General features: G+C 44.9%; 11 protein-coding genes across 33 annotated transcripts; 4 read left to right on the forward strand and 7 right to left on the reverse strand.

Moving 5' to 3' along the window:
• Positions 1-2,132: 2,132 nt before the first annotated feature.
• Positions 2,133-12,352, reverse strand: LOC125748198 (taste receptor type 1 member 1-like). Its single transcript, XM_049024123.1, has 6 exons — positions 10,464-12,352; positions 8,091-8,376; positions 7,255-7,992; positions 4,212-4,418; positions 3,366-3,486; positions 2,133-3,279 (listed from the first exon to the last, which is right to left on the reverse strand). The coding sequence occupies exons 1-6, from the start codon at positions 10,655-10,657 to the stop codon at positions 2,351-2,353; spliced, it is 2,475 nt and encodes an 824-aa protein (XP_048880080.1). The 5' UTR covers positions 10,658-12,352; the 3' UTR covers positions 2,133-2,350.
• Positions 12,353-12,498: 146 nt separating this feature from the next.
• On the reverse strand, positions 12,499-23,616 carry LOC125748195 (protein RER1). 4 transcript variants are annotated; one of them, XM_049024121.1, is made up of 8 exons: positions 23,055-23,616; positions 21,173-21,258; positions 20,890-20,994; positions 20,274-20,373; positions 19,903-19,981; positions 14,288-14,423; positions 14,106-14,160; positions 12,499-13,105 (listed from the first exon to the last, which is right to left on the reverse strand). In XM_049024121.1, exons 2-8 carry the CDS (start codon positions 21,251-21,253, stop codon positions 13,095-13,097), a joined length of 567 nt encoding a protein of 188 aa, XP_048880078.1. In that variant the 5' UTR covers positions 21,254-21,258; positions 23,055-23,616; the 3' UTR covers positions 12,499-13,094. The 4 variants fall into 4 exon arrangements, with proteins under 4 accessions (XP_048880078.1, XP_048880075.1, XP_048880077.1 ...); XM_049024118.1 differs by having other exon boundaries at positions 14,049-14,160; positions 23,055-23,615; XM_049024120.1 differs by having other exon boundaries at positions 14,049-14,160; positions 21,173-21,254; positions 23,055-23,136.
• Positions 23,617-24,493: 877 nt separating this feature from the next.
• Positions 24,494-29,510, forward strand: LOC125748194 (TAR DNA-binding protein 43-like). Of its 3 annotated transcripts, XR_007399486.1 has the most exons (7): positions 24,497-25,386; positions 25,633-25,796; positions 26,144-26,284; positions 26,435-26,605; positions 26,690-26,774; positions 27,703-27,852; positions 28,707-29,510. XR_007399486.1 is itself a non-coding variant. In XM_049024117.1 (6 exons), the coding sequence occupies exons 1-6, from the start codon at positions 25,146-25,148 to the stop codon at positions 27,795-27,797; spliced, it is 897 nt and encodes a 298-aa protein (XP_048880074.1). In that variant the 5' UTR covers positions 24,496-25,145; the 3' UTR covers positions 27,798-28,605. The 3 variants fall into 3 exon arrangements, 2 of the variants coding, with proteins under 2 accessions (XP_048880072.1, XP_048880074.1); XM_049024117.1 differs by lacking the exon at positions 28,707-29,510 and having other exon boundaries at positions 24,496-25,386; positions 27,703-28,605; XM_049024115.1 differs by lacking the exon at positions 28,707-29,510 and having other exon boundaries at positions 24,494-25,386; positions 26,690-28,605.
• A 276-nt stretch (positions 29,511-29,786) lies between these two features.
• On the reverse strand, positions 29,787-31,711 carry cenps (centromere protein S). Its single transcript, XM_049024122.1, has 5 exons — positions 31,467-31,711; positions 30,927-31,050; positions 30,767-30,800; positions 30,562-30,628; positions 29,787-30,206 (listed from the first exon to the last, which is right to left on the reverse strand). The coding sequence occupies exons 1-5, from the start codon at positions 31,491-31,493 to the stop codon at positions 30,054-30,056; spliced, it is 405 nt and encodes a 134-aa protein (XP_048880079.1). The 5' UTR covers positions 31,494-31,711; the 3' UTR covers positions 29,787-30,053.
• A 457-nt stretch (positions 31,712-32,168) lies between these two features.
• Positions 32,169-37,089, reverse strand: LOC125748193 (OTU domain-containing protein 5-A-like). Of its 4 annotated transcripts, none has more exons than XM_049024112.1 (9): positions 36,282-37,089; positions 35,704-35,794; positions 35,146-35,210; positions 34,206-34,362; positions 33,942-34,090; positions 33,347-33,532; positions 33,026-33,233; positions 32,761-32,877; positions 32,169-32,420 (listed from the first exon to the last, which is right to left on the reverse strand). In XM_049024112.1, exons 1-9 carry the CDS (start codon positions 36,780-36,782, stop codon positions 32,299-32,301), a joined length of 1,596 nt encoding a protein of 531 aa, XP_048880069.1. In that variant the 5' UTR covers positions 36,783-37,089; the 3' UTR covers positions 32,169-32,298. The 4 variants fall into 4 exon arrangements, with proteins under 4 accessions (XP_048880069.1, XP_048880068.1, XP_048880071.1 ...); XM_049024111.1 differs by having other exon boundaries at positions 35,704-35,797; XM_049024114.1 differs by lacking the exon at positions 36,282-37,089 and adding an exon at positions 36,032-36,274.
• A 335-nt stretch (positions 37,090-37,424) lies between these two features.
• Positions 37,425-48,887, forward strand: mbd1b (methyl-CpG binding domain protein 1b). 7 transcript variants are annotated; one of them, XM_049024109.1, is made up of 16 exons: positions 37,991-38,113; positions 39,845-39,910; positions 40,120-40,866; positions 40,938-41,078; positions 41,283-41,415; positions 41,663-42,042; positions 42,113-42,192; positions 42,402-42,445; positions 42,726-42,869; positions 42,973-43,038; positions 44,123-44,173; positions 44,354-44,518; positions 44,760-45,005; positions 45,077-45,136; positions 45,506-45,754; positions 45,833-48,887. In XM_049024109.1, exons 3-16 carry the CDS (start codon positions 40,424-40,426, stop codon positions 46,313-46,315), a joined length of 2,685 nt encoding a protein of 894 aa, XP_048880066.1. In that variant the 5' UTR covers positions 37,991-38,113; positions 39,845-39,910; positions 40,120-40,423; the 3' UTR covers positions 46,316-48,887. The 7 variants fall into 7 exon arrangements, with proteins under 7 accessions (XP_048880062.1, XP_048880061.1, XP_048880066.1 ...); XM_049024105.1 differs by lacking the exon at positions 37,991-38,113 and adding an exon at positions 37,425-37,536 and having other exon boundaries at positions 45,506-48,887; XM_049024104.1 differs by having other exon boundaries at positions 37,960-38,025; positions 45,506-48,887.
• Positions 48,888-49,145: 258 nt separating this feature from the next.
• On the forward strand, positions 49,146-65,185 carry LOC125747248 (coiled-coil domain-containing protein 120-like). 5 transcript variants are annotated; one of them, XM_049022211.1, is made up of 10 exons: positions 49,146-50,718; positions 59,358-59,694; positions 59,871-60,004; positions 61,287-61,397; positions 61,492-61,603; positions 62,017-62,070; positions 62,590-62,746; positions 63,232-63,333; positions 63,546-64,439; positions 64,756-65,185. In XM_049022211.1, exons 2-10 carry the CDS (start codon positions 59,472-59,474, stop codon positions 64,826-64,828), a joined length of 1,860 nt encoding a protein of 619 aa, XP_048878168.1. In that variant the 5' UTR covers positions 49,146-50,718; positions 59,358-59,471; the 3' UTR covers positions 64,829-65,185. The 5 variants fall into 5 exon arrangements, with proteins under 5 accessions (XP_048878168.1, XP_048878170.1, XP_048878171.1 ...); XM_049022213.1 differs by having other exon boundaries at positions 59,874-60,004; XM_049022214.1 differs by lacking the exon at positions 49,146-50,718 and having other exon boundaries at positions 59,381-59,519; positions 59,605-59,694.
• Positions 65,186-66,252: 1,067 nt separating this feature from the next.
• Positions 66,253-80,721, forward strand: LOC125747249 (transcription factor E3-like). 2 transcript variants are annotated; one of them, XM_049022217.1, is made up of 10 exons: positions 66,253-66,695; positions 68,269-68,354; positions 73,320-73,567; positions 74,127-74,351; positions 75,395-75,490; positions 76,933-77,050; positions 77,388-77,444; positions 77,542-77,617; positions 77,995-78,142; positions 78,351-80,721. In XM_049022217.1, the coding sequence occupies exons 3-10, from the start codon at positions 73,376-73,378 to the stop codon at positions 78,780-78,782; spliced, it is 1,344 nt and encodes a 447-aa protein (XP_048878174.1). In that variant the 5' UTR covers positions 66,253-66,695; positions 68,269-68,354; positions 73,320-73,375; the 3' UTR covers positions 78,783-80,721. The 2 variants fall into 2 exon arrangements, with proteins under 2 accessions (XP_048878174.1, XP_048878175.1); XM_049022218.1 differs by lacking the exon at positions 68,269-68,354.
• LOC125747250 (myoD family inhibitor-like) lies at positions 73,592-88,607 on the reverse strand. Of its 4 annotated transcripts, XR_007399277.1 has the most exons (6): positions 88,477-88,607; positions 87,112-87,307; positions 86,733-86,867; positions 86,241-86,450; positions 74,681-75,768; positions 73,592-74,390 (listed from the first exon to the last, which is right to left on the reverse strand). XR_007399277.1 is itself a non-coding variant. In XM_049022220.1 (5 exons), exons 2-5 carry the CDS (start codon positions 87,230-87,232, stop codon positions 83,445-83,447), a joined length of 711 nt encoding a protein of 236 aa, XP_048878177.1. In that variant the 5' UTR covers positions 87,233-87,272; positions 88,477-88,607; the 3' UTR covers positions 80,822-83,444. The 4 variants fall into 4 exon arrangements, 3 of the variants coding, with proteins under 3 accessions (XP_048878177.1, XP_048878178.1, XP_048878176.1); XM_049022220.1 differs by lacking the exons at positions 73,592-74,390; positions 74,681-75,768 and adding an exon at positions 80,822-83,689 and having other exon boundaries at positions 87,112-87,272; XM_049022221.1 differs by lacking the exons at positions 73,592-74,390; positions 74,681-75,768 and adding an exon at positions 80,822-83,689 and having other exon boundaries at positions 86,733-86,864.
• Positions 88,608-90,289: 1,682 nt separating this feature from the next.
• Positions 90,290-94,666, reverse strand: gnl3l (guanine nucleotide binding protein-like 3 (nucleolar)-like). The gene is made up of 15 exons (XM_049023894.1): positions 94,571-94,666; positions 94,423-94,466; positions 94,044-94,157; positions 93,731-93,847; positions 93,377-93,460; positions 93,121-93,256; positions 92,846-92,949; positions 92,615-92,759; positions 92,405-92,492; positions 92,133-92,310; positions 91,916-92,058; positions 91,694-91,830; positions 91,400-91,566; positions 91,126-91,300; positions 90,290-90,430 (listed from the first exon to the last, which is right to left on the reverse strand). Exons 1-15 carry the CDS (start codon positions 94,581-94,583, stop codon positions 90,363-90,365), a joined length of 1,713 nt encoding a protein of 570 aa, XP_048879851.1. The 5' UTR covers positions 94,584-94,666; the 3' UTR covers positions 90,290-90,362.
• A 2,561-nt stretch (positions 94,667-97,227) lies between these two features.
• LOC125747954 (red-sensitive opsin) lies at positions 97,228-101,008 on the reverse strand. Its single transcript, XM_049023650.1, has 7 exons — positions 100,788-101,008; positions 100,420-100,546; positions 99,193-99,489; positions 98,812-98,980; positions 98,544-98,709; positions 97,943-98,182; positions 97,228-97,823 (listed from the first exon to the last, which is right to left on the reverse strand). Exons 2-7 carry the CDS (start codon positions 100,523-100,525, stop codon positions 97,722-97,724), a joined length of 1,080 nt encoding a protein of 359 aa, XP_048879607.1. The 5' UTR covers positions 100,526-100,546; positions 100,788-101,008; the 3' UTR covers positions 97,228-97,721.
• Between the last annotated feature and the right edge of the window lie 2,653 nt (positions 101,009-103,661).

A 103,661-nucleotide genomic window follows, 5' to 3' on the forward strand; every position in this document is an offset into this window, starting at 1 on the left:
CACCGAGGAAAATTGAGGAACCGCCTCAATTCACATTTCGGCGAGCGAAGTTGAAGACCGAGAAAAAGCAGATGTCTACCCTATAGGACTAGGGAGAGGGTTCGCTGCAAGGCAGCAACGTCCCTCAGCTGGTGGAACGCAGCACAAGGCGACACACTCCGTCGTCACTCGGCGAAACTCTCCGCAAAGCGGCAACACCATGAATTTCTATAGACTTCTTTCCAGCTTACTTAGGAGTATTTGCTTTGCGTGGGTGCCACAATAGAGCGTGCTTGGTTGTGTGCGCTGGGGTTACAGTCTGAAAAGGACAGAGGTGCACATTAACATCGCATTGCGCTTTCCCAAGCGCTGAAATGAACTAGAGCAAAGTAACTTTATAACTCAACAGAGGATGACTCCTTTGTCAAGCACTCTGTTATCCAGTCTGAAAGAGACAAGTGCCAGACAATACCAGCCTCCTTTCATGCTAACACCATGGCTTTTGGGTTTTTTTATGCGCCCTGAATTGCTAAACATCTGCCATTTACTTCAAACCACTTGACTCAAATTTAAATGAGAATAAAAATGCGTTTTGGTACAGTGCGTTCAAGCGTAAATTAAATAACAAAAATCACAAAAAGAATCACAAAGCTGTTGTGCTTCGAGTTAATAAAAAGCAACAACATTCCGTCCTTTGCTAGAAGAGTTTAATTTACTTTTTTTTCATTGTAAAATTCGTCAGTGTTAAAATGTCTGTAAGGGTTCTTTTGTAAACAGATGAAATTCCTTGCTTTTGGCAAATAATTCAGTGGCCGTTTAAATAAAAAGAAATGTTCGGGTAATTTTTGGAGGCTCATTTTTGAAGTGTAGACCATTAAGTCGGACAGGTACTATAGCTACGATCTTCAATGTTACGGTCTTCAATGCGCCCCACTCCGACCACAGCTTTTGAGAAAGGGAGTTTCCCAGGCCATCCTTTTTTTTTTGTTGTGGAGGTGTAAAATCGGACCTTTCTGCTGAAAGGCGCGGAGGCGTTTCTCCGATTTCCTCGGTTCATATTTTGAAGCGCCGGAAAATACGTGGTCCGTCTCAGAATGAATGTGGTTCGGTGCTGAGAAGAGAGAAACAGACAATAGTGCGTTTCCACCCCAAAAAGAGATGCAAACTCCATGAGACATTAAAATATCAGCACATATCCTTGTGCAACTTAAGGAGCCTATATTTGTACACAAAGCATAAGCTGCGGTCCTCGAATTGTTTTTCAGTGCCCGACAAGTATCCGTGTGTCGTAAGCTGACTTCACACTTTTTGGTCAATTATAATTTAAATCATTAATTTAAAATAAGAGTGAGCTAGCACGTCAATTAATCGAGGAAACTAAATTTCTCACGCATCTGCCTTAATAATTGCAAGTGAACTTCTGTCGTTGATCGTTTCCCAGTTAAACATTAGTTCGGCCGTAGTGCCAAGAAAAAGTCGACGTGTGTGGTTTGTATTATGCAAGACATTTCGAACAGAATTGGTATGAAATCTCAATTTGTTGCACTCGGCGTCGTGCTGTCGAGTCACCCGGTTAAACCTTACTTAGTGGCACCATTGAAACAATTAGTTGCCACTGTCATGGTACTTCAGTCAAGAAACGCACCGTGGCTGCAGATTCAATGGCCCCACAGAAGGCCAATTTAGCATTTCAGATTTCAACGCCTCACAAGGTTGGACCTTTCCGCTTCCAGCAGTGAGACAGAGGGGTGCAGCTTCTTCTCCTTACTGCCCCCACCCCAGCGTGTGGTGTTGGCACATTTCCACCGCAGATAGCTTCTTTTATCCTCTTTGCCACTGAAGTCATAAATGTTATTTAAAAAAATAATTACGAAGTACTGGTGAAAAGCCTGTATTACAAAGAAACATAAGTTTGACTGGTGTTTCTATGTGACTAACTTTTATTCAGTAAATTCGTTTAACTAAACACTAAAAATATGCCACAGCTGGATTTTCAAATATTAGTGTGCATATAGGTTAGATAATATGGGAATGATACAGAAGACAGAACTATTTATTTGCGCGCTTGCTCGTAGCGCCACTGTGTGGTAAAAATAATACACACGTAACTTGTCAGGATAGATTGCGTTTAAAACAGATAGTCGAGGCTTTATAGGTAAACGGAAATGAAGGCGGCGAAATTAATATTTAAATTAAAATATTAAATCATATTAATTAAATATATAGCGTTTGTATTAAATGAACACGTATGGATATCACAGTGGTAAATTAAAATGCAACATCACAGCTCTAAATTCAAATCTAACATTCATGAATGACAGACCTATCTGACGAACAGAAGTCAGCGATTTGGGTTTTCCCGGTTGAGGTTTTAGGTGCTGCTGGACTGAAGGGTATAACTCTGGATGGAAGTTTGAAAGTAAGCTGCTGTGTTGTGGTCCGGCTTGAAGAGGATGATGTAGCACTTGGGGAAAAAGTATCCGTAGAGCACGCCATAGAGACTACAGAGGATGGAAAGGGCATTGACGGCAGCCGTGTTGCTCTCCCTGGCAGCTAGGTGCACGGTCAGGAAGATGGCCCACGATATGTAAAAGACAATCAGGCTGAAGGTGATGCACTTGCCCTCATTGTAGTTCTTCGGCAGGTCGGTGCCCAAGTACGCGAAAGTGAAGCAGATGACGCTAAGAAAGCCCATGAACATGATGATCAGGTAGAAAATGGCAACGTTTCCCAGCGTGCAGTCGAAGACGATCACCTTCTGCACCCTGATGTCGATGGGTCTGGGGCCGCCGATGCTCACCCACATGGCACAAAGGAACAGCTGCACCACAACGCACGTGATGATGATGACCCACTGGCCATTGTCCTTCACCCAGTACTCGTAGGACTTGGGCAGGTTGGTCGCCAACTTAAAGACGCAGAAAATCTGGAATGAGCGAACGGCGAGGCACGAGAGGCAGGCCGTGTAGCAGACGGCAAAGACGGAATTGCGCAAGATGCAGTGATGGGGTCCCGGTCGACCGATGAAGAAGAAAACGCTGATGGAGGACAGACCCAGGCAGGTAAGCAGGAAGAAGCACGTCTTTCCCCCGGCTGAGCGCACGATGGGCGTGTTCTGATGGTACGCAAATAGACCTATGATCGCCGCTGAGCTGAGTACCATGAAGGAGGCCGACAGCGTGATCCCTGTAGATACGAAGTCATCGCCTTGCAGGTATTCCGGAGACCGCTTCTGGCACTGGACACTGCCGACATTAGACCACTCATCCTTCTTGCACGGCACACAGGTGTAGGGATCCACTGTTGGGAAAGGGTCGGAGTTTAGGGGGAGCCAGTAGGCAGTGGCCTAATGTGGGATATGGGCAGGGCTGAAGCCAAACTGTCACCTGTGTAGTTGATGTATGTTTCATTTCCACAGATCTCGCAGTTGAAACAACAGCTGGGGAAACTCGACGGCACTCTCCTGTAGCCCGGTTGACACTCCTGTGAACACCTTAGCACAGGGGCCTGCAGTAGCCCTCTGCTGGTCACTATGATGTACTGCAGCTTCACTGAATGTGCACAAATGATTAATCTGTGGGGACTAAACTTGGTGAAAATGCTATTGTTGTGCAGTCAAACAAGATACTGCTTCAGCACCCAAGCGTATAAATATGCGATGCATAAGTTAGGAAAAACAGTTTTTGTGTAAATATCTTAAAGAAATCCAAATTTTATGGCAACATATTTGTGTCATTTCTATGTCTAAAACTTTTTTATTTGATCATCGGTTACTTCAAATTAAATATTTTCGGAAACATTTTCTACAAAGAATAACACTACTTCCTACGAACTCTGTGACCATTTGTACAGTATCACTGTATTCTGGCACGCAGCTGAGGAAGTGTAGCCTGCACTGGCTGATCTGACGAGACTGTAGCCCATCGGAACCCCTCTATAATCCAGAAGCACCACATCAATGCGAGAACCACCAAACACAGACAAAGCAAGTAATTACAGAGGGAGCATATGGTGAGATAAGTCAGGGTTCTAGTCCACGATGCACCCAGTAACCACAACCCAAAGGTTTGGTCAGGTCCAGTTATTCCAAGTAATGTTTTCAGAATTAAGGTGTTCTTCTATCACCTGATAAACAATGCATTCTACAAAGATAATGGATATTACAATTACAAACACAAAAAGACTCTCTGTAGGTCCCGGGTACTGGAAAGGCATTTATTACCGACACTTACAGTTCCGTTATTCATCCAATGAATGAGCCGTGCATCAATACTGAAGTACTCTTCCTGGTCCCTTTCATAAGAGCCAACGATGGTGTGCTGGCGGGAGCGCCAATCCCAGGATACGAGGTCGTAGCGGGCCGGTGGGTTGCCATCCTCATGAAACTTCACGGTTTTGTTGAAGAGAGTGAAGCTGACCCGCCTCAGCATTTTGGTGACCTGAAGTAAAGGCAGAAACGTCTAGGTCAATGTCATTCCAGATGAAGTTATTAGGCTACAATCAATGTGAGATGCATCACTAGCCTGAAAGTCCCGACCAAATGTGAACGAGCCCAGATCCATTCGTTTAACTCGGATGTTTTAACAACTATGGAATAATTCCATACCTGACAAGTCCTAGTCCAGGGCTGCGTTTTCCTAAACCTTTGTGGAGGTGCTATGACCACATGCGGTTGCAATGGGGTGGGAGACCCCCAGGGGTGTTGGTAGACAAAAAGATCCCCCACCCCTATTACTCATATGGGTTTTGAAAGCTGAACATGAGATTTAACTAGAAAATGTGCCTCAGTAAAACAGGTGTAGCCCCACCCATGGTGAGCCCTCAGACAGATTAGGTCTCTGTGCTAAGCCCCTCAAAGTCTTAAAACCCCTGCAATGGTCCTGATGAATTCTATTAATTTGCAAGATAAATTAAACCACCATACATACAGGAATGTGGGGGTAAATTTACAGCAGTACTTGACCTGTGATACTGAAAATTTTTGGTGGTGCAATGGTTAGCACTGTTGCCTCACACCTCTGGGACCCGGGTTCGAGTCTCCACCTGGGTTACATGTGTGTAGAGTTTGCATGTTCTCCCCATGTCATCGTGGGGTTTTCTCCGGGTACTCCAGTTTCCCCCCACAGTCCAAAAACATGCTGAGGCTAAATGGAGTTGTTAAATTGCCCGTAGGTGTGCATGTGTGAGTGAATGGTGTGTGAGTGTGCCCTGAAATGGGCTCGCCCCCCATCCTGGGTTGTTCCCTGCCTTGTGCCCATTGCTTCCAGGATAGGCTCCAGACCCCCCGCGACCCAGTAAGATAAGGGGTTTGGACAATGGATGGATGGATAGTTATTACAGTTCAGAAATGTAACTAAATGTGATTATCATTGTGCAATTACAAAATGGTTCTACAGATTAATGCAGCATTTTTTGTGGTTCTTTTTTAATGTACCAATTGTACATTAAAGGTCAGAATGAGAAAAGGTATATGTTTAAAATCCTGAAAGTTCTCAACTCTTCGGTAAGGGAGAGTGGGTAAATTATCACTTTGTGCGTTTTTCCAAACCCAGTGCGTGCAACCTAAAAGTTAAATACAAGTTTTCTACTTGGTCAAATGTAATTACCTGTCTGGGAGAGACCAACAGTGGTATGAGCTGAGGTGAACACAGATTTACCATTTTTCACACTCTAAAGTAAAAAAATAGGGATGGCGGATCCACATATATTTTCAGTTCCAATCTGATTCCAATACAAGAGCTCTTTTTACTTTAATATTCTAATATAATATATTATATATAATAATGTATATATTATAACCTACATATATTTAAACCCTATATATATATATATATATATATATATATATATATATATATATATATATATAGATGAAAAATGTATGCCAAAAAATCTTTACGCTGCTAGACACATACATAACACACTGTTCCACCTCGTTTGTACATCTTGTTTTAAGCATTTGAGGTATTTTGCAGTTCAATTGGAATATCTTCCAAGAGAGGATACGTGGCGAATGCTTAAAATGCCCCAAATGGGTGTTTCATGTGTTAAGTTAAAGGGGCATTTTGCCCTAAAACTGAAAAATATATGTTTTACTGGGGCATTAGTGCTATCTGTCCATCTAGGTCGTCCTGCTGGGAGATGTTTAGTTTTGAAGATGTCGGTCTTCTCTCGAATGTAATGGGACTGAATGGCATTCTTTCTGTGGTGGTTAAAGCAGCAGAAAATACATTTAAAAAATTCAGTAGCGATGACTTTTACAGGAAATCATCACCGATGTTATTGAATATTATCCACGGATGAGCAACCTGGCGATACGATTGCGGTGTGGAATTCGATAGAAGAAAATAGTTCCTACATTAAACTGCTCGCTACAAAGTCTGTGGATTATATTCATCTCCCAGTAGACCCCCTCTAAAACATATATTTTCCAGTTTTAGGATGAGCTGCCCCATTAACCTAAGATTTAACAAGCCTTAGCAAACATGCCAGTTTGGGGCAAGTTGTCTCATTCATTTTATGACAAGTAGTCACACTACCTCGCCCTCACCCAGGAATACCAACTCTAACTGTACACCAACTCCGCCAGCTATTTAGACATACCCAAAAGCAGGCCCCAGAAAAATAGCCAAAAAGAAGAAAACTGCTATTTTCACTGACACACAATTGAGAGCTTAACAAAAATCTGTTCCAAAAGACAGGGAGTGAATCCAGATCTAAATAAATGAAGAAAAAGCTGGCAACTACAAAATGAAAGATGAGGACGAGTGCTTGTGTCTGTATTGTTATTCTCTAACAGCCATCCCAATGAAATCTGGGCGTAGTCAGGGCTGGATCTACCTCTTCAGGGGCCCCTAGGCAGGTCAGTATCCAGAAATAAATTTTAGCGGTGTGGGCAACTCGATTGATTTCATTGGGAGTCCAAAAGATTTCAGTGATAGGGGGCGGGGGCCTTTTCCTAGTCTTGATATGTTCTGTTTGAAAGGTTGTTTGGAAGGACTTTGCGGGTGTTGTATCTGGGCTTTTTAAGTGAAAACATGAAACTTGAATTGGTTGTGTTTCTGTGTTTTTTCAGTATCCAGTGTGACATCTCACCTACATCATTTATAACAATATGATGTATTGATCTCATGATATATATGAAAAAGTGCGAAAAGTTTGACAGGATGCCACGTCTCCCCTACTTGAGCAGCATAAAATTGGCTTTAACACTTGTCTGCTGATAACAGCATCTATCAATCCTGCATTCACTTCAGATCAAGATTAAAAGCTTACTGTATAAGGATAAACGGGTGTTGAGCCATTGCAAGAAGTAGTTCCACATTGAAGAACCATGTGGAGTGCATGGGCTATGGCGTAAACAGCTGAGTAAATGGGGAAATTGTATGCTGGGTCTTGATCGAGGATAACATTTGGATCTGTGGTGAGACATTCTTTGCAGGCCTGATTGCATGACTTCACATTGGAACTGGAGCAAGTTTCATTTGGCGATCGATCCATTGTCCTGTAGACGAAATCGTCAAATCCAGACAGCGGTCCGTATACTGGGATGGAAACACCCAAAACAACACCCAGGGCTTCGGCCCCATTTACTCGAATAAGGTCCTGGTTCAGAGACCATGTTTCACTGGCGATCCATATCTTCTGCACATTGTTATTTAAGGCGACCTGGATGAATGGGCGTACAAAGTCAAAGGTAGCAAACACCACGACCACGTTGATCTTCAGGCTGTTTATCTTTTCAAACATTTTGCTGTACGTGGAGGTGTCAGTGGAGAGAATCCCTTTGTAAGCCAAACAAACATTAGCCAATGGGATCTGATCCAGAAATTGACTTAAAGCGTCACGGGAATAATCATCTTCGCTTCCAAAAAACGCGACCCAGTTCCACTGAAATCGCTGCAGGATGCGCACAATTGCCCTCACTTGGTAAAAATCACTTGGAATGGTCCGGAAAAATGAAGGGTAGAGATTTTTATTACTCAGTTGTACACTTGAAGCTGAGAAACCAATCTGCAAAATGGAAGAAATAGTATTACTTAGTGACGTTACTTAGCTTTATAATTGATGTAAGATATGAGAATGGTGTACGGTGATAAACTTTAGTTTACCATGGGAATGAGGCTAGACATAAACAGAGGTGCGAGAATTAGTGTTTTTGTGCTTCCAGAAGGGCCAGTTACAGATATCACTTTGTGCAAATTAGTGTTGAGGGAAATCGAGCCGTTTGAGGACAAGAAGTCGAGGGCGGCCCTGAAATTGAGGGCATCTGAGCAGTAGTCGAAGATCTCATAGCCCAGTTTGATGCCGGGCAGCAGGACACTGGAATTGTTGATCTCCTCCACGGCGAAACGAAACACCTGCATCTGATGGTACCCCAATGGGACAAACTTGAATCTGCAGAAGAGATAATGAGATGATGGTTTGCCTAAATGATACTTGATTATTGTGAGATTGAATAGCTGACAAAAAGTTGCAGGACACAACTAATGCAGTTTGTCCAGTTTTACTAAGGTCGAATTTTATTGGGCCTATGTTGGTTATTTATAAATAATAATTTATATAGTCTGCAGTGGGTAGGGGGCCCATCCTTGTTTCCTGCCTTGTGCCTATAGGCTCTGGGACCCCTGTGACCCTGAATAGGATAAGTGGTTACAGAAGATGGATGGATGGATGAATGAATTTATATGGTCTAGCAAGACATTTAGCTGAAAGAGCTGCTGTAACACCATTAACCTCACAGCCAAACGTAAACAGCACCATTATCCGAAGAAGTAGCCAGAAGGTTTTTTCATTTAATACGTATTGAATACATATCATTTAAGTGGAGTTAAGACCCAATTCAAGTCTCTGAGGGCCGGGCCTGAATATAAAGCCAATATAAAGTTACGTCTTTTTTGTGTGGAGCTATTCCCTAACAGCCATCCCAATGAAAGGGTAACCGGGCTGAAGTTTCAAGTCTTTGAAACAGTCTGGGTTAAAAATCTCTGCTTCCAACATGCAGACGCACGTCTGACTCCTTTGTCAGCTACGGTCGCTTTCTTTTTTTTAACTTTCATGAGTAAACACATGCTAATTTTTAAAACCTAATCTTAATATGCTCAAATCTAAATTTCCTTTAGCAATGAAAACACGATTAGATGCATTACAATAGATTATAAGCAATTTTTTTACAATGAATTTAGGCAACCTGCGTTCCAGTTAAAATATTCTCTTACTTCGACATTAGCAGTAAACAAAATTAGCGTCAGTAATCTATTATGTCGTTCACGATGCACAGCGGCACCTCAGGTCTGCTGTCGCCTCTCGTCCTGTCACTGTATTTTTCTCCGAGTCTCTGCTCTGTGTCATATTAATAAATTCTGGTTCATATCCCCGTAAATACGGCCATGTTATTCCGAACTCAGGAGCAGTCAATACACGAACATCATCTGTTCTCTAAAAAGGGCCTATTTCGGAGTTTGCATGATTTTGCGTTAATTTCTGAGATCACAGAATCACAAATTTTATTGCCTGGAGGGACTAGCTACAAGATCAGTGAGGATTTATAAAAATCAAGACCTTGCTCCTGCAAAAACCTTCAACTCCTCTATAGACTATGAAAGACTCTTAATGTTCACGAGTCTCTATCCAGGAGTTTCACGTCAAGTGTGAAGTCAATACGGAAGTTTTGAGGTCGCCAACTCGAGTGCCCATCTCTGTTTATTAGCGTTACAGCCGTTCTAGCTACTAGTTTTAGATGTAAATCTGAAATTGTTTAAATCGAAATAGCCTATAATTTAAATTGCCATTGTAAAATATGGAATAAAAATATTTCTGTTAAAATAACACATTTCCCATATTTCTTCGTCAATCCCAAAACTTAAAGAACAAAAACCAAAAGGTATAACGACTCATAACGGGTACAATGATGCATTCAGAATGGCATGGCAAACTTCAAAACATATTAATAAAAAGTGTTATTTATTAAATACATTGACAAGTTATAAAGTTAAAGACAATGACAACTCACCAAAAAATCATATATTAAAAATGTGTTTAGACATTATCTTTTACTGTTATGGTTTTATTGATGCAAAGTTAATATTAAAATTCTGACTTAAAATGATAATTTGGTAGTAGCAAACTACCACAAGTCTGGTTATCTTCACAACTGAAACAAAACTAGATTTTTTTTATAAAAAAAAAAACAAAAAAACAAAAAGCAAACAAAAACAACTTATAAGCCTTTTATGTGATGTATTCAGTTTGGGTTTATTTGTAGGAAAGTGCCTATTCACTTTACATTGTCTCAAAGTGCTTTACATCATCCCTGCCCAAAGCACCGAGCGCACAAGTCAGAGACGACAGTGGCAAGGAAAAACTCCCTAGTGTGAAGAAACCTTTGGAGGAACCAAACATTAACAAAATCATAATTTATACAGTCTAAATTTTAAGGTTATTTACTCATTTAAAGAAGTACAACTGTCCTTTTAACTGCTCACCTGTTGCACTGCAAAGGCGCTGGTAACCTGTTTCGCATGTCAATTGCAGTGTTGACTTTGTGAACTGCAAAAAGACCCCCCAAAAGGTAGTTACCCGCCAAATTGAAATCAGGCAAAGGACATCCACCGCCTGCCGCTGAGCAGCACCAACAAAGCAACGAAATTCCTAACTTGAACCACGCAGTAATGGACATGGTCGTACAGGCGCCAGTCAAGAAAGACAAGCTGACTTTCTGCGTCCGCATCTTACCTAAAGAGGGAATCGTTCACTGAAGCTCTTCACATCCGTCCTGCTCGTTTGCATTTATGCTGATGTATAGTTCCGTTCCAATGAAGTGTTCCTTACCACGTCCAACCTAAACCACACGTCAAACTCTTCGATAAGCCAGAGAGTGCAGCTCAGAAAATACCGATCTGAATTTTTGCCCATAGTGCGTGAGGGTATGCCCTGTATTTCACTTGCATTCTGGTGGGTGTCTCCAGGACCACAACGACTCTGTATTAACTAAACGATTATAAAAGACGGAGACCTCAAATGTGCTAGAAGGACATTAGGGAGGGACATTATGTTGACAGACGTCCTACATCTCTGTATACTTTGTTCATTTTACATTATATGCATGCACGCTGCTCTCAGTGTATATGTGATGGGCGTCGTTAGGCCCGATCACTTAGGACTCTCTATAGCCCAGAGTATTTTAACCTCGATGCCAGTCTTCCTTAAAAAAAAACACCAGGTAAATTTGACTTAAGTCCTGATCTTTTCAATAGCTAGAAACTCCTCTGGTATATGCACAAGAACGTCACCCCCAGGATCAGTAAGATTTATCTTGTATATGAATTACGTGCTTGTCATATTGTTAACAGACATCACATAGGCAATCCCATAATTAGGCCTCCCTAATCAACAATGAGGTAGCGGTAAATGAGAGCAAGGAGAGGGGGGAGCAGACACACAACTTCACCACCTAACCGTTTTTCTCCATTGCTTTGGCACATTTCATGAAAAATACTTAACATTCTCAAGATAAGAACATTTCTCAAAACGGTTTATGCATATAGCACACTATGCTTTAGCTGCTGAAAGCTGTACCCCCCAAAAACAATTAACTCAAAAGTACGTCTCAAAAGCAATTCATTCCACCAATGAATTAGTCAGTGCCACCAAAACAAAAAAGTACAATCAGTATTATTTTAACAATGAGTCAAAACTCTTATATTGTCAAAATGGCAGTGTATGTTCCTGAGCTCCACAATTCTGAATGAAAGTCGGTCCCCACTTTCTCGTTGTCAATGGCCGACGATTCTTTGACATGAGTATCTGTTTGCTAAACACCACTTAACGTTGCTAAGGCCCATATTACAGCATGTAAAGTCCACTGTCAAAGAAAGCATTCGCACACCCTTTTCCTTCAGATTGCAAGACAGTACAATAAAGTCACACAGGACTGTATAACACAAAAACATCAAAATGGCAATACAAGCAGAAACAAAATGACAACAAAATCACATGCTATGGGAACCAAAAATGCAACAATGCTACATCATTGCAAATTTACGGAATATCCTTTTGAAAGTTCGGTGACCTGTTTTGCATGCGGTAGCTTACATAATGATCACGTACAGCTTTGAGTGCGAAATTATTACAATGTAAAACTACATACTGCATTTTGACCAACAAGACTAAAGCAACTGAAAATCATGCCAAATGATGACAATTGTCCAAGACCATCTGCATACACGTAGGCCGACTGAAACTTTTGGAAATTTCTGTGAAACAATGACGCCCCACTATGCAGAAGTGACATTATGGTGTGGGGATGCTTGCTGTTTGAGAAATGTGACTAAGCACTCAACTGTATTAGACACATTGTAAATCTGTGGTTTAGGCAAAGTGCTGGATTAGGATTTTAGATTTGCCAGAGAGGTGCTTTTCATGCCACATTTAATACCATTTCCTCTTGCAAATTCTTTATTTGCAAATCTTAGTTTTCCATATTAGAAAAGTATGGAGACGTAACACTGCACACAGAGATTGTGAAATCGGTTTTATTTGCACCGCTCAGCCTCACGTTCTGAAATTTTCATTAGCGTTGATATCCAATACTTATCTGACATAATGAACAACATATATAAGATTAAGATTTGGAATGAATATTACACAATTATTAAAATAATCTTTTTGCGTTCTGCAGTATTAGAAGTAGAACTGCATCATGTTGTTTCCTCCATGTGATGAGTGTCTTAATGTAGCAAATCCGTCTTTTCCTTTTTAAATGGACGGGGGAAAAAATATAAAAAAAAAAAAAAAAAATCAGCATTTGGGCATGGGGTAGTTTTATGGTCATTTTTTAGCCTGTCAAATTATGTAACGCTTAAAATTAAGAAGTCATCAATGCACATCTGGACACATTTCACAGAAAACCCGCTTCTTCCTTTTATACAGTGACCAGGATTCCAGGCATCTCAAATTCAGGAACAAAAAAAAAAAAAAAAAAAAAAAAAAAAAAATCACCAAAGATCTTTAGTTTTATCACAAAACCTCCGGCGAAATGGAAAAAGGCCAAAAATTTAAAAAGCAGTAGTAGTAGTTTACAACTCTTTTCAGTCATTAAAAGCTCCCAAGTTCCCTTATGTGTCTTCTGCAAAGGAAAAGAGAAATAGGCGTTTGGAATGATCACATGCTACTGCTTCTTGAGATTAAGTGTGATCAGCGACGCAGCACACAAAACTTCATGAAAAGCCCCACATTTCACCCGTCATGGTCAGAATTAAAACACCAACAAGGTACAAAACTATGAATTATGGGATGTATTTATGCTGATCAGGGAGATTTTAAAATAACAGTGATACAAATAAAATGTGTTAATTTGCAAGACAACAGTGTGATTTAACTTTTGCCCAAAGCATTTAAATTCAAATCTGGAGTGCAAACTGATTTTGTACAGCTTTCTTACAGCTGAAAGCGTCAACATAGCTTGACACTATTGAGAGAGAAAACTCAGCATCGAGCTGAAGCAAGGGAAATGTCCTATGGTTTAGTTGAGGATCCAGAACAACTGCGATGCTTTTTTGCGTCTGTGTGCAGGGAGGCTGGAGATGACGGAGATCGTTGCATTAAAACCGTGGAGAGAGAAATAATACTTATTGATTCAAAACTTTGCCGAAACACTCACAGAAGATCCTCAAAATGAGGGGGAAAATGTTTACAGGCAGTTAGGCAAATATGTGAGCGACAACTGGACCAAGATCGCTGGCGGGCTGGATTTCCAAGTCAGCTTCTGAAAGGGCTGCGGATCTGAAGTGCTTGTCTGCAGCCAGACCTAAGTTGCTGCTACACCCGCGGCACTGAACCCCCAAAACCAATCCAGCTAACCTGCACAGTGAGGAAGGCTTTGCATTTCCCTGCTGGAATATAAAGCTTCCCAGCTGCTCCCCATCCAGCTCCAGGAAGGAAACTCTTTGTATCAAAGGCATAATTTGTTTACAAAATCTACGCCCCACCCAATCTATCTCGTTAACACTATCATGACACCCGCTCCTCCCCCACAAATTCCCTCCCCATAACATATTTTAAATGATTACTTTCGTTTTAGATGGAAAAGTTTTAACTAGCAACAGTTTTCCCTGTGTCCTCCTTGCCTCTGTAGGTCCTCTTCCCATGCGTGAAGGGTATATATCTGTACTTGATCATATGCTGCAGAAAAACAAGGAAAAAAAGATATACACTGAAACAAAACAAGAATAAAAAAATACTTCTAAAGACTCAAAATTCTACCCAGCACATTTTAAGGGTTGGTGCAGACGAGCTCAAATCTAGTCACCTTGATCTGTCTCTTCATGGTGATGCAGAAGAGCATGATGAAGTATATGACGAGGATTGGCCAAAACACTGGAACGTTGAAAGCGTCAAAGAAGGTGCAGACCATCGCAATGACGACTCCTTTGGTGGCAGAATACCTGTGAACAGGAAAACCAGAATGATGTGTGATTTGCACCAAAGGACAGCGGTTGAAAACGAGCCACGTTAACAACAAAATAAAAACATGTCGCAATGCAAAATATAGGACCAACACAACAGCAGCCATTTGCAGAAAAACAAGGGAAATTCGCAACCTATGTATTAAGCCTACTAAACTATCATTCCCGTGTAATATTTACATGAAGACCATCCCATTACGCCTTATATTTTCTCACTTACCGCCAGCACTAATACCAGTCAGAGCAACCTAGCAAACATGACTCACTTAGTATTTACAAACCTACCAGACACCCACTGTGATCGAGCAGGAACAGGCTATGCAACTGATTTGATGTAGGTTACTGGCAAATGTGTAAATCTGAACAAATGGATGTTAAGCTGTTAAGCCTAAGATTTCTTAGCTGAGGACAGCAGTGAACTTGTTAGGAAAATACAATCTGAGAATTACTTATGAAATATGGAATAGGGAACGCTTAGTTAAGCAGCCCTGTAGCCTCACATCTGCAGGGCTAGGGCTTGGATTCTCACCTCTGCTCTGTGCGTCTGGAGTTTGCATGTTCTGTGTAATCTTGACCAGGATTGGGCATTATAGGTCCATGTCTATGTTTTCCTTCGTCTTTCTAGGATATGTGAAGCTATTTAGTGATCAATTTTCGATATACAATGATGCCTATAATAAAACTAAAATGTGTTTGGAAGACGGATGTGGTGTGACCTTAAGGTGATACACTACAGTGAAAAGATATTTGCCTCCCATTCAGTTCCATTCTATCTGCTTGAGGCAATAAGCAAAACATTTGCTTCTGGTTGGGAAGTGAATTCACAAGGCGTTTTCACACCGGGCTCATTTAAATGAACTTTGACTTGTTGCTAAAGCAATCTGGTGTGGAATGGGCAGTGCAAAATGGAGTAAGATACTTATTTCATGCACATTTACACTGTTATAACAAGAAATTACCATCACGCGAATCCCTTTATGCTGCTCATGCCTACTTGCATACCAGTTATGTCAATTCCTATTTAGAACGCATTGCTAACATGCTACATCTAACATACCTTGCCATATGGTATTCTTAAAAGCAACACTTAATTCGCTGAATGAAAATAACACGATAGCAAAAAATACCGTGATATATTGTATTACACAGTCATGCCCATTTTCGTTTGAGTATGTGAAGACGATGGATACGTTTCATGATAATGTGACTGTACTTTTAAGTACCTAGACAGCAGCTGCATAAATAACTCGCCAGTTCAAACTCACTGTTTTACCGAAGGGCAACAAACCTTAATTTTAACACCAAACTACAAGGATCCACTGCGAAGACTCCAAGTTCCTTCTTATTTATTGTTGACATTATACAAGTAAAAACAATTTCTTCTGTGACAACTTGACTAGATCATGAATAGCAAATCAACCAAATTTCTACTTAAAGTTGAAAAGCTTCACCATGCCTCTGCATGTACTCCCCCTCCCACCCCACTACACATCTTGCCAACCTGGGGTGCGTTTCCCAAACGACGACGGAAGTTAGCATTAACGATTCATCGTACTATGGTAGTTCAAACTAACAAACATCCAAAGTATGACTGTTTCCCAAAACTGTCGTACCACAGTAGTTCGAACCACGCTGGGATCATCGTAGTTCGAGCTACAGTGGTTCCAGCACTGATTGGTCTGACTCACGGTGAGTCGTGCGCAAAAACTAACCAACTTCATATCATCAATGGTCTAACTTTCACACCTGGTCGCGTACAAAAACCCGCGAACTGTGTAGTATTATACAAGTATATAATCACTCTCTCACACACACACACACACACACACACACACACACACACACCATCCTGGGTTGTTCCTGTGCCCATTGCTTCCGGGATAGGCTCCGGACCCCCCGCGACCCAGTAGGATAAGCGGTTTGGAAAATGGATGGATGGATGGATGTTTCAATCACACTACGAACACTTACAAATTCCTGGTCCGACGGTGTCGCTTACAGAATGTTAGCGGCTGACTGGAATAGACAGATGTGTGTAATATCCAAACATCACAGGCATCATTTCCCCAGTACAAAGGCATGGATTCCTATCTGACCGCTGTAGTGTCATACTGCTCCTCCATTATGGCGAGAGGAAGAGTACAGCACAAGTTGTCCCTCTGAAATTGTGTGTGTAATGAAGAAACTGCACAACACCCAATGGTCTGCATAGGGCTAAAAATACACACATGTACACATACAAGGGATAATGATTTATTATTATTATTTTTGGGTTTTATTCTTTTCTTTTAATGTTTTTTTTTTATTATTTCTCAATTTTTTTTCTGCTATATGTGGCAAAGTGTACCATATGGCACAATGACCACTGGGTACAACATCCTTTACCGAGCAACACACACTAACCGCATATGCTACTACAAGGGTGGGCAATCTTAGCCGATGTGTTGGCAGATTTTTTTGGGATAACCATTCAATTAGTTATGCAAACCCAGGTGTGCAAACTCTCCAGTCAATCAGTCCTCTACATACTACTCTAAGTAGAGAGTTGCAGCGAAAAGCTGCATGCCTAACGGCACTTTCTGGATAAAATTAGCAACCCCTGTGCTAATACAATACTTTGCAGTCTGAGAATTGTCCCTATTGCTCACTACAGACAGTTACCGTACCTATGACCAGAGACCCACACAACAATTATGTTTAAAACTACATTATCAGACAACTTCACATAATGTGTGACCGTAGAGCTAAATTGTTTCTTATTAGGTATTAAAGATTACTTACTTGCACGGTGACTATACCCTTCTTAGACTGCATTTTCTATCATCGCTAATGTATTTACCTGTAACTAAACTTACCTACAGCTTGCAAGCTGTAGTTCGAACTACACAACTTAATGACAGTGTTTGCAAACGTTCGTTCAAACTATGGTTTCGGGAAACACCTGCATCGTACTTACATAGTTCGAACCACACAAGTTACTAACTTGGTTAGCTACTAAGGTTTTGGGAAACACACCCCTGGTCAGCGGCTTCACACATTACACTATTGCCTCGTTGCCACCAACACGGAGCAAACACTGGGCTCGTTCTCATTTGGTGCCTTTTGAGAACCTACCCGCGTTCGCACCATTTTCGATAAAGAATGGAACAGAAATGTTACGTAGATGGGAGTAAAAGTAAAGTAAAAGTTAATCTGTATTTCGTTTTTTGGATTAATTTTGATCCTTTTTGGATTTTACGTTTTTATAAGCTGCAGAGCTGTCACTACTGCCTGTATCCACTTTTGTCGCCTTAAAAGCCCCCCCCGTCTGTGTGCGAGTGAGTTTATTCTCGCTTGCTGTTTTACTGTTGTCCTTTTAAGGACCTCGCAATAAAAGACTCTGCTAAAAACTAAACTTTGCTGTCCTCCTCATGATCTCTTTGCCATTCGAGCATCATAATATTTTATTTTTTCGACCTGCGACATATTTATAATTTATTATTAAATATGGTCAGCAGATCTATATTTCGTTTTTCACAGAATAATAAAACAATGTAATGTTATTCCGCTAATAGGCTGCCAAGTTGTTTCACTGCCAGCACTTGCAATATTAGACAAAACAGTATTAGTTATGGACTGAGTTTTCTGGGTATGCTGAATGTTTGGAGGTGACAGCCTGTCCCACTTTTGCTGATGTTATGGTGCCAAATTCTGAGACTAGTTTTTCTGTGGTGCTGTGCTGGAGCCGTTTTTTCTGCCCCAGGGCCAGTTTTTTGTGGTGGAAACACATGGAACTAGTTCCAGAAAAAGTCCGGCACCAGCACAATGTTGGGGGAAATGAGGCTTATGTTGAAAGGCGAAATGCCTGCACAGAAGTGGAAACTGATGATAGACACTGAAAATGTTTCATTATATATACACTCACTGAGCCATTTACTTGGATCCCTGGATGACTCAGCAATTGTGCTGCCTCTCAGTTGGACTCGGATCCCATTCAACAGCTGAAACACCTCAAACCATACCTGACTTTTTACTGGATAAACCACAGAAGAGCCTCTCACCAGTAATCAAAGTGATATCCTTCCTATAGTCTAAGGCTACATCCACAATGATAAGTTTTCGGCTTGGTAGATAACGAATTTGTGCCAACACAAAAAAACCAGTGTCCACCAATCAGCTTTTGCTGAATAATATCTCTAACGAATACAAAAAATTTCCACGCAGTGGACAACTAATGTTTTTTGATGGCCAGTTCTTTTCTCCTCCTCATCCCTTTGTACTAAAGTTCTCACATATGTGCAGAATTGCATTTGTATTTGCACAATTTTCAGTTGAAGAGAAAAACGCTATGCGAACTACAACATAATATGGTCTTAGAGAGGAACACTACTTGCGTGCAAACAGCTATCCAAGTGAATGATAGTGATGTCCCATTCGTGAATGAATCATGAACCTGTTTTTTTAGGTGACTCTGTCAAATCGGTTTTCAAATCTAAAATACATTCACACATTTCACGGGTCAGTCATAGATATTTGACAAATCGTCATATTAAAAACATAATATTTTTTAATTCACTTATTCATTTGCTTTTCGTAGACTAACTGTGGCCATGTTACCTTCAGTGCCCGTCCACATACGACAATTCATTGTATTTGTGTTGTGTGCGAACCTGGCCAACTGTTGGCCGTGGATCACTACTCCCAGCTGCTGTATTTTCAAGCCCCACTGGCTGGTGCTCTCTGTTCAAAAGGGCTCAAAGGATGCCCCAAAGTAAACGGAGAGCACCATCTAGTGGGGTCAAAGAATATAGCAAATGGTTCAGAAAACATTCTTTTGGTCATCACTACTCCCGACTCTCAGCAATCAACAAGTTAACGAGTTAGGTACATTCGGTTGCTGAAGCCCTGAATAGGCAATTCTCATGAGACTTGTGTTCGATTGTTGTGTGTGCCCTTGCTTGTGTCTTGTGTGAACCCTGTCCAATCCTCTCGTGCCTCTAGTTATCGAGTAAACTATCCACCATGCGCTTCATCATCTGGCATCAGATTTCCCTGTGTTTTCCTGTTATGTGCTGTTCAGTGTTTGTTTGGTGCCTGTGCTAGTCCTTTGAAGGGCTTAATAAAAGGACATTCTTTCTCCCTAAAGCAAGCTGCCTTATTTCTTGCCGCCTCAATGCGTTTAGTCTGCCAGACGATATGCTATTATTTTTTCTTATTTAAAATACATGTAAACGCATTATTGGTCAGTGATACTGCTATTTTTATTATTTAATTTCAGTTGCCGTAAGTTGTTCTTTCTTGGAGTCGCTTTCCCCTAACCCTATTTTTCCCATTGGATGTGTGTATTTTAATACTTGATTATTAATATAATTGATTCTGCCAGCCCTATTCAACAGTTTAGTTTCAAACCAGATCAAGACTAGTTAATATCATAGCCAATGAGAGGACGTAGGGTGTGTGTGATGGGGAGGTTGCTCACCAGAATTTGAATTCAGGCAGTCTTCTGATGAATGGCCGAAACTCTTCATTTTGCTTTGTGGGCAACTCTGGTCCTTCATCTACAGGAAACGCAACACAAAGCCGCAACATAAAAATGAAACCAAGACATCTCAAGAGACAAAGACTCAACTGGAATTAATTTCATGAACGTTCTGAATAGAGGTGTTGACAATGTACCTCGAGGAGACCGAATGGAACAAATTTCAATAATTTGACTATATTTCAATAGCTCTGAAACGCTTCAGGTACGCTGATCAGCATGTATTTTCATTTATCCGCCACACATAAACAAAAAAGTATGGAATAAGCACTGCAAAATGATCCCTTTGAATTGGCTACAGTGTAACTTGCCTGTGTCCTCCAGGAGCGATGGGTCCACTTTTGGCGACAGGAAAGCGATAAACAAGTTGAGATGGTAGATCCCAAGAGCATAGGTGACTATGTACCATCCCTACACATGAAAGAAAACCCATAATTTACCAAATGCAGCAAATTTAAACCCCTCTGCCAAATCAGAGATGGGCAATTACCCCCTTGTAGACCTTCATTTAAACACATACAGACAGCTGAGGGGTGAGACCTAGCAGACACCTGCTTCATATTGCTCCATGAGCAGCAGGCTTCATCGAGACACAACATGCTTGGAAGGCAGTGCTCTGTGCTCAGGTCTATCCACAGTCCTCCACGTACCCAGCCAACAGCAGGTATTGCTGTTAAGTCAAGAGAACCTATCAGACTCACCAGCCCAACCCCCAAGGCCTCCACACCATATATGGTTAAGTCAGAAAAGCGGGGACTGAACCTAGACTCTGCCTGCCAGATTTAAATTCTTACACATAGATGTCACGAAAATCAGGCTGATATCTGTTTTACAGCCAACAGAGGTGCTCGGAAGGGAAATGAAATCAGGAATCCAATATAAACACAAGCTGCACATTTAAAAAAAAAAAGTACAGATGTTCATTACCTGCAGTAAATACACTCTGATCATGTAAATAACAATTAAAAGAAGAGTGAAAATCCACCGCATAGCTGAGAAGGGTGTCGACTTGTCAAGCCATGACTGATAGATCTAGTGGGGGGGGTGGGAGAAAAAAAGGGTTAGATCTTTAGTGCGCTTACATTTGGTAATCCAGACAAAGCATATTAGAAAACTCCTAACAGACAAATGGTAAAATATATGTTGAAGGCAAGAATGTTAAAATGAGTGGGACCATCCATGAGATTAGATGGAGGCGAGTAGGACACACCTGACCAAGCCGTGTGAAGAAGCTGCCGATGACTGATGGTTTGCCATGAATGGCCTCCCCAACACTGTCACCCTCTGACATCCTACCTAAGGGAGACGCAAACTTGACTTTGCCCGTGGGCCCACATTTACACCACATAAAAAAAGACACTTTTATCCAAAGTGATACAGCTGGAAAAAAAGCAGGATCGGCCAGTCGCTGGACAAATTGGGGTTAAGGGCTTTGTTCAAGAGACCAACAATGAAATCGCTCTGCCGACTACGGGATTTGAGAACCTTCCAATAACACGCAGAGAGTCCTAACCTGCACAGCAACACACTGTCCCACACACCGACCTAAAGTGTAACACTTACACAAGATGAACAGGTGAAGCATGTAATTTTTCTGACTGGTAGTTCTGCTTCAGGGATGGGGCACAGTTTGGGTCTCAATATAACCCCTGATAACCTCCATAGCCACTGGTGCAGTTAGCAAAACCATATATTTGCATAATGTTACACACACACTTCAGATGTTGAATATTTAATTGATACATACACATGCATATAGCGACTAAAGTATTAGTATTAATTGCTGCAAAAAATCTTTACATAACAGATTATGAACTGTATTAAGAGATATTCAAAAGTGTGTGAACTAGAATATGTGCTGCCATCACCTTAACTACTTAGACCAGAAACAAATGGCTTATAAACCACATTTATGCTTCTCTGTACACAATAAATGTTTTACTGGTCCTACAAATCAGTTCAATTCACTATTACCTTCCAGACATAAATGTATTTTTGACCCTTTGCTACTAAAGTTTTTTATCTTTAAATAACTGCGGTATTGGCAAGAGGGGTGTTGAATCGATACCATCAGGCCGTTTCACTGCTCTTTGTCCTCTATGACTTGGTTACCGATTTAATATTAATTTAATCGTCTTCTCAGGGTGGACAGCTGTTCGGCACATTTAAGAGAAGGGAATTTTCGTGAAACCCAGGAGGGAAGGGGAAAAGAAACAACCAGAACAGACCATGTGCTACACAGTGCCGTTAAAGAGGCTTTAAAAACCATTTTGCTTGCTTGCAATCCAGATATGCGTATTTTAGAAAACGTCCATACATACAACCATACGCTGAACGACAGTGGAATTGCAAAAGTGCAACCCAGTTCTGCGGTTTTAAGGAATAATATGGACACATCAGTCTATCAAGCTGCCTCACAACATTAGCATATCTAGCTAACTATCATCGGGCATTTACTATCAGAAGGCCATGTTTTACAGTATCAGAATAGTATGGCAACATTTTTCAGCATTTTGGACAGCCTGCTGGTTTAGTGATTAATTGGGTTGCTCGTCTGTTGAGCACAATTACTGTGTAGCCAAAAAGGTGAATGTCTTGACGCCTCATCATGTAGGTTTTATCACCTATTCGGTTAACTTCTTCACATTAACCTTCGTTAATCCCATGTACTTCAAAAGACAGATGTTCTTTATATGTCTTCATTACCTAAAAACGGTCCATAAAAATTATTTTGACTATTACTCCCACAATGAATTTGGGAAGCCGCTGTTAATTGGCATTCTTGTTAAGGTGGGTAATGTAGTTCATATGGCTCTACCTTCCCAGTCAAAAAAACACCGAGGTTCATTCACTTGAACTACACATACCGTCGAATCTTGCAAAACGTCAGTTCGTTTACGGCACGACATTTTACGACAGCGAAAGCGATCGATTCAGAGACGCGATGTTTCTAGGACCGAAGTTGTTCAGTCACAATACTATCAGCCAAAGTTTACCTCCGACTTGATATGGAAGCACAGCAAGGATCTCATGCGTACATTTCTTAGGATTTGGAAAAATGCCTACGACAGCGACCGGACTGACGCTCTTACCCGGCGATGTCGTTGTGTCCCTACGCTTTGCGGGATTGCCGTCGCGTACGAGCTCCCTGAAAGTGATCCTCTGCGAACACGTCAGTACTTCCGCGAGGACCACCTTCTCTGACAGACAGACTTAATAGAGCACCGATCCCGGGTCGTCGTCACTGTCATAATTATCGTCGTAACTTTTTAATATAACTAGAAAGACATTTTGACATTCAAAATCACACGGTCAAACAGAAAATTACTCGTGTAATAGGCACATTGTTTTAAGAATTTATCTACGACGAATTTGGTCCAGTGGAATATGATAATGCGTCTGAATTTAAAGGCCCAGTCGATTTGTTTTGTTTTGGTTGTTTTTGTAATCATATTTGTAAACTAGACATAGAAAATTACCCTAGGAAACATGAGGAGCTACAAAAATATGGTTGATGTTGCGGAAGTGGATCAGCTGGTTCTGCTCGGTGGACTTTTTAGGGGAAGTGGATGTTGTCAATGAAATCTACATTCAGAATTTCTGTTTGCTGTATTTGTTGATGTTTTACAGGAAGTTGGACATTACTACATAATAAAGAGATCATTAGATCTAATACAATAAGTGATTGTATGTCACAATAATATAGTAGATTCCATGTGTTACATTTCTAATAATGTGCTAACGTACTAGGCTTTACGACCTTGTAGTCAAAATGCATCATTGATGTATCATTGTTTCTCTGCTAGTTAAATATCATGTTCATTAAACTGAACGTTCAAATATGTTCCATTATCTTCCATACGTAGCCAAACCCACATTAAGATATGCCAAAGCAGTACTGCAAAAAATAATTACTCTACTTTTATATTTGCCCTTACACCCAAAAATCAGTTTACTATTCCATAATACAGCTACTATTGAAAAATCATCAATAAAACCCGCCAGTTGCAATAACGAAGGGTGTCTGACAAAGGAAAACATCGAGTATGAGTATAACCAGTTTAAAAGACAGAATTTCATAGATTGTGTTCTTTACAAATTTAACATTAAAAAAAATAATTTTTACTGAGCTTAAACATGAACAAGGTGAATAATTCATGAGGGGCAGAATCTAAATCGAATAAAGTGTCTAGTTGTATAAACGAAAAAAAATAGTTATCGTTGTTTTAATAAACATCGCGTACAGTAATTGTTAAGGGTAATTTCTACTTGTATACTTCGAAGCAAGCAGTTATGCAACAGCGCCCTCAAGAAAAATGGTACAGATTACCCCAACTGCGGGATATGAGTACGCAGTACTTCTGTATGTTTTCATACACCCGTAACATCCCCCTTTTAAGAAAAAAATGCCACTATTTGACATAATGTGGCATAGTGCCCTATAGAAAATTAATCGGAGGTACGATTAACTCGTTCAATCGATTATTATTACTGGGCGATACCACCGCGGGAGCAGGCAAAATGTTAAATTTTTTTGTTTGATCGAATGAACTTGAATCCACTCGAAATTCGAATGAAACATTTTGGGATGAAAATTGGGGCGTTGTAGGGAAATTGTGATATCTGTGGAATAGGAGTGTGTCTGGTCGGAGTTTTGTAACCACGTCTTCTAATTTATTGTTTTGCTCAGGAGAGGAATGAGCCCTACCCACATCGAAGACGTAATTCCCCTCGATGACACGGGAGGCCATTTTGAGTTGAAGTTTGCGGAGAAGGGAATCGGGTTCTTGTGCCGGATTATCTCTGTGTTTTTTTTTTAATTCTGGAGGAGCGGCTCGATTGATCTGACGGGAGGACCATAGTTAAAAGTCGAGTGTGATAGCTTGGGGGTTTGATTTTCAAAGCTGGGTTCGGAGAGGCTATCCACTGATATTTATATGCGCACGCGACACAAAGGAAAAGTGCTTTCCATTCATTTCGAAAACGTGCTTCGCGTTGTCGGCCTTACATGGCCGCGCGTTTTAATTAACCGGATTTTATTTTAATTAAGAAAAACCTGGGACTAATGCAGTGGTAAACACTTTGAGGTATTCGTTTTGCTTTTTCTTTTGTTGCGCCTTTTCCCCTTCCACTAAAAAGAAATAAAGGTAATTAGAAGCGATCCGAACCGGTTGCGTTTGAAAATGGCCGAGCTGTACATTCGTGTTGCTGAGGACGAGAACGAGGAGCCCATGGAGATCCCTTCCGAGGACGACGGCACTGTGCTGCTGTCCACCGTGGCGGCGCAGTTCCCCGGGGCGTGCGGCCTGCGCTACCGCAGTCCGGTTTCCCAGTGCATGCGCGGCGTGCGCCTGGTGGAGGGCATCCTTCACGCCCCCGAGAATGGCTGGGGCAATCTGGTCTACGTGGTCAACTACCCCAAAGGTATGCAGTGGATAGTGCCATCAGACGCGGTGTGGTTGTTAAATCCACGCACTTCCCATGTTGGGTCTGTTTATAAACATTCTAATCGTAATTTTGCTACGGTAACATTTCTGCGGCACTATTTTCTTGAGGATCTTGTCGCAGAAGCGTTGCGCCGATCGAGCGATTAGCGTTGTGTTTGTGTGGTCAGAAACGCATCTTTTCCGCCGTTACGGGCTAGTAACGGAGAAAGTATTGGCTATGCAGATAACAAGAGGAAGATGGACGAGATCGACGCATCCTCAGCGGTGAAGATCAAGAGGGGCGATCAGAAGACGTCGGACCTTATCGTCCTTGGCTTACCGTGGAAGACGTCCGAGCAGGACCTGAAAGAGTATTTCAGCACCTTTGGGGAAGTCATTATGGTGCAAGTGAGTAGATAAATGCAAAAGAACATACCATTTAGTTAGAAAAACTATAACAAAGTTTCAATAAAGTTAGTTCCGTAACTTGCAGTGTTTTGTGATTTTAAAACACCAGCATCAAAATAGAATCATCTTCTGGGATTATTACATTGAATTCACTGCATGTAAACACAACTGCTTAGGAGTAGCATTATCAAAAGTTTCTTACAAGTGTTATGGTTTTGTTTTCTATATAATGGAAACCCTGCTTATTTGTGGCTGTTGACAAATTGGTTTTAAGGTCTGGCTTCATGATATTAACGGCTCGATTAGCTTGGGTCTGGAAGTGTTGATCAATGGGCGTCTGTTTGTAGGTGAAAAGGGACGTGAAAACCGGGAATTCCAAAGGGTTTGGGTTTGTGCGCTTCGCGGACTACGAGACGCAGGTGAAGGTGATGTCGCAGCGGCACATGATCGACGGGAGGTGGTGTGACTGCAAGCTTCCGAATTCCAAGGTGACTTTCCTTCCAGAGCACTTTTCCTTGTGGTTTGACCTCGTTAATGAATGAACCGTGTTTGCTAAATGGATTGTCAGAAGTGTTGAGGAGAAATAATGTGTAACTTGAAAGAAGACACTGCTTCCATATTTCTCTTTCCCATGGCAGCAAGGCCCTGATGAGCCCATGAGGAGCAGAAAGGTGTTCGTTGGCCGCTGCACAGAGGACATGACTGCTGAAGAGCTGCGCCAGTTCTTCATGCAGTACGGCGAGGTCACTGACGTCTTCATACCCAAGCCGTTCCGGGCCTTTGCTTTCGTCACCTTTGCTGATGACCAGGTAACCCAGCCTGTTATCGACGGACTTACCACGGTAGGAGTGTTCCAGAAGGGTGCCTAATCGTCACCTTGTCTTGGCTCACAGGTTGCCCAATCCCTGTGCGGGGAGGACCTGATCATCAAAGGGGTCAGCGTGCACATCTCCAACGCGGAACCTAAGCATAACAATAGTAGGCAAATGATGGACCGGGGTCGATTTGGGAATGGAGGTTTTGGAGGTCAGGGATTCGGGAACAGCCGCAGTGGGCTTGGGAACAGCACTAACAACATGGGGAGTGGGGTCAATTTCGGGGCCTTTAGCCTAAACCCTGCCATGATGGCCGCGGCACAGGCCGCACTGCAGAGCAGCTGGGGGATGATGGGCATGCTGGCCAGCCAGCAGGGCCAGTCCGCCGCGTCGGGCTCCACCCCCGCCGGCCAGACTAGTACCACCCGCGAACAGAACCAGTCCTTCAGTTCTGGCAGCAACAGCTATACCACCGGTTCTGGGAGCTTAGGCTGGGGCACAGGCTCCAATTCTGGCAATAACAGCAGCGGGTTCAGCTCTGGCTTCGGCTCCAGTATGGAGTCGAAGTCCTCGGGCTGGGGAATGTAGCTGGCCGTCCAGGTTTAGCTCTAGGCTGTATGGTAAGTATATGTTTTTCTTTTTGTTATTTGAGGAGTCCCAGATCCCCTGAGGTTAATTTCTGAATATCAATATTTCAATGATTCCTGCCTGTCCCCCCCCCCCCACCCTCCCCTTAATGGAAAGTGAATGTTTGTCCTCATTGGCGTTAATCTGAACACGATGTTATGTCAGAGTGGTTGAAATCATCTGTTTACTAATAGTTTGAACTGCAACGCTACTTCCCACAGTGGTTTTCCTTTTATTTTAAAATTTTCTTATTAACTTTTGTTAAGAGGCTTCTTTGGCAGAGTAGACCATGACTGGCTTAAATATATATAAAATATATAAAAATGCATGAGTTAATTTCCAGTTCAACGAGTGATGGTTTGTCTGGAGTTTAGTTTTGTTTGCATTTTTTTTTCTTTTTTTTTCCTTTTTTTTTTTTTTTTTAAGTTTTATGGAAAACGCCTTCATTGAAATCTCTCCTGCAGTTCACCACCTCTTTTCCAATTTCCCGGGAAGAAGTCCCTCGTTGGCAGCAATGCTGGAGAGATCTCACTTTCAGTTCCCCAGTTCGCACGTGTAAATGCTTTGTCATCACAGGCTGCTGCTGCCTCACTCTACATGTTCTGTTTTAGACGGTGGGTGTTGCCTTTTTTTATCCACTTTTTTTCATGGAAAAAAAAACAAACAAACCCAAGTCTTTTTTTTTCCCCTGAACTGTTGGCGAAGAATGAGTGGGATTGGAGGATGGGTTGGTGGTGGCCAGGGAGTGAGAGTGAGCGAACGAACGGAGAGCGGGGGCGAGAGGAGAGAAAGAAAGAAAATGCAAAGCACGTGTGGAAAGGACTGTTTGTGCGATGAGACAGAGAGAAGCGGCGCCTAATGACTGCGAGAGCTTGGACGAACTTGTAGCTTTTGGTGCGCGAGTGTGATCGGGGGTCACCGGATGGCGTGTGAGACCATCGTGAAGACATTTGATACGCTGTTACCCTGGAGATGCCTGCCATGTAGTCTTTCTCTGATCTCTACTCCTTAGTTTAAAGATTGAGCATAAAAAACATAGAAATCAATGTAGTGGAATGTTTAGCAATACGAATATGTGTACCTTTCCTTGCTATATTACGATGTGAATGCTGTGGTGTGTGTGATTTTTCTTTCCTGTCATTGGCCCATCTGTGTGACCATGTGACTCGATGCCGGTGATTGTTTGTCCTGGCTTGGAGGTGCGTGTGTGTGCGTGTGGAGGGTGGGGGTGCTCCATGTGAGCTCGGTGTGTTTCACTGGGCATTTGTTGGTGTGTTTAGAAAGACTGGTTTTGTTAAGTGTGTTTGCATTTTTCTATGAGCTGTCAATCGAAAGGCCGTTCTCAAATAAAGTTAATTTGAATAGGCGTTTGTCTTTAATGTTGTTTTTTGTTTTATTTTTGTTTTATTTTTTGACAGTTGGATTTTTAATTGAAATGCACAAATCCTTATTTAATTCACATATCTAGGCACTTCGGATACTGCTACCCCGGGCTGGCACCTGAATCCAGAGACGCCTGAAGACCCAAGTTGGAGTCTCGATGGTCACATCAGTAACTGTGAGGGGATAAAGCTTGATGCCGTTCCCTGAATAACGGGTCTTCTCTGCTTTTTATAACGCAATCCCTGGACATACCTCAAATTCAAACGGACAGTTTAGAATCGGAGGGAGGGGGCTGGCCACTCTAATCCAAATTCCTTTTTGAAGCAAACTTTAACTTGGATGACATTTTTTAGTCGATCTGGCAATTATATGAATCTTTCAGTGGGAATATGTTTGAATATATGATTTCTACGTCTGTTCAAAATTTACTGGGTAATATGGTTTTTCTTATGTTTTGTTTAAATACACTGTTATTGGCATATTTTGCTGTCACTTAAAATGGGACTAAAATTTATTGAAGTATTTTGTGAACCCACAATGACTATTTTTGTGGTACTGATTTAAAGCCAATCTGCATCTTGTTTTTTTATTCAAATTATTGTAGGTTGTTTTGATTTCTCTCTGACTGGAATGTGAAATTGCACAAAGGGTTCACCTGTTGATTGTATTTTGCACAGGATATAAGGCACAGAAGTTGATGCCATCTGCGGTCTGAATTTTTGTCATGCGTCTTCTGGTCTTATTTTAAACCCTTGAAATGTATTTTTTTTTAATTCCATAAACATGTAGTCCTGACTTGTTTTAGATGCACCACTTGCAGTGCGTAAAGGATCACTAGTGTAATGTATTGCGTTTTGCAATTTAATAAACTTTTTTTACAAGCATCTAAGTATGGCTCTCAGCCCATCTAGTGGTGTGGATTTTAGAGGGGTCTCTGCTTCACTAGTGGATCGGTCACATTGTATTGCTTTTTAAGGAGTCGTCCTGCCATTTTAAAGGTCTTGATGGTGTTTGTGACTCTTGTGTACATTGCATATCATTTACTAGCACTTCAGGGACGTTAAGCTAACTATCTGTGACTTTAAAAACTCATGTGTTTGATCGACATTCCTCTTGTTTGAGGTGATTGTGGCACTGGGTAATGGATTGTTTGAACAGACAAAGCTGCCTTTTATACATTTATTATGGAAAAAAAGTAAAAACACCTGCTGATCTAAAGCTATGTCATAAGCCAACACAAACTACACGGCTTCCCTGTGCCCTTTTTAATGAACTTCCTTCCCGTCATATTTTCCTTTCCCTCTTCCAGACTGGGTTACTTTTTCCTAAGGAGAATTGGTGTACATCTCAAACTAGCATTGTAGCCGTTTCTGATTCACGTACATCCTTTTTGTGGTGGTGGGGGGGGGGGGTCCTTCTCAGACAGTCCACTTTATTCTTCCTCACCATCATCCTCATCTCCTGGCCTGGCCTCTGCCTGCTCCCCTTCGCTGCTCCTCTTCTTGTCTGATTTCTGTTTCTTCCTTTCCTTCTGCTCCTGGTTAGCAGATACAAGATCCTCACACTTCTTTGTGATGTACTTGGACTGAAGGGACACAAATGGCATGTCTGCATTCAGATCACTGTTGTAGTTTACACGTGTGATATAATGAACTTTAGTGTGGGGAGACCAATCAGTGCCAATATAACAGGATTTCAAACCAATTTATACTTTAAACTGGGACAAAGATTCTCATCTGGACTGCTATCAGGAACAAGGTGAGTAAATTGATGTCACCAGTAAATGATAATCATTATGAACAAGTCGTTGGCATAAAGCATTCACTTTATTCCTAAAGGTTCTCCTGTACAATGTGGCAAACGCATTCAGGCTGGAGACCAAAATTTCAGACTTTAAGCAGGACATTGTGTCAGCCTGCTGCAGAACAGGTATCTCTCACCAGTGCTGGGCTCCTTCGGGCTATAAGTTTGACGTCATCCGAGTTGATAGTGGTCCTTTTTCCGTGTCTGTAGCCCAACAAAACCATAAACAATTTACCCGGAGAGGCCTTACAAAGTCAGAAAGCAAAATTACATTTATTAACGTTACATGGTCTATCTTTATATGAACTGTTAACCAAAACAGAAACTGCTTCAATAAAATACCTTGCAAAAGCTTCCAGATCCTTGGCAAAGTTATCTGTAATGATACAGCAAATAAAACAATGTGATTTACGGCATTATGCCAAACCTTTATACGTTGACACTCTTATGGACTAGTCAGAATGCCGAAACGGGATCCGGTCCGGCCCGGAGGAGCACTCACCGCACTGTCTGAAGGTGGTTTCGGCGATGGCGGCGGTAACCTGTTTGCTGAACTCCTTGTCGCAGTCCTGCCCGACCTCCTGACAGAGACGGCCGACTGTGAAATGAACCGCGGCTTTCAGCCTCTAAGGAAGAGAATCAGACACGCCAGTTACCTTTTCTTTCTTTTTTTGTTTTAAGAAAATGGGGACATCACACATCAATCCCAATGTGTGAGACAGCAGGACAGGAAAGGTTATGGTCACTCCGAAGCAAGTTACAGAAAAAATAGAACACTTTATACATTTGCATTATCTTGATTATACATATGTAACGAGAAACAAAGCAGAATGAAAGCCAGACATGAAAAAGACAAACGTCACGTATCATCGACATGCAACAGGTGATTTATGAAATAATACATTTAGAACGGAAAACCACCATCCGAAGCATATTACACCAAAAGTCTGAGGACGTCTGTCTATATAAAATATTAAGCAGAATGCAGTTGATATATTTATGCTTATAAATTTAGTAAATCATATGTTGGCGTGTGAACAACCTGGGTCTTCGAGAACTCGTCTTCCATTCTTTAATGAAAGCAGGCACGGTAATAGTGCTGGGCAGTGTTACTGAAAACAAACTTTTACTATCAAGAGTTAGATACTCTTAACATTTAGACATTTTAAATACATTTGTAGAAGTACCGCAGGCTATTATGGTCGCCGGCCACCCGCCCGCTTGAGTTTAGCGCGGTCTACGGAAACTCAATAAGGTCAAACTGGACCTCTCAAAAAAGCGAACATTAAAATCATACTGAAACTACAATACGCTCAGAAAGTCCGAGTACAGAATTGTAAAAATCCGCAATATTATTAATTTGATAAATGTACGTTAATGCATATTTTATGACGAAAAGTATTTGTTTTTGAAAAGTGAGAAAATAAAGAAACTTTTCAGTTAGGGTCTCAGACAAACAGCAACAACTAAACACATTATTCTAAGAGGATAACCCACTTATCTGAAAGTGAATTAGCAGTAAATTTTCATTATATTAAATCCAAAATGTGTCATAGATTTAGCATACAGGTGCTTGACTATAGAATCTATTGGTACTGATCGTAATAAATACCCCATTTTTTTCATAGCCATAGTTCTCTTTTAAACACAAACTAATGAAAACAACACACAAAAAATCAAAATATAGGTTTTAATACATTTTTTAGAATAGTTTAAAATTTAAAATACGACCAACAGAAGTACCTCCTTTGGTATGATGATGTTTTTATTAGAACATGCATCCAAACAATGTTTTCTACTTTACAGAGCATAATAAAGTCATACAGGCATGTTGTGGTGGGACAGAGGGGAGGAGAGGAAAGAACAACAGAACATCAGGTATGGTCTGGGGAGGCTTTGCTGTGCGCCCCACCCTTCTTCATGCTGTCCAGGTACTCCTGCTGGGAGACAGCCAGCACGGAGGCCAGGATCGCATCATCCTCCCAGTCTGTTAGGCCTAAAGGCACGGAGGAGGGAAAAGCACACCGACACCCAGTTACTTGTACAATACAAACTCATCAACTGCCACAAGGGGGAAGGGTGGGAAATGGCACTTTGTTTTCATTTCAAACAACTGGAGAAAATCCATTGTTAGGCAGGTGTAATCCGAAATGCTGAAAAAACAGAACATTCTGTTTCCGATGCAGCTGCATACATTCAGTCACACTAAATACTCTCAGTTTCAGTTTAGTTTTGTTAGACAAGTTTTTATTTGATGTGTAACAAGTATGTGTCATTGTAAGTGACAGGTTTAGGCATAGGGATTCCGTTCCTCTTTAGCTGCCAGGTAAACTTACCAAAGACTGTCGGTGACATTTCCTGCATGATTGCTTGATACCCCAACGTGGGGTACAGAGTCACTAGGGAAGGGGACTTGGATCTGTCTGGTCCCTCAGAGGACTGGCTGCTAGGACCTGGAGATGAACCAGGAGCATTATCACGTGCCGTTTGTTATGGGACCAAGAGCTATACACAGCACAAAGTCAAAGTCAGACTGGGAGTCATAGGCCCAGCATGCAGCCTCCCACCGCCATCCTCCTCCATCAGCATCCACCCACTAACCTGGCGCACAGGGAGAGGAAGGATTAGGAAGAACAAAGCCCGGCCCGGCCTGGGGGGACAGCTCTGCAGATGTATGAGGATGGACGGAGCCCGGGCTCTCAGGCGAGAGGTCTGAGCTGTGCCAGTGGGGGCACCGCCCAATCCGCTCTTCGGGTCCGCCGCATGCGGCTGCTGTTGCCGAGCTGCAGGTGGCGCTGGCTTTCTGGGGCTGAAACACGCACAAGATAGAGCAGGATAAATAAGTATTTCTCTGAATTGTTTGAATAATCCCGGTAATCTGTAGTCACCGGTGCTGCCCGCAGGGTGTCTTCCATGACACACCTGCCGCGAGCGTCTCTCCTGGTCCCGAAGCCACTGCAGATAGGACTCCCGTGCCACCTGCTCCTCTATGGCCTCATTGGTGGCCTCCCAGTCTGTAGCCCTCTTTTTGTCCTCCAGCATCTGTTGCTCTATCCAGGAGTCCTCCGAGCACCGGATGGCGCTCTTCATCAAGGACTGATCTGCGTACTGACCAGGGACAATGAGGGGCCGCCACTCAAAGTTAGGATACGGGTAGAAACTAAACCATGGGCGATACAAATAATCAAACTGAGGAAAGGGTGGCACCATCCCGGGCAGTTTGTGGCTTTGGGGGCTAATTATTACTCGTGAATAAAATCTAAATCTGAATCAAATCCAGACCAAGATTTTGTTTCATCCAACCAGTTGAGTATAAAGAGTCAGAGTCACAGTGGACTCCATTGGTTGGTTGAAACATAATGTTGGTCTGGATTTGTACTTTCTGAACTTGAACAGTTGGCAGAGTGATATCACTCGAGGGGGCCTTGAGCAAAGCCCTTTGACTGCTCCAGGGTCTGGCTGACCCTGCTTCCTCCACTGTACATTCCTCTGAATAAAAGTGTATAAATGTTCTCACCCCAGGCTTGTAGGCTGGCAGCCCAAGGCCCACACCTATGGTGGCCTTGGCTGGGTTCACCACTGAGTTGTAGTGACTAGCACGGTGGTAGCTAACTCTGATTGGCTCATCATTGTTCTGATGAAAGCTGTGGAATGTGTTGATTGGCTCTAGAAATTTAAAGAGGAGGGGGAACAAGAAGAAAATGAATGACATTTGACACTAATCTTACTTTAGCACACATGACTAGCGATTTCCTTGTCATGAAAAGTGTCACCTAATCACCTGTCCCATACTGGTAAACTTCTACTGGTCGGTTGTACATTTCTGCCATTGCCTGCATCTCAACATGGTTGCCATGACAGTTGCTTTTCCGTTTCCGGTTGATGTAGGTAGTGAAGTCTTCTGTCACGAAGCGTGAGAAATAGTCTGCATTTTTCACCTGAAATCAAAGCATGTTAAATTTAATTATAAATTTATTGGATGCTTTTTACAACCTACTCTGGGAACGCCATTCTTCAAACAACATTCTGTACGCTTCATTTACCGATTTAATACATGTATCTAGTGTTTTCATGATAATGGACCTGGGATACACTCCAGAGTCTCCATGTCCCTATACTTGTAACATGGATTTTTTTTTACACATTTCTGTACTTTAATACTTAATAAGGTGGTAATATTACACTGGCTAGTCAAATTTCACTATGCAAACCCATAATTTAAAAGGAAGGCATCTCTTAAAGGGCAGCGTGTGGCTCAGGGGGCTCAGTCCCTGTGGGTGTGATCAGATGGTCACTGCTGCGAGCCCAGCATGTCTATGTCTGTGGTTCCCTGAGCGAGGCCCTTAACCCCCAGGTCCCTGGGCACTGCTATGGGTGGCTGCCCTTCTGCGGCCAGCTTACTCTCACCTACAGAAAGCAAGCTGAGGGAGGTGTAGAGAATTTCCCCACGGGGGTCAATTATTAATATACCTCTGATGTGCTGAAACCAGAGTGATGGCATAGTTTTTTTAACAAGTGACCGATGTTTTCAGGACAGTATGGAAAAAAATCTGCTGTAAAGGACCGAGGAACAAGTAGCCCAGCGTTACCAGCAAATGACAGTATTGCTGCGGGGAAAAAATGACCATTTAGCTCCCTCCACAGTGCCCGTATGATGATATAGCATATAATATAGAGTATAAAGCATTCTCTGTAAATGCTACCATTACTGCATTACTCACCAAGTAATCCATACAATGTTTCCTGACCAGGTCGTGCATATCTTGGTCCCCGTACACTTGATCAGCTTAAAAGAAAAACATTGTCAGTTGAATTAATGACAAAAACAGGCACCTTATGGGGGTCTGCTGTTGACTAAAATCTGTTACTGTGGTTGGGAAATACCAATGTTCAAGAAATAAAATTATGAAGACCACCATGCCAAATTTATCTTGATTTTAACAATAATCCCAAAAATAGAAGACTTGGCTTCCATGCTGTGTCAAGAAAAGAAAGACAGCTAGAATGACAGGCAGGGAATTTACAGAGTAAATGACAGGCAGGGAATTTACAGAGTTTAGTTAAATTAAGTGTAACATTCAAGTTTGAAAAACTGTTGAAAAAATGTTAACTCTGAGCACTGAAAATGTATCCTCAAATCACTGGGCATTTTCAAGTCAGACTGAAAATCAGTCCCAGTTTTCACAAACTAGGAGGTAAACAGAAGATTAATCTATTACTGTACACCACGCTAATGTTAAACCAGGTTGAAGCTGCGGAAACGGTACAGGCACACTCACCGACGGCTCGGAACAGACAGGCACCGTCCTCTTTCATTTTCTTGATGATAAACCCTTTCTTTTCACGTAGTGTTTTCTCAAACCATTGCTCCTGCTGCAAGCAGAAAAACGGGGCTCTAAAACAGCGTTTTTCAACATTATGGACGATCTGAAAGACAGCCAGAAGTTTGAATGAAGTTCTAACAACACGCCCAGTGGCGCAGAGGGGCACCGAAACAACGGCAATTCTCCATCACAATCACAATGGTGCGGCCGCCAGTGCAAGGAGGGAAATACAAAAGATATGAGGCGTCATTCCCCCCCCAGAAGATATTAAATGAATACCCACCATACAATTAACAGGGGTAGTCTCTTGCCCAAAAACCTTCCACTTGATGACACTGGGATCTATTATTAGTGACAAATTACTACTCTCTGGCCGGTTTATTTAAACTAGCGACTATGCATGAGATCAGGAAGCCTTCAAAATGTATCAAGAAGGGTCATTTGCATGCTTCAGCTACCTGTTCGGCTGCTATGCATGAGATCAGGAAGCCTTCGAAATGTATCAAGAAGGGTCATTTGCATGCTTCAGCTACCTGTTCGGCTGCTGTGGGGTCAATACTTTGTAGCCTGGAGGCGTTTTCGTACTCGTCCTCACTGTTGTTGCCTGTCCCCTCCTCCGTGTCATTACCTCCACTACCCACGGTAGGTCCAGCCACTCCAACAGTGGAAATCCCGGTCGGACAGACAGCCTGTCTACGTCTTTTGCTGAGCCCGGGTCCGGAGCAGCAACCTCCAGGCCCTCCGCTGCCAGACAGTTCCCCACGTCCCCCAACGACACCTGCCACCCCGCTGCTTCCACTAGAGTCACCAGCCCTCGTTGGCGACCCCGTTCCAACCCGCTGGGGAGAGGCCTGCTGGGGTCGGGGGTTAGAGGGAGGCACGGTTTGATAGGACCAGGACGGCGGAGATGTTCTGGTCCTAACCCCTGTTCGGCCTCCCCGCTGATGGGAGTCAGAACACGTTCGACGGTCCGCCTCATCGGGGTGATCCGACGTGCCGACCGAAGAGCTCGGTTTCTTCGGCAGAATTGTCATAGTTAATAATTTAGGCCTCTAATTACAGGCAAACGCTACACAGTTCCACTTTCACACCTAATCAGATTGAGGTGTACGTATTGTTCCAATAAGTTTTAATAAGTAACTTATTCAATATGGTCCTTCTCTGTCGGTATGCCGTTGCACGGAAACAAACGAAACAGTCCCTTCCGAAACATCAACACGATTTACGGTTTAGATACGTCATTTCCTTTGGCCAACACCACGCATCCGGTCCTCAGGAAAGTGTCGCGTTGCAGCCATCAGCAAATGATGCCGTACCAGGGTAGTCATGTGACTTAGGCATTAGGAAGAAGTGAGGGAAAAAACAACGCGCAGCTGGATAGGCGACAGACTTTATATACGCCCAGAAATAACGTTTCGTTGTTAGAGTCGAAACATTATTCGCAGAAAATATATGAATGTTAGTCACTTGAGGTTTCCAAAAAGGATCTTAACTGGCCCTTAATATATGTCGCATGTTTAAATTTTATTTTTCTTTATAGTGACACTTCCAAATGTATATAGATCCTTAACGTAAAGAGAGCATGTGATTCTTTTGTTTTCTTTTTTAATCAAACCGCAGATTCTCGTGAGCCGTTTTAACTTGTTACTGTACCTTTTAGAATTAGAATTGAATGAATCAGACACAACACAGTTGCAGTACCGCTCAATCCAGTGCCAATAAAAACAACAGGGGCATAGGCGGTCACCTAGGGCGCCATCTTCTGAGAAGCACCCGATTTCTCTTGGGGTAGGTGAAGCTTGCCTAGGGTACCACATGTGCTTCGACCGGTATTGCACAGACCTACATACCGACTTATCCCCGTCAAATTTTAAGTTGATATTAGGCAGGACATTAGGTTCAAAATACAGAAATACACCAGACAACATGTAAAACCCGGCAATTTCTTACAGGCATCACAGTAACGACGTTAAGTTGGTTCCTTTAAATCAGAGCTAGATAAGAGTTTAACAACTCAGAGCTATTAGTTGAGTTCTTCCCAAACGAGCTGGATGGACCGAATGGCCTCCTCTCGTTTGTAAACTTATGTTCTTATGTTACACTGAAACACATCACCAATCGCAGTTGAACAAATAGATGAGCGGGAATTGTGTCGTACAAATACACGCATCTTCCTAGCACATGTAGCCTTCGATCGATCCCCGTCACATGACATGGGTCTTCCGCTTGGCCGTGTGTTCCGCGCATGTTCATTGCTGGGAGCTCGTTTCCTGCTCCGTGAGTAATATCGTGTCCTACCGAGAGTTAAATGCGGATTTGATTCAGCGCGATGTGCGTTTATGACCCCTTCCGCCTTTGCATGCTTGTAAGTCGAACCACGGCGATTCGGACGCGACGGCCGGCGCGCTGCCCAGCTGTAGGGGCGATCGGTTTAAAAGGCACATGCTTTGACTGGCTAGTTGGCATTCTCACTGTGAGCCAGGCAGCTTTGCTACTGTTAAGGGGTAGGCGCTGTAGAAAGTGTTGGATAGCGTCAGAGCTAATCGGTTTCGTCGTCCTGTTGCTGTGAGTTTTCTGGGTGGCTTCGTGTTTAAGAGTTTCCGCGCTCGCCGAGAGACGCGTTTTGGGTCTCTTGAACAGTCTGTTCTCAGTTCCATGTACAGGGCTTCTCAAGTCTGTGGTCGTTGCATCTTATTATGCCCGTTTCTCTTGTCCCCGTTTGGAATCCGTTTCACCATCTTCGTGGTTTATTCCTGATCACATATTTACGATACATTCCCTTCAGAATGTTTGTGTTTTTGAACCTGGATCACTCTGGATTGTGTCCACCCGCACATGCTGCCAAAGCGGGTCTGGATAAGAGAGAACCTTGCTCTTCAGAAGCAGGACCCTAAGCAGGATTACTATTTTCAGGGTGTAAAATTAACTGCAGGCTCTGAAATAAGTCGTGTTCCCGGCTATTTACACAAGAACACTTGTTCTGTGGTGTGTCATTTATATGCCAGTCCTTGAATTCCGAGGAGCGACGTGTTACACCTACGTTTTGTGCGGAATCCGCAATATACCTACGCCATTAACGGCTTTTGCTGTCGTTTGCGAAGAGTGACAAAACCGGTTTGTTTTTCCGCTGAAAATGAGCTGGAACTGGTTTTTGTCGAAACATGTTCGTAAAACATGTTATTTAAGTCTTATGCCTACAAGAATCATGTTTCTCCTTCTCCCTGTTATATATCAGAGTTTAAGTATAACAAATCACCCATACCCCTTTACGGGGCAGTTAGGTATACAAAAAAATCTAATGGGTATTGGTGAGGTCCTACCACTGCACTTGACTGATAAGAGCGGAAAAACTGAAACACGTTGGTACTGTTTCCTGAAGATGATGTTAATAATATATCATACTCAGGCACATTCTTGCAGCAATAATCTCATTGGGATGACAGTGTTATAGGATGCTCTGCAAACACCCCTGTGCTGAAAGGAGCTCCCAAAGAGTCACCCATGATAGGAACACTGTAGACATGGGTGGTTCACTTGAAGCTCTGTCAGTCATTTGCTTGTGTCTCTGTGGGCATGATATCTTAACCATAGAGGCCAGCCTGCTTATCTGATCTTGTCACATCATAGTCCAATTTCAAACTTTTTTTCTGCATGAAGCTGGGGACTATCACCTCCAATTTATTTCTACCCCTTTATCTCTCATAAACTCTGTTGAGCTGGATAACTTCACTCATATGTAATCGGTTCTAACTAGGCTGACCCCATGTCTGAGGGGGGTTGACTTAAATACTCCCAAAGACCACAAAATTACTTGGAACAGAAGGACTTGAACTTGCACCCATCCTGTCTTTTTCACTTTCACTTATTTAAAAAAAATAAAAGTAAATAAAGTGAGGTGCCCATCTACTGGAAAAACTTACCAAAGCTATGTCAATGTCGGAGTTCTCAGTTCCAAGTGTGCTGTTATCAGTAAAACTGCAATAGTACTTGTGGTGTAACATCACCCCAGACTTGGAGTAAACCTGTGCTTTTTATTAAATAAATTTGTTCTTTAGTCTCGAGGATCCCTGTAATGGTTCTTTTTCTTTTCCCTCAGAAGGGTGACCCTCCCACTAACACAGTAGACTGAAGATCTGTGGCATGGATGTTCACTCTTATTTGCGTATGTTGTTCTTTTTTTTTATACATTCTTACTGAATGCACTATTCCAAATGCAGAATTATTTTCTCTTTTCTAAAGCACAAAAGTAAATTCAGCTTAATAAAACTTGAAAATTTACATTCTGAGTTGCATCTTCTGAAGCTGTTTTGAGTGTGCGTTACGCAGCCGTGTGCTTGAGAGACTGATCGTTGTTCACTGTTATCTCGCCAGGGGAATTTTCATTTTCTCAGAAGAATCAAGGAACAGAAAGAAGAATTCTGTGTGAAACTTGATATGGAGTGACTGATGTAGGAACTTCTTCCTAAATGGAAAATCAAATCTCCACACTGCCTTGAGTGGGTGCAGAGTGAAGGGTCAGTCGAAGTCTAATCCCCCACAAGGGCTGGTATTTGTCAGTTGCTTGTTTTCTGGGAAACCACAAGGGGGCAGCAGTAAGAAAGCGAGCTTCTGGCCCCCACGCGCTTGAGTACGCGTGTGGCTGTAGGGGCGGTGGCTTTCATGTGGGTCCTGGGAGATGAGCAAGGAAGCACAGAGTAACTCAGACCCTGATAGCCAAAGGGGGGACAGAAATAAAGATGGAGCAGGGGAGGTGGAGACCTGGAGCAAAGGGACAAAAGGTCTAGTATTATCAGATGGAGCGGAGAGGCCTTTGGCCAGTGCTGTGGATGGAGATGCTGTGGGGAAAGGTGAGGAGAGGGTGGGTTCAGAGATGGAGGCCCAGGACAAGATGGATGAGCCTCCCGGTGACTGGCTGGAGCCTTTGGAGGAGGATGACGACGATGACGACGGCATTGGGGACAACCGGCAGAGCTGGCAGCTGGGTCTGCTTCCGGGGGCTGCGTGTCACAACGGCAAAGGGGATGTGGAAGTGGGCAGCTTGGCCGGGGAGAGCGAGCGTAGTGGGAGTCTGGCTGACAGCGAGCGCAACTTCATGAGGAAGCGCAGGAGCAACGGCAAGTAGGTTACCTCTCGGCCGAAGTCCCCGCCCTTCCTGTCCTCGCCTCGTTAAAACCCTCGTGCACGTCCAGCAGGTCCAGGCACAGGAGGAAGAAGAGCATTGTCGACGACGAATGGGAGGACTGGCCCATACTGGGACGGGGCTGGAAGCGCAAGGAGGTCTTTCGCCGGTCGGGCTTCACCGTCGGCAGGACCGACACTTATTACATGAGGTAGTGATGTGGGCATGTGTTTAGCTCAAGTAGAGCAGTACACTAATAATGCATAGGTCATGGGTTCAAATCCCAGGGAGCACACATTAATTGTGACCCATCCCTCTACCCTCAGTTTCTTTGTGATAGTGACAGATAAGTTAAATATTAATGTCCGTGGGGGCTGTTTTTGCCTCATTGTCACCCCTCATGTGACATCTACAGCCCCAGCGGCGACCGCCTGCGCAGCAAGATCGAGATGATCCGACACCTGGCCGGGGCCATGGACCTGTCCTCCTTCGACTTCAAATCGGGGCTGTTCCTGGACAGGGTTGTTAAATGTGTCAGGAAACGGGGGGTGAGCACCACCGAGCAGGGGGCCGTTTGTTGATGTATCTCTGTGGTGCTGATTTGCACGTCGTCCTCGTTTCTGTTGTGTCTGGGGGGAGGATCTGTTGCACTTAAGGTGTCTCAGGTTAACTTGATGTGATCAGTATGGTTCCATCTGTATGCTGCTTGCAAGTGGTTTCACTTGAGGAGCTGATGACCCATGACGTGCTCACGTGACAAACACTCCTTAGTTGTTCTTTGATTTTCTCCTGCAGCGTCCGAAAAAGGACCGATCGCCGTCGACTGGTGGTGGTAATTCTTCCGAGCGCAGTGTCTCCTCTGAGCGGGGGGGCCATCCGGACCATTCCTACACCTCCGACATGCCCCTTGCCCTCCCGAGAGCCGCTCCTGGGTCCCCCCTGCCCCTGAGCAGGTCCCAGCAGGAGAGCGCTGCTTCCTTGCCAACCCGCCGCCCTGCTGGAATCCTACCCGTTGGCTTCCGCATCTGCCCTGTCGTTTGGTCGGAACCGGATCCCTCACTGGCCCCCCTTAGTCTGCCCTCCACCCCCGAGGGTGATGGCGAGCTGAGTTCCGGGTCGCCATCGTCCTCTGTGGGGCCCGGTCTGTTCGCAGATGTGCCTGGGAACACAGCTAGGTGAGTAGCTGCCCCCCCCCCCCCAGCTAGTGAGCGGTATGACGGTTAGCTGTGATCTGCTCTCTTTCAGTAGCTGCTCCCGATGCGGTGACCTGCTCACCGGGGGGGACGGGCCCCCACTGCAGCCAGGGACGTGCCATAAGTGCAGGTGTACGTCAAGAACTGTCACACTCGCCATTTCAGCGTCTCACTAAAAACCGACGTTAACATCAAACACTCTGTTTTAAAGATAAACTGATAAATCTGAACATGTGTGCAAAAAAGCGGTAAATGTCTTCAGATCCGTCCCGCTGAATTAGTTTGTCTGGTGTTGATGAATTAGATTAGTTTTGTTGGACCTTGTGTGCGTCTCCTTCCAGCTGAGAAGAAGCCAGTTGACAGTAGAAGCATCATCTTCAGGAAGGTAAGCGTGCCCCCTGTTTACGCACGTGCTCTGTGTGACGATCAGCAGCGGGAGGCTGCCGGCCTGTCGTTAAAGGCAAATCTTTTTGCTCTCTTAAAGGTGACATTAGTTTTTCCCGCCACCCAGTCTGCTGAGCTAAGGCCGGCCGTACTCCACTGTTAATGGCTCGCGTCCTTCCTGGTGTGAAATGGGGGTTCACTGAAAACCAACCCTGGAACGGCAGACCCACAGTTTTTAGGAGAAATCACTTCAATCCCACCATCTGTTTTCTCCCTCCCAGTGGCTGCCCTGTGGTCAGTGCCGTGCTTGCCTGGTCACAGAGGATTGTGGGAACTGTGCCAACTGCAGAAACGGGCTTCTTTACCCCGATTTTCGGAAACCGATCCGGTGCCGGCACCGGAAGTGCTTGTGCCCCATTCGCAAGGTACTACCTGGGACTGTGGAGGGTCTCTGGTTAAATGACCATCACACCATGATTTAATGTGGTACCTGTCAATCATAATCTGAGCCCCATTTGATGCTTGCAGAGTCTGGAGGCCCCCATGGTGGATGACTACACCGGGGCTTCAGCAAGCAGGCAAACAGTCAGTGAGGTGAACTTTCTCCGTGTCTCATTTGATAACACTCTGCTGATTGCAGGATAAAACGGAAATATCACCTAACCATTCAAAAAAATCTCAGCAAGTTTTTGTGGTAGAAACATAAAAAGCACCCTCCGAAACCTTCAACACTGTACTTTTCAGATACATCGGTAGAAACTAAATATATTTTTAGAGCTTCGTAAGGAGAATAAAAAGAACAAGTAACTGACTCGAGTCTCTGAGTCACGAAGCAGCGCTAATTTCCCATCCGTTTGCAAATACCACTATTTGTATGATAACGACCCGATAAGCCCAAGGTTGTTAATCGGTCAAGAAAACGCGTGAAAACTCCCATGTCATCTTGTTTATGTCTAGCTTCAACTTCAGTAACAGTAACATTGCAGCAAGGAAGCAGACTGATGGAACTTTGACAGTAGGCAAACTATTACTGATGTTTTGCTTCATTGTGTTGGCCGCTGACTGGGGGGGGTCACTTCGAAGTACTGACACTTTAGTAATCAAACCATATGAAATTTCTGAATGCTTTGCTCACCTAGGTGTGGCCAACACATATGTTTACAAGCTGCAGAGCTGAGGAGTCTCCTAAACTCTAAATGTTTATAACCTGTTTAATAATACCTCTGAAAATAGGTTTTTGAGAAATGTGTATGTTTACAGTTTGAACAAAAAACAAAGACATCTAAATGGTCTGATTATTGGTGCCGAGTTAGAGCTGGATATAGGTATATGTAGCACTTTGGGATAAATGTTTTTTTAGATAGGTGAAATAAATAAAAACGTCAAGCTTACCTCAAAACTTCAAAAGTGACTGACGGGCCACAGCCTCCAGGGGGTTCAGCTTTTATAAGCTAATTGCGGGGGGGGGGGTGTAATCACACAATCAGTTAACATATGGTTTAGTTTTGCATTTACTTCTTTTAAATGTAAGTGTGTATATGATCCTCCAAGACACAGGAAGATGAGTCGCCTAACAGGGGACCTATAGGGGAATGAATGAAGAATGGTGTGTGTGTCAGTGAGAGAGAGAAGGTCTGAAGTTGTGAGAGAGTCATTATGTCCTGTTTCCATTCTCCAGTACACTGGATCGGAAGAGTTCTTCCTTTTGGATGATGATGATGACTTGGAGGTATGAGAGTCGCTGTCATATTGCACATTTTACTGTCCGCTGTCCCCATGTATCGATCGGGACAAAGTCTCTTGCGCACTATGGAGTTTTCTCAGGAGAACTGCACAGGGACGGACGGACGGACGGCGTAGGTCAGAGTTCATCGCCGATTTCAGTGCTTGGCCGTGTTGCCCCCTGCAGGGCGGACCAAAGAGGCGCAGCCGGAGGGCCTGCGGCATGTGCAGTGCCTGCCTGCACACCAGCGACTGCGGCACCTGCGACTTCTGCATAGACAAGCCCAAATTCGGAGGCAGCAATAAGAAGAGGCAGAAGTGCCGGCTGAGGCAGTGCCAGAGGCAGGCCATGGTGAGTCGGCCGTTCCTGTCTCCTCTCAGAAGCGCACTGTCAGTTCAACCACTGGTGCTGTTGCTCTGTTTTAAAGCGACTGAATTTGTGTGTCACCTGAAAAATGGCTGCACCCAGATCTGCTACGGCATGCGTCAGTTTTGTGTTGCTAGTGGAACACCCTTCTAATCATATTCGCCTTGTAAAAGTCGTAATGTGTTCTGAATGTGGTACTCATGATGTCGGCGTGTCCCTTGGACAGAGACACCTGCTGCCCTTTCAGATGGACGGGTTGGAGTTCCCTCCCGCAGAGGGCTGGTCAGAAGCAGGCAGGCCGAGACCGTCCTACAAATACCCAGCCTGCAGCAGCAGCATGCGGAAGAGCTCGGTGTTTATGGATGAGCCATGGGGCACCGACGAGGAGGAGGACAGTAACGAGGCGTTCAGGCTGGAGCGTTACGGGCTGGAGACAATGGATGGTGACAGTGTCACTTCCCTGTTGTATCAGGTGAATAATGCTTCATGTGGAGAGAGGGGTGTCTCTGAATACCAGTGTTTAATCCCTCTGTCTCCTTGTAGGTCAACCCCACCAACGGCCAGAAGGAGGGAAGTGTCAGTTTCTGCCAGCTGCCCATCCAGGTGAGGGCGGTGTTCATTTACCCACCTATGTTAGAGGATGCTTACCTATGCCCGAACCTAAGGTGGCTCCCCCTAGGGGTGGCCTTAGGTCAATTTCCAGAGTCCTGTGAATGGGACCATATGAAATGGGGAAAGTTTGACCCCAACTGGAAGTGTATTGACACGGCAACACCGGTTGGGGCTTTATATGAGGGTGCTGTTTTGGAAAGGGTACCTCACAGATCAGATAATTTGCAAACGCCTCACTGTTAATCGCTGCTCTGTCCACTGTCATCTAGCCTTTGAAGCCAGGCTGCCACAGATGGTTTGTGTAGTAGCCCTCTTTGATGGGTATATCCAGTGCTTATCTGTGCTGATGTCTCTCGGCAGACTGATGGTGGAGCGAAAAGCAGCAGGTCTGAAGGAAGGACTGAGAATGGCCTTACTGACAAGCTGCCTGATGGCGGCTACTCGCCCGCCGCCCTCCCTTTGAGAACCGCTGCTGGGCCGCCGGCGCTGTGCACGGTACCTGTGCGGATGCCTGAGGGGCAGGTTGCCAGGGGGAGCGCGGGGCCCGATGAAGGTGCCGGCCTCCAGGAGGTCGTCAGTCCCGTGAACGCCCTGGAGCTCACGCCCAAGGTGAGATCATGCAGACAGGCCACTGATGGGCTTCCTGAATCCCTGGCTCCATGCCCATTGGCTCTAACACCCCTGCAGATCACGCAGATATTCAGCCTGGCGGGCCCCATCCAGCCAGGGCCTGAATGCCTGTCTCCGGACCGTGAGCTGCGGCAGCTGCTGGCGAAGCTGCACGAATCCGTGCTGCCCATCCACTGGGTGGCGCTGATGACCGAGGGCCCGCAGCTGCAGCTGGTGCAGTGCTCCAAGCTGTCGGCCATGGCGGACACGGTACTGCACATCGAACTCGGCCTCGGTTACCAGCTCAGCGTGCAGGGCCAGCCGCTGCTGCCCACCCACCCCGTGTACGACGGCCGGCCGGCCCGCATGGCATCTGTGGCCGACGTAGTGTCCCTTCTCCTGGACCTGGAGGAACTGGCAGTGTGTCTGGGCTTTCCACTGTCCGGCATGCTGCCCTGCCCTGGGCCATCGCCCTGTGAGCGGGCAGCCACTTGCGACTTCCTGGTGCCGCAGAACACTGAGCGCTGCAGGAAGTGTGCTGCAGTAGCGCCAGTGCAGTAAGGAGACTGCAGGAAACGCAGCCTGTCCTTCTCACTGTCACCACCACCCTATCCCATGCGTTCCCTGTAGCCTCAGGGTCTTAAATGCCCAAGCGTCTGCATGCATACTCATGCCGACTCAGGTTTGAGCCAAACTAGACACTGATGTCAGTTTAAATCCATTTGACCCCTAATTCCTTTATTCTGTGTTAAGGGTCTTTGTACTTACGTTTGTACTTATAAGATGGTAGAAAGAGGGGATATTTTATATTTTAATAAAATTTGCCCTTTAAAAATCAAAATTAATACTTCTGATTTTATCACTGATTTTACAATATTGAATTCAGCGGATAATTGTATTATAACTGTCCTGCTCTAAAAAGTGACCCATCTATTTTAGCTTTGCTTTATTTGCTTTCTGTGTATGTTGGTTTCTACTACGGCTTCGTTATTTGCACAGAGGTACCCATAATTCCCTGCTCCCAGGACCTCCCTTCTCTGCTGGTAAACACAGGATCTGAGTGGGGGTTTCCAAGCAGCCCGTAAATCCCCATCAAGCAGGGCAACTGCGTCACTCATCTCTACAGGCACATGGGCTTGCCTAACTAAGACCATAACAGATTAACTAAAGCAGTTAATATCAATGCCTCAACAGAGAGCAGCATAAAGAACTCATATTCTGGTCCTTTTGCCAAAAAGGCAAGACGGTGAGGTTTATAGACTTTAGGCAGAGAACTGGATTCAACCTGGTTATTGGGAGACTTCGTAATGAAGTGTTCTTACAAATGCCTTAAACCAGTATAAACACCAAGAGGTTTTTGTCCTTGAGTTTTAGGATGCACAAACTGCTTTTAGGACATTAGCCTTGGCGGACGTAGTTGTGAGATTAAACAATTTCTCTCCTATCAATTTAATTTTTTCAGTATGTAAATCTTGTAATTAGTGTGAATACACTATGTGTAATGAATTAGATGTTAAGGCTGCCTATAGCCAGATAGTTCGTGAAACAGTTTAAACAAACAAAGGTAATATTCCAGTGACACTGTTACTGGTTTTATTTTAGTTAAGTCTCAGGTAACTTGAACCTAGCTTGTGTGACTCTCAGATTCAGGGTGAAATTAGCACTTCCATAATTAGATCTCATAAAAGATGTCTTTGTCCTTGCCCTTTAGGGAAGTCTCAGGTCCAGATGCTAGTAAGGATCCTACTGAAAGTTCGCAATTCAGTACCTTTCCAGTGGTCCCCCTTGTTTGTAATCTAAATAGTTTAACCATAGCCAGTTAACACCCAAGTGCTTTTAATTACAACATTTTTGAAGATGGCACCGTTGAGAGGGGGTGGCAGGGGTATGTTTATCCAGGCCCTGGACTGGAGGGAGCCTGGTCAGGGGGCTAAAGGTGATATTTTGTGCGGGAGCTCAAAATTACTTGCTGCGTCCTTGAATGCACGTGACCCCCCCTGTAATTCACCATGCCACCAACAGAGCAAATTAGGTGGATTCTCCACACATGGGTTCAGTCGAAACATGTTTTGTGTAACTAAAAATTAATATCAGTCTATTTAGATGGTAAACACGGCGTGTCTAGCACTGCGGTGTCGAGGCGTGAGACACGATTTGTTCCTATTTTCTAGGAAAATTTTCGTTTTTCTGAGATGACTCGTGTGCGCCCTAAGGGAGACGCTGTAGAGAGTGGAACATGGCTTTAAACAGATAAGTAGATGCACTTTATTGGTCCCAAGCGGGAAATTCTGGATGATGCAACTGGATGTGAACACGCATTTGTCCTTTTTACTAGATGCGTGGTTGTAAAAAACAAGCGTACAAGAAATAAGGAAAAATATACATGTACCTTAAATATACGGTAAAGACTTACCTGAACGGTCAGTGCCGGATGAAGAAAGTTATTTTTGTACAAGTGTTTTAAGTGAGCGAGATTTGTCGGCCCGCCCCCCAAAAAAGGAGAAAATCGATGTGTGCGAGCCGATCAGCTTGTTTTATTGTATGATTGTGTGTGTATGTGTGGTTGTATGGGCCGATTTTTAACCCCAGTCCAGTTCTTTTGCTTTGTCATTGCAATGATTCATTATGGTTGCGTATAGGTTTGCGTTAATGTGACGCCATATGCATTATGTGTAAGAAATATATGCTATAATTTGACTTGCACGTTTTTTGGATTTATTAATCTTAACACAATTTCATTTCACATAAAAAGACAAACTTTCCCCGGATCTCCGCGACAGAAATATAGGCCTATCCAATACATAGTCGAATGTATTTTTCAGGATGTTTTCTCCCGTACATCTTAAAGAACTGTTTGTGACTGCTGATGTCGATCATTTAAGCATAGTATAGCTTTTCGCAACATTTCAGTTATTTGTGGTTTGGAAAGGTTTTCGAGATTCATGCGTCTGTGTGAATGCTAACCTAAATGTTTGCCTCTTTCCGCAATGCATGCTTTCCTTCCCTTTTAAAAATCTCTTGCCCGAGTGTGTGCTTTAAAGTTCTAGTTTAATGAGTGTATCGTAAAAGAAATCAATAGCGTGTTATTTTGGGCCTGTAAAATGTTTATTCAAATAAAGCTATTTTTGCTACACTATACGTGTAATTCAAATGAATGAGTTATATTTGACTTAACCTTCAGTTCTCCAATATAGCCTGGACCTTTTGTCCGTGGTTGTTGGTTACCCAAGCACAGACCTTATTAGTAGCGATACGGTTGTTCCTAACGAATATATTAAGCCGATCCTAGAAAATATCCTAGATGTTTTAGCAACGAGACATTATAAACCATATATATGAATATATTATATGGCTATATTGTTTTTGTTTTAGCTTACATGTGACGACTAATATCAATATCCGTGCCATTCTACCACGGATAGTGTAATAACTGAAAGCGCCTCTAGACCTTCATGTTACTTTAACCAACGAAAATGTCAGATTTTTATTAATCGTCACGAGTTTCTGTATTTTCTTTTACTGCGCTCCTGTAGAGGACCATTCATTCCCATTAGACCATTTAAATCTCACGGTCCACTTCACGGTAACGTCTGGTCAGCTCACTGGTGCGACTAAGAGTGGTGGAACTGTCCTCTAGGGGGCAGCAGGTGGGGACGGCCGTGCGGAGGGAATTCACTCATTCATTGGCAGGTCAAGTTGCCGTAGTGTTTTTTTAATACAGCGCTGTATTCATACAAGGCAAAAGGTCTTATTTAAATCTATTATTTGCCATCTACTGTTTTCTTCCTCTTCGTAGCGCACGTGAAATCTATCTCCAGGTCTAAACCATATGCAAGACATTGACAAACCAGTGGAAGTGTGAAATGATGACGCTGTGCCGGTTGTTGTGCGGGAAAGGCGGTTCTGCGGCGGTGTAAGTGCGGGCTGAGAGCGGAAACCGCCTAGTAAGGGTTAACGGCGGAGCGCGTCCCCGGCACCGCGAACCGGGGAGCTGCTGTGTGCGCGCATCATAACAAGCAGACAGCCGGCACTGCGCCCAACCCGACGGCTCAGGGAGGACCTCCAACACTCCTCACTGTCCACCGTCCGCCGGGCTGCTGGAGATTCCCAGGACCGCGTCTGATGCGCAAACCCGGCGGGGATCCGGGGCAATTTAACAGGCATATCGGACGCTGTTGAAAGAGTTTCCCGTCAGACCACAGCCGCGTATCCTCCACTGTGCAGATGTTTTAATTTTATTTAGAAAACGTGTTGGCATACATGGTATATAATATACGCGCGGTTTCTAGCGGATGGGTTAAGGGGGAAAATAATATTTCTATGAAAAGCTTTAAAGGGATTTAAATTTTTCTTTTTCCTTTGGCAACCTGTTTGGTTAATTGAACAAGTGAGCGGTGTTTTTCCTCTGCTGAAATACTGGCAGTAAACACAGATGGAGCTGCGTGTTTCTGACTGAGGCTCTGTGTGTATCTCACGCACACAAACCCAGAATCCTTCTCCGGACACCCCCGCAGTGTTTTCAATAACACGTTAAGCGAAAAGCTGCACCGGCTTGACCTGACGGCGGTGTTTGGCTGCACGGATCGGGTGCAGTGTGTGTGTGTGTATCTATGTGTCCCACCTCTGTGTATTGCTGTTTCGGGTGCTGAAATCAGCGGATCCCCCTCATCTACCGGCTTCTGGTCATTCGTCCGGACTTGAATCAATTGGACTGCATAATGCTCCGTGCAATCACAGATTTCTTAATTGCATTTAATATCATTTCGTCATGAATGAAGAACACTTCGGCTGTTGTGGGAGTTATTTTTCTTGGACAAGGTGACGGATTCGGCAGACTGAAAATCGCCTGTTTTTTTACACCACGTTGATGATTTTTTATTTTTTTAAGGAAATCTCTGAATGACGGACACGAAGATGAACTCGGTGGTGACACGTCTCGGGACCTCCTTTTAATCGACTGGCAGGTAAGAAGAGGCCGATCCGCAACCCTTAGAGGCCAGTGACAGTACTTTGACTTTGGGTCGTTGCGGGTAAGACGTCCCCGGTACTCCCCTCAGACGCGGTTACGGCGTCCACCGGCCAAACTGGTATCACTGAACCGCAAATCCATCCGAGCCTCACCGTTTGTGCAGCGTCACATGCGCTGACAGCAAGGGAGGAAGATACTGGTGATCGGATGCGGCAGCGTGCGCTGAATGTTTATGCTTAAATGTCATTATATAGCAGCGTGTGCGTGACTGCATACGCAACAGTTATAATAAGTAGCCTTAAATTATCAGACCCCTTGTGTAGTGATAGTGTCGCGCAAAAAAATGACCGCAAACGCAGAGCATTTGCGCTTTAGTACGCTTTTTAAAGACGCAGAAGAACCCAAGTTCGGAGGCAATGCAACAAGGTGATGCTAAGTTATAACCAGCTGTATGTTCAATTCGGCTTGGCAGGCCTCCTCATGCCGGTCTTTATCGCCTGTGTCTACTTGTTGTTTTTTTTTTTATTATTTATTTCATTTTTTTTGAGGGGGACCGGCTAAAGCTGGAAATACGCCCCGAAGTACGAAAAAAGTGAGACAACAGTAATGAATAAAAAATGTGGATTGCTTGGGGATGGATGCGTTATTCGGTAGGAATGGAGGAAAACTGGATGTGGGGCACAGTGCATGTAAAGTTAAGCAAAGGCAAAAGTTTCCGCAGGGACTCCCAAGGACGGTTTTGTTATTGCATGACCAGGCTGAATGTGTTCCGTATTTCACAAAGAAGCCTGAAAAAAATCACAGTACCTCCTACTAAACCGCATCTCCAAAGCTATGCAATATTAAACAATTACAGGGGGTCCTACTGTTCATTAAAGTTGTTTGTCTTTTCTAGATTCCAGCAGGTGAAAACGAGGCTGTTTATTCTGTGTTGTTGATTTTGACTTGCCATGTTGGACCGCAGTTGGATGATGTTGCTGCTGTTTGGTTGGTGTCGCCCCTGACTCCAGTATCAAACAGTGTCCCAACTTCAAGGAAAATGCCTGTAATTTTGAGCAACATGGTCGGGATTCAGTCTATAAATTCTGAGACTGGGGTCATCTGACCATGGCTGGAATGATCAGAAGTGATTCCTAAGAAGCCTGAGCCGTAAGACAGGTCGCTAGGTAACAGGCTAAATGAGCTGCGGGATTAATTCATCAGATAGTCCGTTGGCAAGATTGCTGTCGCAGGGAAAATCTGAATGAGAATTGGGCAGATTGAGCGACGTGTTGCTGTGAGAATACCCCCCGCCCCCCCTGTCAGCATGTCGGGTTGCCACCCTGTCTCTGCGCTGTCAGCTGTGAGTCTCGCATTCCACACCGCAGGTTCTCCTCTGTACGAGTTTGGCAGAATCAAAGGTTCTGTTGCCCCCCCCCCCCACATGTGCTGATGCTGCTGGTTTATTGCCACACAGTCACAGACCTGTCCACGATGCTCGGGTGTTATTGATGTGGGAACAGCGTGTTTGGCAGTCAGCAGCTGCTCGTTTCCCGATTGCCCATATGTTCAACACTCAACCCAACAGCAGAGATGACTGTCCATTTCCATAGTAACCACCTTTATTGTTCCGTATTCTTACAGTGATCACAGCACGACTATATGCAGGGTTGGTGGCCAGAGATCCGGCATCTTAAATTACATGGTAACCCCCCCCCCCCCCCCACCCTAAGATACAAACTCGCATGGTTTTCTTTTCATAAGTGCTAGAAGCTTAATAGGCTAAAACATTTAATAACCCATATTTCAGTATGCAATTTGAAATGTATAACAGCTTAAATAGATAATCATCTTCTTGTTTGTCATTTGTAAGGACATACAGATGGTTGATGAGATATAGTATCCATGGGAATGTTGGAGGTAAACATGCTAGGAGAGCACTGAGCAGAGGTTTGCACTGAGGGTGGCTTGCAGAACAGATTTCAGCCTAAGTGGCATTCAGCAGCTCCTTACTATCTACCGTGTTCATGCTGCCTAACTCTTCATGCCCCTCCTGGCCTGAAAATTGGCATTTTCTTTTGTTAAAAATGCAGCAGTTATGTGGAATAGTGGATTTATTTTTATTTTTTGCTAAAATAGGGAATTGAATTTAACTCGCATTGCATAATGCATGCTGCAAGAAATATATCATGTCACATATTCTTTGAATATTCATTGAAATCCCTCATCCATCCATCTTCTAACCGCTTATCCTGGTCAGGGTGGCGGTGGGGGCCTGTAGCCTATCGGAGGCAGCACACAGCACCAGGCTGGGGTGCACCGTGTCCAGTCCTTGTTATGTTAAATAATGAAAATATATTTAGGAAGCTTATATTTCCATAAGTGTCTTTAGTATCTAAATGCTGTAATTACATTGTGATGGTAAATAAACTCGAGAGAGAGAAACGCAGAGTTGCACTGCAGAGGTGTCCTTTGACAAGCTGAAGTTGGTATTTTGGGATACTGGGATGTGGGCAGGAGCAAAGCAGGTGGGGAAAGACGCCATTCAGCTGTCCAGCCATTAGCTGTCCGCCCCAAAAGAGGTCAGACTTGGAACAGCTTTCGAGTTCTTTTGACCTAGGGGGCCAATGAAGCGTGTGCTTTTATTCGAGATTCTACTCTGATGAATTATGCATTGGACAGGTGCTTTTTACAGTGCTTGTATTGTACATAAAAGTTAGATCAGCGATTCAGTGACATCACTTCCTGAATTGGAGATCTCTGAGGGGTCTGATTGGCCCAGGAAAGGGGGGAGGGGTAGCTCAAATGGCTTTGAAGTCCAAGACGTCAGTGTTTGAAGTGAGGTTTCTGCTCTTCTCATCTTGGAGAGAGGTGCACCACTCCTGCGATGGGAGGAGAGTGGCAGCCCCGTGTCTGGTGGGAGGGGGCAGGGAGTTGGCCTGGAGTGTGAAGCTCATGCAGATGTGAGGTATGAAAAGCAGACAGTGTGCAGAGGAAGTGACATCACTCTCTGGCTTAGTGGGTCCCCACAAGACTATTCAGATGAATTGTGTTTTGCTGGAGGTCTGTGTGTATCTGTGTGTGCCCCACAATGTAATATTTTCACATTGTGGGGACCATTTTTCAGGTTCCCACAAAGATCGGTGAAATCAATCAAAAAAAAAAAAAAAAAAACTAAAAATGCCGAAAGTCTTGTATTTTATTTGGTTACTTAAGGTTAGGGCTGGGTAGGGATTAAGGGAGTTCTTTTGGGATTAGGGTTTTTCCTCATAGAAATGAATGGAGAGGCCCCACAAAGATATAATTACAAACCTGTGTGTGTGTGTGTGTGTGTGTGTGTGTACAGAGTGTGGCCCGCATTCCTTGTCATGCTGGTAATAAATTCCTTGTGACTCTTGGGTGTGAGTAAAGGAAACACTGTTTTTTACAGTAAACACACTGCATCAGACTTCCATGGCCTTGCTGACGGAGCCTCTCCGTTGTGAGCTGTGTTTGGGCTCCGGCCCGCCCTCCTGCTCCGCCCAACTGCCACCGCATCAGAAGTGTGCCCTCGACACCAGCCTGGGGTCGTGTCGCGGCCTGCACTGTCACAGACACTGACAAGCTCCTTGTGGGTGTATCAGACGACGCGTCAGACATTCAGGGTGCAGGAGCCGCCACGCCGGACCAGACACTCCCGTCGCTGACCCTCCCCGGCCCTGTCATCTCCCTGCTCATCTTTCCATTACGCCAGTGTGCAGATATACAGCTCTGGAAAAAATTAAGCGACCGCTCCATATTTTTTAAGAATCTACATTGTTAAATCCTGGTTTAATCTTGGTTCTGCTGGCAGAAGGCTATGCTGAGCGGCAGGCTTCTTCCAGACCGCAGTTCACAAGAACAAGGTGAAGCTGGAGACACTGGGAATGACTAGAAACCAACCAGGTAGAGGGTGGAAGCAACTATCTAATGCCAGAGATGACCGTCAACTTATCCAGCAGTGTCTCATAAATCGGAGGATGACCTCAAGTGACCTTCAAAAAGTACAGGTGACATTAAGTGGTGTGAAGTGCACTGCTAGGACAGTTCGTATCAGGCTCCCAGAAGTGGAACTGAAGTCCCATAAATCAAGGAAGAAGCCCTTCATTAATGAGAAGCAGGGGAGAGCCAGGCTGGAAATGTATATTTTCCAAGAAGCATGCCCATAAATTTAGAGAGTGAAACTGAAAATTTTGGTGTGGTGCTCTTCATTTTTCCAGAGCTGCATTTATAAGGAGTCTACATTGCCCCCGAAAGCTGCCTGGTGTGGGATTGGGGGAGCCATTGGAGAATGGGGACCTGCTGATGACAATGGGTGACAGCAGGGAAACAGCAGAAAGTGGCCTTTGTTCTCTGTGACGCACATGTTGGAATTGAAGCTGGGCTGAGACCTCAAGCTAGGTGGTTCGCATGACGTAAAATAGACCTCTCCCGGTTTATCTTTTCCCCGGGGGGGGGGGGGAGGGGGGGAGCGTTCATGTGCTTTTTGAACGCAGTCCGTCGACGCTCTGTTGCAGCCAGTGAGTTGGTCATGCACGGTGGTCTGAACCATCATCGCTCACGCAGAGGAGCCTGTGAACATCTCAGATGCCAGGAGTGTGACTCTTAAGAAGCTGTGGTCTGCAGCTTGGGGACTGAAACACACGGAGAGTGTAGTTTACACTGAAATGGATACCCTTGTATAACGCACAGACTATTATGCTACTTGTTTTCAAAAATAATGATTAGTTGTAGTTCAAAGAAAAGTATATTAATTGAATGTGTTTTAAAGAAAGCCTTATCTTAGACTCCATCTTGATATTTGTTTTATATTTTATTTATTTATTTTTTTCTTTCTGCCCTTCGCCATGGAAACAACACAGATGTTCTCACTCAGGGCTGCTAACAGGAAGCAGCTTCTCATTAAGGTGAAGATGGTGCATATTAAACATAGAACAGCAGAACAGCCAGAAGATGCGTAATGACAGAGGAGGAGTTTGCACACCCGCAGTGTGCAATTTCTAACGAATTTGGGGAATTGTATTCCTCCGGGAAGGATGCCCTTCAGTTCGTGGTTCATGTTGAGCCCGTCTTACCATGATGGGTGTTTCCAGAAAATTCTCAAGTTACAGGTCAATTGCCACGTTGGAACACGTCGTACCCATTTCAGCCGTAATTCACGGATGTGAGACAAAAGCAAAACAAAAAAATTAAATATTTAAAAATACAGCCAAGGGTGTGCAGCTGCAGTAAATGCCTTGTTAATTAGTGTCTGAGGTGAACGTGATGGATGGCGGGGTCCCATAACGAGGTATGGACATACAGAATTAGTCCCGTGAATGAATTTGGAACAGTCTTTCAGGTGCAACACAGCAGCTACGATTTCAGGCTCGCTATCCCTCCGGTCTGGTGTCACCGCACCGGCTGGTCCGTTTGCCGTGCCTGAGTCTTGTTTCTGGGAGACGGGAACCGGCTGACTGGATGGGAGGGGTGACTGGGGGGGGGACAGTAAGCGAGCAGCATTGGCCCACCCCCGCCATGAGGCGCTCATTTTTCAGAAAGGCCTGCTGGGAAACGGATTGAATTACTGCGGCTCTGAAACTCTTTGATGGTGCTGGTGCTTCTTCTGCTTTTACTTGCCGGAATCACGATTACGCTATAAAGCAAATGTTTTACTGTTACACATTACACAAATGTTTTCTGCGCGTTATATTAAGATCATTCTTTCACCTTTCAGACTAGAAGCCTGCCCAGTTACTCAGTGAGATTAAAATACGCGTTAATCAGTATTTTTACTGCCACTGTGTGCCACCAATCTGGCTTCATGTACATGAGGGTTCAGGTCCCATTTTCTGGGCCTTGGGGTTTGGCTTTTGCTGTGTTTTAGCCAAATTTCACCCTTTCCTTACAGCTACAATAACCTGTCATAAAAATAATTATGGAAAGTGAGCAGCTAAACTCCAAACATAGCCCTGTTCTGAGCTTGAACCTGATATTATGATAAGGATTTAAATAATGCCCCCCCCCCCCAAAAAAAACAAATGCAGGTGGAGAGCGGCTGGTTCTCTGTGACGCTCTGTGTCTAGATTTGCTTCCCGTTTGTGTCTCGGTGAGTTCGGTGGGGGGGCTGCAGCGCTGACAGCTGTGTACACAGGCTACAGTCACGTCCTGCTTCCTCACCTGTCCCAGCTGCTCCCTCTCGTCTGGGGTGTCAGAGAGGCCCCTCTCCCATCTGTGATCCAGGCTAAGGGTCCGGAAGCTCACAGGGTGCGGAGCTTCTTGCTAAGACCTCCTCTTGGTGCAGCGATTAATCAGCTACTTAATGTGTCCCTTAGGTGATAATTTAGATGTCTGCTCCAGAGCTGCTCAAGACCCAAGGTTGGGTGCTGCAGAAGACAGGGAACTTCTGGCTTCTGGAAACAAATATTCATAGAGATGGATGACTGTTAGATATTAAATATGATGTTGTTCTGTATTTTGTTATATATATATCTTTTATGTACTCCAGGCTTGCGCCCTCGCACTGTGTGTGTGGAGTTTGCATCGTCTCCCTGTGTCGCCTGGGTTTTCGCCTGCGTGCCAACGGCGTGCTTCTCGTGGATGTGGGTGACTGTGCGTGTCCCTCAGCGTGAGACGCTGTGACTGTGCGTGTCCCTCAGCGTGAGACGCTGTGACTGTGCGTGTCCCTCAGGGTGAGACGCTGTGACTGTGCGTGTCCCTCAGGGTGAGACGCTGTGACTGTGCGTGTCCCTCAGAGTGAGACGCTATGACTGTGCGTGTCCCTCAGCGTGAGACGCTGTGACTGTGCGTGTCCCTCAGGGTGAGACGCTGTGACTGTGCGTGTCCCTCAGCGTGAGACGCTGTGACTGTGTGTGTTAATGCCGGGGTATTCCCTCGGTCCCATCACTTCCTCAGATCAGCTGTCCGCCTGTGTGATTTATTCACTTCTTGTGAATACAAAAACAGTTTTGTGAGTAAGGCGTGTTCAACATCAGCATGATAGAGTACAATATGCTATGTAAAACACACCCCCACACTGCTGGGCTTTTGAGGAAGGTGGGTGGGGATGTGCTGCAGGCCCCCCATACCCGTCTTGCATCAGTAGGTGCTGGACAAACCCCCACACGCACACGACTCACTCTCTGTTTACACCAATGCTTCCCAATCCAGTCCTCAAAGACCCACAGCCAGTCACTCCGAACTCTCTACCAGACAGTCCACATTTTTGCTCCCTCCCAGGAGGAGGCACTTAACTGGAAATAGCCCAGTAAAATCTCCAAATTCACGCAACCCTGTCATTTTTAATGTTTCCCTGTATCCGTCAGAAGCAGGATGGAACAGGAAAAGAGTCGATCAATGGATTTTTTTTTCTTGTGTAATTAATATGATGTACCTACTTCCGGTCCATGACAGTAAGAATCGGGGGGGTGGGGGGCTGGCACACAAGGCAGGGTGGTCAGTGGGGATATATATCCCTGTGTGGGGGGGGCAGCAGGCCGGACCTTACAGACTTTGAATATTCAAACAAGATATTATTTGCGTTTGGTGATTTCTTGCCCCTCCCTCCGGTCAGCCACTGGCTGTGCTGCACCCTTAATGCCCCCCTCCCCTCTGTCCCATGTCTATCTCACACTACTTCTGCTCTCTGCCCCTCACCCCCCTACCTTTTCTCTCATACCTCAATGTTTCCCTTTGCTACTGCATTGTCTTAACCACTCTGCCACCTTGTGGTCAATTAAAGGACAGTTTTTTGGTCATCTTTTTCAAAAGAATAGTGAATAGTATCGTTTTTTTCCCCATGGGAGAACTAAACAAAACAGACAAGCTCTATTTGCAAAAGTACACTGGGATGCTTCTTTTAGCTGACCCTGTCTAACTCTCCATAGCTTGGGGGTCGCAGTGCATGAGCAGCTAACATTCAGCAGCCCTTGAGTTGGGGGTTAGGGGCCTTGCTCAAGGGCTCACAGACATGTGACTGTTCTCTGTCACCTGTCCCATCTTTCTCTCCATGAGGCAGACGCATAACAGCTGAGAGCAAGTTTGGAGGTCATAACGTAAAGTCAGCCAGCATCCCCGGAGCATTTGGGGAATAAGGGCCCACTGGAGGCATCAGTCTGCCAGTTCTGGGATTTGAACCAACAACTGTCTGATTACGAGACAGAGTTCTGTCCCACTGAATTGCACACCGCTCTATTTCAATGTATCCTGGCCTTTGTTCTTTTTTGGATTAAGCTTACCTTGGTGGTGGCCTAATGGTTATGGAAGCATGCTTGTGATTGAAAGGTTGCTAGTTTGAATCCCTGATTAGCAAGGTACCACTCCACAGGTGCTAAGTAATAGCTGCCCACTGCTATGTCACATATGAGTTAAATGCAGAGGATACGTTGTATTGTTATGTGCTGTGGTGTGTCAGCAGTGACGATTAATCAAAGCTCTGTTAGCCTTAAACACACAGAAGGGTTTATGTGTGTGTTAAAGGGTATTGATTCTGTCTGGATGTAGTTTTGCCTTTCAGTTTGTATGTACTGCACCCGGTGTTCTTAAGACTTCACTTTTATTGTTTCATATGTTTAGCTGCTGTAATAATCCTGATTGTGTTGACTTTAGTCATACCCCTTCTTGGGATAATTCTCTAATCAGTGTTTTGTGTGTTTACAGAAGGCTTCACAGCGAATCTTTCGTGCACCTTTACACTGCATCTGAGGAGCCCCCTGGAGGTGACTGGCTGTCACTGCAGCAGAGTGGAAAAGGCTGTCCAGGCAGCATCGTTGGATGGCCTCCAGTCTGAACCAGTGCAACACTCATGAGCTGAACTGTAAGGTGAGATGGACACCCAGCGAGGGCATTCACTTGATCCTTCGCCGTGACCCCACTGTGATCCCACCCGCTTTGCTACACCCACCAGCTGGCAGGGTGAACAGTGGGGTGGATGTCCAGTCACACCATATGGAGGTCAAAGGTCACGTCATTGCGGATGTGGGTCTAGCATCTGCAGGTGAGATACATGCCTGATCTCCATGGAGATAACCTGCATTTATGATTGAATGTCAAAAGCACATAAAAGTACCTGTCAGGACAGGCTTGTGTTCTAAACAGTTAATGCAGCCGACAGCCAGTGAGGCGACAGCCATGGTCGTCTCATCAGGTGATCCAGCTCTTTCATGCTCCCAGCAGATGCCCAGAGCTGCCTAGATAGCAAGCAGCTTGCGGCACAGATCGTGGAGCTGCAGGAAAGGCAGCGGACCCTGCAGGCCCTGCTTGAGAGCCGCCTCGGAGAGCTGAGATGGGTCTGTCTGCTGGAGGCGGTCAGTGTCTGAGCTGTGCACGTGTGTGTTGCAGTGGCAGAACAACTGTACACTGGGCCAAAAATGGACCATACCCCCCCCCCCCCCTCTAACCTTTCCAAATTCACACCTAGGGCCTGCCTATGTCAGTTGCTGATGTCAGTTGCTGATGAAAATTAAGTAGCCTCCAAATATCATACCCATCATGCACTGCAATACTTAGCAAATTCCACTGCTTTTTTTCGCTAAATACACATCTACACAACATAGTTTGACTACAAAAACTATTACATTTAAAAATTATTTTAAGTATTGTACAGTACTTTTTTGTGTGACTCCCACCATAATGAGATTGTATAAGTAGCATGCCACCGGTTTATATGATATGCATAACATAACTGTTTTAAATCTCACAAATGTTTTGCATACATGTGAGATTTGCCGTTGGGGGGGGGGGGTCCTCAGGCAGCTTCCCCGCCTACCAGTCCTCCCCTGGTGTGTAGAATCTTTCAGGAAACGACATCACCAGTCCACTGACTCGTCTATGTTTTAGGCATCAGAAAACGGCAGGACAGTTTGTCCTCATACATCCCCGTCTGTTGGCTGAATACATATGACCTCCCGCTGTGGCAGAGGAGAACAGAATCAGAATTCCCGCTCTGTATATCACAAGGGCACTTTGCTGTTACTTCTCTAACTAGAAAGTATTCAGTGACATAAAGTTTAAATGTCACATTTACAGTGAAATTCATACCTGTGTGTTAACCTATACAGCTGTCATATAGCTACATCTTCCTGACAGCTGAATGTTACTCTTCAAATGTCAGATGAAGCTGGATATTTGACACATCACTAGAGATGCCGAGATAAACAATTGTGCAACCAATGGAAAGACTGCTAAAGCCATAGGCATGGGTAGGGCCTGACATGTGTATTGCACAATGCTTTCCTTTGTTATTCTTTATTTTTAGCATGTGGGTTACTTGAATGCCTGGCATAAGAGTGTTTACTGTAGCAACCACTATACAATATGCCGTAAATACAGGTAATTCTGTGTAACATTACAACATGAGGTAAGATAAAGTGGTGGGTGACTGAAGCAATAGTATATTACGTAACTCTGGCAGTGTAGTATTAGTGTTAAAATGCCTGAATAAGTACCTACTGAGTTGTCACATGACCTTTGGATAAAGACTGGCTGGGTGTTTATGGTCTTGACCCACTTGCCAGCAGGGAGGAAAAATGCTACAAAGTTATGGAAAATAGCGTTTTTTTCCGTTCTGTTACTATGGGATGTTTCCAGAAGCTGACTGGGGAGCTTCCCAGTGAGTTTCCCTTGGGAGAAGGGGAAAAGGCTCCCCTTGTACAGAACAGAATGTCAGAGTCTCACTGCGTTCCTGCTCAGAAGGAAGAGGTGAGTGGACTGTTCCAATCTTCATCCTGGGGTGGTGTGGAGGTGCCAGTCAGTGGATATAGTTCAGTTTGTTTTGGTGCCTGATATCGGACAGGAAGAGGTTTGTCAGCGGATGCAGAAAAAGGGCCTGCTCAGTGTCGCCCTCCGTAGGCAGAAAGAGGCACAGCAACAAGGCAGACGGACTGTCCATCGAGGCTGCCACACAGGTACTGACTCCCCAGTCACTGTCAATATCTGTTTGAGGTGAGTGAGTTGAGCAGTGATGGGATGAGTGAGAAGTGGCTGTGAGGTGGTTAAACTCACTTTTTTCACAAATTGTGTGTGCCTGTGTGTGTGGGGGGCATTATGTTTGTTTTATATTGTGGGGACCAAATGTCCCCCTCCACGTAATAAAAACCTGTAACTTTGACATTCTGGAGATCATTTTTCAGGTCCCCACGAAGATCTGTGAATGCAATCAAAAAACCTAAAATGCCAAAAATATTTTGTTTGGTTACTTATGATTAAGGTTAGGGCTGGGTAGGGGTTAAGGTCGTCATGTTGAGATTAGAGTTTTCCCATAGGAATGAACAGAGATGTAATTACAAACTTGTGTGTGTGTGTGCGTGTGTCTCCACAGATGAAGTAGTGAAGACAGAGCTGTCTGCACTGAATTGCACAGGACAAGACCACGGTGAGCTGGCCAGTCACGCGCAAAGCTCACATGCTCAGATCATGCAGTACAAACACAGCTGTGCATTTCATCACAGTTTGAGCCTTCTGTTTTTGATTTCTGCAACTCAACACTGGCATATGATTGGCTCAGAGTGTCCAGAGTGTGTGTGTGATTGGAAGGACGCCAATGCCAGGCCCACACTCACCAGAGTGATTTCACCGGTGGGTCCCTGAGCGAAGCCCCTAACTCCTCAATTGCTCCAGGGACTGACTGACCCTGCTTTTCCAAAATGTATGTGATTTTGAATAAAAGTCTGCTAAATAATTTATATGTGATGTGTAATTAGAGTTCTGCAAGTAATGCATAGAGTGAGGGCCGCTGTGGAAGATATCTGCTGTTAGCTTTGCGGCTAAGCCAAGATGCCCTGAACCAGCCTTCTAAGCCAAATAGGCTCTCAGCTACATCGTCCGCCGCATGTTTGCTTCTGCAATTTTGTTTCTTCGAGGTTCTGAATGAGTTTCACTCCCTCCTGTGCAGGGGATTGGTCCCCTGGCCCCGCCCAGGACCACCAACTGGCCTCTGGCCCGTGCATGACCCCGGGGAGCCCTGACAAGCGGGTCTGCAGGAAACCTTCTCCTGTGGAGGCCTACGGCGAGATGAGGCCCCGCCGTGGCTCCCTAGCCAGCTCTGACAGGTAGGGGATGCCATCCGCGGGGGAGTACCAGGAAAATAGCACATAAAACACATCCGCATGCCTGAAGGAGATTGCTACATAACTGTGACACCTTCTGACATGACCGGGTGACATTCCAGCTCTGATTTGTGTCAGAGTACATTTCTGTAACTCACTCAGAGCTCAGGTAATCCAACACAGAATTTTCATTAAATTGCCCAAAACTCACTAATTCCACACAAGTTTCCTCTAAAACGTATTGTGTGGACTAAGTGAGTTTTACAAATTCCAATTTTGTGGCTCCACAGATTTGCTTCTCCCGTTTTTAAACTGACATTCCTAATTAGTCATGGTGACATTAACGGCCAGGGTTGTCCCCTCCTTTTTCACCTAAAAATCCTCAGTTTTCCATGATGCTTTTGTCCTATGACTAGAGGAGGAGCCAGGTACGATAATTACATTTTGGGTGAATTCCCCTGTGACCGCAGCTCGCTCTGCATCCACAGCCCGAGTCAGTCCCTCGCTCAAGGCGCGTCCAACACAGAGGGCAGGAGTGTCCCAGCTACGCCCCTGTTGTCCCGGCCTGTGCTCAGCAGCGTCCACTGGAGGTGAGACTCGCCACCACTGTGGCTTTAATACTCTGATTGGCAGAGCAGTAGTGAGGTAACTTGGACCAGACTGCTGAACCGGGGTGTGACTGGAGATTTCGGGCCTCATGAAAGGATCACCATGTTATGTTCCAAATTTTTTAGAGCCCCTATTACGCACCTATAAAAAAATTAGTTTCGAAAGGAAATCTCCCCCTTCTTCGCTTTCTTAGGTCCGAAGTTTTGGGTGGACCTGGGGTAGAGTGGACCACAGATGGCCTGGAGTTTTCTCAGGGGGTGGGTCCATTTCCTGGCTCGGTCCAGCACGGGGGGGCAAAGGCGCGTCGCAGTACCAGCTCAGAGGCCTTGTTGGATCGTTCTGCCTACATGGAGGAGGGACGGCGCCGGGCCGGGATGCCGCCGCGGGGCGGGCCCTATCGGAGCTCTGAGACTCTGACGGATGGGCGGTCCCGACGCGGAGTCGCCGACGTCTCAGCAGGGCAAGGCAGGGCACGACCACCACTGGCTGCCCGCACAGTGGGAGGGGCCCACAGTTCCGCTCTCACTGACTGCACGTGGGGTAGGCGGCCTAAGGCGCCCCCCCAGCCACACCGCCAGCGGCAGCCATCGGGGGGACCCGAGGACCGGTCCTCTCCAGGGTCAACTCCCAACGCACCTAATGGTGACAGTTGCGCCCCCCCCGCTCATGGCCTGCCGGGGGAGCTGCGACGAGCCAAGGTGACCAGGACCAAGTCCTGTGGGCCTCTTCTCTCCCAGCACCAGCAGGGGGTGCTCCTGTGCTCAGGACACCCCGACTCGCCCCTTGGCGGGGCCCCACTTGCCCGCAGGCCCCTGCGTTTCCCGAGCGCCGACGGCCCCCCGCGCGGTCTGCACAAGGCTCTGGCGCTGGAGGGTCTCAGAGACTGGTACCTGAGGAACAGCCTGAGCCACATGACGGGCCCCGGCTCCGGCCTGCCCCGGCGGCCCAACCCCTCTCTGCACGGCTCTCACCCTCACCCACTGACACACCAGTCCCAGTCCCTGCAGTCTGAACAGGCCTACCTGCACCTACACAGCCCGCAGGTACACCTGTCGGCAACGTTTCATGGACACCTGCTACACGGCAGGTAACTGACCACCACCTGAGGTTTGTGTGTGCGTGTGTGTGTGCATGTGTGTGCATGTGTGTGCATGTGTGTGTGTGTCTGTGTGTGCGTGCGTGCGCGCGCGTGTGTGTGTGTGTTTATGTGTGTGTGTCTGTGTGTGTGTGTGCATGTGTGTGTGTGTGTCTATGTGTGTGCGCACATGTGTGTGTGTGTTTATGTGTGTGTGTATGTGTTTATGTGTGTGTGTGTGTGTGTGTGTGTGTGTGTGTGTGTGTGTGTGTGTGTGTGTGTACAGTCTCCATGTTCTAATCTTTCTGTTTAATTTCTCTTTGCTTAGGTCAATGGAGTTCTCACTGTACCAGGACCTTGAGTCCAGTGCTGATTCACCGGCTCCCGGGACTTTGGTTTAAGACACACATGAGTCCCTGAACATGCAGACTCACATTAAGGGGGGGGGGATATACCTAGGTATAGCAAGTGGGCAGGACCTGTCATGGATCAGCATTCCTGCCCCATTTGCAGATCAGTAACGACTCACCCCCCCCCCCAACCAGAGATTATGGGTAACCCTACAAAATCAAGTGTGTGTGTGTGTGTGTGTGTGTGTGTGTGTGTGGGTGGTGGGGGGTCGTCCTGAAGCTGGTGAAGAACTAGGAGGTAATCCCCACCCTTCCAAGTCCATTGCCACCATACTGTTTACACTTTCATTAAAAAAATAAGTCTATGTATGAGGATGGTACAGGCAGGTACAGATAGGATGCAGATGAGCAATGCACAGTAATTACGATATAGACCGAAGTAAGTCCATGTTACTTTAGAAGTGAACAAAAACATCTGTACTTTGTGACATACATATATACAGCTGTGTGTTTAATTAAAACAGTCTTATTTTGTCAAGCCTTCACTATTCAGTGAGGTGCACCTTACGCATTGTGTGTGGTTGGACACTAGGGGGTAGTCTAAACCCACTCATCTGAGCGGTCTCTATTAGAAGCGTCAAATTTTCCATATTTATGAATTTCGGCCTTGTGCGTTTCGCCGGGGAGGTGAAGGCTGCTTTCTGGAAGGGTGGTGTTGTATTACCAACCTCTGACGTTGGTATAAAGGCAGGTCGGGAAATTATGCATTTTATTCCGTTTCACTTACTGATTGGTGAAGTGCTTCCAAGCAGCTGCGCAGAAATATGTTAAAATGTATGTAAAACCTACAGAAAGATAATGTTTAAAAATATATATATGACTATATTTATGATAGGATAACTGAAACGTTTGTTTAATCCATCTAAATGCAAATTGTTATTTGTAGCTTCGGAGAAATCCGATCTAGACAAATTATAGGAATACTTTGGCTTGGGTTGTTAGAAATTTGAAAGATTTATCAACTAGAGAAAAGCTGTGTCTGAATAAATCGCCAGAAGTGCATCGTGTAAAAGGTGCATTTCAATATTTCTCATTAGTAGATTTTATTTTTGTTAAAACGTTCACTAAATAAAGTTTACCTTTACCCATCAACAATAAATACATTTTGGCGGAAGTGATGAATAACATGAATTAGTTTGTGTATGCAATGTACGTTAGCGTTTTCTTGCTTTTTTTAATGAAGTGTCTTGTTCAATTAAAAATGGCTCATCTATGTAAAAGAGTTGTGAGTTTTGTATTTCCCAGACACACCTGGGAGGTTTTGTGTCTGTGCCGCAGACGTATGAACTCAAACTTGAGGTGAAATGTAACATAATCAGTAATAAACATGCCAAACATGTCTGCAGTTATTACAGCCGGGGCACTTGGAAAGAGCGAAAGCACAATGTTAACCCTGCTAAATTAAATGCATCACAGTTCTCAGACAGGCCTACTGTGGCTAAATACGTTGATGGTTATTTTGCACGGACATTTCTGCTGTACGTCTGTGTTGTATTAAAAAGAATGGAGCACAGCTGCAGAATAGAAGCAAAGCGTTTCCAAGAAGTGGCAGGTCCGGTGGCGCAACGCAAAGACAGACGCAGATCCTGGGGAGGGACGTGTGCGGAGTTCTGCCCCTCCCCGCGTAAAGCACCCTGTTTTCAAAGTGTGTTTCCAACCGAGACGCCATATTGTCCAGGGTGTTTCAGGGCCCGATCGCGGACTTTGCGGTATCCGGACCGGAAGATTTCTGCATGAATTCCGAATGTGGTAAAGCTGTTGGACCTTCGCGGCTCGCTACGTCTCTTTAGCTCTGCCGCGATACGGACCGTTTTAAACAACCTGTGGATAATCCGGGACCTTTGCCAACTTTAAGCGGGTAGGTACTGCCGCAAAAAGCCGCCCCCATGTTATTATTGCATACTAAAACTTCGTGGTCGGTATATACGAAACTCTAAAAACTTGTGCTGAAGTTAATACTCTGCCTTGTTAAAAAGGTCACATTTAGTGCACTTTTAGTTGCCCCCCTCCCAAACAAAAAAAATGACAAACCTCTACTCAAGCAGGCAAATAAGGAAATGGCAGAATGTTTTGAGTCGGGGCTGGTGCTGGCCGGTGGGTCGCACTGCCGGAGTGACAGCGGCCGTCATTGCCGGTGACTCTGTCACTGTCACAGACTGGGGACGCTCGGCTTCACGGGCAGCCGCCGGCCGCAGGCGTGTCGCTTTAGCGCTTTGCGCAAACCGCCGGCCTTTATCCCGACGCTGTTTACATTGTGCGGGGAAAATATTCCGAGTTGCGACACGGAACGAAAGGCAGCGCTGGTGTTTATACTGTCAGGATTTGTACTGTGCAGAAAAACGCCAACAGCGTCTATACTGTCGCTCTTGTTCTGCGGGCATTTTACCTTAGGCGCACACAGTCTCTTTAAGTTTTGACAGGTGCGTGTGTTTATGTTATTATATATGGGATCGCTTGTTGTTTTTAAGGCATTAGTTTTATTAAAGAACAACCACACTATTAACCATACAATTGTTAGTTTTTATTCACATATATATATTTTATTGATTATGTATTATTATTATGTATTTTATTGTTTATGTTTTGGCGATATGTAACTATATTTGAACAGCGCTATATATATATATATATATATATATATATATATATATATATATATATATATATATATATATATATAGTATTAGTCACTTATCTGAAATTTACTTTATTTTCGTATTGAATGTAGCTGTCAGCGAGCTGTAGTCAGTCACTTTTCACCTGTTCGGTATCCGTGGCGCATTATGCTGGATTTAGCGTTACGGTGTCACGGTGTGTTCCGGTACTGGATTAAAGGTTGGAAGATTTATGTGTGGATGTTCCTGAAGAACGAAGAACTTTATCATGACCATCAGGTGTTGCGAGAAACTTGGCTGAATACCTTATGCATTCCGAATACTTTTTATGAGACTTTTTATTGTGCAATAAGCTGGGAAATCCGCTGTTTAAAATTGAACTTGGAAAGTTTTGGATTGTTTTTTTGTTTTGTTTTAAGTTTAACTTAGATTGGGTTTTCAGATTCCCCACTGGAGAGAAACTTTGAGGTTATACCTCTGTCTTGGGGCCAGTCTTGCTCACATGTTGGCTTCCTGCGTTGCTGGTAGCTTTGCGTGTTTTGCTGTTGTTTGTGGCTGCATGTCAGCAGTTCCTGTGGTGATTGTAGGCCTGCGAGAAAGACAGCAGCCCAACTTCCTCTTTGGCTGGCAGTGTGGAGATTCGAAGCTAAGAACCACTGGCTGTGTAAAAAATATCAGGCTTGATGAACCAGCCTGCTTAGGCGTGCTTTTGTCTGTTTTAAAACTAAATGTTGCACGCAGCTTGGATTTCCTGGTTTGCTGCATTGCCAGTGGCCTATGCTCCTGTCACATTGACACTACATATTTCCCTCTCAGTTTCACCTTGCCGGTCGCACACAGAGTCTAGCTTCACCTCTGAAGACCTCGGCCTCTGAGGACAGCCCCTGTACCATCGCTGTCAGGTCAGTTCAGTGGGACACGCTATACACACGTCAGACACACGTTTGGTGACCTGCAGCCAAGATGTGCTGAAAGCAACTCGGCATTTAGCGTGAAAGTATCTTTTAATATTATGTCACTGTAAAACAGGCTTTATAAACCTCTCCAGCCTGATCTTTAAATAGCAGAATACAGCAAACGTGCGCGTTTGGCTGGCAGGAATCCTGTGGATGTTCTGTATAAGACCGTAGATGCTAGTGCTTGACTTGAATAAAATCAGTTTTGGTGAAACTGATCTCCTGCTAATTGGTTCCAAATCAATTGCCTTTCCCCATAACAGCTTTAGCCTGGAGATCGATGGCACTTCACCCACTACACATAATCTTGGTGCTATCTCGGTGATTCTGCTCTCACCCTTGAAGATCTCATAAACTCCTTATCTAAGATGGCTTTTTTTTCCCACCTCTGCAGCATTACATGCTTTCATCCTAAACTCAACACCAAGGATGCTGAAATGCTCATTCGAGCCATTATTCCATCCCAGTTAGATAATTGCAATACTCCCTTCATTGATCCTCAAGCTAAGTTCATTATTCAGTTGCAGTTTATTCAAAACTGCAGTTTGAGTGTTCGCCCACACTAAACGCTTTGCATCCATCACCCTTATCCTCCATAACCTCCACTGGCTCCCTGTTCTGCATCACATACAATGTAAGATTCTTCTGTTTACATTTGAGGCACACTGTGGCTATACTCCTCCCTATCTTACAGAATTACTTCAGCCCTGTTCTCCCATTCGCAGCCATAGATCATCACCTTCTGGTCTATTGTCTCTCTCGAGATTTAAATTTACCTCCATGGTTTCTTGGGCATTTAGGTTTGCAGCTCCTAAGCTGTTCCCTCCCCCAGAGCCTGTGAACCTGCTTCTCTCGCCATATTCAAGCCCAATCTCACCTCTCTCTGCTACGCCTCCCTTCCTGATCACTGACTGTCATTTTGTTCATTCTTTTTACCATGGATTGAATTAGTCTGGGAGCGGCATGGTGGTGCAGTGGTTAGCACTGTTGCCTCACACCTCCGGGACCCGGGTTCAAGTCTCCGCCTGGGTCACATGTGTGTGGAGTTTGCATGTTCTCCCCATGTCGGTTTCCTCCGGGTACTCCGGTTTCCCCCCCACAGTCCAAAAACATGCTGAGGCTAATTGGAGTTGCTAAATTGCCCGTAGGTGAGCATATGTGAGTGAATGGTGTGTGAGTGTGCCCTGCGATGGGCTGGCCCCCCGTCCTGGGTTGTTCCCTGCCTCGTGCCCATTGATTCCGGGATATGCTCCGGACCCCCCGCGACCCAGTAGGATAAGTGGTTTGGAAAATGGATGGATGAATGAATTAGTCTGTTTGTGATTATGCCATATTTCTTCCATCTATTATTTGCAATTATTACCTTTTGTTATATCAATCCTCTGAAAAGTGTCCTTGGGTTGGAGAAAGGCCCAATATATAAGTTAAACTTCTCGTTGCTGTTTAATATTCAGTTATTGATAGTGGTGCCGGATGCCATTTTGTCTGATGAGCTGTGTGATTCTCCGGTCTGCTGGGAGCAGTTCATCCACGTGCCCAGTGATGGTTGCAGTATCTCATAGATTAAATGCCCTGATAGGTGTCGTTTGTATTACTGTTAGCGGCTCTCAGAGTAGGAGAGCTGCGGGTCAGGAATCCACGGAGCCTCCTCGCTTTCAGAAATGCGACCATAAAGGGAACGTTATGTCCTGCGTAAAGTCTAACTTTTGTGAATGTGACTAATCGGCTAGTTCTGCTTTGGAAACCCCCACCCCCTCCCCACATTATACATGTGTGGTGACTGATGCTTCAAAGCCAGCGGCCTTTGCTAACAGCGCAGTCGCCCCCCGGCGCATTCGTGTACGTGGAGACCGGCAGTGTGGATCGCTGCGGTTATTAATAGTTGAGTTCTGCATGAGAAAAGACTCGCCACTATTTAAGGCTAGCCTTGAGAGCCATCACCCTGGACACCATGAGCCAGAGAAACACACGGGCGATACTGCCAATACCCCCCCCCCCCCCCGCCTCCTCACTGCCTCGGTCTTATATCCCCCTGGGGAATAGCTGTTGTACCCTATGAGCAGTATCGCTTTAATGCAGTTTTAGAAAGACAGATATCTACAAATACATGTTCAAAGGGACAAGCAGAGTCTTTCCAAGGGCTTGACCCAGCATACTTACTCCATGACCTTAATTCTCATGTGATGGGTGAAAAGTTATAATTTTAAGTAGATATACAATTTTTTTTTACAGTATTGTTTGGGTCATGTTTAGTCTCTTAGTTGTTCGAAATGTCCTCCGTCACCGTTGATACATTCCCAGAGCTTGTCCCTGACACTGTGACACAATGTAGGTACCTTGACCACACATTTCACAGCACTCGATTGGGTGACGTGTGCAGCATTTACTGATCACCATATTCACCCTTAGAAGATGGGGTTAGTGGCGGCTGAGACTCTGTCTGGCCCTTAGGGGACGGGGTTAGCGGCGGCTGAGACTCTGGCCCTTAGGGGACGGGGTTAGCGGAGGCTGAGACTCTGTCTGGCCCTTAGGGGACGGGGTTAGCGGCGGCTGAGACTCTGTCTGGTCCTTAGGGGACGGGGTTAGCGGCGGCTGAGACTCTGTCTGGCCCTTAGGGGACGGGGTTAGCGGCGGCTGAGACTCTGTCTGGTCCTTATGGGACGGGGTTAGCGGCGGCTGAGACTCTGTCTGGTCCTTATGGGACGGGGTTAGCGGTGGCTGAGACTCTGTCTGGTCCTTATGGGATGGGGTTAGCGGCGGCTGAGACTCTGTCTGGTCCTTATGGGACGGGGTTAGCAGCGGCTGAGACTCTGTCTGGTCCTTATGGGACGGGGTTAGCGGCAGCTGAGACTCTGTCTGGTCCTTAGGGGACGAGGTGAGCGGCAGCTGAGACTCTGTCTGGTCCTTATGGGACGGCGTTAGCGGCGGCTGAGACTCTGTCTGGTCCTTATGGGACGGGGTTAGCGGCAGCTGAGACTCTGTCTGGTCCTTATGGGACGAGGTTAGCGGCGGCTGAGACTCTGTCTGGCCCTTAGGGGACGGGGTTAGCGGCGGCTGAGACTCTGTCTGGCCCTTAGGGGACGGGGTTAGCGGCGGCTGAGACTCTGTCTGGCCCTTAGGGGACGGGGTTAGCGGCGGCTGAGACTCTGTCTGGCCCTTAGGGAACGGGGTTAGCGCTGGCTGAGACTCTGTCTAGCCCTTAGGGGACGGGGTTAGCGGCACCTGAGACTCTGTCTGGCCCTTAGGGGACGGGGTTAGCGGCAGCTGAGACTCTGTCTGGCCCTTAGGGAACGGGGTTAGTGCTGGGTGATACTCTGTCTGGCCCTTAGGGGACGGGGTTAGCGGTGGCTGAGACTCTGTCTGGTCCTTATGGGACGGGGTTAGCTGTGGCTGAGACTCTGTCTGGTCCTTAGGGGACGGGGTTAGCGACAGCTGAGACTCTGTCTGGTCCTTATGGGACGGGGTTAGCGGCAGCTGAGACTCTGTCTGGCCCTTAGGGAACGGGGTTAGTGCTGGCTGAGACTCTGTCTAGCCCTTAGGGGACGGGGTTAGCGGTGGCTGAGACTCTGTCTGGTCCTTATGGGACGGGGTTAGCGACAGCTGAGACTCTGTCTGGCCCTTAGGGGACGGGGTTAGCGGTGGCTGAGACTCTGTCTGGTCCTTAGGGGACGGGGTTAGCGGCACCTGAGACTGTCTGGCCCTTAGGGGACGGGGTTAGCGGCAGCTGAGACTCTGTCTGGTCCTTATGGGACGGGGTTAGCGGCACCTGAGACTCTGTCTGGCCCTTAGGGGACGGGGTTAGCGGCACCTGAGACTCTGTCTGGCCCTTAGGGGACGGGGTTAGCGGCAGCTGAGACTCTGTCTGGTCCTTAGGGGACGGGGTTAGTCGTAGTTTCAGTTTTCCGTTTTGATTCCTCTATCCTGTTGCACTTCCCCATGAGTCAGTGCAATTCCCCTGCTGTCTTTGCTTTGCCAGAGGAAACTTAATGAATGATGCTAATGTTAATCTAATGATAGGATTATAAGTTAAAGTCATTAAAACTGTCCCTTGAGAGGCATCCTTTGGGACACTATGCTGTAACCTGAAATTCTCAAGTATGTCTTTGACCAAGACGTTGCAGTTCGCCTCTCTGTAGTAAAAAGTTTCCTTGGATAAAATAATCCAAAATGATGAACTGGTAATAGTAATAACAAAAATATAAGATGTTATTAATCAAATCTGTTACGCAACATAGGCCTTGCATGCCACGTCTGTCATCTCTTAGGCATAAATTCTGTGTTATGGTTTAATCTTACTAATATAACAATAATTCCTCTTTTTTTCTTGGTCCGATGGTCAGCTGTGGCGTGGCACTGCCACCTGTGGCCAGTGATATGAAGTGCAGTCAATAGGAAGGGGTTGTCAATGTCGAATTGACTGGAACTTGTTAAAGGTCAATTTAGATCAATTTAGTTACGTAAATGGTAAGATTGTATCACGCTTCAGGAATTTAAATTTAAACAAATTCCAAATATACATACATATGAGCTCACTTCTAATTCTTACCTTATTGTTTTTACTTTGTTTACATATTCATTTGTAACCAAGTTTGTAATTTACATATATATTCACATAGGACATAATAAACTGTGTGAATCTACCTGTGCTTACGCAGTTCATTTTAGACATATTCATTTTGAGCAGTGTTTCCCAGTTCAGTCCTCTCGGACTCACACCCGGTCCACATTTACGCTCCCTCCAAGCTCCTCAGTCAGACTCCGCCCCCAAGCCATCACCTGGGGTCAGCAGTGCCCCCAGTGGCCCGGCTCAACCTGGTCTGTGGGTCAGCGAGGACCAGATTGGGAAACATTGATTCTGAGTAACACGTGTTTGCAGTTGGAAAGTGGTCCTAACGTTTCATCTCCTAACAGTTTGCATTGTCTGGGACGAACCTCTGTGTCCCGGTGCCGTGAGCCAGCGGTCGGCCATGTCGTCGCGTGTGTTGCTACGGCAGCAGCTGATGAGGGACCAGGCGCGGGAGCAAGAGCGCCGTGAGGCCCAGCGGCAGGCCTCGGCAGGCCCCCGCGGCACTGCCGGCCCCTCCCCCGCCATTGCCGTTTCCATGGCTTCTCCCACAAGCCGCCCACCCCCTGCTCAGGTGCCAGTGGAGGTGCTCAAGGTAAGATAGACGAGTCGTATGCGGTTTCAGCCTGACCAATGTGCAGTTTATTTGAGAAGACTGTTTGTGGAGAAACAAAATTAGTAACGTTAAAGTCAGTCATCACTCCAAGTTTCCAGATTCATTTCACCACTCTGAAAAATTATGTCTATTTAATTCACCACCCATTTCAACTGAGATTTAACATGTTACTTTGTTGCCCCCTGGTGGATGCTCGTGTTAGGCATCATGGACACAAGGAGGGATAGGAGACCTCAGAACTGGTAGTGGGTGGGATTAAACCACATTGTTGATCGTTTATCGGATTAGTCCACTGCCTGCTGGTTCTCTTTCGGTTATACTGAGCTGTGAGTGACAGTTCAAGGTAGATCCACCCACCAAAACTTGTTTATCTCTAATTAATCTAAAACATTACTCTCCCTATAGAGAACCTAGGCTTTGAATTAATCTCAGGCTAGTCAGGTTGTCCTAATGGGCTGGATGTTCAGTTTTAATTGAAGAATTAATCCCTTAGCATTAGCGTCATTCTTATTGTATTCCTGTCTTGGTCACCTGGCAGGTCCAGACCCATCTTGAAAACCCCACGAAGTACCACATCCAGCAGGCCCAAAGACAGCAGGTGAAGCAGTACTTGTCAACCACCCTTGGAACCAAGACAGCCAATCTGGCACTGGTGGCATCTCTGGCTCCGCAGTCAAGCTCCGCCCCTGAGCCGTCACCTGGTGTCAGCAGTGCCCCCAACAGCCCGATGGCCCTGCTCAACCTTGGCTCCAGCAAGGAGGAGGTATTCATGGTGTTGCCCTCTGGTGGCTGTTAAACCAACCTACCATGAAAGGAAAATTCCAGAGATCAGAGAGTTCAGATTGTTCAGGGAATTTAAAATCAAATTTCAAAGAAGATTGCAGTGGTAGACTCCTGATTATAAGTGTAACAGTTTAGAGGATATATTTTCTCTGAAATTTCAGTTTGAATATGGACTGTGTTTTACAGATTGTTCTGTAGTGGTGAATCAGACCATGCGGGTATGTTTCAGTGTGTTGTAGCACAATGTGTACAAATTTGAGGATATGGTCACATGTTAGCTCGCGGGCATATATAGTGCGTGACACTAACAGGAAGGGGTGGGGGATTCAGGGTGACCGTGATCCTCCTTGGACGGAAACAGCGGTGCTGTAGAATGAGCAGAAGAAGCAGCCTCCACACAGCTGGTTGGTGAACTGCCAGCCCTGTTCCAGGTGACCGGCAGACCTTTCTGGCTCGGCTGCGTGACCCCACACATGGAGGTCATCTTCTGAAGGACTGATGTCACACTGTGCTGCCAGATGTCACACCCCCGGCTTAATGACATCGCTGTCCATCACACACGCGCTTCCAAAGTCAGCACCTAGGTGGCATCGTTATAGGTTAATTCCGCACAGGCTGAAAAGTACCCTAACTGGTCAATTACGTTGGGTTGAAATACTCGTAATTTACTTTATTGTGGGTAAAAATCAGCCGTCATGTGAAAAGTTAGTTGTTTTTATCCTAATGAAGTGAAATTGATTAGTCGTCATACCACAGCACACAAACAAGGAAATGTGTCCCCTGCATTTAACCTATACGTGACATTATGATAGGGGGCAGTTAATTCAGTGCACGGGGAGCAGTGCTTGGTGGTGGTACCTTACTCTGTGGTACTTTGCTGGTTGGAGATTTGAATGTGTGAATATTATACGTTATCGTCATGTTGAACATTCGTTGATTTTTCCCATTGAGGTGTATCGCAGTGAAATCAGTAGTTCTAATTTCTGATCCTAAGGCCTTTTCTCCACCCCCAACCTTCTGCAGATTGATGATGTTATTGATGACATCATCAGCCTTGAATCCAGCCTCAATGATGACATCATAACACTGATAGACTCTGGACTGCAGCTTCCTAACACGGTATGTGGACCTGCGGCAAATACTTACCGTATCACCCTGACAAAATGCATGGGCATGCATCTGCATGAAACACAATGCCTGTGAGCCTGAGGCTGATCCTGAAAGAGCCATGGGCTCTGGGACCCCAAGGGAGCCCCTGGTGATCAGGTCCGTGGTGGAAATCCACACCTACTTGTGACATGTGGCTCCTACTCATTGAGGCAGCAGACAGAGGATAGGTCAGTGCAGAGAGGCTCTGCTGTTCAGGGTGGGAGATTAAACATCTGTTGCGTCAAGACCTGTGGAGTCAGACAGAAGTATTCAACTGAAAGATGAAGATTTTAGTTTTGCTGCAAGAGCTTGAGAAAAGCAGAAGAAATTCAGAGGTAAATTATTCATTTTGTCTTAGTGCAGAACTATTATGTTTACATTTACACATCAGATTTAGATAGTTAATGGTTGCAAATGAGTGTTTGTTTTATTAGTGTATGTTGTCATTTTAACTGGCGGATTTCTGCTCATACAGAGGAAGTGTAACCTGCTGACAATATAAGAAACTTTGCATGAATTTCTAATGTAAACTGAGATGTTTGCATAATATACTGTGAAGAAGGAAATAGATTTTGGATTTTTGAAAATTATTTCTTGCATTCACTGTTTCCAACTTGTATGTCTGTCGAAGAGAGAATTCTTGCTAGTTTCTTTCATACTTCTCACAGAAATGGGGCTATCTGCAGAAATTCTGCATGTTCAGGTTGCAGTCAAGGAACTTTGTAACAATCCTGCTGGTTTTACCTCACTTTCGCTCGGACGTGGCTAATTCAATATGGTTTTATGGCTTCACATGAATGAGCCATGAATGAACTATGCTGATAGTGAAACATGTCACCATATGCGAATGTGTCCTCGTTTTATATCTAGAGAAAGTCCTTTTGTGACAGGCATGCATATAACACATCTGTTTTCTTCCCCCATTGAATGTTGTACTCGGTATATTCCGCCTACAACCACTCATTTACAACCATTACATTATAAATATTCAATAAATAGCATATTGTGCAGCTGTTTATGAAATCCATGCAGTTAATGAGCAGTAATAGTTTGGGATGATGAAGTAGACTGTGTATGGTATGGGCTACCGGGCTGCAGTTGCGCTGGGAAATGTGGGTCTCTCTGATGACCGTGACCGCCCTCTCTGATGACCGTGACCGCCCTCTCTGATGACCGTGACCGCCCTCTCTGATGACCGTGACCGCCCTCTCTGATGACCGTGACCTCCCTCTCTGATGACCGTGACCGCCCTCTCTGATGACCGTGACCGCCCTCTCTGATGACCGTGACCGCCCTCTCTGATGACCGTGACCGCCCTCTCTGATGACCGTGACCGCCCTCTCTGATGACCGTGACCGCCCTCTCTGATGACCGTGACCGCCCTCTCTGATGACCGTGACTGTCCTCTGCAGCTGCCTGTGTCGGGGAACATCCTGGATGTGTACAGCAGCCCCGGAGGGGCCCACCCAGCCATAACTGTTAGCAACTCCTGCCCTGCTGACCTGCATAACATCAAGAGGGAGCTCACAGGTAGGCGACTCCCCCTACTCCGCCCCCCACCCCGACCACAGCATGCTGGCCTTTTATCTTCTGTTTGCTCTCGGTTCCTCTTAGTCCCTTCAGTTGTAGTTCATGATTCCTTGCGCATTCTTTTGGGTAGAAAACTGTCCCAGGCGCTACAGTGGGGGTGAACATTTTTGACCATAATCCGATTCAGCTGACATTAAGTAACTTGGTGAATTATGGGAAAAAGTGGTATATTAAGGCTGACCGCATGCTGGCCATCTGCGTTCTCTGTTCCTGCCATGTGTCTGTCGCATGGTTCCCTTTCTCTAAATTCAGTCTGAACGTGTTCCTTATCTTTCAGACGTGGAGGCCAAAGCCTTTATGAAGGAGAGACAGAAGAAAGACAACCACAATCTCAGTGAGTAAAGACCCGGTTCCTTAACCGCTCTGCTCTGCCTCACCCACACGTTAGTCGGGCTCTCCTGACCCCAGCTGGTCTCGTCTCTCTGCTGCAGTCGAGAGGCGGAGGAGGTTCAACATCAATGACCGCATCAAGGAGCTGGGAGACCTCATTCCGAAATGCAGCGACCCGTGAGTGTCTCCCGTCGGTGCCACACAAACAGAACCTCTGTTTGTCCTCCACCCAATATGGTCTCAAATTCAAAAAGAAGTGTTCAGAAACGGTACATTCGCAGAACACATATAAAACCAAGACACACAGCATGACTGACATCAGGAGGCAGGGGGACTGTAGTTTCAGGCAGTTTATTTTCCCCACTGTGCAGGTTCGTCGTTAAAATAATTAGAAACGGAAATCAGATCCCAGTAAATTGTAGGGATCTGGCACTGAGCACTTAAAGGATGTGGTAGTTTGGGAAATGGAGTGGAGCGGATGGTATGTGGCATGTACTCATCTGTCTGTCCTAACCCCGTACCCCGCACCCCGCCTGCAAATGCGGCAAATGCAGCGAGATGCGTTGGAACAAGGGTACCATCCTGAAGGCCTCCGTTGACTACATCCGCAAGCTGCAGAAGGAGCAGCAAAAGGTGAAGGAGGTGGAGGGGCGGCAGAAGAGGCTGGAGCATGCCAACCGGAGTCTTCTGCTGCGTATACAGGTGAGGGGGGGAGGGGGCGGGGCTTAAGGTGGGCGGGGTCACTCGCATGTGTGACGGCAGCAGCGTCAAATCGGCTCCATGGTTCAAAGAAGCTGGATGTAGCAGGCGAATGATAGCAGAGCTGCGGCGTGCAGAAGGGTGACCTGCGTCTCCGCGCCTGACTGCATTAACTGCTCCAACTGCATTAACTGTTTTGTCATGTCTTAAGGAGCTGGAGATGCAGGCCCGGCTCCATGGCCTCCCCACCCCCCTTGCCATGGAACAGGCGGCCCCCCAGCAGCAGGTCGGCCCTGCGCCCCCTCAGAGCCTTCTCTGCCTGGATGGGACAGGAGGGGAGTTGAAGTCCCTCGCACAGGCCGCCGCCCCCTCTGCTTTTCTCTCTCCCCCCAGCCCCAACCTGGGGGTGGGGGTAACTGTGGGCAGCCCCCTGGACCTGGGAACCCTAAGCTTTGCAGAGCTGGATGAACCACAGGTCAACACGGGTCTGTATACGGGCGTGGGCCTGGAGGACATTCTGATGGACGAGGGCTGCGTTCTGTCCCCCACCGGGGCTGCCGACCCCCTGTTTGCCACTGTCTCCCCTGGACCCTCGAAGACCAACAGCAGGAGGAGCAGCATAGACATGGAGGAGGACTTCTGACCGGCTCCCACAGGAGAGGAGCGTGACCATACCTGCTGCCCCCTGCAGACAGTCAAACCAAACTGCAGTTACTCTCAGGACAGAGGGAGGTCCTGCGGGCTGGTTTTCCAGTGCCTTACCGAATCATCATTTGCTTCTCACACCTGCCTGGATCCAGAACTTTGGAAACCTTTAATTTGTGGACTGGGAAATTAAAAATATGCAGGGAAGCAGGCAAGTGCAACTGAAACAGCGGGTTTGGTGAAGTACAGAAAGTGTTTTAATTGTTAGGGCTTGTAACGAGCCAGAATGAGAGAGAAAGACCCCCCCCGAGTGAAACTGGGGGCAAAGACAGAAAAGCAAGGTGCTCAGATTTTATTTTAAAGTGCAGACTGGAATCAAGGTTTGTAATGAAGCCTGTGCGTGTTTGTGTGAGAGTGCGTGTTTGTGTGGCATAAAGGGATTTTAGTTACATAACAGCATGATCGACACTTCTAGAAGTACAGACATTGCATTTATGCACCCCAGCCAAATTTGGCATTAAAATGTATATAAATGTATAAAATGTAAACCTATTCCTGGTGGACGGCCTTATATCGGGGGCTGCTGGTGCTCTTACTCCACTCCTCTCTGCCCCATGGACGACCGGCACAGACTAGCCACTAATCTCTGACTGCTTTGTCTTTGAGGCACTCCCCCACGAGCGGGCGCGGTGTCACCTCCCTGACCAGTAGGGGTCGCTATAAGGGCAGCCTGGTGTGTCATGAACTTGGGAGCTAGCTGGCTAGCTAACCTTTTGGGTTTTTATTGGAGGGAGGTGCTTTAACTCACTGGTGTGATCTGGGAATCACAGCGCAGGCTACCTGGACGCGCAGCATTCCCTGGTCTTGCGTGACGAATTCCTGTAGGGGCAAAAAACTAAACAAAAAGACCACTAATGATGCCACAAGCTGTCTGGAAGCAGACACCCCCCCCCCCCAGATCCACACACACCCTGCGTTCTTGCTCAAAAATTCTCATGTATTTGCTCCGTGGATCCGTTTCTGTGTTCTATACTGGTTTTGCACTGGTGATGTATGTCTAACAATAGACAATATGAAATTTAAAAAATTATTAGAATTTATTAAAATGTGTATATTATATAAAAGCAAACTGAAGCTCAGCTCTTGTCCTGGGCACTTTAAAATTCAGAGTCTATTTTAAAACTAATACTTATATCGAAGACAATGATTATATCATAAATATGAATGACTGATTAATGAATAATTAATGTTGTGGTTGTTATACCGGCAAGGGACTGGCTGGTTTTTTCCGCAGCTGATTTTTCCCATTTTACTGTCCGCACGTGACTCCTAAACAACGACCAGCCTCAGGCGCCGTTTTGCTATGCGAGAGCTTCAGTTTTCCCCCAGATCCCTCCTGTGTCTTTTCTCTCTAGCGCTTTTCAAGGTAACTGTCATTTTTTTAAATAAAAAAAAAAACAAAAAAAGTTAAATCCTGTCACACAAATCCTGGTCTAGACAAGAAGAAAAATATTCCTTTCGACTAAAATAACATGGACTTGACTGCTCCTTGAGGGTGCTGGAAATGAGATTTGGCTTGTTTGTTGCAGTGAGTAAAATGACCCTTTACCGAGAGAAAGTTGGGATTCTTTCTGTTCCGTTCCATCGCTTTCTTAAACACCGGACAAATGCGTGGAGCTTCATTTACAGATTTAGCAGACACTTTTGTCCAAAGTAAGGCACAGGTGAGGAGCTCAGGGTCAAAGGGTGTAGTCAGCATTCCTGGAGGAGCTGGGGTAAAGGCCATGGGATTCGAACCCACAGCTTCCTGGACACAGATCTCTAACTTAGCTACACATGTGGTTTTCATTCTGTGTGAGACATAACCATGGAAAGAACAACAAAACATGCAAGCCCTGCCTTAGTGAACTGAAATAAAATGAAATAACTACACATGACATTCACTCTGCGTGTGGTTTGTGTGTGTTTATATATATATATATATATATATATATATATATATATATATATATATATACATATTAAGGGATGGTACAGACTTGCTGCTCTGTACTGTGGCAATAAAGGTTCTAATTCTTATTCCTATAGCCTTGTTATTGGTTTTCAAACGAAGGACAGAAATCCAGTGTCACTAAGCTTTTATCTGCACATGCCTCTGTACCCCAACCTTGCTGCCATTTTGAGTTGTTCCATGTCTTCCTGTTAATTAGGGTGACTGAATGGTCAGGGATCGCTCTTGTGCCAAGACATGCAGGACTCACCATCGCAGGCAGTTAGCGAGGTGGCGAGAAATAGAAGCAATTCTTTACTAGTGGGGCAACAGTCATTGATCAGTCAAGGTTGCTGAACCCTGAGCTCCATTTGAAAGACGCTATGGCCTCTCGTATCGGTCAGCTTGTCAGCCCTGTCTCACTTCAGTTCTCTAATTAAACTCCACTAAAGTGGTTTCTGAACATCACTGGAAAATGCACAGATTTGTGGAAAGTTTCAGCCAAAACCAGTGTACTTTTGGATGGAAGCAATTTGTGATGTTTTATGCATGATGTCTGTTGCCATGGCGATGACAGAAATAAGTATTCAGAGTGAGTTTGCACCTGCCTGCTGCATCTTAGCCCCCCCTCAGCTACACGCAGGTGGATGGGGAGGGGGGATCTGTCCTCCACCCCACTGCGATTCGGTCACATTGTGTTCTGTGTCTCTGCTCTTTCTGAGCTGAGGGGAATTGATGCTGAAGGACATTCTCTCTTCATAAGCAGCAGGCGTAATGTGCAGCTTCTGTTTACCAGTCAGAAATGTGGTTATAATGAAAAGCTGGGATGTACAAGTGAGGAAATCATGGGATCAGAGGTAAGAATGGAGACTTAGTTGCTCCTAGGAAATTCCCGAGCGACAGAACACGACAGCCGAATCTTTTATCTGCCAAGTACAAAAAGGACAAGGAATTTGTTTTGGTGCCGGTGATGGCAAGAAGTATACAGTTAAGCATACAAAACAAAAGTACAAAAAACAAACAAATAGAATAAAAGTAGAATAGAGGTAGAAACAAAAATTAAGATGTGCAAATAATAAGACAAGCAGGCATAGAGGCGAGATGGTCTTTAGGGTTTTCTGTCCCTGTAGGGTGCAGACAGCTTTGCGGTTTGTGAAAATGAGCTTATTTAGTCATAGGGGAATGATACATGAAATACTTCCGTAAGTGCCAGCGTGCTTCCGATTGGCCCTTATTTAGCGGGGCAGCAGCCTGGGGGGAGAAGCCGTTCCAGTGGCCGCTAGTCCTTGTGTTCAAGGCTCTGATTCTAAGCTTTCTCTAAGAAGGGAGATGCTGGAAGTGACCTGGGCGCGAGGGATGGGACTTTATTTTCTTAGCACTGTTCCTCTGATGAGTACGGATCACCAGGCAGGAGGAGCTGACAGCCAATGATTGTGATCTGGCTAGTGAGTCATTTAAGGGTGGACCATGTAGAACCTCCAGTGGTGGTCCACTAGGGGGTGCACTTCACCCTATAATATGGACACCGAGATAAATTAGAAGGATCGTTTTGTTGCAAAAATTTCATGCTTAGAAGATACGTACACATCACAATATCGTCTTTGTAGCCATTGATTGTACTTATTAATATACAAAAACGACAATATAAATGCATCTTTATGAAAGAAGTCGAAAATATCTGAGAAGGACTGTTTGCATTTTCACCTGACACTGTCTCAGGAGAAGCCCCCAGGACACATTCAATCAGCATCCAGCAGAGATGACTTGGCCATCAACTCTTTTAAACATGTAATGTGTTACCACATAAACTCAATAATGAATTCTTAATGGTCTGCAGCCGTCGCTCTGTAATCGTTTTTACTATAGCTCAGCGATGTGTATACTTAACAGAATTCACACGTTTCTTTGCGTGACTGATAAGCACCTCGGTGCTTCACGGGCGCATTGTTATTCGCCATAAATTAATTAATGCCTATCGCAAACAAGAAGAGCAAAAAAGCAAGATGGTCTAGATATAGCTTTATAAAATGATCTTAAAAAGGATATTCTGTAAATCGAGCGGGAAAATAATTTCTTGACACACAAATGGGTGAAACAATATTTTGTTTGTAATTTATATTTAAACGTGCATCTTCACTTACTTCACAAAGAGCTTAATTCGTTTTTCAGCGCATCTGCGATGATATTAGAAAGGTGTCGGTCTTTTGACCGCGAAAACTTCCAATGTCCCTTTAGTATTTTAATTAATCATTACATGGCTAAATGGTTCTTTAGTTGAGTACAGCCGTCGAGATTCAAAATTACACAGATAGGCATGCATTATTTATGTACCAGTTTAAATTAAATGCAAATAAAATGCATCCTAACAAGTATATGCTTTGCTGCAACTGAACACAATTCCTGTGCAGCAGTTTTGACAATGTGAGTGTATGACTGAAATCTTGCGTGTTTCAGTCAGTCACAGTTAAGCATCTCCTGGGATCTAGGTGGCTTTGGGCTGGAGTCACACTGGGCAAATGTGTTCTGTTGTTACATCACACGCCATTACGTTCACACTTCTTCCCAAGGACATCTCTGTGCTCTGTTTCCTCGGCCTGAAACCCTTAGGTGAGGTTTCAGATCTGGCTCCTCATCTCCCCGTGCCAGGGCCCCACCTCAGCACGGGTGGATCTACGCACTGAAGCAGATGGAGCAGCACTCCATGCACATCTCCAGGCCGCTGGGCGACTCGAGGCATTGTCTATAGTCCAGGCAGGTGTCGACCCCGCATAGCCCGCATTCGGCGCTTTCACAGGTGCAGCAGCACTGGAGCAGGGGCTCGCAGGCCTGGCTGCAGTTCAGGCACTGCACCAGCAAGGAGCATGCCGTCAGAACCTCGCAGAACAGGCAGGATAGAATGCACTGAGCACAGCGTTCTGGGGGAGGAGGGGGGGAGGGAGAGATGTCAGGAAACACCACTAGCGTGCCAAACGGCCTCAGTCTCCAAATACCACCGATTCCAGGTGGCTCATGGGAGTTTTACTTACATAAAAATGTTCTGAGGGCAGAATGAAACATGATTGGTTCAGGGAGAATCTCCAGATTGTAGAGGAGGTGGCTCCAAGCAACTAGAGGAGGCCGGACCAACCAATCGGATGTCTTGGTTCTGCCTCCTCTAGTTGCTTGGACTCACCTGCTCTACAATGTGATTGGTTATCTCTCTGAGCCAATCATTTTTCGTTCTGCCCTCAGAACATTTTTGTGTAAGTAAAACTCTCACAAGCTACCGGCTCGGTTTTTAAAAGGAAAACAGCAACGTCAAAAGTACAATTCATAAAGGCCACAAGGTTTCTGTGTACAAACGGGTGTGCAGGCGGAAGAGGCTCAAGCAGGGAGATACAAAGCAGCAGAGGTATGTGACCATCTGGAAGGTGTTCTGGGTCATAAATATTGTTCTGATTGGCCAAATTTAGATCCATCATCAAGCTGTTATTGGGTCCTGTGTCATAAATCTGGCTGATTGGTTGATTTTAGATCCATTGTCAAGCTGTTATTGGACACACCTGTCTACAAAAGTGACCTCAGGGAGAAATCTGGATTTTAAACACAACCTGTGTGTTTAAGATTCAAAATACATTTGGGTATAGATCTGGCAGGTAGCTAGATCTGTCCAGTAGCTGTCTCAAGTCCTTCAGGGAATCAGGGAATTATGAAACCCAACTGAATATGGACTCCTGAGCACCAAGACTGCTGATGTCCACCACAGAACATTTATGGGCATCTTGATCAGAAGCTCTTAATGTGGTGGATTTCAAAGCTTCCCATCAGCTCCTCTCCCACTGTGACACCCAGCTATCTTGCTCCCTGACTGAAACAGGAGCCCTCTAATGGTCTTAAACTTTAACCCTTACATCTGAGGAAGATCCAATGGGCCAGCATGCTACTGGGAGTCTGCATGTCATTATTTTGCATTGACATTATATGTGTTTGTACATGTGACAGCGAGTACAAATTAACTAGCAACTGGTCAGATACACAGAAAACCCGAAAGGTCAGTGGAAGATCAGCTGAGAGATCTCCAAGGCCAGCTCCAGACAGTCTACCGGGCGGAAGCAGCTATCCAGGGTGGAGAAGTCAACGGGCACCCCCCTGCAGGTGCAGCCGGGTCTGGGGTGACTGTAGCAGAGGGAGGGGCAGAGCAAGGAGGAGCAAAGGGCACAGCCGTCCATGGTCACCAGCAAGCAGTCACACAGCTGACAGAAAAGGCAAGCAAGAACAATGGAGGCACAGAGATCTGAGAGGGGACAGGGGTACGAGAAGGAAGGTGCAGAGGATGTGAAAACAGAGAGAGGGCAGTGTTAGAGGGGCGAGTGTAGAAATAGCAAATAAAGATGGTGATATTAAATATGGACGCCATTAGAGAAGACAGCGATTATTAAAAAAGCAAGGACTTAAAGGGCTGCATTTAAAAAAGATTACATAATTAAGGCAATTAATTATTTAGTCAGTTATTTATCTATACCTGTGAGAAAACTAGGGAAGCAGATTTAATATATAGTTTAAAAACTGATTGTGGCAAACATGGTTTAACAGCCAAAATCATTGACTGACACATTCTTTCTCTTGCTCGCTCTCTCAATCCGAAAAACATTAATGACTAAAAACTGACATCAGTAGATTTTGTACTTCAGATACAGTTTTAAGAAAATGCCATTCTGTGCCACAGCAATGGTTCTCTTTATATGTGTAATTTCCTGTGTCTCAGAGTTCACCTGGAAAAATTGCCCCAAAAAATATTATGAGCCAATCAAAATGTCTTGCCTGTGATCGTTGTCCGTCATTACGTGATCTGTGCACATGGTGTTGGTCGTCCCTAGCCTCCCGTGTTTCCCTACCCCGAATAAACTCCGATTACCTCGATCCTGCTCGTCAGCCTGGTTTTCTGAACCACTGCCCGCACGATCGCCTGTCCACCCGAACCTTCCCGTGACAGGTTGCCTGTTAACGACTGATATAGACGTTGTGCAGTGTTTGGGGAGATAAACGTTGTGTGTGATGGAGAGAGCAAGGTGGTTAGCAGATAAGGCTAAAATGCTCCCAGACACGGTCACGGTGCTGCTGTATCAAGGCCGCAGAAACACATGCAGAAACCTCATTTCCAAAAAGGGTCTATGGTAAAAAAAGAAAATTCTATAAAAGTGAAATATAATCCTCAAAGTTTGTATTTTATCAGATATACATCTAACCCCGCTGGATTGCCACCAAGTTTGGATAAATAATACTGAAAGGCTGTTTCCTACGCTGGTCCGAGAAGCCTTATGGGAATTATGGTTTCAGTATGAAACTTCCCTGAAATGGAGCCGGTCGTGCTCGGATTACGGGATGCACGGTGGAGTGTCGGAACATCGCTGACTGGCCCTGAATGGAAGTCCCCGGGGTATCACAGGGCGGGGCAGGGACTGACTCGTGGCTGGGGTGAGCTCTTACCGTTTGCCACTGCTCTTGATGAGCTTTTAAGGGAGTTGGGGCTGTTTGCTGCAGAGGCAGAGTGATGCCGTCTCGTGTCTGGCTTGCGTGCGTAAAACTGCAATGGGGGCGCAGGGGGTCGGACCGCAGACGGTGGGGTGCAGACTGGCAGGCCATTTGGGAGCTGGGATGTAGGAACGCTGTCAGCAGGAGCCTCAGGGTGTGGAAATGCTGAGTAGAAATTCACAATGGTTTCATATTAGGATACTAACAGTTTTCAAGTGTGTGTGTGTGTGTGTTTGTGTCGGGGGGGGGGGGGGGGTATAGCATTTGACTGTAGATCAAGAGGTCCCAGGTTCAAATCTGGTGCCCCCCTAAATATAGTGTGGAGTGTTCAGTTACTATGATGGTAACAAATCTTGAATCAAAATGAGGTGATTCAGAGTTTGAGGGTGTTTACAATGAGGCTGTTGCAAGGATGTACCTATTGTAATAATGCAGGAATGCACTCACCTGTTTCCTCTGAGAGGCTGGACTCCTCATCTGGATGAATGAGCAGGCAGGAGCTCTCATTGGCTGAGACATCCTCAGTCAAACTGATCCTAGTGCTTACATCACAGTTTATACTTGACTCACTGGTCTGGTCTTCTGGAAAAGGAGAGCATGGTGAATAGTCTATACAACTTTGACTTGTACAAACAGAATCATATTTAATTCCCAGCTCAGACCCACATAAAACTACAGGGCTGAGAGACATCAGACCATGGGGTTGAGTAATAGTACAGCATATATAACAATCGTCAGATCCAGGCTTCTGAAAATAAGGTACTTTACAGGCAGGTCTCCCTGGGCAGCTGTAATTCTGAATGTCTAACAGCTGAGACAGGTTCACCTGTAATGTGATTCGCAGATCCATTAGGTAGTGGTGCTGTCACACGTCCATCTGTGCCTCCCAATTTCTCGACCCCACATAGACCAACGGCAGCAGTGTTGCCATCACAGACCACATCCATGCTTCCTTTACTAAGCGGAGACCCTGATTCTCCTCTGTGACTGAAAACAGATCAGGAGAGGGAACAAAAATCCTCCTGGAACCAAGTAAAGCATAAATACAGGAGATCATATAAACATCGCAATCGCAGAGCTGGGTTGAACAAAATTCGGGCAAACATGGGGAGAGCATGCGAACTCCACACTCACAGAGCTGAGGCGGAACCAAAATTCGGGCAAACATGGGGAGAGCATGCAAACTCCACACTCACAGAGCTGAGGCGGAACCAAAATTCGGACAAACATGGGGAGAGCATGCAAACTCCACACTCACAGAGCTGGGGTGGAACCAAACCACCACAAACATGGTAGATACATTTAGTATTGGGGAAAAAAAATCTGTTAAACTCAAATTTTGGTACAACTGTAGCAGTAAAAAGTGGATTCCATGCCATTAATTTCCTTTATATGTATTTGTTTTGTGTTTCTTGTTATTAGGGAAAACGAAGAATTATTCATTTATAATGTCATTGCTGCTGTACTTTGGTTGCGTCAGCTAAAATGTAAATGTTACTTAAGTGTCAGTTTGGTTTTCCAATGGATATGCGATACAATAACGCACTCAAGCCTCTGATATATCAAATTAATCTAAATCGCATACAAATGCGTCTGTTGGCATTTAATTTTGAGTCCAAATACAATGTATCATTAATGTGACATTAAACTTACAGTATGCACCAACAGCTATAATACTAATCTACGGCGAGGCAGATTTTAGAATATTTTATGCTTAATCATTCTCAGGCAACATAAACTCGACCAAATTTATTCCACAGTTGTAACGATAACTCCCACGTGTAACATCTACAGTGTTTTGAGAAGCTTTTAGTTTCTAAACCCTTTGCGATATTTGAAGTAGTAAATTAACTATAGTGTGAAGCAGACAACTTAATAAACACATTTTCAACTATGATATTTAATAATTTCTACGTGTCTTTTCTAATGTATATTAAAACCAGGCATGAACAACAAAACACCACCACCATGACCAACAATAACACAACAGCAACAACAACAACAACAATAATAATAATAATGACAGCGTCAAGTGGTGCCTCTGCACGTCTAGACTGTGTAAATTGTCGGTTATTCTATATTTCATCACGCATATTTACATATATCCAGTTACACATGATCAACTCTAATTGTACTTTAAACAGAAATTTAATCTAGTGCAATTTGGATTCCAATTGAAAGTGCAACTCACCTTAATGAGTCGCACGTGCGGCATCAGACCCCGAAAGCCCGGAGCTGGGGGCAGACGATTCATTATACTGGGGACACCGCCGCTCTCTGCACCATCTCCGGCTCAGCCCCCCCAGTCAATGTGTCACTGTGGCTTCGGTATCTTCAATGGTAAAGTTAAACGCGCTTACACGCCGTTTATAAAAACAACGGGATACGAGGGCAGAAGTATATCATTAATAAATTCTGAAAATTCTCATCACTTTCTGACACTATTCTAAATACGTCAATGCCCTTAAACACTATATAGAAAATTAAGTATTACTAAACATATATATTAACTGTAAAGTTCAACCGTCCCAATTTGCCAGGTGTCTCATTTTCACAATACTCACAAGTGTTCATGTAATAGAAAATACGATGGTGAATTGGAGTGTCAGATAAATAAGGAAATGTAACACTGATTTAAAAAATTATAATGATGTATCCGTTCTAACTTGCAGGCTTTCTTCTTTTTATCAGGATGGCAGCGGATTTTTGGGGTGTTTTTCTTTACTTCAGCAAATACATCTTTAGCTCGTTAATTGGTTTATTCATCCCTCCTCCCAGTTTGTACAGACACTGCACTTAATCAAAGGCAAATTTTTGACAGATTGACATGGCATGCTGGATATTAAATACTATTAGATTAGCAATCTAAAATCTCCATATTGTAATTCTCATTGAAACACAGGGAGTACCCCTGTCTGGGGCCCATATACGACAGCCCTACAAGCCCCCACTAGTTGGGAGATGAATGGATGAATTAAAACATCAATTATCTGAATTATCCCATGTAAAATATTAATGGATGTTGAATTATAAGTATAGAATCTTGTTTTATAAATTCCACAACACTATACACACACATACGTTTAAATTGAATTTTTTGACATGTACACTACTATAGTCAAACGTTTTTGCAGAGATTTTCTACATTTACATGTTACTCAACATTCACTAAACATACACTCAATTTTCTTTGCTAACAAATAAATTTACAGTATGCTCATCATTTGAGTACCTCTATTAGCAAGAAAATGTCAAAGTAACCTCCTCTAGCCATCATAACAGCAGAGAAAATTTGAGACATTCTTTCAAGGGACAGTAAAAGATGCTCTGTTTCATGGGACAAAGCAGTTAACTAGTGCATTTAAAGTTAAAGGACAGCCTAGAATTTGACTACGCCATCATCACACAGCCAGTTAATAGGACTTCAGACATGCAATAACATACTTTTTCCATTTTATGCAGGAAATTTATTTTGACATTTTCATTTAGAGTAAAAATCTGCAGTTTATAAAATAAATGGAAAAGTGGTTAAAATCTGTGGTGTGAAAACCTATGACTGAGAATGTACATGCAGACATATTCTATGAATCCCAGCTAATGATTCCCCATTTTCATTTAGTAAATGCAGCACAAATTCATAAAGCATCCAGAACCAAGTCTAGCACCTTTCACTGTCCCTCACTTCATGAACTGGATGAACAAAGTCTACTCAGTACTTGTCAGTAGTTGAGGGGGTTCTGTTAAGCAGCAGCCCCCTCCCTGATAATCTGTCATGACAAAAGTTGAGGGAAAAGCGGGGAGAACCCTGAGGTTTGGCACCAACGTCTTGAAACCATTATGAGACGGGTGGCCGTCCCAGCGAAGGTCTTCCACAGCATCGATTCCAGCCTCCCCACCAGGCAGAAGAGATGAGGGACCAGACACACTCACCGTATCACCTTATTCCATCAGGAGGCATGCAACGTCCCCCCTCGGTCTCTCTCAGAAATAACAAACTCAGCATCTTAGCAGTGAAATGTTTATTAACATCAGTGACTTTGTGCAAGGAAACATTTAGCAGAGAGGCCCAGGGAGCCGTCAGCTGTCCAAGAACGTGAAGTTCATGGCAGACGTCAGGGTGTCCGACAGCTTCACTGCTATTTTGTCTGCAGGGAGAGAAAGGATGTTTCCCGTTTGTATTTTGTTTAACTTACAAGTTATCGACTCCGCTTGCAGTAAGAAAAATTTCAAAGAGACTTCAGGAGTTAGGCAACTTTAAAATGACATTGTTTAGTAATTAGTAATACAATTTACACCAAAACAAAATAAAAAATAAAAATCACCAAAGTACTACATGTTTAGGGAATGAGTTTAAACACGTCTTGAATTTCCTTCAGATACAGATATATAGTACAGTGCAAAAGTCTTAGGCAGTCAACGAAAATGATGTTTAAATGATCTTCATGTTGGTGTAGAAGTATCATAGTTATGTCTGTCAGTGTGTGTCAGCTCAGCAATTTCAAACCCTCAATGAAACCTTAAGGACGCATGGAATGGATGCGGCTGCCGTGTCCCTGAGGAGCGTCTTGGAAAGCAAAGAGGCTCTAGCCATCCAACAGGATATCAGTAACTTTTTGGAGAACAGAAGATATTCTTGTCACTCTTTATTGTGTTACTGTTAATTCGCATATATTGTAATGCTAAATTGTGTTTTTTTTCCCGAACAAATATACACTTACTTCCCAGATAAACAGCTTTAAACACTTTGACTGCCTAAGATTTTTGCACAGTACTGTATCTCGTCAAGCCATCACTACCTCTAACGATAGAGGGCTGTTCGGGGCTGAACGGATGGACCTACTGGCTCTCTTTTGCCGTTTCTTCCTCTTCTTTCTGGCGGCAAGCAGTGCCTGACCCTGCTGGAGGGGGTCCACGTCCAGGATGTCCAGGAGATCCGGAGCTCGTGGGACCTCCGTCTCCACCACATCCCCACCTTTTGCCCGAGATGGTTTGATCTCCACTGTCATGGGTCCAAACTTGGGCACCAAGGGAGGAGACACGCGGTAAATTGTACAGTTCAGTGCATCACCTCCACACGCCTTCAGCATGGCTACGGCACCATTCCCTGACGTTACCTCAGCATCCCTGTCATCCTCCATGGACTCCGCCTCCTCGTCAGACCCGGCCGCCTCGGGGTCTCCCGCCTCCATCTCCAGATCGGCGAGGGACTCCACTTGGGCGCCCTGTGTCATCCCACACGTCGTGATGCAGAAGCCGGACTGCGATTCTGGAGCGCTCACCCCTGGGGGATTCGAAAATGAGGCAAACAAGTCAAAATGCCCTGTGGGAGAAACAGACGTACTAAACAAGTCACAGCGGCAGTTGAGGAGTGTAGCGGTGAGCGTGTTACCATGGCGCCCATGTCCTACCTGCCAGCACTTCCAGGTTACCCTTCTCCAGCTCCTCCCAGTCGAAGGCCTTGCCCATCTCTGCCACGATCTCAGCACTCACGTGCGTGGGCAGGTTGTGCGTCTCCGGCGGATGTGTGAAGTAGCTGATCCTGCCCCTGGGTGGGGGGAGAGCGGACCGTTACTTAAAGGGGCAAACAGGACACATACATCCCGACTCCGTGCCCCAGCCTCCATCCTCACCCTGTCCAGTCCAGCAGGACGCTCTTGGCAGCCTTGTCGTGATCAGGGAGCCCCCCCTTCTTCAACTTTCCCTGTCGCCGTGCCAACATGGCCAGGAACTCCAGAGGCGTGCGGAAGTCAGAAACGCCGTAGTGCTGCATGATCTGGATGCAAGAGAGCAGAACGTGAGAAGATGAGCAGGAAGATGAGCCAGGGATGAGGGGGAAAGGAAACTGACCTGAGCCTTGTTGCAGCGCCTCAGGATGGCCTCCACGGGCGTCACCGGGTCCACCAGCTGCTCGATTTTCACACAGTTCCGCAGGATCATGGCGGCATCACTGGTCGAAGTCGCCATGACGATCCCCGGACAATCCAGCAGCTTGATGTGTTTGTCCAGGTGAACCTCTTGTAGACATCTACAAGACAGGTGACATCAGACATCAGCCTATCCAGATACCCTGGGGGAGGGGGGTGGGGCTACAATAAGAGCCAATCAGAGAGCAGACTCACTTTGTGACTCCAGGAGTAGCCCCCACGCTGCAGGCACGCGCTCGCTTCAAGCTGTTGATCAAACTGCTTTTCCCCACGTTAGGAAAGCCTGGCCAGCAGGTGGGGGGGGGGGGGGGCGGTTGGGGGGGTGTTATTAAGCCTCAGCTTACACAGAATTTGCTCAGTCGCTGAAGCAGACCTGGGTAAGACGCACTTCCTGCCCACACTCACCGACCACGCCCACAGTGATGGCCGTCTGCACGTCCTGGTTTCTACAGTAATTCCCCAGCAGCTTCATCAGGCAGTCAGCTCCCAGGCAGGCACTGGTGCTCAGGAGCTCCGAGGTGGCCTGGGTGACGGGCACGCGGCTGCGCTTCTGCGGGATGTACCCCAAAGCCCCCCATCAGTACGGCAGAGACGGGCGCGCTGCCAGGCCAGCAGAGCCCAGGCGGGTACACTCACCAGGTTCCTGCTCTGCTGCTGGGTGCTGGACTTGAAGGCCACCGTAGGAAACTCATTACGGAGGTACCTGATCCACTTCTCCACAATGTCCTTGGACACCAGGTCTGGGAATGTTGGGGGGGGCAAGTTTGGTAAATGTCTTCCAAAGCATTAAAATAATAATACAATAATATTCACTTCAGACACAATTCCGATTATAATCAGACTTACAACCTTGTAGGTATCATTTCACAAAAAATGTCTGTATGTTAAGCAAAACCAGCTCCAAAGGTCACCTATTTTGTTGAGCACCAGAACAATCTTCTTATTGGTTCCGCTCTGAACAACGGCCTGCTCCACCTGAGGACACCGGCAGCCCAGGGGATCACGGGCATCAAGCACCTCTAGAACCACATCGGCTGCTTCGATCACCTGATCAGGGGCGAGAACATCAACAGGGAATGCCATGACGGAAACATGCAGCTCTGAGCGAAGGGCGGAAGCAAGTCACCGGGTAAACAGACCCAGAAGTTGCCACAACAGCACACATACCTTTTTAAACTCTCTATAATAAGCCTTCCTCGAGTTCTCGGTCTCAAAACTGACATGTTTTTCTAAACTCTTCATCTCCATTTCCTGGAATGAAAGACACATTAAACACATTAAAAATACTCACACTGGCTGACAGTGTCATGTGAGTGTATAAGAATCTATATATGGATTACTGCCGACATCAGTACGATCTCTCATTCCAGGTAAAACCATGTTCTGCATGTGGAATAAAATACACAGTAATACTAATTATACTAATTGCTTGGCTTATTTATTTTCCCCCAAGTTATACAGTTGGAGTGACCTTACTCAAAAGTACAACAGCGGCAACCCCACCCTCAACCACTACGCCACCTTCTGCTCAAACTCCCGCTGTCGCCTCTGCACATCCCTCTGGAAGGTGTCCAGACTCCGACGCTTCATCATCTCCCTTTCCCGTGATGCTTTCTGCTTCTGCTGCAATTCCTCGAGCTGACAGATATATAACAAAATACTTATTCACACAAGCACTTTAAAAGCACATTAAAATTACGTTACAATCACAGGGGACTGAACGCTCCAGCCTCACCTGGTTGGGGTGAAACCGACATCCGTGAGTCTACCGTTTTATTTTCACAGGATCTGCTGAGAGTATCCATCCAAAGGTCAGGACAGGTCGGCCACTCACCCTCTTTTTCCGAAGCTCCGCTCCTCTCTGAGCGTATGCCTTGATATGCTGCACGCTGGGCATACGCGAATCTTTTTTTCCACTCTGAAACTTTGCCTGTTGACCATCTTGACTCTGGAGGAAAAAACCCAACACTGACTTTAAATGGGAATAAAATCTAGTGTTAAAATAACTCGGCGTCTAATACTCTTAGCATTAAAGGTGAAATCAGTGTAAACTTTCACCGGAATCGTCTCTCCATATTTTGATTCATGCGATCAGCAGTAAGCCTTTACTGTGACAGGGGAACAGACCAAATTTTACTAGGCTCGTGAAATAAAAAATTAAAAGTAACTGTCAAACGGTTGTCTTAACATAGACGACTCACACAATCTCTTACCTTCTTTTTTCCACGAAAGCCAAGGCGTTTCGCTCTTTTTTGTTCTGTAATACCAAGCACATGACTCACATGAAGAAAACCAACTGCTGTCTTTTTTTACAGTCCATTAAAGACGGCAAAAAATGTCAAACAACCAAAACATACGTACTGGCTTTGGACATGCCTGCTCCGGAGTGCGGCGTGGGTTTGGCCGTAAACCGTAGTACATACTGAGAGCAAGTACTGTCGTAAAACACTTAGTGTCGTAAACCATGCCGCCTGTGTGTTGGTTATAAAAAAAAACAGAAAAGCCGGCATTTTTAGAGGTTTTAAAGACCTGTGACGTTTTTTAATGTTCCTTTTCCTTCTGACCGCATTTGAAGTTTTGAACTGAGTTCATGCTAGACTTAACATTCGAATGTATTTGAAGTTGTATGAGAATATCGAATTTGAATGGATATTAAACATGAGTACTTACATCAAATTTAGATTATGGGTCACTCATATTATGGTGCCTTTGTATGGTGATTAAAATTTCATGTAAATGTAAAAAAAACACCGTTTTTTATTATTCTGAATGAGTAAACAATTATGCATATTAGTAACAAAATCGACATTTTGTTAAGATAACCACATAATCCATGTCAGATAGGACACTTTCAGCTAGGACAGGATTTGTAAATTGCACTGAGTTCTTGCTGTGTGCTGATCAGTCTCCTATAATCATGCATATGCCACTAATGTTAATGTGAAATAGCTGGATGAGTTTTTCAATCAAGGAAACAAACCAATAAAAGCACAAGATGAATAGAACTGTTTATCCAAGCACAGGAGCCTTTCGGTTTTAGAGTAGTTTGTAAACCTTGAAGTAGCTCAAAGTGTCCTCCCTGGCATGGCTTATATGATCACCCTCTTTTATGCATTTTGTTTGCTCTACACCATTTTGTTTGATGGGATGTAGAGGATTTTCACACGTCCCAAGTGTCACTTATTTTCAATATGTAGTTTAGGCGATTAAATAACATTAATGTAAAAAAGACACTAGACATTTTCTTTAAGTTTAAAACAAGACACTACATAATTCAAGTTCAATTTTTCATTATTATATTAAAGTTTTGAATGTGTCACATTAGGGTAACTTGCCCTTTAAGACACTGACCTTTGACCTCAATCTATAACAGACTTTATATTGACTTTTACTCAATGGAGAATTTGAACCCCATGAAAACATATTATATTGAGCCCACAACCAAAACCAAGGTAATTATGTGACCCCCGTCCTGACTTTCTTTATATCTTGTCTACAGTTTGCTGTGGTCAAGCGTTGATCCCACCCTGTCCTGATGAAACGCCCAATTAATATGATTTTAGAATATTAAAATATGTTTTTGAAAAACAGCAATCTCACTGCCAGCACTTGGTAACTTTGCTAATCGTAAGTCAATCATATTTTCATCAGATGCTCACTTTAGCTAAAAATGTCCACCTTGTCATTTTACATCCTGTCGTGTTCCTTTCCCTGAAAGGGTGGACATTAATGTTTTACATTTAGGTGGACATTTGTGGTTGAGTTACAAATTATCTGCTTAATTTGCAAAATAAAAAATGGTTATGGCTGACACTTATGTTTTCTGTGTAGTCTAAGGTCTAAATGACATAATAAACTTAATTAAACTGAATAATAAAAAAATATACTTTTCTGGAAGCTACAAGGTGGCCTACACTGAGAATGACCCTTTTAGTTCCTCTTACATTTAGCTGTTATATGCAAAAATTAATGCTGGACAGTTAGATGAAAGGATATCTCCTTGTCATACCTTAGTTTTGATGTCTGGCTGCAAACACAACCTGTTTCCACTCCTCTGATATAGCAGCACAGTTGTTTGATGTCGTGTCTAATCACCTGTCTCAGCCCTGTCCCATTTATCAGGCATATCCTGGTCATTTCGCCTGGCCACACTTCACTGACATTTTGCTGCAAGTATTAATGCTCTTAAGACCTAATCTGGAATCTATGGCACTTAATGGGAATTGCTCTGATTAAATGGTAGGATTCAAGTGGGCCATGCATGTACAGGCTCAGTCTACATTAAAGAAATCAGTTAAATCTTTCTCTGGTGAAGGATTTTGTTTCCACGTTCCTTTCATTCTGAGGAAAGCAATAATTCCAATAGTGGTCATGTGAAAGATTGATGTGCCCATTTTATCAGCGAAGAAGAGACAGGTAAGGAGGGTGTGCTGATTACAGCGCATTGTCGCACCCGCCACACAGCAAAGCACTTCAGGTAAGAGAACCCAAGTGCACCTGTGGAGTGGGTGATACCTCAGCACCACGCTAGTTCCAATGAATTGAGTAGAATCATGGGATTCAAACTGGCAACCTTCCGATTGCTGGCACAAAGCCAATTTTAGATCAAAATTGAAGCTGTATTCTGATTTTTGACAGAGACATCATTCATAGTGGTGCTCAGCCTTGCGCTGTCCAGTGTTGGTTTCTGAAAATGTCATACAGAGCTTTGATGGAAGTAATAAACTAATTCTTTAAAAGAGCTACAAGCAAAACTGCAGTACAGTAACTAAATGCTATATGTATGTGAACTAAATGCTATATGTATGTGAACTAAATGTTATTTGTACGTGAACTAAATGCTATATGTATAAAACCGAGACCCTTTGTATTTTAAACTTGCTACACATTTTTATTTCATCAGAAAACATAAAATGTTACATACATATAAATTCTCTTCCATTTAACTTTTTTTTTTTCTTTTTATTGATTGCAAGTTATCAATCAAATACAAATCCACCTAACTAATATTCCTATAGAATATGATGTCAGTAATTATTATTCTTGGAGCGAAAATTATAAATAAATATTATAAAATTCACATGGCCGTGAGACCACTTTTCCAACGGTAATGCCTATTGTCTTGCACAGTTTTGAGAATTTCTTCATCATGTTACAGCCTCTGGAAAGAACCTGCTGTCAGCTTCATCCTGAAAGGCCTCCATGATCTGACAATGCTGGTGTACAACTATAACAGCCCCAAAGAGTCATGGTTGGTTACATTGTCTGACCCTACAAGGAATCGGACAGTGGGGAAAAAAAGGGTTTTCCCTGCAGAACTGTAAGATTACTTATACACACGCATGCTGTAACTGCCTGAAATTTTCCTTGGGAAATCTTGGGGAAGGTGTTGTAAAGTACAAGATATACAGTATAGACAAGCAGTTCCTGCTTTGGTTCTCTTCCATGTTTCCTTCCTTCGTCAACAGATTTGTCCAGGCAGGATCCCGTGCTGAGCGATTTGACGGGGCGTTTACGCTGGAGCAACTGAAGACACCTCTGTTTTGGAAGTGGAGGACACCTCGGAGCCATCATCCACTTTCTTGCCAAACATCTGGTAGATGCAGACACGGAACTAGTGGAAGAAAATACGGAGGTCAAGCTATGTTGTGAAATGGTCTGAGAAGGGGGCTTTGTGGACACACGGGAGGATGGGCTCTCCCAGGGGGCCGGACGGCCGATGTCATAGCTCACCTGCCGGTTCATGAAGACATAGATAATGGGGTTGTAGATGGTGGCGCTCTTGGCAAAGTACGCAGGCATCGACGCAGCCAGTGGGTGGAAGGCGTAGCCGGGGTAGGCTGTGCCAAAACAGACGAAGAATGTGTACGGTCCCCAGCACACGCAATACGCAAGGATCATGACGACCACCATCCTGGAGACTTCCTTCTCGGCCTTCTGCGTGGATTCTGAGTCTTTCTGCTGCTGTGCAACCTGGTAAAGGTGGAAGACAGTTAACGCTCAAGAGGGGATTTTTCAGCCATAGCAGAATAAGGGCAAACGCCACCTTGCTGTGAACTGCTTCATGCTAGCTGTGAGACACTGACTTGGAAAGTCATTTTGCCGCAAAGCACTCAAAATATTCTGTAAGGGCATCATATAAGATGTGAAAATATTGCTGATATTTTCTTTGCTCAATTTCCTCTAAACCGTCATGAATATCTTGTGGAATACGTGTGCCGATGTGTAGTAAGTGTGGTGATATAGAGACCGAGGCTCATTTGTGGATGATACGTTGAGACGATCTGCTATTGTGAGGTTGTGTAAGAAAGAAATGGAGGATTGCATCACGTACCGTGCGGATGGCCATCCAGACGCAGATGTAGCAGAAGATGATGATGCTAAGTGGCAAAATGCAGCAGGTCAGCATGAGGGTGACCATGAAGGACCGAACACCCGGGTCCTCATTGCCACTGAACACGTCAGGTCCGCAGGAAGTCTTCAAGCCATGGGGCCAATACCTGAAGAAGGCAGAAACATGTGAGAACATTATTCATCGTGAAATTTATCTTTCTCTGCTGTCCCATTTTCCATTTTCATATGGAGAATCCAAGGCGCCCCACCTGCTCCAGCCGAAGATGGGTGGTGCGCACCAAAAGAGGGACCACACCCAGGTGAAGATGATACCGCCTGTTGCCCATTTCTCATCGAACTTGACATTTCCAAAAGGCTTGCAGACGACTACCCACCTCTCCCAGGAGATGACAGTTAGTGACCACAGACCTGCAATGCCTGTTAGAAGAAATGGTGGAGAAAACTGATGTTGTACCACATGCAAAACCGGATATAATCTAGAAATCAGCTGGAGGAAGATATTAAGGTTACTAATGACAATACAGCACGAATTCGATAATTTGTAGTTGGTTGGTCTTGCACACAGCGAAATCCCCATATGCTGTATCAGCGCATAGTGCACTGCGTCCTTCCTACACTGGGCTACTTACCGCAGGAAGCGACTGTGTAGCCCTCAATGACACACAAGGGGTGCCCCAGGATGAAGTAGCCATAGATCTGGTTGACCACACTGATGGTGCTGGCAATTAGCGTCTCGGCGATATCCGCCACAGCCAGATTGACCAGAATCCAATTGAGTGGATGACGAAGCTTCTTAAACTTGGCTGTGGCTACCAGCACCAGGCCGTTGGTGAAGGTCGATAATACAACCACGACAAACATCCAAACCGTGGCGACGTTGTAGACCCATCGGGGAGCAATGTGGTAGTTTGGGCCTTCAAAGGGACCTGTGTGGAAACATGGAACAGCACGAAAAGTCTAAGAAAACATGAAGTAACTCATATATGAGTATAGATTTTAGCCTGGGTCAATGCAATACCACGTCATTTTCTACTGTTTTATAAAGCTTTCAGGAGATGTTATTTGTATGTTATTAAACTGTCATATTGCTGTGACTTTTCTGAAATAGGCTAAGCGATTAGCAATTCAGAGAACGTGTGAAAATCCTGTGGGGGCTTTGGGACCGCTTGCTTACATTCACCAATGAAAGTGAAGATTTTATACAGCTCTGGAAAAATTAAGAGACCACTCTATATTAAAAAATCTGAATTTATAAATCCTGGTTTCATCCTGGTTCTGCTGGCAGAAGGCTACAGTGTGAGGCAGGCTGCTTTTAGGCTCAAGGATTCTAAGACAGCAGAAGAGAAGAACGAGGTGAAGCAGGAGACAGAAGGCAATGACCAAAAACCAGCCAGATAGAGGGCAGAAGCAACTTTCTAATGCCAAAGATGACCGTTAACTAATCCGGCAGTGCCCCATAAATCGGAGGATGACCTCAAGTGAACTTCAAAAAGAATGGGAGACATTAAGTGGTGTGAAGTGCACTGCTAGGACAGTTCATAACAGGCTCCTAGAAGCAGGACTGAAGTTCTATAAAGCAAGGAAGAAGCCCTTCATTAATGAGAAGCAGGGAGGAGCCAGGCTGCAGTTTGCAAAAAATGCATATTTCTCACAGGCACATACCCATAAAATGACAAATGAGGGAAACTAAAAATGCTGTGGTCTCTTAATTTTTTCCAGAGCTGTACAACGCTACACCGACAAATCTGTACTAGAAAAGCAGCTGGAACATTTTAGGTTTCTGGATGTAAGGCTAGAGTGGACCATAGTTTTCATTGACAGAGTAGCGACGTGGTGAGTCGCAGAGTCATTCTCACCTCTGGTGTTGTTGCTGTTGGTGTACACAAAGATAGACTCCCGAGTGGTTTCCTCTTCGTTCCGCCTCCTGGCCGCAAACATCACACTTCCCCATTCCTCTGCCATTCTGCTGTGCCTCCTGGTACTCTGAGGACACAAGCCAATGTCTCAGCTTGTTTGCCCGGCTGGTCGGTGCCGCTCACCCAAGGCTGACTACGACGCGCCTCCTCAGAGGTGTCTGACGTTTCCTTTTTATACCTGTCTTCACATTACATGCGGAGGATTAGCTTTTCCATTGACCTAATACGGTCAGAGGTGGAAGGGGATGTGAAACAAGCTAATCCACCTATTTTCTGGCATTACTCGGCATAGATGTCGGTCACCTTACTTCGCTTGGCTGCGCGGCTCACATCGGCTCACATCGGCGGGGACCTCTGGGTTATCTGTCAGGCATGATGGTGAACGTCAGTGGACTGGGGCGACAGCCAAGGGATCACTTTGAAATTTTAAGGTCATGCCATCATACCATATGGCTCCTGCAAGACCAGAGAAGATAAAGAGTTCAGTTTACCAGCAAAACTCAAAACTCAACAATGACCTTAATGAGTGAAGGCCCTGTCTGTACAGCATCTCCGCATTTACAAATGTATGATTAACATTTGGCTAAAATGCATGACAAACTGGTAAACCAAGGAACCAGTAAACAAAAGAACACAGAGTTGTTCTCACATCCCAGTTCTTAGTTCCAAGCATATTTGTGTGACGTTTTTCAGGTTTCTGCGATTCCCCTATGCATGCCTGCAAATAAAACTGCAAGACAATGTAGATTAACTTTTTAGCTTTTCCATTTGACCAAAGCTGCTTATTTGGACGGCTGGGGTGCTGGATGCCCCTGGCATCCGTTATCCTGATTGGTATTGACATGCCTGCACACAGAAACACCTTAATCTTACAGGATTTATGGTTCAATTCAGGGAACGGACGGTTTATCCCAAAACCCCTTTGACTGTTAGTTTTAATCTCTGTACCATGCCTTGTCTTTCCTGGTTTCCTCTTAACGGCTGGAAGAGGTCTGAAGGAAGAGGAACTGACGGCAATGATACTCGAAATGAAGCTGTAGATAGACATAAATTATTATTATTTGAAAATACACACTTCATAAAATATTACCGGTAAAATTGATTTCATTTATTATTGTGCGTTTTGCAACAAAAGAAAACATACTTCTGTTTTAAAATGTTAAAATTTGGTATATTTCATGAGGTTTGATTGTAATTTGGCAAGGCTTCCTTTGTAGTCCTGGAAGATTTCTTTTTGTGGTAGAGATTCTTAAAAATGTACAATAATTACATAGAGACAAAACCTTTCGTGATTATTACATTACATGCAGCGTCTTATGGCTGTCTATAGATTATGAAATACGTTGGCCTACGTGATTAAATGTCAAGCTGAAATGTTTTCAAATTTTTTTTAAATGATGGAAATCGGTTCTGTAGCTAGGAAAATAGTAGTTTGTTTTAAAAGGAATTCCTGAGAGATGGTCGGCTAATGAGAGGGCTTGTAGCTGTGATTTACACTGATTAAAAAAATAACTAAAAATATATTTATTTAGTGGAAGACCTGAAAGGTGGACGGAGCTATCTGCCCAGCTGCCCCGGGTGCACGTCCGGAATTCCGCTAGTTTTGAACTGGGCGTCGCTGGTCAGGAGTTCACTACTAGCAGAACTTGGATTTGGACCCGGCTCACGTCGGCGGCCGGTGCTGATGGGGCGCCTCCGCCGGACCATGTGCGCCCCGAAACAACTTAAACCGCACTGACCGTGTGAATCCAACGAGAGCGCATTTCCCTCGACACGCTGCCTCTTGTTCGGCTTTACGCGGTTTGTGGTTTAATTTCTTTCGCTAAGGCGTACAGTTTTGCGCGAATTGTATTGATTATCATAATCAGGTATGACTCTTCTGGTGGACTTACAGCTCTGACGCAAGGTGGCTGCGGCAGGGTGAGTATTTCCATCATGGGAGAAGGAGGGTATCGAGGCATTAAGTTGACTGTAGTGTTAGCAGTATGTAATTTCTGATTTCTAATTAGATGGGACAACGTAAACAATCGCGAAGGATGGCCAGGATCAGCTTGGTAAAGATATATGTACAAAATTAATTTTGTAAATATTTTTAATTATTGAGACCTTGGTATAATAATTATGTATGATCTTTGTGTTAGCATTACTAGCCTTGTGTTTATTTGTGTGTGTTTTGTCTTGTATTAACTGCGCTGCTTGCTGTTTATCCAGTATGTGAGTACATGCAAGTAAATGTATCCAGTGATGTTGAACATCCACATTCCTACATTTCACCCTACAGGTTGTCCTCCTCCTATCAGGAACTCTGCTGTCTGGGTTGCAGTTTGGCAGGAGACACTGACAATGGCCCCTCCATCCGAAAAAAGGTGTCCATCCACGGCGATCAGCTGTGCCCCCCACAGGGTGGATGCAATTCCGGGGGGGAATATGTACAGCTTCAGAAGGTAGGGGTGGCCTGGATAGTTAGTCACAGAGCTTTCGAAATGGAAAACTGTGAGTGACTAAATTCTGGCACATAAATAAGTACTCTTTTGGTCGTAGAATGTCACAACACTGAAATGTGACCCCAGACTTAGTGTCGTAACCAGGGGCGTCATTAGGTCCCATAAGTAGGGCCTATAACCCCTGTTATTTCAAGATTAGTCATGAGAATTTTAGCCCCGATGTCAATCTTCCTTCAAAACAAAACGTCAAGCCCCAGGTAAACTTGACTTAGCCCCTGATGTTTTTCAATAGCTAGAAACACCCCTGGTTTTAACTTTAAAATCATTTTACGTTTATTTTATGGGAAATGAATGCATTATGGTCCAAGCTGGACATCCCTCAGATTAAGTGAGGGTGTGGCTATATTTACATGGTATATTTTTATTTTCTTGCTTTAAATATAGCAAAAAATATATTCTGCAAGGGTGTTTGGGGCATGTTGTGTAATTTTTGGAGGTGAGAAGTGATGGTGTGGGGGGTGATTTTCACATTTACAGATAAGACTTACTGCTTTCAGGGGACTACAGCTGCACAGTACTGGCTGGAAGATCAATGAAAATATGAAAATTCACAAATAGAACCGGGGTTCATTATTAAAAATGCAAAATTAACGGCAGCAAAAAGTTAAAAATTTTGCCTAAAAATTAGGCAGCTAACATGTGAGAGAGGCTGCCTGCTGAGAAGATGCACGGTGCCAT

Source organism: Brienomyrus brachyistius, chromosome 8, assembly GCF_023856365.1.
Source record: "Brienomyrus brachyistius isolate T26 chromosome 8, BBRACH_0.4, whole genome shotgun sequence".
In the NCBI taxonomy this organism is placed as follows: domain Eukaryota; kingdom Metazoa; phylum Chordata; class Actinopteri; order Osteoglossiformes; family Mormyridae; genus Brienomyrus; species Brienomyrus brachyistius.

Coding starts and splice junctions, on each gene's coding strand:
- LOC125747249 (XM_049022217.1), top strand. CDS start 73,376: ATGTCGTCGCGTGTGTTGCTACGGCAGCAGCTGATGAGGGACCAGGCG. Junction 74,352..75,394: donor TTGGCTCCAGCAAGGAGGAG/GTATTCATGGTG, acceptor AACCTTCTGCAG/ATTGATGATGTTATTGATGA. Junction 77,445..77,541: donor GAAAGACAACCACAATCTCA/GTGAGTAAAGAC, acceptor TCTCTGCTGCAG/TCGAGAGGCGGAGGAGGTTC.
- LOC125748194 (XM_049024115.1), top strand. CDS start 25,146: ATGGCCGAGCTGTACATTCGTGTTGCTGAGGACGAGAACGAGGAGCCC. Junction 26,285..26,434: donor GCAAGCTTCCGAATTCCAAG/GTGACTTTCCTT, acceptor TTCCCATGGCAG/CAAGGCCCTGATGAGCCCAT. Junction 26,606..26,689: donor TCACCTTTGCTGATGACCAG/GTAACCCAGCCT, acceptor CTTGGCTCACAG/GTTGCCCAATCCCTGTGCGG.
- LOC125748198 (XM_049024123.1), bottom strand. CDS start 10,657: ATGTCCATTACTGCGTGGTTCAAGTTAGGAATTTCGTTGCTTTGTTGG. Junction 7,993..8,090: donor TGTCTAGCCTCATTCCCATG/GTAAACTAAAGT, acceptor TCCATTTTGCAG/ATTGGTTTCTCAGCTTCAAG. Junction 3,280..3,365: donor AACATACATCAACTACACAG/GTGACAGTTTGG, acceptor CTTTCCCAACAG/TGGATCCCTACACCTGTGTG.
- mbd1b (XM_049024105.1), top strand. CDS start 40,424: ATGAGCAAGGAAGCACAGAGTAACTCAGACCCTGATAGCCAAAGGGGG. Junction 41,079..41,282: donor ACCGACACTTATTACATGAG/GTAGTGATGTGG, acceptor TGACATCTACAG/CCCCAGCGGCGACCGCCTGC. Junction 44,519..44,759: donor AGTGCCAGAGGCAGGCCATG/GTGAGTCGGCCG, acceptor TCCCTTGGACAG/AGACACCTGCTGCCCTTTCA.
- cenps (XM_049024122.1), bottom strand. CDS start 31,493: ATGGAAGACGAGTTCTCGAAGACCCAG. Junction 30,629..30,766: donor GATCTGGAAGCTTTTGCAAG/GTATTTTATTGA, acceptor GTTGGGCTACAG/ACACGGAAAAAGGACCACTA. Junction 30,207..30,561: donor CCCGAAGGAGCCCAGCACTG/GTGAGAGATACC, acceptor GTGTCCCTTCAG/TCCAAGTACATCACAAAGAA.
- LOC125748195 (XM_049024118.1), bottom strand. CDS start 21,253: ATGTCAGAGGGTGACAGTGTTGGGGAGGCCATTCATGGCAAACCATCA. Junction 20,995..21,172: donor TCTTCACACGGCTTGGTCAG/GTGTGTCCTACT, acceptor CCCCCCCACTAG/ATCTATCAGTCATGGCTTGA. Junction 19,982..20,273: donor ATCGCTCCTGGAGGACACAG/GCAAGTTACACT, acceptor CGTTTCCTGTAG/ATGAAGGACCAGAGTTGCCC.
- gnl3l (XM_049023894.1), bottom strand. Junction 93,848..94,043: donor CGGAGCTTCGGAAAAAGAGG/GTGAGTGGCCGA, acceptor TATATCTGTCAG/CTCGAGGAATTGCAGCAGAA. Junction 92,059..92,132: donor GGCGCTGCAACAAGGCTCAG/GTCAGTTTCCTT, acceptor TCTTGCATCCAG/ATCATGCAGCACTACGGCGT.
- LOC125747248 (XM_049022211.1), top strand. CDS start 59,472: ATGGCCTCCAGTCTGAACCAGTGCAACACTCATGAGCTGAACTGTAAG. Junction 60,005..61,286: donor GGGTCTGTCTGCTGGAGGCG/GTCAGTGTCTGA, acceptor GGATGTTTCCAG/AAGCTGACTGGGGAGCTTCC. Junction 61,604..62,016: donor CCATCGAGGCTGCCACACAG/GTACTGACTCCC, acceptor GTGTCTCCACAG/ATGAAGTAGTGAAGACAGAG.
- LOC125747250 (XM_049022220.1), bottom strand. CDS start 87,232: ATGGATGTGGTCTGTGATGGCAACACTGCTGCCGTTGGTCTATGTGGG. Junction 86,451..86,732: donor CAGCCTCTCAGAGGAAACAG/GTGAGTGCATTC, acceptor ATTTCTACTCAG/CATTTCCACACCCTGAGGCT. Junction 83,690..86,240: donor ATCAAGAGCAGTGGCAAACG/GTAAGAGCTCAC, acceptor CTCCTCCCCCAG/AACGCTGTGCTCAGTGCATT.
- LOC125747954 (XM_049023650.1), bottom strand. CDS start 100,525: ATGGCAGAGGAATGGGGAAGTGTGATGTTTGCGGCCAGGAGGCGGAAC. Junction 98,981..99,192: donor CTACACAGTCGCTTCCTGCG/GTAAGTAGCCCA, acceptor TTCTTCTAACAG/GCATTGCAGGTCTGTGGTCA. Junction 98,710..98,811: donor CCCATCTTCGGCTGGAGCAG/GTGGGGCGCCTT, acceptor TGCCTTCTTCAG/GTATTGGCCCCATGGCTTGA.
- LOC125748193 (XM_049024111.1), bottom strand. CDS start 36,782: ATGACAATTCTGCCGAAGAAACCGAGCTCTTCGGTCGGCACGTCGGAT. Junction 35,211..35,703: donor CTGTCTGTTCCGAGCCGTCG/GTGAGTGTGCCT, acceptor TTTTCTTTTAAG/CTGATCAAGTGTACGGGGAC. Junction 33,234..33,346: donor AGGAGAGACGCTCGCGGCAG/GTGTGTCATGGA, acceptor TGCGTGTTTCAG/CCCCAGAAAGCCAGCGCCAC.